At 50.8% G+C, this 137,922-nt stretch overlaps 7 protein-coding genes and 4 long non-coding RNA genes across 16 annotated transcripts; 4 read left to right on the top strand and 7 right to left on the bottom strand.

Moving 5' to 3' along the window:
* Positions 1 to 22,000: 22,000 nt before the first annotated feature.
* On the top strand, positions 22,001 to 23,543 carry LOC112634584. The gene is made up of 2 exons (XR_003121792.1): positions 22,001 to 22,203; positions 22,947 to 23,543. It is a non-coding gene; the product is annotated as an uncharacterized LOC112634584 (long non-coding RNA).
* A 22,525-nt stretch (positions 23,544 to 46,068) lies between these two features.
* HOXC4 (homeobox C4) lies at positions 46,069 to 85,139 on the bottom strand. 2 transcript variants are annotated; one of them, XM_025401726.1, is made up of 4 exons: positions 84,578 to 85,139; positions 48,813 to 48,929; positions 47,732 to 48,176; positions 46,069 to 47,238 (listed from the first exon to the last, which is right to left on the bottom strand). In XM_025401726.1, exons 3-4 carry the CDS (start codon positions 48,168 to 48,170, stop codon positions 46,883 to 46,885), a joined length of 795 nt encoding a protein of 264 aa, XP_025257511.1. In that variant the 5' UTR covers positions 48,171 to 48,176; positions 48,813 to 48,929; positions 84,578 to 85,139; the 3' UTR covers positions 46,069 to 46,882. The 2 variants fall into 2 exon arrangements, with proteins under 2 accessions (XP_025257511.1, XP_025257512.1); XM_025401727.1 differs by lacking the exons at positions 48,813 to 48,929; positions 84,578 to 85,139 and having other exon boundaries at positions 47,732 to 48,280.
* On the bottom strand, positions 66,663 to 69,164 carry HOXC5 (homeobox C5). Its single transcript, XM_025401734.1, has 2 exons — positions 68,448 to 69,164; positions 66,663 to 67,753 (listed from the first exon to the last, which is right to left on the bottom strand). The coding sequence occupies exons 1-2, from the start codon at positions 68,899 to 68,901 to the stop codon at positions 67,539 to 67,541; spliced, it is 669 nt and encodes a 222-aa protein (XP_025257519.1). The 5' UTR covers positions 68,902 to 69,164; the 3' UTR covers positions 66,663 to 67,538.
* On the bottom strand, positions 71,187 to 85,139 carry HOXC6 (homeobox C6). Of its 2 annotated transcripts, XM_025401732.1 has the most exons (3): positions 84,578 to 85,139; positions 73,069 to 73,414; positions 71,187 to 72,338 (listed from the first exon to the last, which is right to left on the bottom strand). In XM_025401732.1, the coding sequence occupies exons 2-3, from the start codon at positions 73,220 to 73,222 to the stop codon at positions 72,031 to 72,033; spliced, it is 462 nt and encodes a 153-aa protein (XP_025257517.1). In that variant the 5' UTR covers positions 73,223 to 73,414; positions 84,578 to 85,139; the 3' UTR covers positions 71,187 to 72,030. The 2 variants fall into 2 exon arrangements, with proteins under 2 accessions (XP_025257517.1, XP_025257516.1); XM_025401731.1 differs by lacking the exon at positions 84,578 to 85,139 and having other exon boundaries at positions 73,069 to 73,626.
* Positions 85,140 to 89,668: 4,529 nt separating this feature from the next.
* HOXC8 (homeobox C8) lies at positions 89,669 to 92,978 on the bottom strand. The gene is made up of 2 exons (XM_025401730.1): positions 92,285 to 92,978; positions 89,669 to 90,920 (listed from the first exon to the last, which is right to left on the bottom strand). Exons 1-2 carry the CDS (start codon positions 92,718 to 92,720, stop codon positions 90,628 to 90,630), a joined length of 729 nt encoding a protein of 242 aa, XP_025257515.1. The 5' UTR covers positions 92,721 to 92,978; the 3' UTR covers positions 89,669 to 90,627.
* A 5,676-nt stretch (positions 92,979 to 98,654) lies between these two features.
* On the bottom strand, positions 98,655 to 106,468 carry HOXC9 (homeobox C9). 2 transcript variants are annotated; one of them, XM_025401729.1, is made up of 3 exons: positions 106,428 to 106,468; positions 101,254 to 101,848; positions 98,655 to 99,567 (listed from the first exon to the last, which is right to left on the bottom strand). In XM_025401729.1, exons 2-3 carry the CDS (start codon positions 101,789 to 101,791, stop codon positions 99,323 to 99,325), a joined length of 783 nt encoding a protein of 260 aa, XP_025257514.1. In that variant the 5' UTR covers positions 101,792 to 101,848; positions 106,428 to 106,468; the 3' UTR covers positions 98,655 to 99,322. The 2 variants fall into 2 exon arrangements, with proteins under 2 accessions (XP_025257514.1, XP_025257513.1); XM_025401728.1 differs by lacking the exon at positions 106,428 to 106,468 and having other exon boundaries at positions 101,254 to 101,910.
* LOC112634386 lies at positions 101,970 to 102,955 on the top strand. The gene is made up of 2 exons (XR_003121762.1): positions 101,970 to 102,270; positions 102,707 to 102,955. It is a non-coding gene; the product is annotated as an uncharacterized LOC112634386 (long non-coding RNA).
* Positions 103,542 to 116,814, bottom strand: HOXC10 (homeobox C10). Of its 2 annotated transcripts, XR_003121760.1 has the most exons (3): positions 115,950 to 116,814; positions 112,454 to 112,796; positions 103,542 to 103,556 (listed from the first exon to the last, which is right to left on the bottom strand). XR_003121760.1 is itself a non-coding variant. In XM_025401724.1 (2 exons), the coding sequence occupies exons 1-2, from the start codon at positions 116,698 to 116,700 to the stop codon at positions 112,519 to 112,521; spliced, it is 1,029 nt and encodes a 342-aa protein (XP_025257509.1). In that variant the 5' UTR covers positions 116,701 to 116,814; the 3' UTR covers positions 111,691 to 112,518. The 2 variants fall into 2 exon arrangements, 1 of the variants encoding a protein (XP_025257509.1); XM_025401724.1 differs by lacking the exon at positions 103,542 to 103,556 and having other exon boundaries at positions 111,691 to 112,796.
* Positions 105,193 to 106,769, top strand: LOC112634385. Its single transcript, XR_003121761.1, has 3 exons — positions 105,193 to 105,308; positions 106,068 to 106,144; positions 106,459 to 106,769. It is a non-coding gene; the product is annotated as an uncharacterized LOC112634385 (long non-coding RNA).
* On the top strand, positions 116,441 to 118,012 carry LOC112634387. The gene is made up of 3 exons (XR_003121763.1): positions 116,441 to 116,484; positions 116,877 to 116,996; positions 117,810 to 118,012. It is a non-coding gene; the product is annotated as an uncharacterized LOC112634387 (long non-coding RNA).
* A 7,523-nt stretch (positions 118,013 to 125,535) lies between these two features.
* Positions 125,536 to 128,840, bottom strand: HOXC11 (homeobox C11). Of its 2 annotated transcripts, none has more exons than XM_025403124.1 (2): positions 128,045 to 128,840; positions 125,536 to 126,783 (listed from the first exon to the last, which is right to left on the bottom strand). In XM_025403124.1, the coding sequence occupies exons 1-2, from the start codon at positions 128,724 to 128,726 to the stop codon at positions 126,551 to 126,553; spliced, it is 915 nt and encodes a 304-aa protein (XP_025258909.1). In that variant the 5' UTR covers positions 128,727 to 128,840; the 3' UTR covers positions 125,536 to 126,550. The 2 variants fall into 2 exon arrangements, with proteins under 2 accessions (XP_025258909.1, XP_025258908.1); XM_025403123.1 differs by having other exon boundaries at positions 125,544 to 126,783; positions 128,041 to 128,834.
* Between the last annotated feature and the right edge of the window lie 9,082 nt (positions 128,841 to 137,922).

Raw genomic sequence — 137,922 nt, 5'->3', positions numbered from 1 at the left:
CAGTAATCACTTTCCTCGGAAGGCCAGGAGGTCAGGGCTCAGCTTCTGCATCAGCCACAATGAGTGTCTTGTAGCCCCCTGTGTGGTGGGTACCCACAGCCCATTAGCCATGGCAGAGGAGGAGGAAAAGGGTGTAGTAAGTGCATCTAGGATCATAAAGACCTTGTCAGATGCTCATACTCAACTTTGCTCCCACTCCATATTCATCAACAGGATGGACAGGTGGAGTGCTCACAATTGCTTTTTAGGACTTATTCTTGACCAAATTCAATTTCTCTATTCAGGGAAGGATGTGAAATATAAACTGCTTTCCAACTCTTAAGACCCAGAGCTCTGGCTCCTCACCTTAAAAGGCTGCCCTCTGCAAGAGCTCCCTCAAAGGCACTGCCACCCCCAACTCCTCACCCCACCACCCCTGCCCCAGGCACAGCCACCAGCCACCCTCTGCTGCTAATTCACCTATAAGCAGTCTCCTGCCTTGCGTCTCCACTCAGTTTTGTTCTTTCTCTAACACGTTCCACTGCCTTGAAAGCCCACCTGATCCTTCCTGTCACCCTAGCACTGACTTCCTAAATGAAGGTGTCTGGTGGCTCACAGTTGTCCTTCTCTTTGTCACTCTTTCCAGCCCCTCATCTGAGCCTTTGGTAGCTTGGTCTCACAATTCTTTGAGTCCTGGCTATGGTTAAGTGGCATTTCTCTACTTCATCCCCCGGTTCAGGGGCAGAAACACTTTCACCATCCCCAGTGCCCCTCTCTGGGGGGAGAAGAGAGGTCACTTTAGTTTTGTTTGATCTGGTGGAGTAAGGCATGCCCTTCTCTCAGAGAGGGAGCTGTCATGGATCTAAGCCAGTCCCTGTCCTAGGAGTACTTGCAATTCAGACTTGCTCTTTAGTCAAGGAATTTTAAATATTGTAAAGCAATGCTGTAACGGGAGGGGGAGATTCTTGGAATCCCCTTTCCATAAACCTGCTATTTGAAGGTGTGGTGGGATCCCTTGGAAGTGTGGGCCCCTTGTCCTCTTGATCCAATCCCTAGAGTCACCAAAGGGCCAACATAATGATTCTCAAACCAATCTGTGATCAGTCCCCTCATAACCTTGAACTTGGGCAGGCTGCTAATTTTCATCAGAGCAATACACCCTTTAGATACCACCTCCCTGAACTCTGCACTGAGCAGAGCTCTAAACCATCAAAGAATCAGGCTGTATAGACTTCCACCTTAAATGACTCTAGATTCAACACCATTCCCAAAGCCATATGACTTGCCCAGCTAACCAGCGTTCTTCCTCAGTGGGGAAACTACTGGGGCCTTTTTTCCTTCTCCTTTTCACCTACCTGAACTATTCCATTTATTTATAATTAACATATATTGCATGTACTATTAAAAAGAAAATAAAACTTAGAAAGACTTGGTGGTGGGTGCTGCTGAATTAGGTATCAGAGCCCCAGTTAGGTGGGTGTCCTGTGGAGTTTCTGATGAATCAAAGGCCATTGGTGGGCACTTTTAAAACATAGACGCCTTGAGCCCTGGGCAGCCTCAAGGCTGTGCCTACCGAGGGCACCCACAGAGAATTAGAACTGGGGCACTGGAATGAGAGGACCATCAGAAGCAAGGCCTGGATGCTGAAATTCCCACCACAGTCATCTAAGTCACAAGCAGCCTTTAGGTTCTTTCTTAAGAATCCAACTAATCTGGTGTTCCGCCTTGTAGCCTTCTATAAAGTCTGACCATTCACTTGGTTGATGATTAATGATTCAGCTAGTAATTATTAAACAGAAAGGAATCAGAAATAAGAATCATAAATTTAAACAAAATATTTCATGTTCTTAATGCTAACCTTGAAGGTAAAACAGTAGGAAGGAAGGAAAAACGGTGTTGCTATTTGTTTTGTTCTTTTAAAGAATGAAGAAGTCAGACTTCTGGTCCTTGTGTAAGCTCTGTCCCTGACAGGGTTTCTCAAACTTTTCTGCCAAAGTCCCTTTGATATTAGAGGCAGGAGGGTAAACTTGAACCCCAGCAGTCTGGCGGCTTGCCCTGAAGGGCAATTATTTCTTTTTTTTAAAAAAAGCCATTTTAAATTAAAGAATAGGTTACTTCATATTCATTATTTGCATTATATAAATATAGGATTTTTTATTAATAAGAAAATAAGAGCCGATTCTTTTGTGGCCTTAAGTTTCAGCTCTAAAATGATGCAAAGTGCATTTTATAATATAGTATATTTTATACATCTTAATATAAAAATGATGTTTTAAACCATTTGCCATCAAAAAACCTCTGTGGCCCTTGGAGAGGCTTTTTATACATCCTGGGACACCATCAGCGTGCAGCGACTGCAGCGTGGCCGGGGGTACTTGTACCCAGGTGAGAGTGTGCTACAGAGTGTGCTGGTTTGTTAAACTAGCTGCCACTGTCCCAGGTTATATCTTTAATGACTACCATTTAGTGAGTACTACTATGTACCTGACTCTATGCCAAATGCTTTTATATGCATATGCCATTTACATTCTCACAACCACCTGCCTAAGGCCACACAGCTGTAAGGTGGCAGAGTAAGGATTGAAACACTTGTCTGCTTGGTTCCAAAGCCAACTGTGGCCCCCTGCTGACTCTTAGAGGCCAAGGCTGAAGCCCCTGGCTGAGTGAGTGGTGGGACCTGGGGAAAGGACTGCTGTGGTGCATCTGGAAAGAGCGTGGGGGGCGGTCCGAAGGTAGTGCCTTATCTCAATTGATAGTGCACAGTCAGTTACAGATCAGACTCCTTGTTTTGCTCTTTCCCCCTTCTCACTACTGCACTTGACTAGTCTTTAAAAAAAAATACATACAATGCAGGTCTAATATGAGAAATGTCAGAAAACCTAGGCTTAGGTCTAGCTCTGCCTTTGACTAGCTATAGGTTCTTCAGGGAGGCCCTCAGCCCCATCTAGAAATGGGACTAAAAAGGTCTGTGAAGGGGACAATGGAAAAAAGATGAATGTTGAGCCACATCCCAGGCTCCTTTCTTGCTCCACTGCTTATCACCTGTGTCATCTTAGGCACATCACTATGACTCTAAGTCTGTTTCCTCATTTCTTTGTTTTTTTTTTTTTTTTTTTTTGAGACGGAGTCTCGCTCTGTCGCCCAGGCTGGAGTGCAGTGGCCGGATCTCAGCTCACTGCAAGCTCCGCCTCCCGGGTTCACGCCATTCTCCGGCCTCAGCCTCCCGAGTAGCTGGGACTACAGGCGCCCGCCACTTCGCCCGGCTAGTTTTTTGTATTTCTTAGTAGAGACTCATTTCTAAAATGTGAAGAACAAACCCACCTCATAGGGCTACTGTGGATGAAGAATAATACACATGAAACACCTGGAACAGAGTTTACATGTAGTAGTTGCTCAATAAATGCTTCCCAATAGTAGTTATCCTTGTAACAGCAGTATTAGCAATACTGAAGTACTATTATATAAAGTAGTATTAGCAATGCTACTAAAGTATTCATATTTTAAAATTGTGATTATTAAAGTGAGAGAAATGTATGAAAGAAATACTACAAATGAAGGTAATCCCTTAAAAATAAGGAGCTAGAGGCTGGCGCGGTGGCTCACGCCTATAATCCCAGCACTTTGGGAGGCTGAGGTGGGTGGATCACCTGAGGTCAAGAGTTCGAGACCAGCCTGACCAACATGGAGAAACCCCATCTCTACTAAAAACAAAAAAAATTAGCTGGGTGTGGCGGCAGGCGCCTGTAGTCCCAGCTACTCGGGAGGCTGAGGCAGGAGAATGGCGTGAACCTGGGAGGCGGAGCTTGCAGTGAGCCGAGATTGTGTCACTGCACTCCAGCCTGGGCTATAGAGCAAGACTCCGTCTAAAAAAAAAAGGAGCTGGAGAAGGCCCACCTTAATGTACACCAAAATAGTTCTGCTGGTTGAAGGCCTGGAGTTCCCTGCAATGAGTGGGGAAGGGGATTAGCCTGGGGAAATAATGCCTGGGGCAAGTTGAAGCAGAGTTTGGGAAGATCCAGGTCCCTCTGCTGAGCCAGTTTGGAGGACAGAGCCTGACCCTCCATGAAGAGAGACTCTCAAGGTCTCTTTTAGCTTTAACATTGGCTAAGTGTGATTCTATGACTCAACCAGTCTGTTCTAATTCCTCGGTGTGGGCAGGACATGAAAGACCACCCACCAGGATCTCAGTGAACTTATGTGGCCCCCACCTTGGCAGCCACACACAGGCACTTCCCAGAGTCTCAGTGATGACGATTCTCTCTAATGGGAGCCCAAGCCTTAACCAAAGACCACCTCTCCATCTTTCTGCTGAGGCCTTGCAGGTCAGCCTAGAGGGAGTTTTCCAGAGCAGGTGGCTTCCTGAGTGGCCAAGATCATGTGGCCAGGATAGTTTCTCTTCTCGCTGGGCCTTTCCCCTCTAAGCTGGTGTCCCAGGCACCTCTCTCAGTTTGGAAATCAGATTATTTATGGTTTATTTTTGACACCAGATCATCGCTGCCCAAGTTTCATCAATTTGTCACTGTTTTTATTGTCAGCAATTGCCCATAACTGGAGCACATTTAAAATGTCATTGATCTTGGTATTACAGTGTCATAATCTGACAGTAATAGGTGTAGCCAGCACAGGAAGCCCAGGCCCTGAGATTGATGGCGTTCAGCACACCAATTATATTCTGTCCATCTAAGTGATAAAAGAGTACGTAGGAGGCATTCAATAGATAAATTAGATATCGCTCCCAATTATGTCCCTTTATTTTATGGAGTCATATGCTCCCCTTAGAACTTTTTTTCTTCATTTGGCTTGTAAAGGGGAATTACTTGACCCCCGCTAAAGACTGGGGCTGCCTCCCCTGCCTGCCCCAACTTGGGTTCTACCTTGATCCCTTCTGACTGGCTCATAGTCTCTCACCTGGGCTTTCTCTGGAACTCACCTAGGAGTTCCCCAGTGTGGTGGGTCCACAGGTGTAGAGGGAAGGAGGCAGAGGTGCTTCACCATCTGGGAAGGAGTTGGGTCAGGCCTTTGGGAAGGACTAGGAAGTCTGGGAATGCCTTTAATGTGACACCGCCCAAATAAATGAGACCGGGAGAGGGGCTGGAAAATGGGTAAAAATCCTCCAGTCCGGACAACAGAGCCTTCAAATTAGGACAATGAATAACTGGCTGTGGCTGGGGAGGAAAAGGATGGTAAAAAGGTTTTCGGTCCTTAGGAAGTGAATTCATCCATCCCTCTACCTCCACTCCAGACTGGGTGGGGCCAATTCGAGCCCTTCCTCGGAAGAAACTCCCAGAATCTTCCACATCCCCATTCTGATCCATATCAGATGACTTCCTCAGCTCAAGTCCTAGCTCTGCCACTGTGGTAGGGGCATAATGCCAGGTTTCCTGGGGGAGGCAGAGGGCTCCTGTTTGAGAAAATCCCCAAGAATGGTTCATTTCCAAGAAGAGAGCTCACCCGAGGCAGGGAAGGGCCTGGCCAAGGAATAGAGGTACAGTGAAGGCGTAACTTTATTGGGGGCCTGGTTTATAAGCATCTTAAACTCTGAGGACAGCCTTGACCTCGTCCAGATCCCTGTTCCCCCATCCCCCAAAGCCAGCAGGAAACACGGCAGAGGCCGAGACACCAAGTAGTAAACAGTGATCTAGGTCCATTGATCGAGCTTTCAAAGAGAAAGTGTCCATGGGCTGGGCTGCTCCCCATTGCCCCGTTGCCATCTCAATGTTATAAATAATTCTGGCACTAAGTGCCCTGTTACACCGAGGGGAAGTAGTTCTTACAGCGTGAAACCTGAGGAAGGGTCATGGGAGGAGGGGTGACTGGGGACAGGGGTAGAGATGGGGAGCGATCACCCTAAGGCTCCTCAACTACACCCCTAGGCTGGTGATAGATGAATTTCTGGAGCAGAGGATGGCATTTCAAGTGAAATGTTTACAGGAAATGCGTGTGATTTAAACGTCTTGGCTGATGAGCACCAGCCAGCTGAGGGGAGACGGCAGGCTAGGAGTGGAGGAATCAAAAGCCCAGAGGCCCCCAGTGTTAAGTAGCTGTCTGAAGCTCTGCTCAAACACACGCACCCGCTTTGGTCTTAACATGTTTTTAAGAGCAGGTTATGATTTCCTTGAGGGCGGCTCAGATTAAGACTAGAGTGGAGCCCCCAGCTGAGCACCTTCAATAACTGTCCATCACATCCTCTTTAGAAACAGCAGCCTTTTCCCCTTGGCTCAGGGACCCTGTAACTGGGGAGGGCTGTGAAGCTGCGTGGCTTGTCAGCCTGTTCCCAGGCAGCACGGGGCCTGTCTGCCTTTTGCCTGGGGTCCTGCCTCGGATCCCAGGAACAGAGATTGAGCCCCACCCTCGGAGAGCTCTCAGCCTTCAAGAAAAGAGAAAACATACAACCTAGAAAAGAAGAGAGGAAGTAATGAGAGCAAAAGGATGGAAGCCAAGGAAGGGGAAAGTGTCACCAAATCCAGAATTTGGGCCTTTCTCACCACACTCACTGCTGCCATCCTGGTCCAAGCCACTCATTTCTCACTTGGATTAGTGCAATGACCTTTCAACAAGTCTCCCTGCATCTTCCCTTGGCCCCCTGTAATCTATTCTCAAAATAAAAAACAGAAGGACTGGCCGGGCGCGGTGGCTCACGCCTGTAATCCCAGCACTTTGGGAGGCCGAGGCGGGCGGATCACAAGGTCAGGAGATCGAGACCACAGTGAAACCCCGTCTCTACTAAAAATACAAAAAATTAGCCGGGCGCGGTGGTGGGCGCCTGTAGTCCCAGCTACTCAGGAGGCTGAGGCAGGAGAATGGCGTGAACCCGGGAGGCGGAGCTTGCAGTGAGCCGAGATCGCGCCACTGCACTCCAGCCTGGGCGACAGCGCGAGACTCCGTCTCAAAAAAAAAAAAAAAAAAAAAAAAAACAGAAGGACTATTTAAAAACTGAAGTCCAGGCCGGGTGTGGTGGCTCACGACTAATCCCAGCACTTTGGGAGGCCAACGTGGGTGAATCACGAGGTCAGGAGTTCAAGACCAGCCTGGCCAAGATGGTAAAACCCCATCTCTCTACTAAAACTACAAAAATTAGCTGCGCACGGTGGCAGGTGCCTGTAATCTCAGCTACTTGGGAGGCTGAGGCAGAAGAATCACTTGAACCTGGGTGGCAGAAGTTGCAGCGAGTTGAAATTGTGCCACTGCATTCCAGCCTGGGTGACAGAGTGAGACTCTGTCTCAAAACAAAACGAAACAAAACAAAACAAAAACCCTGAAGTCCAATCATATCTTTCCTCTCTACTTCACTCAGAGTAAAAAGCAAAGTCCTTAAATTGACTTATGAGGCCAAACATCGTTTGTTCCCTCCTTACCTCTCTGATGCCATCTCCTCCCTCTCTTACTCACTCCCACAGACTTGCCAGGTATGTTCCCGCCTCAGGGCCTTAGCACCAGCCATTCCCCCTACTTGGGATATTCTTGCCAAGATGTCTATGGGGCTTACTTCCTCTCTCACCTCTAAGTCTTTGTTCAAATACCATATTCTCAGCGAGATCTCCTTGACTACCATATTGAAAACCTCAGACTTCCCCTCCATGCCAATCCTTCTGTACTTGATCTATTCCTTTTCTGTAACAATTATCACTTTCTAATATATGATATAATTTACTCATTTAGTAAGAATATTGTTCATTATCTGTCTCTCTCTCCTAGAATGTAAACTCCACACAGGCGGGGGTCTTTCCCTGTTTTGATCACCAACGTATTCTAAGAACTTGGAATAGTGCTCAATAATAATTGCTTAGTGAGTAAATGCAAAGGATGAGGTTCACTGGGGGTGGGGGGGTTTGGAGAAGAGAACAGAGGGGAGGCCATCCCAGGCTTGGGGTGAACTTGTGCCTTATCTCACAGCATGCCATGTGTGAGGATCTGAGAGTCAGAGTGTTGGGCACAAGTTCAAGAGTCAGGCTAGGGCGTCACCCAAAATGGAGAGATTCAGTTAACAAAGAGACTAGCCTGGATTTACCTCCAGAATATGGTGGATGACTTGGCTTTAGGTTGGGATCTTACCATCTTCACGACCAAAGCATACTTGGGGATAATAATACCAAAGGGATGTGCAGGGCAAGAATGAGGTGGTTGGGAATGGAGGCAGGCTGGGAATTCAGGTGGGGGAGCATAGCTGAAAGAACAGGCATGTGTCTTCTAAGTCTGGAAAAAAGATTGATGTGGAATTAGAGGGCCTGAAGGACAATTGTGTGTGCAAGTAGGAGGAAGAGCCTGGGTCACCAGAAGCTATCATCTCCAAGAGCAGGTTCCATCTCCACTGAGGGCAGAATCAAAAGCCATGGGCTGCACCTAAAGTCGAAGGAACTAGCATGAGACATCAAGAAAGGCCTCTCAACGATGTGACAGGTGGTGGATGGGAAGCAGCAGGCCTTGTTCTCTGGAAAACTTGAGCAGGACCTAACTGGGTGCACACCTGAGCCAGGCTAACCCAGAGGGCACTGTGAGGCCCGGGGGGCGGGGGCAGTGTGGTACCAGAGCCCCGGAGAGGGCTCCTGCCTCTGCCTGGCTCCCAGCTCCATCCTCTCACCTGCAAGGCTTCTGAGCCTCTAAGCATGCAGATATGTCCCCTTTCCTGACCTCAAGTTTCTGCATCTGCTCAGAGTGGAAACTGAGAGTGCTTAGTATTCCAAGGCCCCACCAGTCCAGGGGCAGGGGCCAAAACATGTGTACCACCTCTCCTCAGAATATTAGTGCTCAACTTGGTTTTGTGGTGGCCTCAGGGTACAAGCCAGGAGAAGTAGAAAATACCTTTGGAGGTTATACAATTCAGGGGTTACTGCAGTTAAAATTGAGTGAGGACATGGGTGTACTGGGAGTTCTGAGGTTCCGGGGAGACTTACTTGTCACTGTATAACTTTTGGTGCCTTTTGAGTTTTGAACCATGTACATGTATTTCCTATTTAAAAAACATAAAACAATTAAAATCAGATGAAAGCAACAACAATAATAACAACAAAGAACAGGTCTAGGGAAGCGGGAACTTGATGCCTCCAATTGCTACCCTGGAGGCAATGACCTGCCTCTTCTTGCCCATGTGTACCCTCCTCCTCATCTGGCATCTCCATTCTCTAGAGGCTCAGAGAGGGGTGTGGCTGGCCTGATGTCACCCAGCATCTAAGACTAGCAAAATTCTGGGGCTTAGGTGTCCAGACTCTCAGTGTTGTCTTTCTTTTCTGATCCTCAATGGCCCCATCTACTCATTGACCTCCCCGTGTTTTTGGCAGAACTTTGCATATGCTACAAATCAACCTCCAATGGGTTATTTTTAAAACCATATGGTCTTAAATGCCATCTTTCCCAGGAAGTAATCTCTTTTCTTAAAGGGAAAGAGATGACAGCTCTCCTCTCCCCCGGGTGTGGTGTCTGATGGTTCATTCCCTCCCTTCCTGCCTCCCTCCTCCCTAACACCCTCTACCACTAAAGTGGCTCTCCACTGAAACTTGGCCCTGTCTCTGATGAGATATGTGACCTTGAGCAAGTCATTTAACCTTCCTGTGAGTCTGTTTCTTCATCTATAATTGAGGATCCTGACCTTCCTCCCATGGCTCTTCACTTATCCATTTGTACAGCAAGCATGTATTCTGTGCCTGGTGCTGAACTTGGCACTGAGGATCACACAAGACAATGTATGTGAAGTTAATACAGAGACACAGAGAGTTACTGCCAAGGCCTCCTTCCTTGGATGCTGTTCTGGGCTGGGTGCTCCAACCCCCTTATTTGGCATGCCCTTGGAGGAACTGCTTCACAGTCTACTCCAAACCTCTCAACTTCCAGCATTGCTCCTGGGCTGAAGCCGATGTCTTGCTCTGCATGAAGGGTCGGGGGTGCAGAAATAGCCTATTTCCCAGGCTTTTTCATTTGGTTAGATCCTTAGGCACCACTTTGCCTACAAGAAGGAATGCTGCTGAAATCTGTCTGCTGGTCTTCAGTGTGGAATTTTAGGAGTGTCCACCTCTCTTGCCCTCTGTGGGCCTTTTCCTGGGAGTTGGGCTGGAACAAGGGGTAGGAAATGGAATCTACTCATGTCCTCACTCTGCTCATTTCTCTCCTTTCCTGAATCCCATGCATCCACGGAGATTGGTACAGTGGCTAAGATTCTGGGATCGGAAACTCACATTTGTCTCCCTCCAAATGTAAGCTGGGTTGTGTAGGAAAGATGGTCCCTTCTTTACAATGAACACCACCATCTCAGAGTATACAGGAGCTTACTTCAGACAGAGGAGGCAGAGCTGCCTTCCAGAGCTCTTGGCAGGAGGCTGTCCCCACTCCCTGCCTGACCGCCGAGGATTGGGTGAGTATCACTGGGAGGGAAGGTTGTTTGTAGAAAAAATGTGCTGCTTCAGCCCTGGTCATTGCTGATGGAGCATGGCAGCAAGGAAGGTCAAGTCTAGACTAAGGAGGTACTTCTGGTTGTCAGGGACTGGGTTTAAGGTGAGAAGTTAGTTGAAACTACTCAGACATGGTCTTCCCAGAGCAAGGAGGAAGGATGAGATGATCTGGGAGTTGTGAAGGACTCAGGGATTCCACGATGTTGCAGAGCTGGCAGTGACTGGGAGGATGCCAGGGAGATATCAGTTCACTCATGTCTAGAGCAGAAACCCCATGGACAGAGACCAGGTATCTGGAACCCGAACATTCCCAGCACAATGCCTCCCACAAGGCCAACTGGAGACTGAGGAGGACAAGTCCTTCCCTGGAAGATGGTGCCAACACTGTGCTCCCAGAAGGACAGTTACTTCAAAGCCCCAGCAAGAAAATGGTCCCAGACTGTGGGACCTGGAAGTACTTCTTCATGTCCAGCCTCAATCCTACTTACCACAGCTCGACTGGATCTCAGTGCAACCTGTGGGATTTGTCCATGCCTAGAGGAGAAACCCAGCAAGGAATATGGGCTTTGCTTCTAGGCCTACCCTGTTGGCTGTGGGAGATAGAACAAGTTGGCCACTTTGGCCAACTTGTCAAGTACCTGTCTCCACGCCTGGGGAGTCCCCTGGAAAGTGGAGAGGGGCGATCTTCCAGGGAACTGTCACCCTGCATGAGGAGATAAGTGGAACAGCAGAGGGCAAGGAGGGTTCAGTGGCCAGGACAGGTGGGGCTCAGGGAGTTCCTTCCGGCTGGGGTGAGGGAGCTTCCTGGACGCTCAGCCCCTCCAACCCCCTGAGGAAAGACTGTAGCTTCTGGAGGGCAGGAGCTGATCCTGAGTCATCTTAGCAGCCCAGTGCCCAGGACACAGCAGATGCTCAAAACACATGGGTTGAATGAATGAGCCTGGTGTCAAGAGCCCGCCCAGCCAGCAGCTGGAGTGGGTCTTTGGATAAGGGATTCCCCTCTCTGGGCCTCCATTTCTTCATTTGTAGAATGAGGGGCTGCAGTAGATTGTCTCTAAGGTTTTGTCGGCCCCTGACGATCTGCGGTTTCCTATTTCCCTGCTCTCTCATCAACTCCTTTCCAATTCTCTTTCCCTTTACAGCTTCTCTTTTCCTTTCCCTTTAAGTCCTTTTCTTCCACTAACCCCCAATCTCTGCACCCCCGTTTTCAATCTCTCCCCTCCCCAATTTCTCTGGCTTTCCCCTTTACAGGCATTTCTTCCTCTGCTTCTGGTAACTCCCCACATCACTGCCCTTCCCTGATGCCTTCTGTGTTCTGCACTCCCTGGCCCCCAAAAGCCGCCCATTCTAGTGCCCCTTTCATCCACCTTAGAGCCCAGATGCGGGAGATTGGAAGAAAAGGAGGACGGTCCTAAGGCAGCCTCTCCCCTGCCCCTACAGTGGCCCCACCGCGATGTCCTCGTCCCCCCCGCCCCCATCCCCCTCCCCGCCACGCCTCTCCCTCAGCAGCCGGTGCCGCACTGCGCCCTCGCCCCACGCTAATGCGATCTGGAGAGACCCGGGCGGGCGGCGGGCAGTCTGGCCCAGCGTCCCGGGCTGCGCTGATGGATGGTCCCCTGACAGTAATCGCAGAATGAGGACGCGCTGGCGACGCTCTCGCCCGAGGCCCCGCTGTTTGGCGAGCCCGGGAGTCCCTCCCTCCGCAGCATCTGCCTTCCGGGCCGGGCGCTCTCAACTCACTTGGCTTTGCGGGAGGCTCAAAGCCTCAGGTTAGGGCAGAGGTGGGGGCTTCCTCTGCTTTCTCTTTCCCAAGACACTGGTTTCTGTTTGGGAACAGAACCCTCCTTGGATCCACGCTGCTTCTGTGATTCTGAACAAGCCACCCATCTCCTGGAGGCTCAGTTCTCCCTTCTGTATAATGGCCTTTAAAGCCAGGTGGAGTGCTGGGGGCATGGGAGATACTACTGAGGAAAATGACGCTCTCTCTTAAGTAGAAATCGAATTTCACTTTTAGTTTACAATGCTCGGAATAATCTGGGCTACATGTGCGAAGCCGAGTAAGAGCTGAGTGGCTACTCACACACAGAATATATATTTATACACATATACATAATGCTTTTAGCATGCCAGTACTGCTTAGACGTCTTTAAAGAGAACACCAGCCCAGGTACTTCTCCAGGGAGGCGACTGTCTCCAGCAGGACTTTTTCTCCCCTCTGCTGAGGTCACCTACCTGTCTAAGCCCCCAGACCCCATCTGTTCTGGGGTTCCCCTGCAATCCAGGGCCAGGCTGAGGTGGTATGCGGGAAGACCTCCCTTTGGGAAATGTTTCTGGATAATTTCCAAGCTCCTTGCCCATGTTCTCCCCACCTCACCCACATTCAGATAACACAGGGTTCTAAGGCTCCTTCACTTCTCCACCCCCACGGGATACTCCTTGGGCCTGGACCTGTGGAGGGGCTGGGAGGTGGGATCCAGAACCAATTACAATTCTGAACGCACACCCAGCCGCCTCCTCACTCCCTTCTAACCTTTCCCTCTCGTCAGAAGCCAAATTGAGTTAGTCTTGAGTTTTGATTTAATTCCCGAAATGGAGTCATAATCTGCTTAGTGTCCTTTTTCCCAAGTCCTAGATACTGAAGTGTGTGTGTCTGTCAGGGGGAGTTAAAAGAGCAGCTCTGTGACCTTTGGAGGACCCTCAGACTCATTCACCTTCCAAACACCACCGAAGAGCAGGAGACACCATGGCCCTGAGTTGCTGGGGAGTATGGTGATGGTACTGACAACTCACATTTACTAGGCACTTACCACATACCAGGACTGAGACAGGTGCTATGCACACATTTGTCACTTAATTCTCACAACTACCTTTCAGGTAGGTACCATTCATATCCCCAATTTACAGATGAAGAAACTGAGGCTTAGCGAGGTTAAGTCGTTTATGTTCCATCTTACAGTGATTACAGACAGTCCTCGACTTATGACAGTTTGACTTACAATTTCTCAGCTTTATGATGGTGCCGAAGTGATATGCATTCATTAGATGCTGTACTTCTAATACTCATACAACCATTCTGTTTTTCACTTTCAGTATAGTATAACATGTTGAATCTCATGTTGAATACGTGAGATGAATAAATATCTCATGTTGAATACGTAAGATATTCAACACTTTATTATAAAATAGGCTTTGTGCCAGATGATCTTGCCCAACTGTAGGCTGATGAAAGTGTTCTGAGCACTTTAAGGTAGGCAAGGCTGAGCTATGATATTTGGTGAGTTAGGTGTATGAAATGCATATCCACCTTACAATATTTTCAACTTACTACAGCTTTATCGGGACACAGCCTCATCATAAGTCAAGGAGAGTCTATTATTAAATGGCAGAGCCCAAATTTGAAACTACACAGTCAAGACTGCAGAGCCTGTGCCCTTAACCACTTAGTTGTGCGACTCCTGGCAAGGTATTTAACTTCTACACACCCTGTTCTCTCATTTACAAAACACAGATAAGTAGGGATAATAAGATATTCCCTTCAAAGAATTATGTTGATTAATTGAGCTAAGGCATTCACCATACTCACAGTAAGCATTCAGCAGTTTAGGTGCCCTACACACTGGGACAGGGTTGAGGAAGGGAAGGGGTACAATCCAATGGGCTATTAATTATTCATTGTTACTGTTGATAATAATAGTTATCATGCATTGAGAACCAACTGAGCACAGGCCACCCTACAAGGTAAAAAATATGTCTGTTTTACAGATGAAGAAACTGAGTTTCACATAAATTAGGTAAATTACCTAAAGCCATCCAGTTAATAAGTGACAGAACAGAGCTTGTGTTCAAACACTGGGCCCCTGACTCCAAAGCCTGTGGCTCCCAGCAGCCCCAGGGTCACCAAAAACTGGCCTCTCCTGGGGGAGGTCAGAGCTGAGGCCAACAAGCCCAAGTCACACCCTTTACCACCTGGGACCTGATTTTCTCCAGGTGAGCAATGTTTTCTTAAAAGAACAGGAAGACAGTAAATAATTAACCAAGACAGTTTCTCCCTCCCTGAAGCCAAGGTAGAAGAACCTCCCCCCTACAGCCAACCCCCACTCTCCTCACTCCTCTTTCCTCTGTGCTCAAGTTTGTGGCCATTAAATAGAAGAGGAGAAAGTTTGAACCAGGCATGAAATATTTATCAGTTAATTACAATATGCAGATTCTGTTCCTAGGGGTGATTTATCTTTTTGGAAATATAGGAAAAGATCCTGGAAACTTGTATCCTAATTGCTTGGCCTATTATTGTAGCAACCAGGTAGAAACTCTATTTACTATGTAGCTACAAATTTTCCCACTACTGGAGGTATCTGCCTCTGCTTCTATCACTGGTGGTCTGGGGACCATATGCTTTTCTGATAAGAGATGAGCCTCTTAGAGGTCAATTTGTCGATTCCTCTGTCTCCTCTTGGGGTGGCCACTTTCTAAATTCTAATAGCTATAGGAAATGAAAAGGGTGAGAGTCTCTGAAATTCTGGGATCTCAAAAGAAGCTAATTCTAAGTGAAAACCTCCCTGACTGAAGCAGTGCCACTGGTGAGGGGATGGCCCAGTTTGAGAAGCAGCTCTCAGCTGAGTATCCCTCCCCTCCCTTGCTCTGGCAGAAGTGTCAGCCCTCCCCTTACCTCTTGTATCATTTCCTAGGGTCTGCATCTCAACCTCCAGCTACACATTAGCAACCTGCGGAGTTTTAAAAATCCAGATGCCCAGGCCCTACTACAGGTCAACCAAATTGGAATCTCTGGAGGTGGGACCCAGGCATCAGTATTTTTAAAAACTTGTGGCTGGGCATGGTGCCTCACACCTGTAATCCCAGCACGTTGGGAGGCCGAGGCGGGTGGATCACCTGAGGTCAGGAGTTCGAAACCAGCCTGGTCAACATGGTGAAACCCTGTCTCTATTAAAAATATAAAAATGAGCCAGGTATGGTGGCAGGCACCTGCAATCCCAGCTACTTGGGAGGCTGCGGCAGGGATAATTGCTTGAACCCAGGAGGCAGAGGTTGCAGTGAGCCGAGATGTGCCACTGCACTCCAGTCTGGGCAACAGAGCAAGACGCCATCTCAAAAACAAAATCAAACAATCAAAAAAACTCACCGGGGGTTCCAATGTGCAGCGAAAGTTGGTACCCTCTAGAGCTAATAGAAGAGTATCACTGCCCGGTAAATGGGCCCTGCTTATCTGCAAGACCATGTTATTTTTATCCCTCCCTCTCTGGTGCTGGAGGAGGCAATTCCTTCACTTATATTGGAATCTGAAGAACATCTCTTTCTTTCTTCACAAGAAGCTTGTAACACAATAACTACCATTTATCAAGCCCCTGCTGAATGCTTGGATCTATGCAAATAAAATTTAATCTGATCTACAGAACAACTCTATAAGGTCAGTGGGTATGTCTATTTTATGGATGGCTCAGAGAGGTTAAGTAATTTGCCCAAGTTTGTACAACTAGCAAGTGTCAGATCAGGGACTTGAATCACAAACCCATGCTTTTAACCACTGTGGTACACCACCTCTCAGTTTCTCAAGGCCAGAAGGGAAGGGCTTCAGGTCCACCATCTGAAGTGCTTACTGAATGTCTTGGGGAGGGAAAGAAGAGAGAAGCGAGGAGAAGTATAGGGAAGCAGGCAGGGGTTACACATGCATAGGCCATGGAGGGCAGAATGGCGGCTGGGAAAGACTGAAGAGAGTCTGTGGGGCTAAAAGGAGGTACCCGAAAGAGGGTGTGGTAAGCTGACACGTGCAAGGGAAGGGGGCAGTGGCTATGGAGACAGCTGGGGAGTGGGCGCCAGCAGTTGGAACATCCAGAACAGTGAGTAGTACCCATCATGGACGGGGTGGTTGGGGAGTGGGAGGGACCTCGTGTCAGAGGAGGGGTCTTTGTGAGTGTGCAGCAGTGAGGAATGCTCCCACATGAATACTAAGGGCAAGAAGAAGAGAAAGGGCCAGAGGGGGCTGGGTGATGTTTAGCTGCTGGGGTGATTAATGGGGGTGAACGGAGGGTGAAACTCAAACCCTTCAACAAAGATGGCGGGGAATGGTTGTCCAAGAACAACAGCGCACTGTTTCATGGAGAAAGCCAATGTCCAGGGGAGGGGTGGCTGAGGAGGACACCAGGCGCAGTTGCTCCTTCCCTTTTTTCCCAAGTTCTCTTTATTTACCATCAAACAGTAGAGTAAACTATATTAGCCAGTTCCAGGGGACCCTCTGGATGGACTTCTTACCTGCCTCCTGGCTTGGGAGAGACCAAGGAATGTTGGCGTGGCTTGGGGAAAGAGTGAGCGAGGTCTGGGCTGAAAGCTGAGATGACTCCATGGACCACCCCCTGGTGGGGCACAAAATGGTGATGTGCTGACAGAGTCACTGGCTCCCTCTGGACCAGACAGGCACTGAGAGATACATGGGGGTTGGGACTTCAGGTGTCCTGTAGAAAGTGGTAGTGTTCTTACAGCAGTTTTTAAAGCAGCCCTGGCCTCAGGGAGGGACGCAGGGCTCCTTTTCTGTGAGAGAGAGTTAGGGGAACAAGGAGAGAGGGCTTCCCATGGCCCTGGTTTCAAGGTGTTGACCTGGGTTTGAAGAATGGAGATAAAAGTTGTGAAGTAACAGGTTTAAGCCACTCTCCCCTCATTTCCTACTTCTGTCTCTTTCTCTAGGTACAGCTGTTGGGAGCTGCCTTTCCTGCCCTCAATCTCCCTGCCTGTAGTTTCAGAGGGAAGAAGAGGGAAAAAAAAGGATGAAGAGAATTGTTTCAGTGCTGGGGGAGGTGAGCTTATAGCAGGGATTTAGATGGGAATTACCTCATGGGAAAGGAGCAATTTTCTTCCTCTCCAGGCCTCTCACAGATGTGAAACAACTGGCAGATCCCACTTTCCCACCCCTAACCATCCGAGGGGATGATGTGTCTTGAAACCTGTGCCTCTCAATTGAGAGGCTGGTGGGGGAAAGAGAGGTCAGGAAAACGGGCCAGATGAGTGTTCCGGGGTCCCCAGAGAGTTGAGGGAGGCTAGCATCTCCTTAGGGTAAGGAAGGTAAAATGCCCATTCCTGATCCCAGATTGCTTAGCTACTGTGCCTGGGAGTCCTCCCACCGCCTTAATTCCTGTCTCCACACGCAGCTTGGCCAAGTTTCTTCCCCTACTGGAGTCTCACTCCTAATCCCCTACTCTCTCTCTCCAGGAACCTACAAAGCACTTTGAAATCTGAAATTAGCGGGAGGTGGCTGTATTGCACAAATACTCTGAGGTGCAACATGACTTGACTGGTAATGAGGCAACCATCCCACATAGGGCAGAGTTCAAGGACTGCCTTCAAGAGGGGCTGGCCTCAGTTTGCCTGTTACAGAAGCCACGGGCTAACAGAGGCTGCCCTCTGCCTCACAAAGAATGAGATAAATGGGTGCACTGGAAAGCAATGGCCACAATCAAGTCTTAATGATGAATTAATAATTCATAATTACTCCAGACTTGCAGATAAGCACAAGCCCACTGGAATTATTTCCCAGGGAGGAACACAGAAAGGGTGGGAAGGTGACTTCAGTACAGAGATTACTTCCAGAGGCTGTTAAGTTCGTTCCTCTGCTTGCCAACCAGAACCTGGAAGAGATTCATTAGCTTCCTTGGCTAATTCCTCCTAACAGTTACCACTCCCTGAGCTTCTAAACTGTGCCATATTGCCCCTCTGTTCTTCCTAAGGCCAGAGGACCATTCCTGCCAAAGTGACCTCAGAGCCTGGACTCTGGATTTCTGGGGTCTCTCTGTTCTCTGCTCCCCATTCTGCTATTTACATACGAGGTCCCCTGTAGGAGGGCCTGGTGCTAGGTGTCCCGGCAAGATGTGGACATCTTTCTGGCTCTTCTCCCTCTCTTATCTAAGTCCTCACATTGTGGGAAAACACCTCCCTAACTCTATGTGGAAAGAGAAGCACAGAGTGCCCCTTCTAGCGTGGATGCCTTTGGTTCCCAGATCTGGATTTGAGGGGCTGGCTCTATCTCTTAGGAAAATATTTACCTAGCATCGATAATGGAGATGGGGCCTATTTAGGGCTAGGGAGGCACACCCAACTGCACACCCAGCTCTCTGCTGTTCCCCTTCCCAGTGCACACAATCTCAAATTCCCACTCCAGAAAAATTTTAAAACACATATCTTAAAAAAAAAAAAACCTCAAAGAGCCAAGCAGACCCTCAGCTTCAAGGTATCTCCTTTCTCTCTCTCTCTCTCTCTCTATCTCTCTCTGAATCTACAAAGAAGGAGTGAGTTTTGTTTCTCCAAGTACTCAGAGCCTTAGACCACAAAGGAGCCTTATATCCTGGTCTTTAGGAGATCTTTGACCACCATCTCTGCTGTGGCACGACCTTTTTCAAAATGCTAGAAAGAAGAGAGACTGGCTCTTGGACCAAGGGGATTTGGGATTAGAAAGGACTTCCAGTTCTACAGATTTCCTTCCCATTAGCCTCTTCATGTGCATCAAATGTAAATGGCAGGCTAAACCTACAGAATGAAGAGAGTTGAAAGACTGGGGCCTAAAAATACCCTTGTCCAAATCTGTGGGTGCAGGAGCACATTGAAAAGCAGTTACCCAGCCTGGCGGTGTGGCACATGCCTGCAGTCTCACATACTTAGGAGGTTAAGGTGGGAGGACTACTTGAGCCCAGGAGTTTGAGGCTTCAGTGAACCATGATGGTGCCACGACACTCCGGCCTGGGCAACAGAACTGGACCCCATTTCCAAAAAAAAAAAAAAAAAAGTTGTTACCCAGGTAAGGTGGATGATCAACCAAGTATCCCCAGTGAGAAGCACACAAACCTCACCTTTTACCCAAACTCTCTCCCTTTCCTGGCCCATTTCCGGTTTCTAGAGGAGGATCAGTTACGGGGTGTGACCCAAGTTACCCAGATAATTAACTGTGAAAGGACGAGTTTTGTTTTTTTCCCACTCCTTTGGCCTCTAAATATGAGAGAGCTTTACATCTCTTCCCTAGCTCCCTCCTAGTCTCTACCCTCTCCCCAACACGCACTCAAATCCCAGGAACAAAAATTCCTAAATATAGGAAGACAAACCTTCCTGACCTACCATTTTGGCCCACCTGCAACCCCTGTCCCCCGCCCCCCCCCCATTTTTTTTTTTTCCTGAGCGTCTGCTCTTCCCTTCAAAAAAAAAAAAAAAAAAAAAGAAGAAGAAGAAGGAATTTTCAATAGTCCCACTTGTCAAGCGAAGACCATCTTTTAACCTTCAACAGCAGCGAAAGCCGTGTGAACTCTCGGTGAACCAAGATTGAAGTCATAAATCACGCGTACAAAGGCGGCTGCGGAGGCTGGCGCGGGCTGCTGCACCTTTAACGCTTTCTGGGGCTGACAGGCGGCGGCCCAGCTAAAGTTCACAGCGCCCGGGGAGGGCCCGCCTCCGCCTCCCCTCCCGCCCCCGCCTCCCCTCCCCCAGCCCGGCCCCGGCCCCCGGTCCCGGACCGGCCCGCCGCGCGGCCGCCTGAGCTGCGAGCTGAGGAGGCCCCTTGGCTGTTCCCGCAAAGGGCGGGGGGCGCATTTTCTCTCCTGCCAGCCCGCTCCATCCTGGTCGTTTATTCCCGGCCTCCCCTCACCCCTAACCCCCACAGCCTGCTGTATGTAAATAGGCAAATAGATCTACACGGACACAATAATTTAGCTTGTTTGGTCTTTGGCATTTTCTACAAGACCCCAAGAGATGGACTTTCCTCTCCCCTGCCTCCTTTTAGAACTGGCATCCTTCATCTCTGTCTATGCAGGCCCAATTATACAGATCCTCGGGGCTCCAATAGGGTCTGAGTCATTGGAACCAGGAACACCTGGCTGAAACATTCCACATAATTAGATTTTCTTTTTCTTTACCTTTTCTTTCTTCTTTTTTTTTTCTTTTTTTAATAAGAGGTCTAGAATTAGCCTTTTCAACTGGGGCGGAGTAGCTGGGGTGGGGGAAAGGAACACCTTCATGCAACTTCCAGCTTTCAGTCCCTTGGAGAGATCTCCAAGTTCCCCCGAGCCGCCGGGACTTCCTTTCCTCGATCTCTAGGCCGCCTCCTCCTCCTTCTCCGATCTTGTGTTTTTTTTTTTTTTTTTTTTTTTTTTCCTCCCCTCACTGTCTTCTCTGCGGTTTAATTAAAGTTCAGCGACTCCACTTGCCTCTCCTCTCATTTCTTTCGGAAAGCGGAAACCAGACGACCCAGCGGCCACGGGCCGAGCCGCCCCAACTCAACCCCAGCAGGACGCTGGAGGGGCCTCCCTCGCCTGCCTCCCTTCGCCAGCGCTGGCCTCCCGCACCCGGGTCTGCAGTCCCTCCGCCATCTCGCAGGTGTGCAGCCGCTAGGCCTGGGGGGCCCGAATGACTGGGGCTGGATAGGAATGCCTTCATGTTTCCCAAGACCCCCGGGCTTGCTCCACAAAGTTTGGAGGGTGGGTACACCCCGATCCAGGCAAGTTGCTCCCCCAAACCCATGACTGACTAATCTGATATGACAAAAGCCCATGATGGATTTGGTATATGTTAATTCACAATGCCCTTTCCTCCAGAATTTAACTATAAGTTAATACACACCGGAAACCACGCGCAAACACGCTCCTTAATGGGCTTAGGTATTAGCGAGTCCTAACGATGCATACAAATGTGCTCTGCGCTCTGTAGGCCCCTCAAGATTTATGGGCCTTGAGCTCTCTGAAGCTGTAAACAAGGAGAAAAAAAAAAAGAGAAAGCGAAAGCGACTGGGGGGAAGAGACAGAGGCCTGACTCGCCCCTCCAGGTTGTGGGAGAGAAGGGATTCTTTACGTATTTTCCTTTCCTTGCAAGCTCGGTGCGTGTGGGTTTTGGCGTTGGTCTGGGGGTGGTGTTCTGCCTGAATACTGGCGAGCGTGGGCAGTGTGTTGTTTGCGTGCTGGGGTAGGATGCCTGCCTCTTTGGATTGCTGTGCAGGGGCCTGAACACAGCAGGCATTTGTGAGCATATATGTGTGAGTGTGTGTACTGCGTTTGTGTGTGTGTGTGTGTGAGAGAGAGAGAGAGAGAGAGACAGAGAGAGAGAGAGGGAGGCAGGCTTCCCCCTGGGCCAGGCTGCTGTCCCCTGAACGTGGTGAACAAATCTCTAACAACAATCATAATAACAATAAATAATGAATAATAATAATAAAACAGTAGTTAACAGTCCCTCCATAACAGGATAACAATAAAATGCAAGAGGAAATATTTTGAGGTGGAGACAGGAAGGAGTCAGGATCACAGCATCTGAGGTGGAGATAGGAAAAGAAGGGAGGAAGAAAGCTTCTCAATATGCTCTTGGGGGGCTGGGGTTGGGAACCCCTTTCCCAGACAAGGGACAGAAGAGGGGAAGGAGAGCCAGGAGACCACTCTTTATTGCTTTTTTTTCTCAGGCTTCTGCTTTGTGCGATCAGGGAAGGGATCCCACATATGGGGATGGTTAATGGCTTTTGGGACTCTCTAGGAGCCCCTGTTTTAAGGAGGAGGCCAAATGTGCAGGGTCAGGCCAAGGGGCAGAGATGAATGAGGCGATGACCACAGCCTTGATCCGGCAGGAGCGCAGAGATGCCCGGGAGGACGGGGCCCCGGACGGAAGCAGAAAAACACTTATGGCCGCCGGGGAGTGGGGAGAGCCAGGCTAGGGCTCCGGCAGGCCCAGGTCCCTTTCTAGGCTCTTTATTTAAAAATGTAAAAGGAGGAGTTGAGGCGCCTTGAATTTTCCTTCGCGAGCTTGGAGACTAGCCGATTTTTCATGAAGGAAGCAAAGACTTCGGTCCCGGATCCTGCAACATCCACCTCATTCTCTCCAGGTACAGTTTTCCGGTCATTTAATTAGTTTGTTTACTTGGGGGAGATGGCAGTCACAGGCGTCGGGATAGTAAGTTTGCTAGAGAGGGAGCCGCCCCACAGTTTCGGGTCTAACGAAATCCCTCCTTTCAAAACAATTGCACCCCCAATAAAAATAAAATTAAAGAGGAATATAGAAACACAAATTAGCCAACTTTTTTAAAAGAGAAAAAAGAAAAGAAAATCATCGTAACAAGTGAGCGTGAGAACTTCTAAAAGATTTGTCACAAACCCTTTCAGAGATCTGGATTCTTTTTCAGTAGCCGGTGACCCATTTGGTCTGAAAAGAGAAATACACTATCCACTGAGTCACTTATTTAAAGCCAACCCTGGTGCTGAAAGCCCTGGGTGCCTTCGCATTTGAGAACAACAACGGGTGGAGGACGCTGCGATATCTAATCGGACAAAACAGCAATAAAATAAGACGGGCGGAAGCGCTGAGCGCAGGGCTAGGGCCCAGGTTTTGTGTTCCAGGCCGCCGGCAAGGCACCGGCCCCGGGCGATGGGGCGCCGGGCGGTCAGGCACGGGCTGGCGACTCCGCTTGGCCTCCGCAGCCCGACCTGCAGCCCCTTTCCCCCAGCCTCTGCGCCTGGTGGGCTCTCTCCGCTCCGACGCCAGCTCGGGGCTTCCCTGTTGAGAGTGTTTTAGGCCGGAGAAGGGCCAAACGACTCAAGCCAGACTCTGCTTTTTCATTTTCTCCCTTAGGCCTCTCCACTTGCCCGAGCTCTCAGCCACCAGGAGACTGACGGAAGGGGCTTCTGGGCTGCGTTGGGAGCGGGCACTGTCCCCCACCCACTCCTGTTCTGTTTCCCAAAGTCCAGCGACCTCCGACTCTCCTTGGGGGGAAAAATACCAGTACCCAGATACCTCTGCACCCTGTTATATGACTCGGCTTGCTTCAGGAATATCTTACAAAGAAGAAGAAGAAGAAAGAACGGCTTGGAGTCATGTTTACATCTAGTTCTACTGATCCGTTCACATCTGGAGAGTTTATTTATAACTCCCTCTATAACTCTCTGTTTGGAGGCACTGGTGGCTCTATTGACAGACTGATGTCTAGGAAATATTGCTCTATGTCTAACCGTACCTAAATGTGCTGTGGTTGTATTTACAGATTTATGTTTGAGGGAAATATAATTATTTCCATTGTATTTGTGCATATACAGTAGTTATAAGAGCAGATTTATATATGGGAAAATATACGACTCTCTTACAGCCATCCGGCTTTATGTACATTTGATATCCTGACAGATTTATATCTCTGAACAGCTATATAGATAAAAATGTATATTGTTAGAATTATGTATCAGGAGATATATACTTATTGATTGTGAAATAGAGTAGTTAGAGCATTCACTTAGAGCCATATATGGCTATGGAGACGTTTCTATATTATTATTGCTATATATAGGCATATTTGTTTATAACTACATAGTTATAAAAATAGACATAAATAATTATAGTCCTATATGTGCATGCTGCAATCTCTCTCTAGAGTTATAGACACTTTCAAATATAACTCTATAGAGAGATCTGTATGTATATAAGGTGTAATTATCTTGTGATGTGTGTGCGTTAGGACTTAGGCCCGTCTATCTCAGAACAGACATATTTATATGTAGGAGCTGGGAAAGACTTGTTCACAGATATCTGCAGAGGGCCAACTGGAAACGCTGTATCTGCCCTCTAGGAAACCAGCTAGCAGAGTTGTGTACTTATGGAGGGATGGAGTTACAAAAGGGTAAATAGAGCTCAGGGAGCCTCAAGGAGGGAGGTGAATGGAGGGTGGGTGGGCTCCGTTTGAACAGATAGCGGGAGGAAAGGGGTAAACACCAGTACCCACCAGAAGGTGAGAACCGGTTTTGTGAGGGGCTGGCGCAGAAGGTGGACAAGGAGCTTGTAAAACGGGAAGCAGCAAACAGTCCTGCCATCTCACCCTGAGACACTCCACCGAGGAAGCAGCCTTCAGTTTGGCTTTTAGTGCACTGAAAGATAGGGACTGTCATGTCCCTCCTGCAGTCCTAGCGCGTTTCTGTTGAACCCTAATTTTTAGATCTCAAAGAGTGGGCTTCAGAGATAAAGAGGTTTAGGCAGGGACAGGGCGGGGAGCGTGGGGTGTACTTTCACTTTCTGATAAGTGAGGTAATCCAGGAAAGTGAGTTAATTTGGCCAAAATAAAGCTTGTTTTTATCTGGGCCTCCTGTGCCCTGGCGGGGATGTAGGATGGGACCAGAACCTGGTGGACTGAGGTGTGAATTTGCAAGAATTGGACCTGCTCTGATGGGGGCTTGGGGAGATTGTGCTCACCACCCGCCCTCCTTCTCTGAAGCCTGAGTGGCCTAATTCCCTCTGGGCACAGAGGGACTCCTTCAGCTCCCTAACAGTGCTGCCCTGGGTCTTTTCAGGGAGAATTTGACTTAAGGAGCAGGGAACATGGACTTACCCCACTAGATTTCACTTCTCCCACTCACAGCTACACCACTCTTATGTCAGTCTCCTTCCAGGCGCCACTGGGCCAGGGCTCCACAATTCTTCCCCTGCTACTAACCAACCCAGTGGGGAAATACCTCCCACCACTGCCAGTTTTTTTTTTTTTTTTTTTTTTAAACCAGGAAGTTACGGATAACTTCATTGAATGTGTGAAGGAGTTGTCCTGAACGCAGTCTTAGTGGCCAACCTGGCCTCCAGGATCTCTAGGATGCTAGGAAGGGAGTGTAGACCCTTGGACCAGGCTAACCACCGTGTGCCACCCTCCACACACCCCTGCCCACAGGACTAGGAATTCCTGCAGTGCAGGGACTCTGTCTGCTGCCTGGCACGGAATGGTTGCCCAAACATACTTGTTGAGGTAAACGGAACGGTAGTCAATACAAAAACTCACCCTCACTCTGCACACCACCATAGCCACTGCTGGCTAGCAGGCACCCTAGCCAGGCTGGGAGATAACATGGCGGCTTGTAGCAGCTTGGGTTTTGACCAGGTCAGTGGTTAGTAGGGTGGGAGAGCATCCTGAGCCTAGGATGGGGCAGGGACTGGAGCAAGGCACCTGAAGTCCGGAAATTTGGTGGTAAGCCAAGGCAGACCCACCTCCCCAGTGCACTTGTGCTTTCTATCTCCAGTCTCCTGGCTCCCTGGACCCCCAAATTATGAAAACTAAACCAGAGCTGAGACCTGGGCTAGGAAGGAATTGCCTGTCAACCCGAGGGGTGCAAAGAGGAACCACCACTGGCTCCACTGAGAAATCCACAAATAAAACAAAAATAAATCAGTGTGAGACCGACAATCTGGCTGAAGGAAAGCTTTCTCTCTATGCCTCAGCCCTGCTCCAGGGCTGCCAAACAGATCAGGCTTAAATTTTTAATTTAATAGTTAAAAAATTTTGACAATTTAACTATAGAAAGAATTTTCTATAGTTAAATTGGATTTTCTGATCCAGTAATGCCCCAATCAGATTGTTTCATTTTTATTATTATTATTATTATCATCAGTGTCCCCTTTTTGGTCCCCTATAAAATGGTTCCTTTCGGGAGTTTGGAGCCAGGCCAGGCACCGTCGGTGCATGGGACGAGATAGGCAGGTTTGGAGCTCCTCTGTCTAGTGAGGATCCCGGTCTGCGGAGAAGGGTTGGCCTCCCCATCTCCCGTCAAGGCTTAAAGCAAGAAGGACCCTCCCAAATTTGGTTCCTTTTCCCGTAAGAATCCTTAGAGGCAATCCACCCTGTGACTAGGTGACTAGGTGAAGGACTGAGGTCCAGAAAGGAGCTCATTTCCTAGTCTGCAGCCTTTGGCATTTTCCCTCTCAGACAACTAGCCCTCTCCTTCCTCCCCATGAATACCTGTGGCTTACTGGGATGGTTGTTGCTTTCCCTAAAGAAATGCAGGGAGGGAGAACTGAGGGTCCAATATTTACATATATTTGCCTAAGAAGGGCTCAGGGCAGGTGCCTGGGCTCTGGCTAGAAGTAGGGAGGTGGGGGTGGGGGGGTTGCTGACAGTTGCTGTAAACAGCAGATTACAATAGTGGGCAGTGTCTATTGGTTTGTCCTCAGCCAAAAGTCAGGAAACCAATAGACACTGGCCACTATTATTAAGCCCAAAGAGTCCTGGGTCCCTTTTACCTGGGCTGGAATGACTCTTAGCTGTTTCTGGGTCCCAGACCCCTTTGAGAAGCTGACAAAAGCAATTGCCTCGCTCCTAGCAAAATTCTGGAAATGCCCTTGACAGTTGCAGGAGTCCTAGAAGCCTATGATCTCTAGACTGAGTATCCCTGATTTGTATATTTCCCCTTCGTTTCTGTGACCCACCCCCTCCCTAACTGCCTGCCTCAGGTTTTGCCCTCCCTGAGTTCTCTTGCTTGGAAATCAATAAGTTATTCCCGAAGTATAACCCCCACGATTCTCGGCAAGGTTCTTTTTCTTCTTTTCTTTGCTAGAGCAGGTACCTGGCAGAGGCCTTGTGTGCTTATGTTGAGCTCCCGTTTGGTTCTCCTTCTGCAGAAACCAGGAGAGTGGCTGTTAACTGAAGCCTAGTCTATATTGCCCAATTACTCCTGGGGACTGATTCCTGGGAAGGCGGAGGCTGGGAGTTATTGACAGCTGCGAGGCCTGGCAGTAAGGGGGTCAATTCCCATCTTTAGTGGAAATTCGAGCAGGAAGCAAGTTACAATTGCTATTATAGTCATAATAATAACAATAATAATTTATTTAGCATATCATTAGATGTGTATTTACTGTCTTCCCTCTGCTTTTTTACAAGTGTCTCCTAAGGAATTCTCACAACACCCAGGGGAAACAATAATAAGCTAATTACCGCCCTTCAGTTCCTTCTCCTCCTCCCATCCACAAAGCCCCCTCTCAGAGATGGAGCCCCTTCCTATGTTTTACACCTGCTTAACACATTCTCCCCCATTCCCAATTCTCCTCTCTCATTCCCAGTTCTTCCAACCTTCCTAAGGAAATTTCCTCATAATTCAGAGGAGGAAAGTTTGGGGAGGGGAGTAGTTGAGGTCCTACAACTTGGTTGTAGTTGTTGTAAGTATTAATATTATTTCCCTGATATAATTTAGGGTAATGTAGGAGGAACCAAGTTCTCACTTCTTGGGCTGCTCTTTTTGCGGCAGAAACTGCCTACACAGGGTTTAGGTGCAGACCGGATTAGAGAGAGGATGTGTGCTGCCATGATGCCAAAACATCTGAGTTGAAAAACGTTGGTAGGAAAGCGGCCAGTCCTGCAGATGTAACACCCACTCTGGTGGCCTTCAGACTGTTCCGGTCAGATTGCAGAGATGCCAGTTCTCACATATCTTACTGGCCTCTTTTGGCAATGGAAAGGAAGGAAGGAAAGGAGGGAGCGAAGGAAGAATACATGTGTGTGTGAGTCTGTACACACATACATACATATTCAATATTCACACACACATTTTTCCTTAGTAAATAACCATGACAATAGTTATACTTTTTCAAATATTCATTTCTTTGCACTTTCAAATATATATTTTTATCTCCTAAGAGATTACAATTAAAACACAAACCAGGCCAGGTATGGTGGCTCACGCCTATAATTCCAGCACTTTGGGAGGCTGAGGCAGGTGGATCATGAGGTCAAGAGTTTGAGACCAGCCTGGCCAAGATGGTGAAACCCTGTCTCTACTAAAAATACAAAAATTAGCTGGGCATGGTGGTAGGTGCCTGTAATCCCAGCTACTTGGGAGGCTGAGGTAGGAGAATTGCTTGAACCTGGGAGGTGGAGGTTGCAGTGAGCCGAGGTCGCACCACTGCACTCTAGCCTAGGCGACAGAGCAAGACTCCATCTCAAAAACAAAACAAAACAAAAAACAAAACACAAACCAGTCATGTGTGTTTGGATGATGGATTCTGGGTGGACTTTTGGACCAACTAAAAGACCCTCTAGAGTCCCAGTGATCTGCAGAGCACACTCTTAGTTACTCATTTCCTTGACCCCAACCCAGAGTGGAGACCTTTAGCTCCTGTCATGATAGTGTTGGTCAGAGACAGAGCTGCTTGGTCTCAGTCACTGAGATCCTGGATGTTGCTGCTCAGACTACCCAGACACTAGTATCGCCTCTCTACCTCTTGCCCAAGTACATCATTGCTCTTGGGAGGAAGCAAGTCTGCGCTGGAAGATACAAGAGCCAGGTAGAGTCAATATAAAAGTGAACTGAAAGCTAGAACTGACTCCATGTCTCAGCTCCCTAAATCACAGATGGCCCAACTGACATTCTTAGTAGGTCCCATGCCCATTTGGTGTCTTTCCGCTGCCCGTACATTCTACTGTAGGAAGATGCTTGTGCTCTGGCCCTTTAAGTACCCCAGTCCTATCAAAACTTACTTGTCCTGAGTTCCAGACCATTCTTCTTTATTGAAGAAGCAGCTAGATTGCAGGTTAGGAAACTTTCACCAATGTGTTGACATGCACATTCTCCCAGGTAACTGTGTGTTTTTGGTAGGGGTCTTCAGAAGCCATTGCCCAGATGGAGGGAAATATCTATAATAATGGAATTTTAGACCCATATAGCAGGTGGCATAATACAAATTTGGGTGAGGGTGGCTTATGATTTTTCTTAAATACTGTCATGAAGTCAGCCACCCATCGTGTCTGTGGGTAAGGCCAACCTTGGCCCAAACCTAAAATTTTCAGGCTGCGTGGAGGGGTACAGGACTCTTTCTGCTTCTTTTATTTTTTTTATTTTTTTTTTTGAGTCTCGCTCTGTAGCCCAGGCTAGAGTGCAGTGGCCGGATCTCAGCTCACTGCAAGCTCCGCCTCCCGGGTTCACGCCATTCTCCGGCCTCAGCCTCCCGAGTAGCTGGGACTACAGACGCCCGCCACCTCGCCCGGCTAGTTTTTTGTATTTCTTAGTAGAGACAGGGTTTCACCGTGTTAGCCAGGATGGTCTCGATCTCCTGACCTCGTGATCCACCCGTCTCGGCCTCCCAAAGTGCTGGGATTACAGGCTTGAGCCACCGCGCCCGGCCTTTCTGCTTCTTTTATTGGCAGATCCTGAAAGACTAAGTTGGGAAGAAACAAGATTCACCCAGGTAAGAAAAAGATTATGCGCCAGGTGCGGTGGCTCACACCTGTAATCACAGCACTCTGGGAGGCCGAGGCGGGCAGATCACAAAGTGAGGATATGAGACCATCCTGGCTGACACCGTGAAACCCTGTCTCTACTAAAAATACAAAAAAATTCACCGGGCGTGGTGGCAGGTGCCTGTAGTCCCAGGTACTTGGGAGGCTGAGGCAGGAGAATGGTGTGAACCTGGAAGGTGGAGCTTGCAGTGAGCCAAGATTGTGCCACTGCACTCCAGCCTGGGTGACAGAGCAAGACTCCATCTCAAACAAAAAAAAGAAAAAGAAAAAGAAAAAGAAAAAGAAAAAGATTATTCATGAATTTATCAAGGTCTGGACCTCTGATTTGCTCTGACCATGGTGACCATTCATTCCATGGCTTAGTGCCAATTCATGAATGGTGTCCTGAAGCTCCCTCGGTACTCATAACTATAATAGTTTCCATTTGTAGAAGATTACTACATGCCAGTTGCTTTATACTGAATTTGATGAGGAAATCTATTCTCAGAAATGTTAAGTCACCTGCCCAAGGTCACATAACTAGATTTGAACCCTGGCTATGTGTTTCCCTATCTGCTAGGTTTCAAATAATACTTTCAAATCATGCCTTATGGGTTAGATATACAGTAGATAATCATAGAAATGGTATAGATTTTTCCCCCTCTGGGGAAAAATTTTTCCCCAGGATAAAAATCTTTTATATGCTCTGGACATGCAGGGGGCCCCATGAGGTACTTCTACACTGGTTTCTATAGTGGCTGACCCAAATGCACGTATATTATCAGAATTTCCATCCCCCTGATTTAAGTTTTACTGGCAGCCTCTGTGATTTTTCAGTGTGATAACTACCCTCACCACTTAGAGTCCACCCATTTCCCAAGACTAGAAATATAATTGCAGGCATCTGGTTTCTAGGGGAGTCCTTGAGTTTCCACTTCCTCAGGCAGAATCTAGCTTTCCCACAAGGGTCAGGCAATGTGAAACTGAGAAGTATCTAGAGATTAATCTTCAGGGCCCCTCATCTCCCTGAGCATCCCCCCTTAGCACTACTTTTCTGGTTCTTTCTTTGTTTGATGAAGTATCCCAGTGGTGCTTTTGTATTTTAAAGGATGTGATCTGCAGAGGACTGTACTTAACACCATGTGCTTTAATGGTGGAACTTAAGGCATTTCTGTGGCAGGATAATTGGGGAGGGGGAAATAGATCCTTCCCAGGGGCTTTAAACTGAATCACTGCAAAAGGCTGATCCTGCATCTCATTATCCATTACATCAGATGAAAGCTACAAAATTGGATCCCTTTATTCTATTTGAAACTAAGCAGATAGTGGACTGATTTCTCTGTTTTCACCTTGCTATTGGCATCATGCAGACACCCTTTCCAACTTCCTGCCCCATCTTGTTTCTGCCTCTCTTCCCTCAGGGGCAGGGTCCTAAAGGGAAACAGCTCCCCATGGTGTGTCTGCAGGGGCTCTGTGGAAAAGGTTGAGTTGTCAAATAAGGAGACACCGCAGCTAACACCCCCTGCTCCCCCACCCCCCACCAACTCTGGAATGAAGATGGAGAGTTTTCTGTGCCTGGTTTGGTTCACAGAGACACATAGTCCATCATCTGATTTGCTACAAAGAGTGTTCCTTCTCCCTGCCCCCCAGCATCCTTCGGTTTTTGCTTAGAGTCTCAGAGCTGGAAGGATCTTAGTGATAACCTAATCAAACCACTTCATTGTGAAGGAAGGGAAACTGAGGCTCAGACAGAGATCAGAACCCCAGTGTTCTGATCCCTGAACCAGTACTCTTCCCAGCCCCATGCTGACTCTGGCTCTGTGTGTTTCAGCTGGATATTTTTGGAGTTGCTCCCTCCAAACCCCAGAATCCAAGCTTGCTCTCCATGGCAGGGAGAATCACCAACCATCATAAGAAGATGGACCCTTCTTCCTGTTTGTGGCCACTTTTTGGCACAAGCCTCATCATACACCACGCCCCATAATCCCACTGGAGTCATCTGTGATCTCTGTGATATTAGAGGGCCTCTCCCTGTTTCTGTACCACATTACATATCAACTCACCTTAATCCATTTTCTAGAGCTGGCCAGGGCCCAGAGAAGGGGCTGAAGGTCTCAGGAGAGACAACAACGGGGTAAGGGAAGTTTTTGCCTCTAAATTCCCTACCTCCAGCTTCAGATAAGGAGAGAAAGAGGCTCTCTTGAATAAAAAAAAAAATTTCCTCAATATCTTGTCAAGCCTTCTTCAAGCTTCAAGGGAGAAAACCTCTCTTATTGGATGAATTTTATCTTACTCTCCAACTCTGAGGACTGGAGGCAAGGGACAGGGGTTTGAGCTTGGCCTGAAGAATCTGAATACACGTAAGAAAGAATGTATCAGTCATGAGAGCTCTCAGACACTTGTGTTCTCTGAATATACCATGTAAGTTCTCCTCCATCTGAGATGGCCAAGTTAACTTCACTGAGTTCTTTTCAGTTCCAAGATTCTGGTTAGAAACTTCTGTTTCCCAGTGTTTGGTGGTCAGCCGAATCCCGGATTCCCTAGCCCATGCTCACTCAGTTTCCCAGTGGGCCTTGGCTCCAGGAAACAGTTTTCAATTTCACATTGGCTCTAAACAGCTTCCCTATCCCTAAGAAACAACACAAAATTGAGCCAACTCAAGAATAGGATCCATCAGATGACTTAGCCTGACATGAGCACAATGGCAGCGGACTAGGAATCCAGAGCCATGGTGTCAGTTAAGGGCTGAATTGTGTCTCTGCAAATTCCATAACTTGAAGTCCTAATCCTCAGTAACTCAGAATGTGACTGTATTTGGAGACAGGCCCTTTAAAGAGGTAATTAAGTTAAAACAAGATTCTATGGGTAGGCTCTAATTAAATATAACTGGTGTCCTTATAAGAAGAGATTAGCAGGTCGGGCACGGTGGCTCATGCCTGTAATCCCAGCACTTTGGGAGGCTGAGGCAGGCGGATCACCTGAGGTCAGGAGTTCGAGACCAACCTGACCAACATGGTGAAACCCTCTCTCTACTAAAAATACAAAAATTAGGCTGGGCGCAGTGGCTCAAGCCTGTAATCCCAGCACTTTGGGAGGCCGAGACGGGCGGATCACGAGGTCAGGAGATCGAGACCATCCTGGCTAACCCGGTGAAACCCTGTCTCTATTTAAAAATACAAAAAACTAGCCGGGTGAGGTGGCGGGCGCCTGTAGTCCCAGCTACTCGGGAGGCTGAGGTAGGAGAATGGCATAAACCGGGGAGGCGGAGCTTGCAGTGAGCTGAGGTCCGGCCACTGCACTCCAGCCTGGGCGACAGAGCGAGACTCCGTCTCAAAAAAACAAAACAAAACAAAACAAAAAAAATTAGCCAGGCGTGGTGGCAGGCACCTGTAATCTCAGCTACTTGGGAGACTGAGGCAGGAGAATCGCTTGAACCTGGGAGGTGGAGGTTGCAGTGAGCTGAGATCGTGCCATTGCACTCCAGCCTGGGCAGCCAGGGTGAAACTCCATCTCAAAAAAAAAAAAAAAAAAAAAAAAAAAAAGAAGAGATTAGGACAAGACAAGGCGGAGGGAGATGACAGCCATCTATAAGCCAATCTACAGGTCAAGGAGAGAGGCCTCACAAGAAACCAACCCTTCCAGCACCTTGATCTTGGACTTCTAGCCTCCAGAACTATGAGAAAATAAATTTCGGTTGTTTAAGCCGTCCTTGCTGTGGTACTTGTTCGGCAGTCCAAGCAAACTAATATGGTGTCTAAATGTGTCTCAGCCATTTACTTGCTGTATGACCTTGGACAAGTCATTTAAAACTCTCTAAGCTTCAGTTTCCCCATGAACTCTAAGGTCCCTTCAATATCTAGCATTCTGTGATTCCATATAAAGAAAAAGCCTCAATCCACTATACAGCTTTTTCTTTCTTGCCAATGATAATAGTTTTAAGTGCTTGATACATACTCACATTTTATCCTCCCAAATCTACAGTCATTTACACACCCTTCCCTTACCCTAAATGCCAGTGTAGATCCAGCTTTCAGTGCAAACACACTTGGGTCCCTTGACTCTCAGATGCTGTTGCTTCTGCTGCATCTCACAAAAATTGGTTGAAATGAGAACATTTTAGTCAGTTGACTGATTTTCCTGAGCACAGTGTTAAATAGCCCCACTGGTTTATCTCCATCTATTGATGGATCTTGTTTTAAAACTGTCAGATTCTGCCCATCTTTTTTGACTCATTATCACTCCATGGCCATGTAATGCCTAGCCAACAACCTGATCCAGCCAGTTCTATCACCTTTATTCTTTTAATTAATTGGAAAGTTCACTCAGAAGAATCAACCCCAGACAATTGACACGGCCTCTCTCAGGCCCCAAAGAAAGCACCCCCAGGTCATGTCTAGAAGATGCCAAAACACTCATGTGGGTCAATCAATTTGGGGGAAAATCAGTTCAACCTAACAGCTGTAGCACAGGGTAAGCAAAGCAATGTTCCCTTGTCAGCCTGCAGGGACTTGAGGTCTGTGCATGGCTAGTGTTCTTTCCCCTTTTTACCAAGCTGACTTGTCAGAATGAAGAAATGTGTCTCGTATGGACACATGCACACACATACATGGTACCACAACACACCACTCTTATTCCTGCCTTTTGGGGAGACAGAGCACTAATGATAGAGAACTTGTGCTGATAAGGGCAGGGGAAAGGCCTTGGGATGACTTATCCCAGGTACACATTTGTATGAATGCGACTCAGATTATAGTTTTGGTCAATATTTGGCCTCTTTGATGGTATGTGAGGGAAGGAGTCAGCCAGACTTGGAGCTTGGCCATGTTAACTGGTCAGTAGTAAAAATGTCTCAAAGTATATTTTCACACCTCTGGGCTTTTCTATTTGGTTCCAGAACCTGCATGTTTGTATCCCTGCAAATTTATATATGTTTGAGTGTTTGGGTTTGTATCTCTGTTTTCCTGCATGCCTGAATTTGCTGATTTGTATGTGTATATTTGCATCTGCCTCTGAGTGTTTGCATATGTTTGTACATGGCTGGTATATGGGCAGGTGGGTTTACTTGTGTCTCTGTGCAATCTCCTTTTGGGTTTCTATATGCTGTTACATGTATCTGCATGTCTTTGGAGATCAGTAACTCCAAAGAGACTTCAGACGTCTTTCAAATGCCTGGCGAGCCGAGGAAGAAATCTGATGCGGGAGAATGGCTTGGCAGGCCCTCAGCTCAGATTCCTTCTGGTTCACTCCGATTTTCATCCAAGATGAGGTCTGCAGTGTCTTCCGAGGATGCCTTCTGGCTGCCTTCACCACATTAGACCTCCAGGGTCCCCTCTCAGCCCAATTGTAATGGACTTAATGAGTAGAGGGGAGGAGCTAGGGGTGGCCTGGTATTTTAAGATAAAAATAAAAAAGGAAAGTTCATCCTTTTCTTGCCATTCTCATTTTCTCTTATTGACATTCATCAGCCCTGAGCATGAGACACAGGGGAGTTAGCCACTTAACATTTCTTAGATCTTTTTTACTCTTTAAAAACTAGGGAGGCTGAGGCAGGAGAATCGCTTGAACCTGGGTAGTGGAAGTTGCAGCGAGCCAAGATCGTGCCACGGCACTCCAGCTTGGGCGACAGAGTGAGACTCATCTCCAAAAAATAAATAAATAAAAAAATAAAGAGTTTTGCTAAGAAATTTTAGGTAGGTATTATAATCATATTGTGGTTATGTTATTAATAAACTTAACTTTTAAAGGTATTCACTGAAGTGTTTACTACATAAGAAATTCTATGTCTGGAATTTGCTCCAAAACGTAAGAGGTACGGTTGAGTAGGGAATAGATTAAATTAGACTGGCTGTGGGCTGATCATTGTTGAAGTGAAATGATGGTTATATTACTAGTGTTTGATTATATTATACTCTCTACTATTTTGTTTGGACTTTTCCATAAGAGAAAATAATCCTAAAGCTGGGCATACTGCCTGTAGTCCCAGCTACTCGGGAGGCTGAGGCGAGAGGATTGCTTGAGCCCAGGAGTTTAAGGCCAGCCTGGGCAATATAGTGAGATTCCACCCCCAAATCTAAAAAAAGAAAAGAAAGAAGGAAAGAAAAAGAAAGAAAGAAAGAAAAGAAAGAAAGAAAGAAAGAAGTAAAGAGAAAGAAAGAAAGGAAAGAAAGAAAAGGAAAGAAAGAAAGAAAGGAAAGAAAGAAAGAAAGAAAGAAAGAAAGAAAGAAAGAAAGAAAGAAAGAAAGAAAGAATCATAGTCACTCAGACATCTCCTACTATTTCCCCACCAGACTCCTCATCCCGAGATGTAGCTGAGACTATCATTACTTCCCCCCGTTATGTGGATGAGGAAGTGGAGGCTCTCACTGGGTAAATGATTTGCTTGAGGCAAGTAGGAGCAGAAAGCTTGGCTAGAATTCAGACAGACTGACTTCCCACTGAAGCTTCTTCTCATAGGATCCTGCATAAACATGACCCTCATACAGCCATAAAATACAGAATTTGTTAATAAATGCCTATCAAATTAATGAAAGAATTGAGACCCCAGTTGCTCATACATTTACTCAGGGCTTACCTAGACAGGTATATGGGCACCCAATGTTCTACATTTGCATCTGCAGAGACACATCTACACCTCAGCTCATACGACGATACTTTCCTTGGTTGTATACTTGTAGACCACTAATTTTTGAAAAGGTATGTTAGAAATGATGTACAGGAAAAAGAAAAAGAAGGGGACAAGACTGCTACCCTCAGGTGTGCCTGTTCTGTGTGCTCATGTGACAAGCTGGGCTATCTACCTGCTCTCAGTGGGAATGTACCAGCAGGAGACCTGGAAGGAAGGGGTATCCCTAACAGTGGACATATCCAGCCCAGAACTACAGACACATGGATAATTTGATGAGGAAGGAGAAACACTGGCAGGCTGATGCCTTGTACCAAGCAAAGCTGTAACTTTGCATGCAGGAGTACAAGACATGTTTTCTCTCAGATGTAAATATGTTCAGATAAATACAAACATTATATATACTTCATAAATGGTTTGTGCCTGGCACACATCCACCCTCTACAAGCATGTTTTGCAGTCATGTCTGTATAGAGAGGGATTCTGAGAGGGTGAGCATAGGTCTAGGAGTCAAAGGACAGGAGTTCTGGCCTACTGCCCACCAGTTGCTGATTGTGTCATCCTCATCAAGTCACATCAACCCTCTTTGGCTCAGTTTCCCCTTCTGAAAAAAAAAAGATTGATATTAATAGTCAAGCTGCCCACCTCAAACAATGCTAAACATGTGAAAGCTATTTTACCTATAAATTTATATTTTACTCTATACACTCAAGCTAAACAATAATGAATAATGCACCTATGACACACATAGCATGTCTATGTATATCTATCTATCCATGAGATAGAAAAGTTGAGTAACTTACCTAAGATAATACAATTTAAATACAGCATGAAACAGTGAAATGATGGTGGGTTTTGTAGTCAGAAGCACCGCTAAAGAGCTAAAAGGGTGTCCAATCATATTATTATAGTGGCTTCTGCTGTTTATCATAGTTGGTTAGCTCAGTGGTTCTTAAACTGTAGTCTAAGAATCCCTGGGGATCCCAGACACCCTTTGAGGAGCTCTGCAGGTCCCTCCTGCCTTGGTTATATGTCTGCATATGAGGCTATGTACTTCAGATACTTCAACCAAAACAGCATATCAAAATAAACTGAATGCAGAAACAGATATGAGGATCTTTCTTCTATCAAGCTAGACATTAAAGAGATTTGCAAAAATGTGAAATAATGACATTCTTTACACTAAATTGTTTTGTTTGGGAAAATATAGTTTTGTCATAAAAGTTATTTTAACATGTAATGTTTATTGTAAGCAATTTAAAAATGGTAAGCAAAAGCTCCTTGAAACTCGTATAATTTTTTTTTTTTTGAGATGGAGTTTCGCTCTTTTTGCCCAGGTTGGAGTGCAATGGCACGATCTCAGCTCACTGCAACCTCCGCCTGCCGAGTTCAAACCATTCTTCTGCCTCAGCCTTCCAAGCAGCTGGGATTACAGTCGCCTGCCACCATGCCTAGTTAATTTTTTGTATTTTTAGTAGAGACAGGGTTTCACCATGTTGGCCAGGATGGTCTCAATCTCTTGACCTCGTGATCCACCCGCCTCGGCCTCCCAAAGTGCTGGGATTACAGGCATGAGCCGCTGCGCCGGGCCTGAAACTCTAATAATTTTTAAAAGTGTAAAGGGGTCCTGAGATCAAAAAGTTTGAGAACCACTGGGTTGGAGTCTGGTGTTGATGAGAACAAGAATCTGCCTAGGTGATACCAAGCCAGGTAGCAAAGCTCAAGCTAATCTAGGTCCTGTTTGCCCTCGGCTGACATGAGCCCCATATTCTCACCAACGCTCCTTGCCTATCATGAGCAAAGAATTGGAGTGTTTCAGAACACCCACTCTGGGGCCAGGCAAATCTGACTGGAGTCTGGGCTCTGCCAGTGGAGTACATCCTTATCCTCCCGAGGCTCACTCAGTTTTCTTTTGTGTCGAACAGGAACATAGTAACTTCCTTACAGTGCCATTATAAGGCTTGAATGAGACAATGAATCTAGTCCAGTGCCTGGTATATAGTAAGCACTTAAGAAAATGCCTGATGATGTTACTAATAATAGCAGATTGCACTCACTGAAAGCTTATTCTATTCTAAGCAAGAATCTAAGTGCTAGTCATGCATTAATCCATTTAATCCTCTAATACCACTGTAAGGCAGTGAACAACCCTAGGAGATAGTTATTTTTCAGTTGCTGCTATTGTGGAGTGGTTATTTTCTAGGTCCTACCTATGGGCAAAATAGGATAGATTGGAGAGTTAAATAAATGTTCATGGTTTTGATTAACCTTGATACAGAAGTGAGAGGGTTAAGTGAGAGATCTGATCTTCTAGAGAGTCTTCTGACTCCTGCCTCATTCCTCTTTAGCCACCCCAGGCCTAAGGAGCCAAATTATGGGATCAAGAGTGAGACCTTAGGCCACATGATCTCAGCAAAGAGGCAGGCCTTTTGGAGCAGTTTGAAGAGCAAAAGGGGACAGCAAAAACCTCTGGCACCAGTGACATCAGTGATAAGTCAAAGAACCCACTTCATAGATGCTCTGGTTGGGATGTCATTTCTTGTCACTCATTACCTCTATACACACACACACACTCTCTCTCTCTCTCTCTCTCTCACCATCACCTTCAGCAAAGTCACCTACCCATGCACATGTGAACAGAACAAATAAAAATAAGTATGTTAAGGTCCTTGAAAGTATGTGTCACATATGTTTTGAGGATATGCCTCTAGGTAAATGTGTATAGAAAGGTCTGTGTGAAATTACAGACTAGAGAGAAGGATTCAATCCAGTTTCCTCTCCCACCTAATTAGCAAAGATGCTATCACAAAATTCAGGCTCCTACCTCCTGTATCCTCCTGAGGTAAGGTTCCCCCAGACAAGAACAACATCCTGGGCTGGTCCAGGTCTGCCCAACCTCTGTGTGTGTGTGTGTGTGTGTGTGTGTGTGTGTGTGTGTGTGTGACAGAGAGAGAGACAGAAAGAAAGAACTGGGAGTGGTAGGTAGTTAGTTTGCCTCTCATCATCATGGAAACTGGGTAGCAAAGCCACTGGGAGCATGAATCTGGGGCTCTTGGTCAACTGCTGCTCTTCCAGGATGGAAGAGGAGGTAGGATCCCAGGCAATGGCTAGATCTCAGGATGGAGCTGGAGGGAAGGGAATGAGAAAGGTTTACTCTCTTCTACCAGTTTTCAACTGTGGGCACCAGGACAAGGATTATTCCAGTCTGGTGCCTTGGAGACATAAAGCGGGTTTTTGCTCGAGACAGGTCTACCAAGCAGAGTTCAAAGACCTTGGGCCTGAATTATCTGAACTTGGATCCAAGTGGATTGACTAAAAAGAGGAAAAGACAGGCTACTGTCTACCTCCATTGGGTATACAACACTCTCTATATATTCTGTGGGTATGAGTGGAGGGAAGGAGGATGTGAGGGAGTAATTTTTTGTTTCTTTTTTATTTTTTGAAAAACAGAAAAGAGGCACTCCAATGTTCACAGTATGGAAACTGCCTTGATCTTCCTAGTTTAGATTAGTGAATTCTGGGAGGGATTGGAGGGGCTTTTTTATTGCTCAGAAAATGACTTTGCAATTAAGAGAAGGGTCAGAAAGGGGTGATAAAAGAAATGGCCAGGTAGAGGTTAGAAAAGGACATCTCCTGTCTATGGTCAGAATATGGATATGTTCAAAATCTAGAGCCCCCAAAAGCCCAGCAGAGGACTGGGGTAGTTATCTAAATAGTTCCTCACCAAACCCTTCAACCTTGGACTCCTTGCTTTTACCTGAAAAATGGATAATTGTCCCAGGCAGAGAAGAGACTGGTCCCTAGGGGCCAAGACTCAATTCAGTCACTTCCAGGACCCTCTCCAGCTGGTAGAATGAAAGAAAAGTAACTGGGGAGGGGCCTAAAGGTTTGGCATCAAAGGTATCTGGACGTTGGTGTATCAGAATAGGTCAGAGGCCACAGGCCTTCCATTTGGGGGCTTTTTGACTGCTTGAGGTGGAGGGAGGGAGAAAGAGGAGGGTGTTGGGGGAGGGTCGGACCGGAACAGATGCTTTCAGATCTAAAGAAACAATTTGGGAGGTGGGCAGGATCAAACAGAGGAAGAGAAGGGGGAGGAGGGGGAAAGGAAAGAGAACAAAGGTGTAGTGGAGATTGGAGCCTCTTCAGTGGAAGAGAGATGAAGGGGAATCCGGGTGAGATGGCTGAGCCAACATCTGCCCTGGGCTATAAAATTTTGTTCTATTTTCTGCTGGCCCAGGGGGCACTCTGGAGTGGTCAGATCAGCCCCTGAGGTGGCCCGGACTGGAGGCTCAGCCAGGAACTTTTGAACCTCAGCTGTCCCTCCCAGACTGCCACCTACCACCTTTTGGTTCTTCCTCTGCTTTTACGGTTGGAAGGGAGTCCAAGGATTGGAACCAGGGCCAGGACAGGAGGAAATATGGAACTTGGAAAGCAGCAGAAATGCTAGGCAGAGACTCTGAAATGGCCAATAAAAGACAGACAGAGCTGGAGGCAGTCACATTCCAGAAAGGTTTGACATTATCAGAGACTGAATCCTTGAGAGGAGGTTTCCAGCTGGGAGGCCCACATCTCCCCATCACACCTGAGCTGGGTCAGGGATGAGGTGGGGAGGCCCAAGCAAGTGTGTATTCCGAATATTTTTTGCCTCCCTCCCCCATTTTTTCCTTTCTCTAAACTGGCTGCCTTTTTGTTCCTCCAGCTGAAACTCAAGCCCCATTCGGTAACCTTATTTTCCAAAATCTATTCCAGCTGAATGGAAAGACTCCACATGTACAAAGTTACAAACGCAATGGTACCACCCAAAGGGGCAGAGCCTCAAATAAGAGTCAGGCTATCACTGCGGTGAGGTGAGATGGCCTCAACAAGAACAGACCAGCTTGGAGAACTTCTCCCAAATGACTCATGTCCAGCTCTGTCCCTGCCCATCGGATTTGAGAAGTGTTTCCCCTTTTACAAAAGCCCTAAGCCTAACCCCACATCCGGAGACAAAGGCCAGGGAACCAAAGGGGGCAATTCTCCCTATAACTGGGGGAGAAGGGGACACTCTTGGCCTGGAATTCCTCTAATGGAGGGGATTGTTGGTTTGATGGCCTGGGATTCTTCAGGGCCATCCTGAGTCCCAGGTCGAGAACGCTTCTACTGATAAGCACGCTTCTAATGATAACTAGATCTCCCCTCTCCATCCCCACAAAGATCCTGCTCTTGTACCTCGGAGGAAACTATCTTTTCATTTCTAATGAAAATGAAATCTCATTATTGGGAGGTGGTAGCAGTAGGGTATCAGTCAATCAGCGATTGAGGGTCCTCTCAATTTTCCACGAAAAAAATGGAAGGTGAGATAGGAGGAAGAAAGAAGAGGCTGGGATCTAAAGGGCGAGACCCTCAGGCCGAGCGGAGTTCACCGCGCAGTGAACCCCACCGCGCAGTGAACCCCACCGCGCAGTGAACCCCACCGCGCAGTGAACCCCCTCGGCCGGCCACGCAGCCTGCGCTCCCCGCCCCGCGCCCTATTGTCCGCCCAAGCCCGGGGTCGTGACCCAGCTGAAGGCGACACCGCACCCAGGGCGGACACGGCGTGGAACCCGGAGGAGGAGCCTGGCTGCCGCCGGCCCCTGAAACCTCGCCTTTGCCCGGGCTGGCCTCATTTCGTGACCCTCAAGACCCTGGCCTCTGTGAGAAGGGGAGCTGGGACACCCCCACCCTATGAAGACAGTCACATTTTGCCCCATTCTCTCGCGGCCAGGCTTCCCGGGAAGCCGGAGCTCCAGAGTGGAACCTAGGGTTTGGCTATCTGGCAGTGCCTCCTGCACACTCAGTTCCAGGGTTTTTTTTTTCTGCCTGGAAATTAAAATACTGTATACTTTCCTTTTCCGATCCTTGATGCTGGGAAGAGAGGGAGTCAGAAAGGAGGAGTGAGTAGAGGCGACACTCTTCTGGCTTCACTCATACCCCATCGAGGCAGGCAGAGCTGACCTTAGAGGATGCTGCCTATTCAGGAATCTGAAAATGTTGATGGGGCCTGGAAATTTAAAATAGTCCTTTCCTATTTATTAGGCTCTGTAACTGTATTCACCCTCAAACATACTCTGAGATTGCCTACCCATCCTTGTCTTCCCTTCCTCCCGATTTATCCTCTAGGCCTGGCAGAAAGGAAAAGCAGGAAGATGGGGTTGCAGAGGCCCTTATCCCGGCAGGCCTGGATGTGGGCTCTGTTGGATTGGCCCTGCGTTCAAAGAGCTACAGAACTGACACCAGAGAGAAGAGAAGAAAAACGCGGAGGACTGGAGGGAGACCCAAGGGCTCCTGACCTTGGAGGGCCGATGAGCAAACTCCAGATTGGCTTTAGTTTCTTTCTGCTCCCCAGGTTCCAAAGGGGTCTGAGCTCCTTGAGCTGTGCAGGTTTTAAAATGTTGGAGGGCTTCTCACAGGTCTGTGGTTCAGAGTTCACCGCCCCCAGTTTAAATTATCAAGAGGCAGCTAAAACTCCAACACCCAAGCAGCCACAAGCTGCAGGAGAAAAATCAAAATGGGGCTGGGAATGCCGGGTGCAGAAAAAGCAGGCTGAGAGGGGTGGTCAGCTCTATCAAAAAGATTGGTAAGAGGTAAAGACTTTTTTTTTTTTTTTTCTTTTTTACCAAATCCCCCAAATGTTTGTTTTGGGCTCCTGCCCATCCAGATAAATCAAGCTAACAGATTAGGAAGTTCATAAAATTGTATTCTTAGGTAATGACATCCAGAGAGGTAATAAATATTCCCTCTGCTCTGGTGGCCGCTGGAGTTCTGGTGTTCAGGGATCTTCCATCTCTCGTTCCAAGCCTGAGAGGGGTCTCTTGGAAGGGGAACATTTAAATTAAAATTAGCTCTCCATAGGTGCGGTGCCAGATAGAAGCTGTGGAAAACCTGGAGCGGTGGTTTTGTGAGTGCAATAGCATGCTCCCCCAGGACTGGGCAAAAAGCAGAGAAAAAGATGGTACAGTTGCTCCAGCACACGCTCCTCCCCGTTATAGCACCCTTGATCTTAAGGGCCCCTTTCAGAGTCAGTCTCCCCTAATCCTAGAAAAGCAGAGAAGGACACCCTGGCCCCAAGCTCCCAGCAAACCTTTTAATTGTTTTCACTTCCCTACCACTCCCCCAACACACACACACACACACACACACACACACACACGCACACACACACACACCCCTAGCTGTGGGAAGCTGTCTCTGGATTTCAATCTGCCAAATCCAAGCAGAAAGAAAACTGAAGCACAGATTGCAGAGAAAACTTCGTAGGAAACTTTACACAAACAACAGCAAGAGACCCTCGGACAGGGAACGTGCCCCAGTCCTTTTCCCTCAATCTAACTTTCTCAGACTCTCTCTCTCTTTTTTGAGCCAAATTTCTTTACTCCCCAGGTACACAGACTCGGCACAGAAACGTCTTTTTCTTCAAGCAGAACCCCTCCGCTCACAATTGGATTTCCCGCCTTCACTCCCTAAGACCAGGGATCGTGACAAAAATTGACTGGCAAATAGAGTTTAAACTTTTGTGCTCCTCACCCCCAGAGCAGACCGAGTGCTAACTACTTACATGTCAAAGGGATCTTTGGCCTGTGGGGATCTCCTGGCGCTTGGAGAGAAGGAACCCTGGAAGATCGGTGTAGCCGTTTCACCCGTCTTCTTTTTACTTAGCCATTGAAGAGAGAGGGATACAATGCACTTACAGGCATTCCTGCGCCTTGCCTCTCCCATTACTCTGGGCAAGAAATCCCCAGTCCTACAAAAGCAGTGGCATCCTATCTGGAGACCAGGGCTGAGCAAGGGCTGGCTTGGGAGGGTCAGAGATGGGGGTGGGGGAGAGGTCAGAGGCGCTGCAGAATATAAAGGCAATGGGAGAGAAAATGCTGTGTCCTCCCCGTGAACCTGGGCTGTGTCCTCCCCCCAGCCTTTCCCCACTGCTCAACCCAACTTAAATAAAAGCTCAGCCCTCAGCTTCCAGTGAGGCTGTAGCAGCATCAGGCAGAGAGCAGGGACCAAGACTGCTGGGGCTTGGGGCCCTCGGCCCAGATTGGCCCCCCACATCCCAACCCTGCCCTGCCATTCTGGGTGACGAAGTCCAAGGCAAAGGAGAACTTTGGGGAAAGGGGAGAAAATGGAGCCCACTGGAGGGAAGGCCAGAGGACAAAATCTTCAAACTCAAATGTAAGGGATTTTAGTTTGGGTTCATTTGTCAAGAATTATGGATTTCTGATGTTTCTCCTTTTCAGACCATAAAGGACAGAAGGAGACACACAGAGAATGACCATGTATGTGAGGGAAGAGGAAGGAGAAGAAATAGAAGACATAAAGAAGGGGAAATAAAATAAGTGTCCCAACCCTTTTATGCTGCTTTTCCTGAACTAGAGTGTTCCTTCAGCAATTTCAGGGAGAAACTTAGGAAATAAAATGTAATAATTTTCCCCCTCCTCACTCTCATCTCTTCCACTTTTGGGAGGAGAGGGATAAACTCCCTGAAAGTCACACGAGCAAACTTAGGAAAGAACCATGGATCTCAATTTACCCCTTCCCTGCTTTCCATCTTAGCTCCTTTACAGGCTGGAAAAGACACCCTGGTGCCCTTAGACCTTCCTTTCCTTTTCGCAAGCACAGTTAGAACCCCCTTTTTCTGTTCCAAGGGCAATCGCCTCAAGACGATAGGGGCTACAGTCAGATTTGGCCCCTAATTCACTTGATCACATAAAAACTCCAGATAATTGTTGGCCTGCCTCCTCGCACTGTAGGCAGCATGTTTTGTTGTCTCCAGGGTACCACTGAGGGAGGAAAAGTAGACCTAAAGGACTAAGAGATTCCCCCCAACACACACACTTGTGAGGGCATGCATACACACACACACACACACACACACACACACACAGAGCAAGTAACATCCAGCAAGTGGTTCAAATGGAAATAAATTCAAATCACACCAATGTGATTTGTACAACTTAGTCCTGCTGTTACCTTTCACTCCAGAATTTGGGGATGGGAGAAGGGATATCCCTGGCTTCCCTGCATACCCTAGATCTCTTCTCCCTCTGTCTTCTACTTCTAATTGCCTTTCTTCCTGAAATATGGATAAATCATCTGAGAAGAAGCTCACCAACAGCCCTCCTCCCACTTTCTCCTAACAAACAAGCAAAAAATTAAGCAGGCCTTGCTAGGACCTGGTTCTCAGACCAGAACTATTTGGGAGCCTTTGGCTTGAATGTATTATTCAGGTAATCCAAGCAAGATTTTTTGTTTCTTTTTTAGCCCCAAGGAAACAATTTTATTTAATTAATTTATTTCTTTACAGCCAGAGAGGCTTGTTCAGGCTATCCCCATACACTGCCAGGACCTGGGAGGTTATAGAAAGAGAGGTTGGTCCTTGACTCTCCCTAAGTCTCTTCTCAACACCTGGCAGGTCCATAATAGAAGAGAATAAAAAGGTAAAAATCTTTCATTATCTCCAGGCATCAACCTTTGAGGCCTATCCATAGCAAGGGTAACTCCCAGGCCTCTGGCCTCCACCTTACCCCTTTTTCCAAGCCTAAACAAACAGAGAAGGCATCCTGACAGGTCACTTTGCTGCTTCAGAATCACCAGCTCGAAACCTTTCTTCTTTTAAGAACTCAAATGTTGAGGGGATGTCTTCCTTAATCCCTCATCCCAAAAGAGCCCTAAAGATGAAAGAAAACTCTTCTCCTTCCCACTCCCTAAACGTGCCCTCTTGTCTACAAATTAGGCAGGCCTACTCAGCACAGAGGAGGGAGAAGGGAAGAGAGAGAACATACAGAAAGAAGAAACTGTACCTAACTATAGAAAAGTGAGACACCCCCCACCCTTAGCTCCACTAAAGTGCCCCCAGAGGAGTCTGGCCTCTCTGCAGACTCAGGGGGAAGCAAGGGGTCTGGAGAAATTAGCCTTAATCTTCCACATCCCCTCTTCTGAAGATCCCATACCCCAGCCCTTTTGCTGTTTCTTCTGAGGACATTGGAAGACTAATGGAGAGCTAAGATTTGTGTGTTTGTTTAAAGTAAACTTAGGCAACTATAGAGAAGATGGGATGTTACCAGGCCAGAGAAAGGAGGGGGATAAAAAGAAACCATCAGACATTGACGTAAAACTAATTCACATCCACTGGTTTATTATTGATCACGGGGCATTTCACATCAACACTAAAATTCTTTATTGCAAGTTTTACAATAATCAAGTAAATTCAGTCCAAAAACACAATAACCACGATGGGGGTGGGGAGAGATTCTACCTATAGACTGCCTCTCTGAACTGAAAGTTCATTTTGATTTTCTTTTGGCTCCTCAAACTGAACAGCTCTGAGAGCCTCTCCAGATGCATTTAGCTTTGTCTGCTGTCTTCGCCCCCTCTCCTCCCGCACCCCCCCCAACAATAATACAAAAGAACTTCATAGCTTTGTTCTCCTTAAAATGACTTCCCCCTCACTAACCTCCCCTGGTGCATTTTCAATGCAAAAGGCCTAAGGAAAGAGGGGGGAAGAAGGAGGAGGAGAAGGATGAGAATTGGCTTTAAAATCTCTTTCCTTTTTTCTTTTCCTCATTTCCCCTGAAATTCACCCAAACCAGACTATCACACCTTGCAATATATAATTTTTGCAGTTTTTTTCTTAAAAAATAAATAACCCCCCAAATGGCCTTAAAAAAAAAAAAAACACCCAGCAGGTACCATGCTAAGACAACATCACATGCTTAAAAGGGTCCTTAACAGTGGAAGGCAGAGGAGGGCAGGGGGCTTGTTTGTTTATCTGTTTTGTCTGTTTGGAACTGACAAGGGACAAGGTGAGAGGAAGAGAGAAAAGAACCGATATATATATATATATTAAATTCTATAAATAAGAGTCAATTTGTGTGTGAGGGGAGGGTGGGGGCATGGGGTGGGGGCAGGGGTGTGAGTTATGTTTTATAACCTGGTAATGTCCTCTGCCCGTTGCTGCTCCGGCGGCGTGGCGCTCTGGGAGTGGTCTTCAGAAGTACCCGGGGTAGCTGCCGAAAGGGTGCTGGGCGCAGCGCCGGCCGGGGGTGCTGACCTGACTTTGGTGTTGGGGAGTCGGTGGTCCTTCTTCCATTTCATGCGACGGTTTTGGAACCAGATTTTGATCTGCCTCTCAGAGAGGCAAAGCGAGTGGGCGATCTCGATCCTTCTCCTTCGGGTCAGGTAGCGGTTGTAATGAAACTCTTTCTCTAATTCCAGGACTTGCTGCCGGGTGTAGGCTGTTCTCGAGCGCTTGGGTTCCCCTCCGTTATAATTGGGGTTCACTGGGGGAGGGGGAGGGGAAAAGCAAATAGTGGGGTTCAGAGGCAGCAGGCACCCCGCCCCCCACCCTCACCTCATCCTCAGCTCTGAGGAACAGGAGGAGGGAGTGGTGGAAATAAAGTCATCAAGCTTAAATGGGTTATAAAGAAGTTGAAGGAAGCTGAAGACTTTGTAGTGTAATAAGAGGGGAATCCTCATTGTAACGACACTGAATTATTTATGCGCCCTTAGAAAGCCAGCATAGTTTTCACACATACATAACAGATCGTAGCACATGGCTCGGACTGCCCAGAGTAGCTAAGCCATAAAATTTATGGGGGATGTAATTACCCATTCTCGCTCGTAAATCCAGTTCAATTGTGCTAACCCAGAGTCGCTCCTGGAGAGAGAGGGGGAAGGAGAGAAAGGAGGACGGGGGCCAGAGGGGGCCGAGGAGGGTGGGGAGCGCTAGGGAAGAAGAGAGGGAGGGGGGGAGCAAAAAGCAAAGTTGCCTACCCGTGCTAACGTGAATTTTTTTCATCCATGGGTAGACTATGGGTTGCTTGCTGGCGGCGCTGGAGGGATGGTCGGGGGCTGGCTGGCTGCAGGCTGGCGGGGCTGGGGACGGGGAGGCGGAGGCGCCTGAGAGAGGCGCCGGCTCGCAGAGCGACTGTGATTTCTCGGGGTGGTGGTGGCCCGCCTGGGCCGGCCCGTGGCCTCGCGAATTGCCCGGCCCCTGGAGACTGGTGCAGCTATACTGGCGCTCAGGGTAGCTAGGGCGCGGAGGCGGTGGTGGGTACAGCTCCTGGTGGTGATGCTGGAATCCCGATTCCCTGGTCCGGCCGTAATATTCCGGACTGTGTTCAGGGATGTAGCTATTTTGCGAATATTCTTCGCATGGAGGAAATTTCGGATCGATGTAGTTAGAGTCCATCAAATACGAGCTCATGATCATTAATTTCTGGAGTGGAAAATAATTTTTCTCGCTTTGTCGTTTTTCTGCTCCATAAAGCCCTCCTACTAGCTAGCGACCCTGTAAAGTTACTTTCACCATGTGACTCCGCCGGCCAATCACACGGAGCAACCCAGTCCCCGGATAAGGAACCGAATCGCTTTATTCAAAATGTATCCAATTTTTTTGTGTGTGTAGTGGTGGTGGTGCTGGGGGGGTGGGTGGTGGTGATGTGGGGTTAGCTGGCAGGGGTTGGGGTGCCGCCAGTGCACATCCCGTCAGACTGACAACCCTCCCCTGCAAAAGGAGGTGGGAAGCTCCCGGCTCCCCTCCAAAGCCCGGGCATTGGGGGCTGTCGGGAGGCAGTGATTCAGCCCCCGCCCAGGGTCTCCCCTCAGGCCTCTGCTGGGCCCCGTGGGCCTCCGCTCTTGAGCTTTTCCAGAGGTCTCCATTCATGGCGATCGTGTCTCAGTCTGTGTAGGTCACCGGGCAGCGCCCCTCTTTCGCAGGAAGAGGAAGTTGAATGAGGACTGGAGTGGAGGTTGGATGGGGAGGGGCCCAGGCTGAGCCGAGGAGGCTGGAGAGCCTGGAGTGCCCCCCATCCAAGGATACCAGAGTCCAGCCCTCTTCCCCATACACACTCACCCAACCCTCTGGCCATGGGGCCGGCGAGGCAGGGTCCCAGCTGGACCAGGCAGGTAGAGGCAGCGGGATGCAAATGAATCTGACGTCATTTCTGGAGGTCTGGGGGTTGAGCCCCCGCTGAAGAGAGACAGGAAGTGGTTGGCAAAAGCAGAGTTCAGAAGTCTCGCCTTCCCCTGCTACCCACTGACCCTCCCTGCCCCAGCCCCAGAGCAGAGGATCTCTTCTACTGCTGGCTCCTGTTTCCACTCCCCATTCAGCCCGGCCTGCTATTTTCTGACAATTATCTCCAAAGAGCTGGGGCACGGAGGAGAGCTTTCTGCCAGGAGTCAGTGCCCTCTGATGGTGCCCAGCCAAGACCCTGAGAGTTCTTTCTCTGTCCCCACAGAGGGCAGACATAGCTAATAGGGAGGCCTGTGTGGGTAGAGCCTGCTTGCTTCTCGCTAGGAGCTGTATCCATGTAACACGTGTGTTTACATGTAAACACGAATTCCTAAGGGCCAGCTCCAGGCTGCTTTCCAAAAACGGAAGGCTAAGCTCACCAAGTTGGGGAGGCAGGGCCAGCCTTGGGGGTCTCCAGCCCATTCACACCCCCTCCCCTCTCTCTGCCACCCACTCACAGTAGTACTCTGATGGAGGAGGGTGGCAGGGCCATAGAGAAGGGAGGGGGCCAGGAAAAGCTGCTTTCCTAACCACCACCCCGCCCCCCCCAGCTAGGGGTGGCCCTGTCAGGCCACCGATTCCAATTAACTGATCGCCCATAACTCAGAGTTGGGGGGGTAGCAGAGGGGAGAGCCCAGGGAGGGAGCCGGGTCCCCTTGTTGTACTTGATAACAATTATAGTTTAAAATCATAGCTTGCCGGGGCTCGGCTATATTTTACTTGATAACAATAAAAGTGACACATAAAGTTAACTGTTTATGTTTTATTTATTAGACTAAATCTGCCAGCGGTGGTAGGAGCGCTTGCCTCGTCGCTACAGCTTTTATAGGGCTGTAAAACGTCATAAATCAGTCTCGCGGAATCGCCCGCACTCTTTGTGTCGGCGGCGGCGCGGGGCTGGCGGCCGCTGGCTGCCTGCTCCCTCCTTTCCACGAAAAGTCGTAATGTGATTTTTTCCCCTCTGATTTTATTATTATGATCGCCGCCGTGATTAGTCAATCTACCTTTAATTCGCCGCCCTACGCTGCCTCCTCCCAGCCCAGCCTGGTTGACACTTGAATAAGTACCTTTTAAAACGGCATAACAACTATTTGAGGGTTTAATTAGAACATCTGCAATTAAGGGAATGAGGAGGGGAAAGGGAAAAAAAATAAAGCCCTTGTGAGAGGGAGACTGAAAGCAAGAGATTCCCATCCTTTCTTCATCACCTTTGGGATGTTGGAGAGGGTTTGCACTTCCAAATTAGGGCTTCCCCAGAGGGCTGGAATGAGAGGGAAGCTGGACCACAGGCAGTGCCCAAAGGGTGCTGATTCCCGCCTGGGCCCTCGCTGCCTTCCCTCTTCTAATGTTTAGGCCCCCAACCCCACCCCAGGCTCAGCAGGGCCAGCGCTTAGCTTCCAAAGAGCTGGCACTTGGGGGTCCCTGAATACTCTCTCTCCAAGAGGACAGTGCCCATCCCCACTGTCACCTGGCCAGGTGAAGGAACAGGAGTTCTCCAGAGGCTGACCACCTCTTATGGAGATTCCCAAATTCTCAGAGTTGGCTGAGAACCCTTGCCCACTCTTGTCTGGAACCCTCTGCATGTGAGGACAGGCTGGTTAGGTTGGAGAGGAACTTGAGACTGTGAGTGAGGGGGCAGAGGAAGGCTACTGCTTGGCTAACAGTGGTTTGAGTTGTGTGAGGGTTGTCTTATTTTAATCATTGGTGATGGGGGTGGGTTCATTAAAAATTGCTGGAAGAGGGCAAAGGGAAACCAGTGCTGAATCCTAGTACCTAAGTCTGAACTATAGTCCCAGATGACTCCATGGGGAAGTCCAAAGCTCAGCAAACTTTGGTACCCTGCGGAGAGGGTTGATGAAGAGGGAGGAAACCGGGCCCCACTCCCTGCCCCCTTCTAGGCCTGTACCTGGATAGGGCTGCCTCACCTGGAAAGGTGAGCTCTGAGCCTGACTCTCCTCCTCTCAGCCCTCACACTCACCTTCTACCATCCCTGCCCTGGCCCTAACCCTCTTTTCTTCAATCTTCACCCTCCTGGACTTGTTAAGAAGTCCTCCCCAATATGTTGCCTGTCACATCTCATCCCGGCCAGGTTTCTGAACTTCTGCAGGTGGGTCAAGGAGACTGACTTTGGGCCAGTGTAAGTAGTAGACACAGAGGGTTCAGATGCCCCCAACTGAATGTCAAGTCTGTCTTTGGTTATTATGGTTAACATATATGCATGCACACTATTAATATTTATTAATATATTAAATGCCTCTTTATGCAGCTATAAATATGTAGAGTTCTCATTCCAGGTTTGTGCAGCTAATGCAACATGCACATCCAGAAAGTGAAATCTCCAAGGTTCCCCTAAACGTGCCCACACTCGTCTATATCATTTACAAAACAACAACAGCAACTCCCTTTGGGCTCCTATAGCTTAATAGCAAGGAAGTCGCCTATCACATGGGTAAAATACCACACACATACACACAAACATTTTCACCTGGATATTATTACAAGCACAGAAATAAAATCCGTTCGAAGGGCTTTTGCACTTAGCAATGGCTTAATTGGGAGGGGGTGGAGGTACTAAAGCAGCTCTCATCTGTGATGAATCCTTGTATCTGGTCCTGTCTTCTTTTGTGTTTCACCCTCCTGCCTCCCGCCTTGCTGGCCCAGGGACCGCACCTCTGCCCTGTCCTCCACCTTACTTTGCCCCAGTTTTATTTGTTTTTATTTTTTTCTGACTACCTTTTGCCAGCATCCAAATGCTCTCTGCAATTGCCCCTCCACCCCATCCCCTTTCTAAATCTCGATTTGGTTTCTCTTTCGGAAACACGTTTCAGTACAAAGCGCTTCCCTTCTGACATCGTTGAAGAAAAATATGTGTCCATTGTGTGTGAGGCCTTATTGTGCCTGGATTACCATACTGACCGTTGGATAACCCATATTCCTCCCCTCCCCAGTAACAAGCTGCCAGGCTGAGAGAGCTCAGCGGCTCCACAGATTCTCTGCTGCATTAAAATCTCACCCCTCTCTGATTTTTCCAAGGGAGAAAAATAAATGGGTGAACCAATTCAGGATTTGGAGGGCAAAGGGAAGGAAAATGAGGGTCATTCCTTTCCCTACTCTTTAAAATGCAGGGTTTATGTGTGTGAACGTTGTTGTTGTTGTTGTTGTTTTAGGGATTAAAAATTGCAACATGTCTGTTTCCTTTCACTCACATAAATTGACTTTTAGATGGTATGCAATCAGGCAATTCATTTCACTTTGATTTTTTTTCCTTTGGGCAACTTGAAAACCCCAAACTAAATCAAGGCTCATATCCCATTTTTTTCGTGTGTGTGTGTGTGTGTGTGTGTGTGTGTGTGCGTGTTTGTCCCTTTCTAATGCCCCAGCCAGGGCTAATGTATGCAAAAGAATATGCAAATGCTTAATTGATTTTTTCTTAAATCTCTTGTCAGTAAAAGTAATGAATTGGTCTAAAATGATTTTAATAACCTGGATATGTCACCAGAAAATACTCAACCTTTTTTCTTCTCCTGGAATAGCTTATAGTCTCAAAAAAAAAAGCAATCATGGAATGTTAATTTGCCCCCCTTTAAAATATTGAAGATGAATTTCTCTTGTTTGTTTGGAGACCATAGGCGAGGTCCTCTCATGGATTTCCCCCGCCTTGCCTTGCCTTCCTTGGAATTCAATTTTCCTTAAATCTCGTTTAAAGTGGCTTTTTAAAAAGTGGCCGCATTTTAATATTGGTTAGACAGAGTGACCTGCATTTCACCTCGGGTGTTTGACTTGTTCCAATAGGTCACTGCCATGGGGTTATTGATGAGGAAACTCCATTGAAATTTGTCTCTTCGCAAATGGCCTTTAGATCTTCCAGCGAGTTCAATAACTAGTTATAATGTGGAAGGGGAAAAATGGAGGCCCTGGGCTAACGAATTTGATGTTTCATTTTTATGCTGGAGAAATTGTTAGTTAGAGATTGGGTTCCCCACCACCTTCCTCCCTCATCCCAGCCTCATTGACCCCCACCCCTCTTCAAGACTGCTTTTTAAAACTTGGTTTGGGGTGTCCCTTGCTAACTTTGATGCAAGCTTTAATTCTTCATATTATGAAAATTGTTGCTGAAACTTCTGATGTGTGGATGCAGGAACCTTGCTCTGCTGCAGGTTTGTAACCTGAATTTCTTGCTGGGGAGGGGGAGTTTTATTTTTCAAGGAACCTAAATTTGGCTTGAAAAGATCTAGAAACCAGGCTGGCCTTAGGTTAGTTTATGGAGGGCTCCCTGGCCTGGTCCTCCCAGTATTAAAGAGATGACAGGAAGCTGGAAACACTTTTAAGAGTTTATGAGGGTATCTCAAAGTGCCTTAATCTGTTCTTGGCCTCTGAACTGCCAGAGACCCATGAGATTAGGCACCCAAGAGCAAAGAAGGCAGAGACTGGGAAAAGCTAAGGATAGAGAGAGAATTCTACAGCAGGCAAGGGAATCCTGGGTCCTCTCCAGGGTCAGCGTCAGAATTCATGGGGACTCAGTCGGGTCACCTCTGTTGCTTCACAAGAAGGGTGACCCAGAAAAGCTCAATTCCCAAAGACCATGCATTTTAGTAAACTGGAGAGAGTCGAGGAAAAAGTGGGGTGTTGGAGATTTTATAAGCTTTCCCTTTTTCTGGAGTTTTTAAGGGAGGGAGAGGAAAAGGCAGAGGAAGGGATTGGAGGTCTTTATTTTATTTACCCCAACCACAGTCAAGTTGGGGAACCCTTGACTCCTCGAGAAACCTCTGTGAGAAAGAACTTTGGAGAGCGCGGTCTCCTGGGCTGACCCAGCGATATCAGATCATTACCATGATTAACCTCAATAATAAGAACATCTTCCCCTCACAAAACACAGCTCCCGGGGTGCCTTTTTTCCCCTTCCAGGAACTGTTCTTTCTCCTTTCCCGCCCAAAAGGATCCAGTTTGCTCAGCCCCAAGCTCCCCCTTTAATAACCCCGTCTGCCTCGCACACCCCTTCCAAGCCTCGGCCCATAGATCGGCATGCCTTGAATCCTGGGTTGGAGGAATCAAGGCCGAGAGAGATTTCTAAGTGCCTGAAACTAGGGTGTCACCTCCCTCCATCCCCTCAAACCCAGAGGCAGCATCTTGATGCCATTTGGGTTCGCAAACTTGCCTTGGCAAAATCGTGGCACCAGTGGGATCTGGGGAACGGCCTTCAACTGCAATTGCGCGTCTCAACCCCACAAAAATGGGAAAGTCGGAGAAAGGGCCATCGGCGGTTTCAGGGTCTGGCCTGGGAGAGGGCACCACAGTCTGCTCTTCCCAGCCAAGTGGGAATCAATAGCGATGTGTTATAAACTTCCCCGAAGCCCCTCCGAGCGCTCTGTTCCTGGCGGGCGAGCCACGTCCCTAAGCCGCTCGCCAGCCTCGGCCTGTACCTTGGCCCCCTCCTCCAAACCCGGGACCCCCAGCTTCGGGCCTCGCCCCCTCCCTGTTTTAATTACGTGATTGATTTCCGCTTTGGCCGCCTCGGGACGCCTCTCCCTCCGAGAGTTTAAATCTTTCGGCTCCCTTTTTGTATTTCCGAGTCTTCCCGGCGGGCTGTAATTTAGAGGCGGCCCCTCGGCTGCCGGCGCGCACCTCGCGGCCTGGGTCCGGGGCTGGCTGCGGCCTCGCCCTACATTCCAACGAAATGGTCCTGCCTCGGTGCTCGGGCGGCAACCAGCTCTGCGGCGCGGGACTCTCAGGCTGTGGTCCTGCCCACTCGCTTTCTGAATTATTTTGTGCTCCATTATTCTCTGATAGGAAAACGTTCCCTGTGTGGGTTATCCCTTCAGGCCTGGCCTCAGAGCTGGGCTCTCCGCGGTTCTGTGCTTTTCTCCTCCCCCGAATGAGGTGTGTGTTGGAAGGTCTGGATTGAGCCCGGAGGAAGCGCGACGCCTGGCTCCAGGCTTGCGGGGAGCTCGAGTCCCTTCGCCCCAAACACCTGGGCCCCGCGCTGGCGGGCGAGAAGCACCAGAAGAGACGCAAATTCGGCCACAACTTTACGCCGGTCAGCGCAAGAGGGCCCACCCCGCTGAGGCCCCTACCCCGCAGTAGGCGGTGGATCTGACTTTCGCTCCACAGCCCAGAGGCCCCCTCGCCCTGGCAGCCTCAGCGGGCACCCTGCAGCAGCCTGGGGTGGCTGCGCCCACCTCCGCCCGGGAACACGCTGTTCAGCCCCTCCACCCGACGGATTGAAGGTGAGGCGAAGGAAGGGAAAGAGGGGAGAAATTGGTGAGAAGAGTAGACTTAGGGTGAGAGGAGAAAGGGGAAGACAAGAAATGAAGAAAAGGAGCCCCTTCTCCCACTGTGGCTGACTTCTTTCCATTTCTCTTTTTCCTCCCCAAACTGCTGGTTTTCCACTTAATCTCTCATTTATTTACAACAAATAAACATTGCTCTGCTTATTCTCCTACGTTGTGTTCATTCTTTGATCTTTTCTAACGAGGCAGCAATTAGTTACTATTAACAGTATATATATACACATATATATTTTTTCCTCAAGGTCAGAAGGGGATTAGGAATGTCTTTCTGACTGGGAAGAAGTTCAGTGACACTTGAGTTGGCCACAACCTTCTCCCCGTCCCCTGATCTACAACACCCCAATACTTGCCCCCCAGGCCCTCTCCCCCACAGCAATGTTGCCGGGTAAATAAGAGTCCGCCTGCCTGGCTATTAGGATTCTGGAGACGTTGGCATCTGTAGCAATCATTAGTCAAAGCCGCGGAAGCCAAAGGAGCCGAGGAGTTGGACAGAAAAAATCTTGGAAATGATATACAGGAGCCGCTGAGGCATCAATCCCAGCCGATAAGAGCGGGGTTGCTGGGAGCAAGGCGGCCGCTTAATTGGGCCCTGGGCACCAAGAACAACCGGGGAGGAGGAACCTATGGGTTGTGCAATAACCCTGGCATCATTTGGGCGCCCTACAAAAATTGTTGGGGACTTGATCCCCTTTTCCCCCACATTTCAAAGGCCCAGTTGGGGGTGTAGGGAGACCTACAAGCCCCTGTCAGCCTCTCGCCCTGGGGATCCAAGAGGAACTGGGCTGGAGGACTCTCCCCTTCCTTCTCTCCCCCTTCCTTTTAGTGGCTATCTTGAGAGGTAGGGAGCCTCAGCTTGGATCTTGGGTCACAGAGGCAGCCTGGAGGCAGGCTATGACCCTTAGAGTAGGTTTTTGGGGGCAGATAACTCAGTGGGACTAGCTTTGGAGATAGTCTTGGAAATAGAGACAGAATTACTTGCTTTAATAAGCTAAACATCCAAAATATATTTGTTCCCTACACCCACTCACCTAATATCTTTGTATATCACAGACGCAGAGATAGAGAGGGAGACAGAGAGATGCAGTAAGTTTAAGTCCTTCTAGAAGGGAGATCTATGCCCCTATACACAGATGCATGCATTATGAAACTATCTCTAAACATACGTCCAAACATGTAAGTTTTTCAGCAAAAATGTAAAGACTGTAAAGACCTCTAAATATGTAGCTTCAATATGTAGCTATTTTATGGGTTAGGATCCTTGCATAAATCTAGATAAAATTTTCAAAATGCACATTGAACACACACGTAGCTCTTTCCAACCAAGAAAAAAATTCCCTACTATTCACTAGGTGTTTCAAGAGCGTTGTACCAATACATCCTAGCATATACATCCAACCACTATAGAAAGATTGGTAAAGTGCACACAGGAATTCGACCAAGGACCATTATGTTCACTATGGTTCTATAAATCTAAAGATCTATAAATCTGCATTTAAACGTGGAGTAAAAAGGAGTATAAAACATACATCCTGATATAGACATAGAACGAACTATCTACAAATACATTTTCACATATATAACTATAGGAGTGCTGAGCTCTCTGTGAAGATTATTTGCATGGAGTCCTAGGAATGAAGAAGAATCTCTAGTGCTTGTGGGTTTGGGGTATCCCAGCCCAGGCTTCTCTGAGAAAGAAATGAGGGTGGACTAGAGCCTTCACAAGTACTAAAAGGGCCCAGGAACTCATATAATCTATGACATATTTCTAGCATATAGGGGCATTTTACTGGCAATGAATATAAGCCCTGATGCCTGGGCCTGAAAGCTTCCTGACCTGATCTGGCTTGAACTAAGGCTGAGTTAGAGGGCTCTTAACTTCGTTTTCCTTCAGCTCCTTAGCCCCAGGCTCAAAGGAGGGACTTGCCAGGGAGGGGGTGGGGGATCCTTAGAAGGGGAAGACTCATTATCTTTAGGAAATGGAGCTATTTAGGTAAAATATATTGTTTGTTTGGTAGATAGAGATGTGAGACGGCTGGGGGCTTACACACACACACACACACACACACACACACACACACACACACCCCTGCACCCATCTCTTAATTACAAAAAACCCAGTGACAGACTGCAGAGCTCCCTTCATTCATGCGGTACGTGATGGGGTTCCCCTATGCCCCCCTCCCATCTCCTCTTATTCCTAGCTCCCATGAACTCTTTCTCTTATATATCTGAAGTTCTACCTTGTCCAAGGGGGTTTGGGGCTTGGGGAAAGAGTGACAGGGAGAGATGAGCCCCAGAACAGAAGAGTCCTGATATCTACAGCCAGGCTCTGAAGCTATTTACCTTCAATGTTAGTTCCTTTGTGATTGAGGGGTTGGGGGACCAGGGACTGCATGGGCATGAAAGGAAATGAAAGGTTGCATTATTTTTTAGGGGAAAACTTTGAGGGGGAAAAAAAAATCACCAACTAGCCTTTTAAAAAAGAAATTGGAGGCAGAGGATTTTGAAGACTCCAGATGCTCTGTTATAGTTCTCCTTTAGTTTACTGGGGAAGGCAGGCAAGGAGGGGCCTCAGGTGGGCTTGGGGAAGTGCAATCCAATCTACCAAGCCAGCTTTGGGGGAGAGTGATTTACAAAGCAAAACCTCAGATGCTACTTCCTGAGAAGTTACCAGATCAAAACACCCTCCTCTAGGTGTTTACGACCCTGTCTTTACTCCCAACAGGAAAAGCACCCTCAATAAAACCTCAGCCCATGTCCCCATCCTCCACCCAGGGGATGGGGAGAGACACAACATAAAATGAAAGACCTGACCCTTACTACTCCCTACACACACACACACACACACACACACACACACACACACACACACCCTGTATTTTCCAGCCAGAAAGTTGACTTTTAAAAGAAGTATTTACTAGACAAGATTTCTTTCTAATGTCTAAGCAAGGGAGCCCTGAGGAGTTTGGAGTTTGAGCTTGGAACAGCAGGAGAGGGGGATTAGATCAGATAAGATTCTGGCCTGCTTAGACCCTCCATGTCTGTCCAAATCCCAACAACTCAGTCTGGGACAACACGACACTGATCACAGAAAGCCTGGCTGCCACCATCCCTGGAGTCAGCTCTAGGGTTTGGGTTTTCTAGAAAGGCAGAAGGAAGGAAACTCAACAGCTGCTCAGGGCTTGAGGGGTGGGGGTGGGGTAGGGAGGACAAATGGTTTCGAAGCTGGGCTGACGGGAAGAATGGAGTGGGAGGGAAGGAGTGGGAAGTTGGTTCCATACTGGTTACTGTATCCAGCCCAGGCTTCTGACCTCTACCATACCATCCTTGGGCACATATATGTATTTCTGTGTGTTCAAGTATTCTGGTGTTCAGGGCCAGGAACTAGGGGAAATGAACCCTAGGGAAGAACCAAGCCTGAATTGCCTCTCTCAGACCTGTGGTGCAGAACCGAAAGGATCCTAGGTGACCAGGCTACACATTTCAGCCAGCCCACATGGGGTTGCAGATCACTGTAGAATTTTTTTTGTACATGTGTGCAGGTGTAGAGAAGCAGCCTTCTCCCTGCACTGGCTCCCTAGCATGCCTGGAGCAGTGGACTGGCTCAGGGCCCAGCCCAAGTGTTCAACCTCTTCTCATAGCTGCTAAAATGTGGTCCTTAGAGGCTGAAGAAGGTCCTGCATAACCGAGTTCAATTTTCCCAAGTCTCACATTGCACACCCACACCGCCTCCTCTGAGGTATCTCTGTTCCCCTTTTGCCTCTCAGTGAACCTTCGGATTGGGAGAGGGAGATGATTACAAGGGTTGTGTAGGGCTCAAAAATAAAGAGATCTGTATCACCCAAGTTTCTCAGCCCAGACCTTGTCTGGCAATTCCTTGGGTTCCTGGGGCCCCATTGAAGCAGCTAGCGGAGATATTATCAGAACAGACACACCAATATGGGTCACAAGGAGCCAATAAAAGTGGGGAGGGGTAGGAAAGGATGTGACTTTCTTGGCTCTCAAATAGCCTTGTCTTCTCCTTAAATTGAATCTCTCACCCCAAAACCCTAGTTTGGCATCCTGATTCCAGATTTTCTTTCTTTACCTCAAAGGGCTTCAGGGGCCCTAGTCCCACTAAAGAAGAGGCTTAGGGTGGTGGTACTTGCCTTCTCAGCAAAAAAGACCTAATTAAATCCTAGAACAATGATGTTTCGGCATTCCCCCTCTCAAAAACTCAATCCAAAGCAGTTATGGAAGAAGAGCGATAGTCAAAAAGAGAAAGTTTACCTAGATATTAGGAGGGGTCGAGACACTCATAAAATCTCTTTTCCCAGTGCCTGTGTGGATAGAACCAATCTCCCCCATCTTTGTTTCCTAACTCTTCATGAGAACTGGTACCCAGTGTGAGAAGTCCACACTGAGGGGAGAGTTGGTCTCCAACAACCTGCCACACCATTCACTGGGGAAGAATAAGTGTGTCCTTTAATTCTAACTCATAAAAGAGGAAAATGGGGCCAGCCGCGGTGGCTCATGCCTGTAATCCTAGCACTTTGGGAGGCCAAGGCAGGCAAATCACCTGAGGTCAGGAGTTTGAGACCAGCTGACCAACATGGAGAAACCCTGTCTCTATTAAAAATACAAAATTAGCCAGACGTGGTGGTACATGCCTGTAATCCCAGCTACTTAGGAGGCTGAGGCAGGAGAATTGCTTGAACCCAGGAAGCAGAAGTTGCAGTGAGCTGAGATCCTGCCATTGCACTACAGTCTGGGCAACAAGAGTGAAACTCCGTCTCAAAAAAAAAAAAAAAAAATTGGACGCGGTGGCACACACCTGTAATCCCAGCACTTTGGGAGGCTGAGGCATGTGGATTACCTGAGGTCAGCCCGGGCAACATGATTAAACCTCGTCTCCGCCAAAAATACAAAAATTAGCTGGGTGTGGTGGTGGGCACCTATAATCCTAGCTACTTCGGAGGTTGAGAAAGGAGAATTGCTTGAACCCAGGAGACAGAGTTTGCCATGAGCCGAGATTGCACCATTGCACTCCAGCCAGGGCGACAAGAGCAAAACTTAGTCTCAAAAGAGGCAGATGGAGCAGTGTGGTTGAAGGTAACTTGGGAAGTGAGGGCTCAATGACTTCTGAGAAGAGCTGCTCTTTTTCTGGCTTGTCATCCTTATCCTTCCCAACTGGCCTGTGGCATTGTCCCCAAACCAGCTCCACCCAGAAGACAAACAAGGAGGTGGGGTGTTGAAAAACTCCAGCTCAGTCTGGACTATCCTTCCCATTCTTGTGCTCTTAATGACCCCAGGGGAGGGCTTAGAGGTCCAGGTGGCACAGTCCATCAGAACTCCTGCCCCTTAGCTCAAAGAGGGCAAGAGATCAGGAAGAGAAGGGGAGGAGAACCCAACCAGAAAATTCACTCTGAAACAAAGCTCTGGAGAAGGAGTTGGGGGAGAATGCCCGGGTCTGGACCCAGCAGTGGACTGGCTCAGGGCCCAGCCCAAGTGTTCAGGAAACACAAGCATTTCTGTCATAGATGTGCACTCCCTGTGCCTCAGATGCTCTTACTCAGCAATAGTTTCTCGCCTATTGCTTGTTCTTGGTCTAATCCATGTAAACTCAAACACTGAAATCCACACCTTCAGTAGCTGTACCTTTTGATGGCGATTGGCCAGGACATAGGATCATCACCTAGTCTATTATTATTATTATTACTATTATTATATCCTGTTAAAAGAATGGAAGAGGAAGGGGTTTAAACAAATCCATCAACTATTTAATTTGGAGAGTGAGGAAAGTCGGAATTCTCTGTGCTCGTTCCTTTCCAGAACCCTTAACTAGCTCAAAGTTATTTGACAAACGAGAGGTACCAAACACAACTTTCAAAAAAAAACTCCACTTTTGCTCCCTTCCTAACTTTATCAGCCTGAGGCAGTCTGATACAGCTAATGGCTATTGGAGCATTTCCAGAAAGATAAATCAAAAGTCCTCTCCTCTAATCACCCCACCCGCCCTCATGAAAATCAGAGGAGTGAATACTTGTAAGTGTATGGGGAATAATCACAGCCAGAATTTGAATTTAGGGCTGGAGTTCATATCCGCATTTGCTCTATAGTCTAATTTAGAGTCTACAACTACAACACCCAGAAAACTGGGTAGAATCACGCTGGCGAACGTGGGAATAATCCAGAGGTTGCCCCCACAACTTCACATCCTTGTGCATTTGAGATTGACTCCCAGATACAACTTTGTAAGAAATTGAGGAGACAAGCCAAAGACTCCTGAGATGGTTCAGGGACTGAGAGAGGAGGCCAGAATATGCTGGGTATCACTCCAGGCTTCCAAATCTGATAGGGTAAACCCAGGCGCTAAGGCTGTGGTGGGAAGGGAGGGAGGGAGGAAGGAACAGGGCCGGAGGGGAAAAGCGAGACAGAGACCCAAGTATTTTTTGCTGATTGGTTGATGGGGACCATGTGACCCTGCTTAGTGCATTTCTGATTGGTTGCTTGACCTCTCCTTGGGTTAAAGACCTAGGAACAAAATTAAAAGCTTTCCGGGTTGGCTGGAAAGCTTGGCACCTGATTGCCTGCCCTTCCTCCGATCCAGAGGGACTCCAAATTCGGGTTTGGGGTAGTGGGTGGGAAAACCAGGAATTTCAGGGCTCCTTTGTGTTTGCCTTGTTTCCAGGTGGAAATTGAAACTGTTTTTACAAAACAGTAAAAAGCTGAGGCAAACTATTTGAGGGGAAGGAGAATCAATTATCACAGGAAGAGGGGTGGTATTTAAATGGAACTTTTGAGCCTAAAGAACAGAAAAGGGGGTGAAGAAGTCATCAAAGGGCTCAAGGGACGCTGTGTAAATCTTTAAACACCCTCGAATGCCCGTCTACACAGAGAGGAAGGGAATGGGACTGAGATTTGGCCGGGAGTCAGGGCGAGTGTCAGGGTGGAGTCTTGCCTGGATGTGGGACTTCGGCCCTGGCTAAATTCCCCGTTAAAGACCACTGCACTCGCTCCCTAGAGCCCTGGGGGGGCTGGAGAGAGGGAAAGAGTCAAGTTACAGACCAAGAGAAACTCCCATCTCCCTGCTGCTTGGATAGGAAAGTTTCCAGAAACCCTCAAAATCACAGACTAGAGGGAAGGAGTGAGCCAAGAAGGACGGGTAATGAGGAAGGGAGAAACTGGTAATTAGTTTTTTCCAATGCGTTGCTGGAGAGAATTCCCTGTGATCCTAGGGAAATAAAGGTATCAGGGAGGAGGGTGGGGAGGCTGAATCTTGGCCCAGACTGAGGCCCTGAGGGATGGCGTCAATGGAATCCTCCATGTCGGGTTCCCGAGCTCCTCATGCAAGTGAGAGACCCCTAGACTGAAGGATGGGGCTCAGCTAAGACTATCCATTTATTTGGGCCTCTGTACCCGCTTCATTCTCCCAGAGTCTGCCTGCTTCTTGGTTCTTCCTCAGTCCCTTGAGCAGCAGGGGCGAGGCTAACAGCATTCCCTCCTCACCCCCCAACAGCACCTTTTCACAAAGCAGGCGCCCAGACACCCCTGCTCCCCAGGCATGCCCCACCTTCTGGAAGGTGCAGATCTAGCTCAATCCCTCTGCTCCCCACCCCTTTCTCCCAGCCTGGAGGAGTTGCCCTTATGGGTCCACTGGCCTTCAGCCCTGCTTCCAAAGCCCTGGCTGTTCATGGCTGGCCAGTACAGGAGCCTGAATTCACATGTTGTCTCTTTCCTGGCTTAGCTCCCGGTGATGCACAGGGAGGGATAGCACTTGCAGGTGTGGAAGACACGTGCCTCTCATGCCCAATGCTCCTGCTGCTCCTTCCTAGAAACCTGAAGAGCGCCCTAGCATTAGGATTGACCCCAGGGTGCAGTGCTCAGATTGGGCCCTGCTAGCTCCATCCCCGAGGGGCTACTCTGTCCTTAAGGTTGGGGGACTTACTTTCCCAGCCTAGCAAAGACATTGCCTCTGTTCCCTCACCCATTCAACACACAATTACACTCCACTCACAGCAGGAACCTCTAGGGCTCTTAGGGCCTAGTTTTATCTGAGGCAAGGGCTGGGAATGCCAGGAAGACCCAAGCAGCTAGAGGGAGAGGAGGAAGCATGAAACCACACTGGCTCCAGATGGACTAAGATGCCAAACTACAGAGGATGAGACAGCTGCCCATCCAAACCTGGCGATGAGGGAGGGAGGGGGCACTCTGGGACCTCTGGGTTCAAACAGCTACCTTTGGGATGCTTTTGCCAGTTCAGGCAGCAGTAGCCTGTGGGCTTAGAAGCCACAAAACCCTCCTTCCCTGCCTTTCTCCCCAGCTTCCCACCCTGCGTGGACTCTGGGCCACTGGCCAAGGGCTGAACTCACCCCTCGCTGGAACAGGGGGCCCCAGAGGCATTTCGAACTTGTGTCTAGAGTTTACATACCCGTACAGACACCAAACACCCTTGTTGCTGCCGCTTGCTTTCTTCTCAACTGAAAGGGTCAGGAAGACCTGACAAAACTCTAAACAACCAAGGCCTCTCTACCCCAGTTGACTTGCAGTCAGAGAGAATAAGGAGTGGGAAGGGGAGGGCTGCTCTGGGTAGGCAAGCTCCCCCATCTTCCTACTTCCAGCGGCTTCTTCGGCTTCTTTTCTTCTCCCACCCCAGCCTGAGAAGGCCTTTTCCCCTCCCCCTAATGAGTGGGAACTGCCTTCTATCAAGTGAGGGGGTGGCTAGGTAAATGGGAGAAAGGGTCTGAGAGAGAGAAAAAGAGAATTAACTCACAGCGTTCGCCCGGGATTCATTTGCGAAGATGTAACCTCTCTCACCATCGTCCCCAGCGCCGTAATCCCCTCTAACTGCCAGGCCCTCTGTCCTAGCATTAAACCTCACCAGCAGCTGCGTGGCTGGACAGTTAAGATTATATATGATGTAAATATATTGTGGGTTTGTCAGCTCTCCCTACACCATAAAACTTGGTTTAATGATATCACGTGGTCCCCCAAGAGCCACTCACGGGCTTGCCTTCAGGCTATTCACATAAATAACCTCCAAAAGTTTCTAACTCCTAAATTCACATAGAAGCCATGCCTATTTCTCTAATGCTCAGTTACACTAAAAAGCCCTGGTGCTGTTCCTTTGCCCCACCCCCACATCCCCCTTGCAGGGTGGAGAGCGGGGAGAGGGTAGATCCTTATTTATTTATTTACTTACTTATTTCCATAAGGACCTGTCGCCTTCGAGGTCGTGTTGATATTTTTGTCCTTTTATTTTTTCCTCCTCTCTCCTCTAATTGCTCAGAGTGGGCCGTGTCCCCCCTCTTCCCACTCCCCCGGGAAGGTAAGTCATGCTTCTTCCCCTTCTTTCTCGCTGCCAGAGGGGGTGGGTTCCAGGGCAAAGTGGATAGGCAGGCTCCATGGTCTCTGTTTGGAACCCAGAAGCCCCCTCCATGAACTCCCCCAGAGCAATGCCAGACCCTCGTACCTGGAAATATGTTCTAGGAGGCTGGCAGGTGGGGAAACTACCGCAGGTTCCAAAGCAGAAGCCCCTGTTCAGGGAGAAATCAGGGATCTGGGCCTTACACACCCCCAGTGTAGGGAAGTAGGTACGAGGCCTCTGGCTTGATTGCCGCCCTTGATGCCGATGCCGCAGAAGCCGAGGCTGGGGCCTGGGCAGACCTGCAGATTGTGACAGGAAGGAGGAGAGCAGGCAGGCACTCTGTGTCCACCCAAGCCTGGCCAAAATGAGTCAGACCTTCAGCTCCTCCAGGGAAGGAAAGGCCCAAACCCTGCCGGGAGGAGGCAGTCAGTGCACGGTGGGGCTGGTGTGCCCTGCCTGGCAGCTCTAACCAACGTTGCCCCCATCCATGGCAAAGCCCTTGGTTTTCCCCCGGGCTGTTACACCTGTCCCCTGGGGAGGAAGCACAGGGCCTGGGCAGCCTGGGAGGCTGGAGCGGGCGGATGCGGGCACCACAGCCTCTTTTTTAGTTAACTGTTACCCACCGGAGACGCCAGTGCTTCTCCACGCTTCACTGCTCGCCCAATAGTTTTACTCAGCATGGAGAAAAAATTAAAATAACTCCCTGAAGAAAATTACACATTTTATTTCAGAGAGAGAGAGAGAGAGAGAGAGAGAGCTGGTCTGGGTTGACTGCTGTGTGCAAGTTGAGGAGAGACAACAGGCGCCCTAACCTGGCCTGAGTGCAGTGCGAAGGGGAAGGGTGGCAGTTGTGGGCACTGTTTAATAAACATTTGTTGAGACTGCCTATGTGCCAAGCATGGGGTGAGGAAAGGCTCTTGGGTCTTTTAAAAAATGACTGATGGGTAGCTTAGGCAGTGGGATGCAGCGTACGTTAGTAATTATAATAAATCCAAGGACCATCAGCATTAATAATCATAAATATTCCCTTGCCCCTCCCCAGAGCCTCTCTGCTCCCCTTTCTTCTTGCTTGCTCCTGCAGCCCAGCTCCAGACCCTCACCCCACCAGTGTGGGGGGCCTAGTGTGGGGGGAAATCACCCCCTTGTGGGAGGTGGGAGAGGAAATGCAGTAAAGTTTTATGGACCCTTCCCACATTTGTTTCTACTGTAAAGTGCTTCCTCCCCCAGCCCATCCCAGGAACCTGGAGAAGGACCTGAGCCTCAGACACTACCTGAATTATCTGCCTCCTCCCACCCCCACCTTTAACCCATCCTCTCCTCCACACAAAATCCCAGAGACTGAGATAAATGATGGCAAACAGACGTGACTCCAGCATTGGTCTATGCAGCTCCTTTCCCAGTTAATTGTCCTGCATAGCCCTAGGCCCTAGAAGGTGGTGGAAACAGTCTGAACATTTCCTGCCAGGCTGATACATGCTGCAGATTGCCCTCCCTGCTCCCTCTTCCCCAGTATCTTAGATACTGAAGCACACCTCCTCCAACTCTCCCAACAGCCCCTTACCAAGCAATGCCACCCCCCTCTAGAGGCCCTTCTCGGACCAAATGTGTCTCTAGAGTGAGGGCTTAGCCCTCCCTCTATGTCCAGCAAGGCCTCTCAGGGACCACCTAGGCCCAGGAAAGATCTTCAGAAGCCCAGAAGGGCCTGAGGCTGAGCACGGCGGAGCCACTGGTTCCTGCACCGGAGCTTTGGCATACAGTGGGGGATGCTGCCAGTCCAGAGGCCTCATGGAGTGCAGAAGTGTGAAGGCCTTGGACAGCCACAGCATGGAAAAAGCCAGTACCTGAGGCCTAGGTGCCCTTCTCTTCCCCCAGAGGCTCTTGTTGCAGCCAAGGATCAGGAAAGGAACTCAATTTCACCTTCCTCTACTCACTGCCCCTAGAAGCTAGAAAATGTTTTAAAGGCGAGGCTTAAAGTTTGTGGGTCTCCTTCTACACCTCACAGCCCATTTAGACAATTTTACCCAATACATGCCCCAGACAGACAGGAGCCACTGCATCTTTAGTCCTGTTCTCTCTTCGTCTTTATTTGATATGACAAAATATAGTTTCAGGAAGGACCCAGAGTCAATAAATAGTTGGACAACAGCAATGGGTCAGGAGGGCACAGAAAGTCGTGGCAGGGACTATGGGACAGCAAAGGGCCTCTAGGACCACTTGCTGGGGTCCAGTGTCAGGAAACCCCAATAGTTGAGCTAGCTAGCAGGCTGGGGCTGCCGGCCTGAGAGGGCATGCAGCAGGCACAGGCTGGGGAGGTTCCCGGGTTTTGGGGGAAAGAGGGTGTGGAGATAAGGTTTGGAAAGCATAGAGCAACCGTGGGGGCCCTAGACCGAAGTTCTCCTTTCATACGCAAATCATTTATAAGTGAAAATCTAGTTTAGTCGCTACAAGGAAGCACCCCGAGTCTGGGGCCAGACTCTCGCCAGCCTGCGCTGTCTAACCCGTCCAGCCGGGAACAAAGGAGAGGGCGAGGCTAGAGGGTTGGGCGAGGGTCCTGTGGCGCGGGCCGGGCCCACCTTAACTCAGGAGGGCCGCGCTGAGGCTGAGAGTCGGAGAGACGGCCCAGGCCAAGGTTCGTTCAGCGCCAGCCTGTACGCCGCAGCCCTCCGGGGAAGCCCTACGGAGCTTGCCCTGGGCCTCGGGTACCGAGTTGAGCCGAGCTGAGGGGAGATGGGGCAGCGCGGGCAGCCCCGCGGGAACCCTGGGTCAGTAGGGATGCGTAATGCCAAGGAAAAGCGCTTTTGTCTGTGAGGTCCGGGAGCCCAGTGCTCCAGCACCTGCCCCCGCCCCGAAATATAGAGAGAGGAAAGGCGAAAAGGAAAGGCGCAGGGACCGGAACCAGCTAGGGGCGCGCTCTGCGGGCCTGCCCCGCTGCGTCTAAAGAGCCTCTTTGCTTTTCATTTTGGAATCTTTCTTCCACTTCATCCTGCGGTTCTGGAACCAGATCTTGATCTGTCTCTCATTGAGACACAAGTTGTTGGCGATCTCTATGCGCCTGCGGCGAGTGAGGTAGCGGTTAAAGTGGAATTCTTTCTCGAGTTCCAGAGTCTGGTAGCGCGTGTAACTGGTTCGGGACCGCTTGCCGTCCGTCTCTGGAACATAAACCCCACCCCAAGCCAGGAAGGGGTGAATAGCGTGCAGCGTTCCCCCATCCCCACCCCAGCCCCAGACCCCCACCCGCGGCCGGAGGGAGAAGAGGCGAGAGCCGCAAGACAGGCCCCGCGGGCCGCAGGCCCAGCCCAGCCCCGGGAGAGGCGCCTCCACCCAGGCAGGAAACTTTCCACTGCAGCCTTCTCTCTGCAGCCGGAGGGGCTGAGGGGGGGTTGGGGGGAAGAGGGAGACCCAGGCTCGGACCGAACAATAAGCACCCTCGAGATCCGAGCACCGGGGACCCCCCTTCCGCCCCTCCCGAGTCGCTGGAATCCTCCGGAGCCGCGAGCGCCGGCGGAGCCGGCTCCGCAGGGGAGGGAGGGAGGGAGCAGCGGGGGGATCCCCGCTCTGGAGCCCCGCGCTCCTCACCCTACAGATCCCTCTATTTTTTTAACTCCCTCCCTCTCCCCCAAAAATTGAATATTGCCTTTTATACACGTTTTGTTCCTATGATCCAATTATGTCGTCGTAAATTTGGGCGCACACAGCCTCTAAGCCTTTTAGTGGACAGTTTTACGAGCCATTGATGCCTGGATCGTAAAATTTATGGCCGCAGGTTTTTTTTCTTTATTTGCCCCGCATGGCCTATAAAACCCAGGCGGACCCGAGCGCGCAAAATGAAGTCCTAAAGTTTACCGTGGCTCATGTGCAGTTTGGTCATCCACGGGTAAATCTGTGGCGGGGCCGGTGGCTGGCTCAGTCCGGAGGGCTGCCCTGTCTGCGCCTGCTCCTCTTTGATCTCCCCACTGCTCTTAGCTCGCTCCTCCAGCGCCGGGCGAGCCGCCTTCTGACTGTACATCCCGGGGTTCAGAGGAGCCGCTTCGTCTCTGCCCAGAGCGTGTCCCGGAGCGGCCGCGGCGCTGCAGGCGGGGCGGTCGGGGTGAGCCCGGGGGTTGGCAGCCATGTCTACCCCGTGGAGAGAGTTGGAAGGCGCAGGCGGTGGGAAAGTGATGCTTAAGTCCAATCCGCCGTAGCAGTACCTGGATGCCTGCACCTCTGAGGCCGATCCATAGTTCCCACAAGTTTGCATGTTATAGGCAGGGATATTGGGGCTCTGCTTATAGAATGAATTGGCTACGTAGGAGCTCATGGCGGGGAGGGCCCAAAAAATTTCTGCACCCTTTTTGATTAAGGGTGATTTGTGACTCTTTGAAGTTGAGGGGTTTTTTGTTCTCCAAAGTGCACAATTTATAGGTGGAGATATCTCTTTCTTTATCCTATGCGCTCTTCCCAAATAAGGGAGCCTTAAATAGAGTCACGTGACTCGAGCGGCCACTCATAAATTTGGCTTGATGACCTCCGGGAGGTTAGTGATGGAAGCCGGCGAAACGCATCTCGATATGTTGGCAAAGCCCAACCAAGGGGGAGAGGGAGTGAGAAAGAAGGAAGGGGGAGGAAAAAAAATGGTTCTTGGAATTGGGGGTAGCCGGGACAACAAGCCCACAGCGACACCTGGTGCCTATATGGGGGAATTGCATCCTGGAGCACCAGCTTGCTTTCCGGTAGCTGAATTTCCTACACTGTGAAGGAGAAGCTGGTTGTTGGAGCAACCTCTGAGCTAGCCTTTTAAATTCTATTTAAAATTGGGAAAAGATGAGGCCCCACCTATAATGCACAGAGTGCTTTTTGTAATGAATAGCCCCGTTCTCCCAAACGCCAGGGTCTTCCAATCTTCAAAAATGGCTGAGGAAAGGAGATTTAGTTAGGTAGGGTGGCCCATGTCCAGGCTGGAGACCCTTAGGGGTTTAACTTAGGTTCCCTAAACCAAAGGTAGAAGTCCCTCGCAGGCCCTAAGGCCCCACTACTGCTGAAGAGGTGCCTATCAGCAAGAGAAAGTAGAATTAGCCTCTGGAGAGGTAGACAGGACGCCCAGGAGGAGGGATCCTGAGTGGTCAGAACAAGATAGTGGGGTCATGAAGCTGAGGGTGCTCCGGGCTGTCTGGGATGGATCTGGAGGTGAGGAGCCAGGTGGAGTTGGCTAGACCTCACCATGCTACGGTCCCCAGAGTGGCAACAAGGCAATTTTTAAGTGTGTGCGTGGACACGGACAGAGCAGACAATGGTCTAGAAGACTGCTCTGTCTCCCTGTGTGCGATCCTTATGTGGTACCTATGCCAGAGGCTTTAGACAGAAAATAGATGTTAATTGAGGGCATGGAGAAGCAAGATTGAAGCCTCCACAAATATTACGTGAGCATGGCAGAGGAAAAGGCCCGTTTTGTGACCTTTGGAGAAAAGGTCTCTGGGCCAGGCTTTCCATGGACCTGAATCCGTAAGATCCACAGGAGAGCAATTTCTGAGCTACCAAGAGGAATGGGGCGGACTGGGAGGTGGGCAGGGCAGGCGCCTGGGTAGCCTTCTCAGGGTATCTGCAGCCATTCGGCCCCATCCTCTTCCCCAGTAGCCCCAAATCTCATACTTTCCCGCCTGCTTCTTCCCAGGAAATCTCCGCCCCTGCCAGAAGGCCCCCTCCTCACTGGTGGAGGCGCTGGAGGCGAGGGTGGGGGTGCTGGAGGGAATATGAAGGGCCTGGAAAACTCTGGCGGATTTTTTCCCTCCGGAGACGCCCCTCAACACCTCTCCCCGTAGGCCCACTCAGGTTTCTCTGGTCAGGCTTGGAGAAAGAAGGCCAGGGTTGATAAATGGTTAGGGTCCGGCTGCGCTCCTCACCCGCCTCTTCACCCGTTTGAGGAGAGAAGAGTAAGGAACCAGCCCGGCTGGAGCTGTAATGAAGAAGGAATTTTGTCCCGGCCACGTCAGGAGTCCCAGAACCGGCGAGAGCTCAGTTTCCAGGCTTTCTCTCTCAAGATGTCCTTGAATCGCGCAATCCCTGCCGACAGGGCTCCAGTCCCGCGATCTTCTCTTTCCCTCCGCTCTCCGCCTCCGCCACGTTTCGCAACAGCCGGCTTGGCGCGGGCCTGGGGCTTGCTCTCACGGCGCCCCCCGCCTCCAACTCCCGGGAGTGGGCGGAGGAGACCCTGGTGCCTGGATAGTGCTTCTTTACTGGTCTTTCGGGGCGCCTCGGGGTTCGGACGCCGAGGATCCCGGCTGCCACAGACAGGAAGAAAGGCCTGCGTGGGGCCGGTGCCCAAGCCGACTGCTCCGGGATCCCCCCGGAACAAAATCCTACGCGGCCTTTTTGCCGCAGGGTGTGTGTGTTGCTCCGCGCAGGGAGCTCAGAGAGGCCTCCCAGGCCCTCAGTGCGATCGCGAGAACCAACAGAAGGCCGGGGCCGGGCGCCTGGGCTCCGGGGATGGCGAGTGCAGAGGGCTGTGGGCTTGCAGGCGGCGGGCAGGCGCGGGAGCGCTTGGAGCCTGCTCCAGCTCTCATCCCGAGGCCGGCGGGCGAGCGAATTAACAGAATTCCCGGTATAAACTTTTAAAAATAGTATCAGTTTTATTAAATATTCGAGAACGGACCCAGAGGTTGGATTTATACAGGAGGGTAACACGAGGGGATTTATTTATTTATTTATTTTATCCTACTGGCTAAACAAACGTCATTCACTTTTTTTCTCTCTTTTTGTAATTTTCCCTCTTTTTTTTTTCCTTTTTGAAATGGAATAGGAACACTGACGGTGCTAAACATAAATATAAATACAGAGACCACAAATACAGCTAAAAATATTCACACAGAAACGGTCACAGTTTGTAAAATGCCATAATGACCCCCAGGATTCTTTAAATACAATTTGGCTGGGCTGGGCATTTGCTGGGGCAGAGGGGCTGGGCAGGGACCGTGGGGAGGCCCTGGGGGTTGGTGTGGAGCCAAGGCGCGCCCTCCTTGGGCCTCTGGCCCTCCCCGGCTGCCAAGCCGGGCCCTGAGGCCCGAAGCAGAGGCCCCAGGCCCGGGTGCCGGCCCTCTGCACGGGGTGCGGGGGTGGGGGCGTCGAGGGAGTTGGGGGAGCCAAGTCCTCACTTGGAGGGCAATCTGTAGAGTCTGAGTTCAGGATCCGAGCCCCCAAGGCCTGGACGGGGAAAGGGGCCTGCAGACAAGCCGCGAAGGAGCTAGCAAGGGAGCGAGGAGGAGGAGGCGCGTGGTGAAAGAGAGTTGTGCGGTGAGGGAGGGGGTCCAGAGCTGACTTTCAGGTCCACGTTTGGCTCCCTAATTTTGTTTTAGGGAATCAAAACACATCAATTGTGCCAGTGATAAATACAGAGTGTGTGATTAGGGGAGGAGCGAGGGAGAAAGGGAGAGAGGGGTGGCAGGGACAGTCCTAGTCACTCTTTCTGCTTCTCCTCTTCTGTTTCTTCTCGCTTTTCCTCTTTTCCGCCCAGGCTGTCGGCGGTGGCCCCTCCGCCGCCCCCCGAGAGAGTGGACGTGAGATTGGATTCTTTTTTCCATTTCATCCGGCGGTTCTGGAACCAGATTTTGATCTGTCGCTCGGTCAGGCAAAGCGCGTTGGCGATCTCGATGCGCCGGCGCCGCGTTAGGTAGCGATTGAAGTGAAATTCCTTCTCCAGTTCCAGGGTCTGGTACCGCGAGTAGATCTGGCGGCCGCGCCTCCGGTCCGCTCCGTAGCCGACCCCTAAAGATCCGGGCACAAAACACACTAAAAGCAATCAGCAAGGCGTCCTCTGCAGACTATTTCGCCTAGCAAAGTCCTGACCCTCCCAACCTGGCCAGCAGCTCGCAGCCCCATTAGGGCTCTAGCCTTTTCCCGTTTGCCCTGCCCCACCCCCACTGGGGGTACAGCCAGGACCCCAACTTCGTTCAGACCTCCCATAGGTGGGACGTGTGTGTCCCAAAGAAAGGTGTGTGGGGTGGGTGGGGGGGCGGGGCAAAATGCAAACGGAAAGCTGCAAGTCTAAAAGCTGATTTTTGAAAAATCCCAGATAATGGGGATGAGGGCCCCCTTTCTCAAGGACTGGGCTCCACCATCTCCCCAAGTATCCTAGTTTCTTGGAAACTTCTCCCCACTTCTCTGCCTCTCCTCTCCCCCTCCCTTCTCCTCAGACTGATTCCGCTTTGGGGGGCTCCCCCATCTTCTGCTCCCTCCCTTCATCCCCTGCCCTGTTCCTGCCCCCTCAGCTTGTCTTGGAGACCTCCAATCCGTCAGGGGCCAAGGGGGCCAGGCTCCTGCAAGCGAGCGGGAGGCAAGCTGAGGGGGCAGAAGAGGGGGCCCTGTCTCGGCAAGGAGACGAGCGTGATTGTTTTTATGGGGCCATAAAAAACTCTCTCCGCCCGTTCTTCTAGGGAAGCCGGTCATAAAGCCAGTTCAGTTTATTTAATTTATATCTCGGAGCTGTAAAACTCACCACTGTGCGAATTCATTCGCTGCATCCAGGGGTAAATCTGGATACTGGCTTTCTGGTCCTGGGGCGCAGTCCTGCCCTGCTCAGAACTAAAATCCTGAGCGATTGAGGTCTGTGTGTTATGTCCTAAGGTGTTTTGTCTGCAGTTTGAGAGCATGTCTTTCTCCTGGTAAAAGGAATTAGATCCATAGTCATACGGCCCCCGGCTGGAACTGAACACGACATTCTCCTGTGGCGAATAAAAGGGAGTCGAGTAGATCCGGTTCTGGGCAACGGCTGCTCCATAGGTCGAGAAATGCCTCACTGGATCATAGGCGGTGGAATTGAGGGCGACGTTGGGGAGGACGTCCTGGCCCCCGGCGAGGTGGCAGGATAAGGAAGGGTTAGTGAAGTAGGAATTCATCCCTTTGCCTTTACCTGGTCGGGCTATGATTTCTTTAATATTTATTTCTGTCTCCAGTTTGTACTCGGAACTAGATGGTTATAGGGACGGCTCCAATCCAGGACAGACAAAATGACAAAGTCAGCTGACCCCCTCCCAGCCAATCGCAAGCCAGATGTCAAGAAGGGGGAAAAAAATCGCTTCTGCTTCTGTTGATTCCCTAGTTGAGACTAAGTGTGTGCTTTGAAAGTAAGACTTGGATTTCTTTTAAAAATATGTATGTAGGGGAACTGGTTTGGTGGTGAAAGAGGGGTGCACGTCCCTGAGCAGGGCCTTGGGACTTAGGTAAGGAGAGCTGTACTCCCAGGAAATCTCTTAGCCCCAGTTAACTTTGCTGTGCTGTGGCTAGAGCCAGGGCTAGATAAATCCCTGTATTTTCAATCTGGTTTCATCTTTTATATCTGCCCCCTTGTAAAATTACATCCTGATTTCTCCATTGGAGGAAGGAGGAACTCCCTCCCAGCACAGGAGGGAGTCCCCAGAAATCCTGCAGGAAATCCTGGTTTGACACTCCATGGAGTGAGTCCCATCACTAAACTAGTATTTTTTTCTCCAATAATTAAAAAAAAATCAAAAGTAGAAAGAAATTTCATAAAACCTGTTCCCCTGAGTAAGTAGAGTGTGGCTGAGAGTCTTGAATGTAGGAGGGATGTGGGGAACAACTAGGTCTAAAGGGGCAAGACTTCGGGGTACAGTGGCAGAGCTGAAGTGGGCAAACGGGCCACGCATCTGCTCTCCTTTGCTTCCTGGTTCCCTTCTGCCTCCTCCTCCTCAGGACCCCTCTTTTGGGAAAACTCTTCCAGCATTTCTGCCTAAAAGGGCAAATGTATAAAAATGCAATAGAAAAAGGAGAAAAAAGAAGTAAAATGTAGGGAGGTGGCACCAGAGGGGGAGAGACAGAGAGAGAGAGAGAGAGAGAGAGAGAGAGAGAGAGAGAGAAAGGAAGAACGAAAACTCTGAGAATCTTTCTAGAGACATCAACTCCTGTTTATGTTGGTGAGAATTTATGATTTGGAGCCAGTGAGGGCCGGTGGGGTAATTCACATAGGATCCAGCCAGAAAGAGAAGGCTGGTGGGGCTCTGATGGACAGTTGGCTTCCTGCAAGCTCAAGCCCCTGCCTTGGTCAGAAGCCCCTGCCCCCTCCAGACTCAGGGCACCGCCAGTGGAGGCGCCCCTGGACCTGAGCTATGAGGCTTGGAGACTTCAGAAAGGGGTTCTGAGGAGCTCTCACCCAAGTGCCATCACCCCTGGTGGGGATGGGCCTCTCAGCAGCCTCAACCCCCATTTTTTCCCCCATCTTGAGGCTAAAAAAAAAAAAGGAAGAGATGGTTACGAAAAGGCCGCTGAATCCGAGGCTTCTGAGAGAGCCGCAGTAGGCGAACTGAAACAGCGGAAAGTGTGCAGATGGGGGTTTTCTCCTGATTAGTCCAAACTTAATTTGATATCGTGATATAGGCTGAAAATGCTTTGAGTTGACAAAGAGGGGTAGTGGGGAGTGTGCAGGGAGCAGTGAAAGCTCATATTCTCCCCCACCCCCACCATTTTTGGGTGAGTTGGGGGGGGAAAAACTGGTTATAACAAGAACCCGGATGTCGCGGGATTTTATGATCTTTTCCTTCTGTGTAACAAAGCGGAGTAATCAATGGGTAGCAATAAAGCCATAAACGGGACTATGCTGAGAAAAAAACTCGTTTATTCATCTTCTGTAACGTTAAGGTTTCCCTGGAGTGTCGCTAGGAGGGAAAAATAAAGTTTCGAACCCAAAAGCAGACAGTGTGCAGGAGCTGGTGGAGACAACACGTTAGTTAATACATGAACCTCGTTAGGGGGTTGAAGAGTCTTCCTGTCAGACAATATGTGTTGGTTTTTAAAAATACAGCCCCAATCCCATAGAAAGGACAGAAATTTGTCGGTATTTGGAAGGGAAGGGGAAAGACTCCTATAATTATAAAGGTTCCTCCTCCTAGACCACACTTTCTTCTCACCAAGGAAATGAAGGGGAAAGGGTAGAGGAGGATTTTTAAATTAAGAAAAAATTTTTTTAGATGAGTTGTCTCGTTTTGGGGTGACTTGGCAGGTACACAAACATAGACACCAATGTGAGTTGCTTTTTGCCCTATAATCCAGCTGTCCTCGAATTCATGGCATGCCTGAGCAGAGGTTTCTAACAGCTGGCTGAGGTTTTAGGCCCCCTGGAGGGCAAGAGGTGGGGGAGAGACAACAAGGCAGGAGTACTCTGGGGGCTGAGCTAGGGAACAAGTCAGTGCACCCCTGGACACAAGTAGCCTCTCTCAGAGTTCCCAGCCTCCTTTCTGCCCTGAGGGTAATGGTGTAACAAGTAGAAGAGGCCGGAAGAGAGAGCAACTCCGTCCCCCCCACCCCAGTTTCAGAGAGAGATTGCTAGAGGAATAAATCATGTCAGTGATATTTCCTTCAAGATATTAAATTGTTGCAATGTACAACAAATTGAATGATGGAAGATAGGATGTCTTAATGAGGTTTCGCTTTCAGTGAGTGTTGATTTTCTATGTATTAAAAAATCTCTTTTATGTCTGGGTGGGGGAGGGAAGGACCTTGGAAGAAAGAAGGGGGTTCCGGGGCAGCATGGACTACAGCCCCCAGCAAGGATGCCTAGGTTTCCTTGAGCCCCTCCTCAACCATGTCTGGAGAGGAAAGGGGCCCCAAAGTTGGGGAGATTCTCTATTGGGGCCTAAAGGCGGTGGGCTCAGGGGGATTGGCGACCTGAGAAGCAGAATGTGAGCCTCAGCCCCGGAAAGTTAAGTGTTTTATGACGTTCCTAAACAGAGGGCAGAGACTGAAAGGTCTCGCCAATTTATAATGAACAGAAACCAGCTGCTGGGTGAAAAAGGCAGAAATGCTGGAAGGGGGAGAGAAGGGGAAACAGAAATACAAATAAATTCCTCCACTGCTTAAAAACTTTTGGCAAAATTAATTTTCAACACACTCCCCTCCATTACCTTTCATTCCTGAGGAAAGAAGCCCTCTTCTTTCTCTTAGATCTTTAATTATGTAGCTGAAATTTGCTGAAAGGATTCGCTCCAAGGGGGGAGAGCAGGTCGGATGAGCCCGATCTTCCCTCCATTGGATTATATTTTCCTTTTCCCATTTCATGTTAATTTTATTTTTTATTTTTTTGGCAAAAGAATGGCTGTCTATAGGGGGAAAGTTAGGACTTAGAGTTTTCTAAATATATTTATATTTTCCTGTTAAATTTGTCTGAAAACAATTACGGAAACTCATCAGCAGAAGCAAGAACAGATGTTTTATTAAAACTGCAGTTGTGCTCTGTAAATATGCACAAGTCTTGGGAAGGAGGGGAGAGAACTTGTTCTTTGTTTCTATAAAACGAGCCTAGAGAAATCAGAGAACACTACCCCCCCCCCCCCAACTCCATCAGGCTTGCAGGTCTCCTTGCTGCTGCTCTGGCCCCTTGGCCTCCCAAATCAGGCATTCGGAAGGGGCTTGGTGTCAAGAGCAGATTTTCACTTTCAGAGAGGCTTTAATTAGTGGATTCAAAAACAGAATTCAAAAAACACACAAAAAGAATACAGGGGAAAAGTTGCCACTTGCTTCTCCAGTCCTCCCCAGTGCAAAACACATGCTTTTGATAGCGCTAATTATAGGAGAGAAATTTACTGCCTGCGCCTTGGACCTGAGTGGGGTGCAGTCACTGGCCTGGAGTCCCCAAGGATAAGGGTGGCATTGCAGCCTGGGCACTTGGGAATTTCCCTAGGCAAGTTAAAAGCTACCACTCCAGCCTTACTCCGCTTTAGGCCAGGGAAAGCCTGGGGGCCTGTGAGCTTTGAACTGGGGAAAGGGTGGGTGGGACTGGACCCAGCCTGAAGAGGTTCGTGGGCAGGCCTCACCTTGCTGACTTTTGCGTTCCACTCAGCTCTGGGAAATATATTAATTTCTTAGGGAGGGATATTTGAAGTGAACGGGATGAGATCTGGAATTTTTATTAGGGGACAATATTTTCCAGAGGTCCTCCTGAGTTGTGTTCTCTCTGTTTCCTCTCTCTCCCCAGATCCCCCAACTCTGCGCGGATGTTTGTGACTCACCCATCCTCGCACACAGATACACATACTCCGTTCCTGGCTGCTGCGCCGCAACTACAGCTCGGTGCCTGCGGAGGCTGCTCAGGGACCCAAGCACTGGAGCCGCAGGACTCAGTGCTCCGCCTCAGCGCTTGGCCTGGGTGCTCAGCTGCCTGGACGCGACCGTAGCTGCCTGACCCTGCCCCCACCACCCCCAATTCTCACTTTTCTGAGCACGAGAAGAGCGGTTGCCCCGCCGGCCCCTTTTGTGCCACTGGACGAGGGTTAAAATCCCTGTTACGTACGGAGAAAGCCGAGTTTCAGTAATTGCTCAGCTCCCCTCACAATCACACTATTTGGTTAAGGCTTTGCTGTTCTAGAGCGACTGCTTAGTTGGCCCGATTGGTCTATTATTAGACTTTTTTATTTAGAAATTAAAAATAAATTCTACTCCAAATGCCTGGTGTTTTGTGTATAAATAAGCTCCTTTGATCTCCATGGAACTCCTAGTCAAAGGATCAGATCGCAAAGACAGCCTCCTGGTCTGCCAGAGAACCTGAATGCAGGGAATGCTGCTTGGGAACACTAAAGCATGGCTCACCTAAGGGGCTTCAGTTTCCCATAGATCTGATGGGAGAAGCTGTCTGAACACATACCTGCCCCCCCTACACACACCACATTCCAAAAAGGAACACTCCTCCTTTCAAAGTTTAGGCATGGAGAGAAGTGAAATTTGACACATCTAACGCAGAAATTGATTCCATTTTGGGGTGCTAATATTTTGGGGACAGGGCCCGGGCTGACCAGTTGAAGGGAGCTGGGGAATCAGCAGGGAGGAGGAAAGGAGGAAGAGGCCAGATTGAGCATGTTAAGCTGCTGAGAACTGCCCCCAAATACCTCCGAGGCCTGCGCTGGTGACTCCTCTTTTAAGCTGAGGTTGAGAGGCTACCCGAGCTACTTTTGCTTTATTGCAATTAAACGGAGAAGAAAGGTATATGGAGGGGCTCTGCTAACTCATGTCACATTTCCTCTCCCTCTTTCTTTCCAGATTTCTGCCTGACCTTTCCTAACCAGCACTTCACTTATTGCTGCTACCATCAGCAGACACAAACTCTCACATCGGCATTTGTTTGGCTTCTCAATTCACTTCTCTGACTTAAGGTTAACGTAAAATAGGTCCCAAACATCTCTACCCCATCACGCTCAACCCTGAGCCCCCTTCCAGCTCCATCTGGAAAAAATCATTTCTGGCTTTTTGGGGGCTGGCGCCCAAGCCTCCCACCTCTATTCCAAGCAGCTGAGTATCAGCTCAGGAGGGGGCTTGGGGAGAGCCTGGGGACATAGCTCTCTGAGCTGGGAATGGGGAGAAAGCTTAGATGCCTAGGGACACTTGAGGGGGACAAAGCAAGTGGCCCTGCTTGGCCCAGGAGAAAAATTAAAATCCAGAATATCCAGAATATTTTCAGCCCCCAGAATAGGGCCTCAAGAGGATGTCCCATGAAGAAGAAGCCACAATAGGGGATGTGCTGCTCTGCACTGGGTCAAGGGATCCCCAGCCTCCTGGCTTCTTCTATACCCCTCCACATGAAGCATTGCTTGGACCTATTTGAGAGATTCATGAGAATTATAAAATTCAAGAACTCGGTATTTATGATGTCACAGTGAGTTGTCATATAGAAATTGTAAATGTCCTACCAGTTATACATGGCAGGAGTTTTGTGTGTGGGTTCCCGCCCTCCCTTCATGTTTTTTTCCTTTCCCCCTTTTTCTCCCCCTGGTCTAGCTTCTCCTGCTTGAAAATAAAATGTTGTTATGTTCTGGAACAATAAGCCAACAATAAAACAGCACCCTCATTTCCCTATAAATAATTTTATCCTTTATTGTTTGCAGATCTGAAAGAACCATTTAATCTGTGCTGGCAAAAACAGAGACAGAGAGAGACTGGGAGGGGAAAATTAATTTTAGAAACGAGAATATTACTTACTTGAATGATACTCTTTTAAATTTAATAGCCAGGAGCAAAATTAAAGGCCAAAAGCCAACTATCTGACTCTACACCTGGCGAGATTGGAAACATATAGGATCTTTAGCAAAGGGGCAATTTAATTTTGTAGGATTTGCTTAAATTCACTGCAATTTTGGGGGGCTGAGGAGAAGGGAGTGTGGGAGGAGAATGACATGCTATATCTAGCTTTATGAATTCACTAGCATTACTCTGATTTAAAACCCAACAACCCGGTCTCAGGGAAACTCCTGCAAAAAGAAGTGGGGTAGTGGGGGACTGGGTTGACGGGGGTGGGCTCAACTTTCTCAGTGAGTGTGGCCCCCTTAACCAAGTGGTTACCAGGGAAAGGAAGAAAAGCCTAGGCAAGGGACGGGCTGCTCAGAAGTCTCTCCACCACAGGGACACCCGGAGGTTTATGGTGTCCCCATAATTCCCCTGACCCTATAAACAGCTGCCCTGTTTTAAGACTATTTCTGCTGCTTCCCCTCAGAAAGGGAGAGTGAAGGAGCTTGTGAGGGCAGGAGGGGGTTGCTGGAAAGGGGAGGGAGCTCGGGGATAGCACTGTACTTTGTTCTCCTGGGCGAGTTCGCTGGTTTGGCGGGTTTCTGACGCAGGGTGGCAGCAGACAAAACAAGTAAACAACTCACAGACACAATAAACAGGAGCAGCAGCGGCACCATGGCAGAGGCCATGGGCTGGGCGAGGGGCACAATCCTGAGGTAATGTCACCCCAGTGCCCGGGGTAAGCAAGGCCCAGAAAGCCTAAGGCTGCCCTCCGTGAAGGGTGGAAGAAAGCTGCACATCTCTTGGTGCAGCCTGTCTGGACAAGAGTCTTGGGAGGAACCCGATCACCTAGAGAGTGGCGGAAAACCCCTCCAGCCCCACTCTGGTCCCTGCTTTCTTTTTTGGGATTTTCCACTGACATTGATATTTCCCCTCTGCTCTGTCTTTTTGTGTCTCTGGAAGGGAAAAAGGCTGGGAAAGAAGGCCCATTAATTCTCAGCCTCGGTAGCCCATACTCAGTGCTCTAGGCCACAGGCGGCGGTCCCAGCGTCCTCTCCCATGCTGCTCGGACCAGTCTTCTCCCTGACCAGGTCTCGCCCTGGCTCAGATATTGACGAGGATTAAAATGCAGTTCATCCAGCAACCAGATCTGGGTATTTGGGGGAACTTGGAGAACTCCCAATCCACCACCATGGATGCAGGCAAATTGGGCTGGGGCGGGGTGAGTGGCCGGCTGGGGCAAGCAGGGGGAGAAACATATTCACTGCATCCCTACCCCTTCTGGTTTGCCTTTTCCACCAGCTTCTCCAAGCACCCTGGCCAGCAGCCGCCCCAGACCACTGTCTAGAGGCCACCTTATTAACCACTCTTATCCCTTCATTGCCCCAGGGAGGCTTCCAGTGCCAGGTCCCTGTCTACTCAGAACTGCTTGCAGACCCACCACGCCCGTGAAAAGAGTCCCGCAGAACTCAATTTCAAGACAACTGGTCTCCCTTGTAAAATACTTTGTAAGTTGGGAGAGTGTGCTAGAAGGTGTGGAGAGAAAGCAGAAGGGATTTAGTATTTCCCCAGTCCAGCTGCTTAGGCAACAAAAGCAATAAAGTCTGAGAAAGCCTTTATGGCATCCATTGGTTACTGGAACCTGCATACTCCGATTCCAGTGCACACATATTTCCAGCAGAGCATGCACAGAGGGCCTGCTCAGTGCACCCGGTGCCTCCATGAGCCCATTCTCATCTAGTGAGGGTTAACAAAATTTTGCATGCACATAAAATGGTGTTTGAGCGAATATAGGCATGGTAATATACAATTAACCACCAAGGAAATATGAGTCTGTATATATTCATGCATAAGCCTGAGTCTGTACATTTGAGCCTGTATATAATAAATACATAACACTCCCAAGCCTGGTTTCAGAACACAACAGCCAACCCAACAAGGTCGCCTTCTCTAAACAAGGTTGCATTCTGTCGGGATCACAACTGTCAGACCAGGGAGAGAAAGGGTTTGCTCTGCCCATTTCTCCTTAGCTAGGAACCTGCAGGTGAAATACAGCGGATGGCAGGGCTGACAAAGCCCCTTATAAGGAGAGCCGGCAGGCCTAAGGGTGCCCAAAGAGTGGGCTCAGAGCCGGAGGCTTCAAGGAATGTTGCCAGGCCCTGACCCACAGATTCAGTGTCTCTGCCTGGGGTGTGCAGAGTCCTTGAGCCAGATTCTATTCTCAGCCACCCTGGCTCTTATTAGATAATCACGGAAGGGCTATCCTGCAGTAAGGACCAGGTCAGCAGGGAATGTGGCCTGCAAGGAGGCTGAGAGCTGCCACTGGTGGATCCTCTTGTGCTTCTGTTTGAATGCCAGAGAAGGAGAGAAAGAAGGAGAAGGGAAAGAAAATCGAAAGTAACTGGGAAGCAGAGAGTTGGTGTTGGAGTCCACTGGGGTCCAGTTTATCCCCTGGCCAGGGTGGAAAATGAAAACAGAGGGCCGGTCGCTGCTGCTCTGCCTTCTCTCCTTGCCTCTGTCTTGTGAGGATGGGTCTAGGGGTGAGGGGCATAGGATGGGGGTGGGGGAGCTGCAGGGCTCTAGCCAGGAAGGAACAGAAAATCAATTAAAATATTATATAAAGACACCTCAGGATGGTGCTGTTAAGCGGCCAACCTCGAACTCTAGCACCCCCAAATCTCACTGTGGACACACTCAGGTCGTTCCAGGATTGAGATAAACACCCTAGCCTCGCCCAGGCCCGCCTCTCGGGTGGGAGGGGGCCCTTCTAATATTCCAGGTGAATCTCCACTGGCCTGAATGGCCTTCTCTGGAAAAGGTTTTCTTTCGGGGACGGACAAAGGACACTTGTGTTCCCACCCCCACCCCACCCCCATCAGCGGCCATCCACAGGGGCGGGGGCAGACAAAATACAGGCGAAAGAGAGAAATAGAGGCCTCACCGGTAGGCGATTCCCACATTACGCCAGGAGAAAAGCTCCCTTTTTCGGGCCTCTCGGGCCCCTCCAGTGTCCCACCGCACTCCCTTTGCCCTTTTCAGGTCCCACAGACTCCGGGTTCCCGCCTGCCGCAGGCTGGATCTCCGGGGCGTCAGCCCCTGGGCCGTGCCTGAGCGGCGGGAGAGCGCGCGGCAGCCGGAGCAGGCGGCGGGCTGGGCCCATTTGGGGAGAGCCAAGCGTTTTTCTCGATCGTAAACAAGGAACGCGAAATTAGCCCCTCGTCAGACGCCTCTGCCGACACACAAGTCCTACTGAGGGGGGGAGGGGGAGAGAAAATGCCATTTCTTCCCCCGGGAGAATACCTCAGAGGCCTTTATGTTGGCTGCGAAAGGGGAATTTTTGGGGGGGCAGAAAAGGAAGGGAAGGCGGTTGTGGGGGGAGGGGAGATAAAATTCACCGTCAGCTCGGGCCCAAGCGGTTTGATCTGAATGCAAACTGTATTTTAAAGAATGTGATAAAAACAGGTTTCTTCCCCCTCCCCCGGCCCCCCCCACAGGCGACGGGTCAGGGTTTAAACAGGAAATCGTGGAGCGATCCCCTCCCCCACTGGGACTTGGCGCAGAATCCCAGTCGCGCCTCTGGGAGAGGGTGGGGGTGGGGGGGTGTCTTGGCTTAGATTGAAGGTGAGTCTGGCCCCCAGGCTCTCTAGGACCTCGTCTGGAATATGCTCCCCTACGCCTCCGGGTGTGTCTGCCTGGGTGTGTAGGCGTTTGCGTGTGCGTCGCCCTTTATAAACAGAAATTCACACTTATAGGGGCCGCCTTGGAGCCTCGGACCCGGGCCGGGGTCATATATCAAACTGCAACACATTCAGGGCCATGTACATTTGGAAGAAATTAAGCCACTGTGTTATGAAACCATATGCGTCGGGTTAAGACTATACAACAGGCCATTAGCACCAATTATTAGAGAGATCCCGAGTGCCCAGGACTCTCCCGCCGCCCCAGGCTGACGCCCCTACCCCATAAGCCAGCAGCCCCCGGAATCCTCACTGCCTCCACAGCACCTAGGAGACCCTGCCAGGAGGACGGGGCCTGTCCCCGCCCAGCTTAGGGCCTTCCCCACCTCTGCCCTAGGCGGGGCAGGTCCTAGCCTAGAGCAGCCATGCGTGGCGAGCGGGCATCCCGGTCCAGTGGGCATCCCGGCTGGGATGGCAGCGGTTGGGGGTGAGGCGCGCCGGACCCGGGAAGGGAAAGCCGGTAGGCCTCTTTCTCCAAGCACAAGATGGCTTTTGAGTACTGCATCCCCCACCCCCCCCCTCCCCCCTCTACCCAACGCAGGGCACCCCCCACCCTTCCATCCGCCCGAGTGGGGGCGGGAGCAGGGGGTGGGCAGACGCTTTCCTCTCGGCTGACGCGCACCAGCCACCAGCCTCCCCCCCTAATTGCCAATTAACAGGCCCCGCCGGCAGCCTAGATGCGCCCGCTTCCTGCTCGGCGGCCCGGCCCTGGGCCCACACTGCGCATGTGTGAGCTCTAGGAGTCGCGCTTTCTGGGAGGGAGGAGGCTGCCAGACAGGGAGGGGACGCTGGAAAGTTTGTTTGGGGGTTGGGGGGCTGACTTTGCTTAGGGGGCAATGGGTACAGCCTCTAGGTTCTCTCTCCCGCCTGGAGCTTGAGCTTCCAGTTCTCCTCCGACCCAGTTCCATTAGCCGAGACCCGAAGATCTATAATAAGCAGGTACTGACACAGTGGGCAGTAAAAGCTGGCGCCCTAGACCGCCAGCTTGAGCCCCACAGGTGCTGTTCCCTTGCCCCTCCACCCCCAACTTGGCACACAGTGACAACAGGACAACACAATCGCCCCACTACCAGTTACCAGTATTCCAGTTTAACCCCATTTCTCTCCCACCCCCTACTTTTCCTCCCCATTACTACCTACGCGCCCACCCTCTCGCCATCCTCCTCTACTCCCTAACCAAGACAAGCCGCTGCTGTCCTTATCTTGAAACCGCCACCCAGCTACGGACCATTAGTTACATATTTGAACCAATAAGGAAACACTTACCGAGCGCTGCTGTCACTCTCCCTCTCTCCCTCTCTCTCTGCCTCTCTCTCTCCCACTCTTTCTCGTCTTCCCTCATTCTTTGCCGCGGCCGAGCCTGTCTCAGCTCCACACACACACATATACTTTATATAAATTCAAAAATAAAAATAATTATAATCATCCAAAAGCCAAACAAAATTAAGGAGAGTTGCAAGAAGGGGGCAGGAGACAGAGCCTGGGAGAGGGGAGGGGCGGAGGCATCTGCAGCTCCCTAGCTCAACTCCTGCTCCTGCATTCCTCCTGCCCCTTGGGGGCCAGAGGGTCGGGAAGGGAGAGAGAGATGCCCTCAACTTCTGTCTCTCCCCTCCGGTCCCCGCCCTCCGCAGCTGCCCCCAGCTTCGGCAACTCCACCTGGGAAGAAAAAAAAATTAAATGGAGGGAAAATAATTATTAATCAGATTAATTAAAAAAAAACTGCTAATGAAGGGAGCGCCCAGCGCAGGTTTCCCTGGCAATGGTTAGGCTCTTACAGGGAGGACTGTTCTGCGGAGCGCTCGGAACGGACAAACCACAATAAAAAGTTCACGTTCATGGATGGAATCCACATGACTTCTTGTGGCCAATCCAACTTGTGAGTCGATCGTAAACTTTTATTACTCAGCTGTAAATTTTCTGCAAACAACCGGGAATGCGATGCATTTGTGTAGCGTGTGCAAATGGGCGCCGCGGTCGCCATGTTTACCCAATTCTCTCGTAGAGGGAGCATCCCCGGACCCCCACCCCACCCTTACCCCCACCCACCGCCCACTCCCCACGGGCCGGGCTGCTGCAGGCGAGCGCGGAAAGAGCTGAGGGCGGACGCCCAGACGAAAGAAAGCTTCAAGCACGGAGGGTCGGTTGCTTCTCCTGGCTTGCCGAGTTTTAAATATTGTCCTTAATAAATGGGGGCATTAAGGTTGGATCAGGGGGAATTCAAAGCTTTGCAAAGATTTGTGGCCTTGAGGCAGTGATGGCTGGTGAGTTGCAGGGATTGAAAGGGTGCCTCCCTACCCCTTCCTTTTTTTTTTTTTTTTTTGGAAGAGAACAACATCCCGTCTATGGGGTACCCCTGAAAACCCCTACTCCACCCTAGACAGGAATAGTAGTCTAAGACCACTGGCAACCATCCAACCAAACCTGACCTGGAGTGGTCTGAAGAACCTAGGGGACTAGACCTACCCTGGGCAATCCTGCAGTTTAGCAGGAGAGGTGAGAATTGGGGGCAACTTCTAGGACCCTCAAAACGACCCTCATCCCGGGGTCCCTTTCTTAGAGAGAAAAACATTTTTCCCCAAGACCATCCTTAGTTTCACTTCCCAGTTCAAATGGTGGCTTACTTGGAATCTTTTTACACTTAAAAATAAAATTAAGCCCAAGATCTTGGTCTCTACTTCCTTTTTGGGGGGAGGGGTGCAAGGCAGTAAGCCTTTTAGATTGCCCACACCCACCTGCCTTTCTCAGAAAAATTTTCTGATTCAGTGTCTGGGCAGCTGGGATGTACTACCAAGGCCTGAAAAAATAACCTTTTACTGCCCTGAATTCCACCTTCTGTGCTAAAATTTCGAGCAGCCTGTTTTTCCAGACCCATAATTTTGAAGGTGAATCCAGAATAAATTCCCCCATAGAGACTATTTGCCGGGGGAGGGGTTGCAGCCAGGTCACTCTCCCCACGGGCTGGAGATTTGAAGGCCAGCAGCTCTCCACTTGGTCCCGCATCAAGCTGGCATGGGAATCTCAATGGCTGGGTGCCTCTCCCCGGACCAAGAGGGGATACCTCATGCCTTCCCCAAACTTCCTCCATAGTAAGCAAAACAGTTCCCTAGGCCGGATGCAGGGACCTCGTTTCTTTTTACAAACCCACCCATAAATTTTATAACAGGTAGTTAAAAATTACGACAAGGAAGCGCTGGCCCAGCTTTTCACAATGGGCAGCAGGGAGAATGGGACGGCGCTGCGGGCAGCTCACCGGAAATTTCACTTCTAGACTGTGGCACAACCTGTCCTGAGTTCTCCCTAATTGGGGCGGGGTAACTTTCCCAGCCAGCAGGCAGTCACTGGGGCATCTTATCTGGGGAAGATAAGACTGGGGAGACCAAACCACTTGCCTATCCGAGGGTCCCTCAAAGAGCCCTTCAGGACGCTCGCTACCTCTCTCACCCACCCCCAGATCTCTTGCAGGTCCGCACCTTCCTTTGCTTACACAATGAGGGAGTGGGGAAGAAAAAAAATTTAATGCAGAGAAACTAATTTGCCCCCCAACTTAATAGCTGCATTTTTCTATCTCTACGGTTGAGATTAGAATAATAAATTCAAGGAGCAATGAGCGAGATGCTTCAACTCAGCATTCTGAAAGATACTATTTTTCACAAATCACAAATAGCTTTCGGAAGCCACTTTGATTGGCTAATAAAAAAGTAAAGAATGGGAGAGAAAGTCCTATCTGCAGCAGCCGAATGGTCCTCATTCCGGTAATGGGACGGCGGGAGCATTTGGGAGGACGCGATTCTAAAGAGAGCGCATCCCGCTCACAATTATGTTCCCCCATAAAACGGGTTTTTACCTCCTTTTCTTTACAAACGAGAAAACAGAGGCTGTGGGCAGGAGGGGTAGGGGAGAGGGTACTTCATGAGGCGGTGGCTGGGGCTCCCTCGGCTTAGCTCTCCCCATGCCTGGCATCTCGAGTAAAGCCGGGCGCCAGACGCACCCCGCCCTCCGACGCGCCGGGCTTGGGGCCACGGACATTGCTGAGCAGGACAAGGGATGAATGGGACATTTGGTGTGGAGAAAAGGTGGCGAGGCCCTTCGGAGCCATTTAATGCTGGGTTCATCCCACTAGGCTACTGGGCCGGATATTTTTATTAACAGCAATCATAATTCCACGTTTAAAAACGAAACGGAACCTCGGCCGTCCCTCGGAGTATGGAGGACACGCCTGTGGGAAGGCCCGAGGTCGGAGCGAAATGCTCTTTTTTCTGGCCTCCCTGGTGGGTAGCCGGTGTTTCCCACTGAGAACAGGGTTACCTGGCTGGTGCCGCTGCTCACAGCAGGGACCCCGGGTTAGGGTAGATTTCTCGGAGCTCCTATTCAAAGCTGCCCCAGCCGCCTACAGCGTGTGCTTCCAATTCACAGCCTTTCTTGGGCTGCAGGAGTCCCCTGTGAAGGAAGTCCGACTCAATTCTGTACTCAGGCCAGATTTGCAGGCCAGATTTGCGTGGGGGCCAGTGACTGGGACCCCGGTGAAATTACACAAAACAAGAGTTGGCCTGGGCCTAGGTCTGGGAAAATCATTGACCAGGAGCTAGATAGATGAGGGGTAGGGAGGGGGGGGGGGGGGGGGGGAGAGAGAGAGAGAGAGAGAGAGGGAGGGGGGGGGGAGAAGAAGCAGCAGAAGCAGAAGCAGAAGAAGAAGAAGAAGGAGGAGGAGGAGGAGGAAGAGGAGGATGGAGAAGAGAAGAGAAGAGGAAAGAAAGAAAATCTGGCCTCAAAAATATTTCAGCCTTTGGGGGTCTGGTTTTTAAGACCAGAAGATCCCTCCCCTCCCTTTTCCCCTCTCCTGACTGAGTCAGAAGACTTGTATCTCTGGAATTTGGGATTATTTGACGAGAATCTTATTGGCATAAACAGAATTTTTAAGTCTAGGACTCTCCAGAGAGAAGTAAGAGACCCTTCTACCCTCTGGGTCCCTGAGCCTTCAATTCTTCATTTTGGGGAATGAAGATACCAGTAAAGATTCCCTCGTACCCCGCTGTGGCTGGGGTGGCAGGCTGTCCACTCAGCAGGCCCATCCTCCAGGCAAATGGCCCACACTATGGGGGCTGGGTAACCTGCCCAATTGTCAAGGTGAAGCAGGGAGTGGACTTTAAACAGCCTGAACAGAAGTTGGAGTGCACACAAGCAGGCTGAATGACAGTGATGACAATCCTCCTGTACAGAGGATTGAATTTGAATTTCAGGATGTGGGCTCAGGCTTGTCACCTACAAGCTCACTTACTTTCCCCTTCCTTTCTCCTCTCCTTCAGGCTTAAGCGTCCTCATCCTCCATTCTTAGCATCTCCCATCTTCAGGCATCTTCAGGCAAGCCCTGCAGACAGGCCAGCCAGTTGCCTTGAGCCTCACACATTCCCACCTGGTTCACTATTCTAGTGCTGGGTGCTGGGTGCTAAGGTCTGGCCACAAGGGGCATGTGGAGATCAGAAGGAACCCCACTATCACATTCTCAGCCCCAGACCCTGGAAGAAAAAGTCATAGTTGCATAGGGCAGATTCTTCGTTTGGGCCCAGCCCAGGGCTGAGGAGGAGGAGGGTGGATGAGTGAGGAAATCTTTCTTCCCATTGGGATCCTGGCATCTGGAAACCCACTTTGTTTGGAGCCAAGATTCCCCCAAGGGCATACCTATAGACTCCTTCCTCTCTCAACTGATGGACTGTTCCTCTTCCTCTTCTCAATCCCTCACCCCTTTCACCTTCCCTCCCAGGCCAGCATGCTTTCTCAATTCCCAGGCTTCTCTCCACATGAGTTTCTCAACCCCAAAGCCAGAGCAGTGAAGGAGACCATTTCCAGAGAGCTAGACAGGGGGATAAGGAGGGAGACGGTAGAGAACGGAGAAGAGCTATGGAGAAAAAGCAAGTCATTCCAGCTTCTATTATTTTTCTTCTTCTTTTTTTTTTTTTTTTATTATGACTCACGTATACAATACAAAGTACTTGGACAAGGAACAGGGCTGTCAGGACACAAAATCTACATTCATAGCTGGACATAAAGACAAATGACAAAAAATTATTATTATATATATATTTTTAACGTTTTTTTTCTTTCGAGCACGTTGCATAAACAGAGAATTCAAGACAGAGTTAACTATACATTCAGTGCAATTTAGTTCTACTCTACTGGGGTTAGAAGCACAATAAAAGCGCACAGGACCGGCGGGCTAGGCAGTCTCAGTTGTTGGGTTTTCTTAGTGAAATAAGCAGCAACAAACGACAACAAAACCGCATTACGAATACTCTCAAAGCAGGATTTCTTCCTATAGGTAGTGATAAAATACGCTGGAGGTTTCTTTCTTTCTTTTTTTGGTTTTTATTTTTTTCTCTTTTTTTCTCCTATAGCAGGATTTTAAAATTTTTCTCTTTTTCTTTTTCAAGATTATTGCAGGTTCCCTTTAGGTAGTATGTTAAAGATTTATTATTATTATTATTATTTTCATGATTATGGTGATTTCTGAGCACTAACACTAATGTAGCTCAGAGGAAGCCGGGCCCAACAGAACAGAAATCAAACAGCGAAGGAGAGGAAGGCATGGGCCCGAGTGACCATGGGATGGTTAGGTAGAATTTTAGAGGCGACTGCAGGCTCCTATCTACCCTTCTGGAAATGTGGGGAGGGGAGAGACCCACATCTCCTTCAGGTTTCCATCAGGTTCCTAGAGAAAGTCAAGGGGGTTTTTCTAAGCAGGGAGCCCTGGGGAGGGGGAGGGGATATTCCTTGCTTTTTTCCTTATTTCTTTACATTTGTCTTCCTTTCCTTCCTTTCCTTTCTTCATTTTTTTCTGTCCTTTCCTTTTTAAAAAAAGTACATCTAGTACACTAGCCTTAGCATAAAAACAAAACCACAAGTTCTCTTCTGCGTTTCAAGGGGGCTCCCCTCTAAAATAAATACCAGAGAAGCAGGGAGGTGGGAGTGTGGCAAGAGACAGACCCAGGAGCACGGAGGCCAGGTCTCAGACCTTAAAATCCAGGAACGACTCAGAAGGGTGGGGGCAGGGACAAGTGTGTGTGGGGCAAGGAGTGAGACAGAGAGTCCGAACTTTTTGCTGTGTCTCGGTCTCCCCCCTCCAGCCCCCAAACAAATAAAGAAGGGGGAAGTCCAAAGGTAATAAAACCAGAGCTGCAAGTATCTGACAGGTAGTTAGAGTTGTGAGTGTCATTCTATTCTCTATAAAAGCAAATGACAGTCGTAAACTTCTCAATTTATCTGCTACCATAAAACGAAACTTCAAGGGAGTTGCTAAAGGGGGGGGGGTCTCTCTTTTTTGCTTAGTCCTTATTTTCTTCCTTTTCCTCCTCTTCTTTCTCCTCTTCCTCATTTCCTTCTTCCTCCACCTTCTCCTCATCTCGGGCTCCCGGCAGTTTATCCTTGTTGTTCTCCTTTTTCCACTTCATCCTTCGGTTCTGGAACCAGATCTTCACTTGTCTCTCGGTCAGTCCCAGGGCATGAGAGACTTCAATCCGACGCTTTCGTGTCAAATAAGGATTAAAGAGAAACTCCTTTTCTAGTTCCAAGGTCTGATACCGGCTGTAAGTTTGCCGTCCACTGCGCCTCCCCGGAGCTGGACAGAAGAAAACCCCAGTCTGGTTACATTTGGGTGGGGGCTCGGTTTTCCCTCGCCACTCTTCCTCCTCTAAACTCCCCTTTCTGATGTCCTGTCCTCAGTTCTCCTCCCCTCTATGGAAAAGGCTAGAGCAGAAGGCAGACAAGGGCAGGAAAGTTGGGGGATTGTTTTGGTTTGGCTTCACCTTGGGAGGTGGGGTGGGGGTGGGGACTGGGGTCTGTTTGGAAACTGGGGCCTTTCAGGGGCTGGGGGAGACCTGTAGAATCCCCCCCACTAGGCCTGTAATTCTAGGAAGTGGCCTTTGCAGCTTTGTTTACAAGTGCAGCATGGCATTTAGTGAGCAAGGCTGGGGACGGAGTGCTTCCAAAAGAAAGGAAAAAAAGCTGTGGGTAAAGAAGAGGGGCTCTGCCCACTGCCCTCTCCTTGTCTCTCTCTGCCTAATGCTTTTCCAATACGAAAAATAATTGATCTGCTGGAATGTATCACTGCTCCGCCTGATTGCTAACTGGAGACCAGCAAATAAATCATGGGCCATCCCCTCCGGAACTTGTCGCTTTATAGCTTCCCCCTGTACTTCGAAATTGGGCCATGAGGGGCCACCCTTGGAGGGGCTCATGACCTGAGCTACTCTGCAGGTCTCAGGGAGACCCCATAAGTCCCTTGATTGGGGGGCTGGCTAGGGTTTTCTGGAGCTCAGGGACCCCTAATCTCCATGGCCCCTCTCCTTTTGAGCATTCTTTTTTCCCCCCTCCTGTCAGGCTCCCCTGTCTTCTCCCAACTGGGGGAAGTACAGAAAAGTTGGGGTAGTGGCCCTCAGGCTGTTTCTCTGCGAGGAGGCTGTGGGTGCCCTAGAGAGCCAGAGAGCCTGTCCTTTGAGTCTCACCACTCTCTGGCTAGGGTAGAGAAACAGGGGTCTCCCTTTGCCCCAAGACAGCCTGGCCACTGTCCTGGACTCCAGGCTCCCTGCCTCTGGAGAAACTGGTTCGTTCCAAAGGCTGACAATCTCAGGGTACTCAGGGTACCATTCCCAGCCACCTCCCCAACTTTGACTTTAGAGACGGGGAGTGGGAGAGTCAGAGAAAGACAGACAGAGATGGAGAAAACGATTTTTAACCCTTTGTAGCCACACACCAGCTTTCCCCCACCTTCACCCCAATCCCCTAAATGTTCTAGGCACCCCCTCCCTGCCCCGCCCCAGCGGAGCCTTCCCAACCTCGAGAAACCCACCCAGGCACGGGGGTGGGGCGGGAGAGACCCCAAAGCCAGGAGAAAAAGCGAGGGCAGACAAAAAGGAGGCGAGGGAGGGGGGGGAAAACCCCGGAGCGCGGGAGACCAAGGGGGAAAGAGAAAAGGCTTCTCACCGTGGGGTCTCATCCATGGAAACATGAGGCTGGGAGACGAGTTTTGATTTAAGTGGCCTTGTCCTTCGCTACTGTTAGTGTTGGCGGAGGATTTACAGTCGGGATATTGCACCACGCTCGCCTCTTGCTGAGCCCCATAAAGGGACTGTCTGGGGAGCGCCTCGTAGCCATAGAATTTGGAGGCGTCTCCGTGGCAGCTAAGCGAGCACGGGTTCTGCTGATAGCCTGAGTTGGAGATGCCGGAGGTGCCGTGGTGGAAGAAGTCTTGGACGTGGTGCGAAGCGTGCTGGAAGCCGGGCGCCGAGCCGCCGGGCCCGTACACCAGCGCATGGCTCCTGCCCACGCTCTGAGGGAACCGGCAGTCGTAATAGGCCGGTTCCAGGGACTCGCCGCCTTTGTATTTGGAGAACAGGGGGTTGACGAAGTAGGAGCTCATGCTGGGTACATGAAAACCCGCGGCCCCCTCCCCTCTGGCTCGCGACTACTCCACCCGGTACCCCCGAAACTCCCCCTCCCCCCGGGACCAAACCCCAGGCCGGCTGGCTCCCCGGGACTGGGCTGGGCTGGTGGGCTGGGGGCTGGGCAGGTTGGGGGGCGCCTCGGTGCTGAGCTCGGCCGGCTCAGCAGAGCTCCCGGGTCTGGGGCGCGGGCGGCGGCGGCGGGCAGCGAGCGGGCGGCGGCGGCGACGGCGCTCCTCACTGTCGGTAGGTAGAGCTCGCGCTCTCTCACTTAGCTCTTTCCTTTAACAGCCCAGGCGAATTCCTCAGACTCCCGGCGGTGGCGGCGCTTACACGCGATTCGCGTTCATCAATCCACGACATGAAGACAGGCGAGAGAGAGAGAGAGAGAGAGAGAGAGAGAGAGAGAGAGAGAGAGATGGTGGGGGTTGAGGGGTACGGGGCTGGGGGGACCTGGAGGAAGGGGAGGGGAGGAGAGGGGGAGGGATGGGGGTGTGTGGTGTGTGTAGGGGGCTGGTGAGCCAGCCCCAGCTAATGGCTGGGGCCAGCTTTTCCAGGTTACGAATTTAGATGTGAAGGTGCCTCTCGCCCCCAACCTCGCTTCTCTTTTCCTTCTTCTCAGAGAGAGAGAGATACCTGAGCCATCAGGTCAACCCAGGTTACCTCAACAGGTATAAGACCTCCAAGGGGATGAATACCTGCAAGCCAGAGCAGGGCCCCTAACCCAAAAGATGGGCTCCCTAGGGGGTCCCTAAGTCTGGAGACTTTGAGGAGGTACAAGCACATCATACCCCTAAATACTTCGGGCATCAGACCCTCCATCCCCTGGCCCCTCCCCAGGGTCCAAATCTGTTCTGTCTTCTTCCTTCGATCCCGGAGACTCTCTTGCTACCTGCTATGGGTAGAGGAGAGGGTCAGAGGCGGTGGGGCTGGGGAAAACTCCATATACCCAGTCAGGGCCACACTGCCCTTTCAGACACCAGCCCCTGCATGGAGCAGGAAACCCAGGCAATGGCCACAGGCTTGGCTAGGGGCTCTGAGAGCAAAGCTGCTTATGGAGACTAAAAGGAAAGGGCAGCTGGGTGTCCCTGGCTTCTAGTTGGGCTGATTCAGGACATTTCTTCTTAGGAGACTATTTGCATCTGAGTTAAAGGGGACTGGAGTAGGCCTCTTACTTGTCCCCACATACCTCCATGCCAGAGGAAATGCCAGCTCAGCCTGGTGGGGCCCCTGGCTTCACTGCAGCCCCCTCGTCCCCAGGCAGGCTGCCCAGGCCAGGATGTGGATGGAAACTGTCAACAGACACTCTTTAAATATTTATCCACACTTTCTCTGGAGGGTTCCCCCAACCCCAAGACTGAATACATTTAAGTTAATTCTAATGGATTAAAGAACCTCAGTCCATCAGCACCCTTCTCTGGCCATAAGTGTGTACAATGATTTGGGCTTAACACAGATAGAGAGAAAAAGGGAGAAAGTGAGAATACATGTGTGTTGTGTGCATACAAATGAAAAAGATGAATAAGAATTATTTTTCCAGTCCTCTCCCTCACTAGTGTGTGAGGCTGTTACACCCAGGAAATCCTGGAGCACACTCAGGACACACACGCACTGTACGTGCTGCTTCTCACCCTGAGACACATCAAGTCCATGCTCAGTGTAAACTAGCACACACATGCCTGGAAGCATCCTTGCCACCTCATAGACACTGTACGCACATGTGCCCACCCAGGCACACATGCACACATGCCTGACAAACACAGATGAATCTTTAGGTCTTTGCATTATGAAAACAAAATGCTACCTGTTTTTCTTCCACATCCTGGGGGTTTCAGGGTTGGATGAGGAAGGAGGTGGTTAGGCAACCAGATCTTTTCCTTCCTCATCCGGAGCCCAGCTCTGGAGATGGAAAAAGGAATGGCGGTTCAGGGCAGGATGGTTTAGAGAAAATGAACACCTCCCCCCACCCAACCCAGTCCCTCTATTATCTAACTAATTGCTGGGGAAATGGCCACTCTCTGTCAAATTCCCAAAGGAGATTCACTGGTGCAGGCTGCAAGAGCTCCTTCCAGGATCCCCTGCATTCGGGGAATCCCACCCCCATATCAGGAGCTGCCCAAACTCTTAGACACCCGGAACTCTGGCATTGGAGCAGAGGAGGGAAGGGTCAGAAGAGGGCTGTGCCAGGGCTGCAGGCCTCCCTAGGGTCCAGAACAGTGGGAGTCAGGACAGGGCGTCTCTACCCCTACCACAGCTCCCTTCAGCTTTGGTTCCAGTCCTGCCTTTTCTGAGCCTGCTCTTCGGGTGCTGCGATGAACAGAGTGGACTCTGGGCTCCCAGCATCTGGGTCACTGGAGACTGTCATAAATACTTTCTCTTCCCAGCCTGGAAAAAGGAGGCCCAGAGGGCTGGATCCGCTCTGGGGCCTGCGCCTTATCATTTAGGGGGTGAGGGGGGGGGATATTTCGACATTTTATGGTCCAGCGAAAACCCTGCCAGAGAGCTATTCTTCCGGGCCTTTGTGTCTTGGAATGCGACTGTCCCGAGTGTGCCGCCACCGCCGCCTGCCCTGAGAGCCACCAGTCCCGCAACCCCTGGCCGGACTTGGTTTCCCCTTTTAGGGGTCCCTCGCCATTCTTTCATTTGTTTGTTTGCTTTCTTTTACACGTTATCTGGTTTATTTCGCTCCCCGAGCCTGGAAATAAAGGAACCGAAAGCAGCCATCCTCGCCGAGGCCGTCTCTGTTCCTCTCCCCGAGGCCTGCACCGCCCTCATAGGTACCACGGATTTATGTTCGTTTGTCCGGGTCATTCTGCCTGTTTGTGTTAATTACTCGCTGCCTGCTTTGCACTTATCTCCTCCACAAAGCGATTATTTTTGATGCCTGCCCTCCTGAGCCTTCTAAGTCTGCCGCCAGAGCGAGGGCCCATCTCCCGCTGCCACTCGCGAATTATTTACACCTCGCAGGTGAGAGGATTGATTTGCTGAGAGTCAGTGGGGCCGGGCCGGCCGAGGCGCGGGGCCTTCTCGCAGCGGCTGCGGGCCGGGCCTCAAATGTCAGTGCGGCCAGGGCGGCCGGGGGCACGGCCGCCTCTATCATTGAGCAACAGCGCCACCTCGCGTCCATTTGCTCCAATGCAGTCCGACTGGGAAAAAGCTAACAGAGGTCCCAGGCTTGCCCCAAAGGTGGGAAGTGGGAGGAAGGAATCTCCAGATGGGTGCGCAGGAGAGAGATTCCCGGGAAGGGAGTTGCCCCAGGACTGCTGTTCTTTTGTTTTCTAAGTTCTTGAAATAAAACCTTGTGAAAGGTTCCACACTGTTTTCTCTTTTTGTTACCCTCCCTTCTCCAATTAAGAGACTCTAAGCAAAGCAACTACCGCGATCTACCCCCATTCAGGAGCATTTCTGGGCTTGGAACATCTCCGCGAACGCGGATGCACGCTCCGAGGCTCCCACGACCGCCTGCCCGCGGCGCGCACCCTAAAGTCCTCGCTCCTCTTACCCTGATGCTGGCCCCGCACCGACTATTCCACCGCCTCCTGCAGGACTTTGGGGTGGGACTCTGACTTCTCCAGGCTGTTTGACCCCTGATTTGTAGCCCATCCCTCTCGCGCGCGCGCTCTCCACCTCTCCCTCTCAGCCAGTGAGGTCCTGTTCTCCGTGGGCCATAGACAAAACATTCCTATAATCCGATTTCAAAGGAAAGAGTGTCCACCTTATTTAAACCATAAAACAATTAAGCCCAGACGTCTAGCCAGCTCCGCGCTGCTGTTTTGTTCGGCCCCATTCAAAACCCAGAACAGGGAGACAAACAGCGCCATAAAAGTGGCATTTCGGGGCTGCGGAAATGTACCTATCCGCTGCCTTCCCAAGTGGAACAACCTTTAGGGTTTTGTGATTCTGACAAAGGAGCAGAGGAGAGGTGGGAGGGAAAGATTAGGGGAAGAGGGCGTTTGCTAGCCCCTCTCTACCCCCAGCTTTCATTTCTTTCCCCAGATGCAAGTTGTGTTGTTGTTTTAATTCGTAAATGATAGCGAATAAAAAATGATTCCAATCCTGACCTGCAGGCTGGGCTGGGATTGAACAGTGGGCCGGGCCGGGTGGGCCTGCTCTGCATCCCATGATTTCCTCAGGGTCCTCCAAGCCCGCGGCCCTCCTTCCTGCCCGCAGTAAGGCCGCTCAGGCCGGCTGCAGGAAGCAGGCCGCGCTGATGGACGCTGAGGGGAGGCGACAGAGCCTGGGAGCAGGGGCGGGGTGGAAGCCCGGAAACGCCGCTCTCGGTCTGGAAGAGAAGCCCGCATCCCGGCGCTCCCGACCAGGGGAGAGAGGGGTGTCTTGGCCTCCACTGGGTGGGGAACAGGAGTCAGAGTTCCAGAACAGCAAAATGGCCAAAGAGAGGTGTGAGGAAGGAGAAAAACTATAGGCAAAGCACCTTTCAAATGGACCAAGAAAACAATGCTTCTGGAATTGGGCAGGCGGTCTCTTAAGCTCGAAAGAGGAGCTGGTGCTTCAGCGACTGCGAAGTCCCTTGCTGCGACTTGATTGCCCCCCACTATTATCGAAACAAAATTTTCACCCCTTCCTACCTTCCTCCAGTCACCGAAATTGGAGTTTTTAAATAGAAGGAGAGAGTAGGAGATTCAAATGATGGGGAAGGGGCTGGTCCCTACAAGTGTCTCACCATCCTGTAAGGTGATGCTACGGGGAGCAGCACATGGGCTGGGGTCTCTAATTATTTTTTTTTCACGGAGGTATCCCCCAAATATTCAGAGCGATATCCCGCACCTTTGGCAGAATGGGCAGCTTGAGATATTAAAGGGCTATATTTCAAACAGCCTGATTTTAATAGTTTCCAGATTGGGGGATTTCCGAGAAAGGGGGCGCTGGGCCGAGGCATACCCGCAGCTTGTGTCTGCTTCTGATTAGCAGATTAAAACTGCTGGTTCTAGGAAGGCGCTCTGGGGTGCAGTACAGACGATCAGCCCCACTGGGCTGTTACACACACATCCCCACACCTTTGCGCTTGGGATCCCACAGCCACCAGGGAGCACCTACTCCTGACTAATCTCTGGCCAGCTTCCTTGGGCCTTGGGCACACCATCCCCCAGAAATGCTGCAGCTGCACAGCATGACCCAGTCACCCCTAGACAAACATTCAAACTAAATAACAGAGTAGGGGAGACAGAGATTGGGAAGAAAAGAACTAGGAGAAAGAGAGAAAGGAGCTGAGACTGCATTGAGAAGTAGAAACTACATCTAATTCTGATTGTATTGGCTTTGCCATCTTTCTCCTTCCTTCCTTTTTTCCTTTCTTCCTTTTCTTTCCTCTCTCCTTCCATGTCCCATCTCTTCTCTCTCACTCTCTGTTTTTCTTCTCTTTCTCCCACTGCAGTCCCCAGTGCCTGTCCTGCTCTCTGAGGCCTGCCTGGCCTTCATACTAGTCGCACACCCCCTCCCAGCCTTTTTTCCCAGCCATCCCTGCAAGTACCAAAGCACCAATGCAGCCAGGCAAGAATCCAGCCTGGGCCCTCACCCAGCACCCAACTTTCATCTTCACCTATCTCTTCCCTCCGATCTCTTGTACTCATAAATTATTACAATTAATTACAGCCAAGGAAAGCCATTCATGCCGTGCCTCTCCCCCGCACTCCATCTAGCCACCAGGAAACTTGTAGGCAGCCAGCCGGGGCAAGCACGAGCTGGGCCTGGGCCTCAGCAGCCTCCACCCCGCCCCCCGAGCCCCCCCACCCCTCCCTGACTGGAGAGAAGCAGCAGGCATTTGCCCTTCCAAGGTAGAAGGAGCCCATTCTCTGGCTCCAGCCTCCGCTAAACGACCTGAGCACTTGCCTCCTCCACAACAGCAGACTGGGAACCATAGGGAGGAGAAATAACGAGAACTGGATACAGTTGAGTTTCTGGTTTTTTAAGTGACTTCGATATATTAACACAGGGCTGTTCTACCATAACAAACAGGAGCACGTTACAGGACGGACGCTGGGGACGAACGCTGGGGATGAGAAGAAACACTGCTATGTACAGCCCAAGGCGCCGGCCTGCACGGCCCGACCCAGCCCGCGGCATGGTCCCCAGCCCTCGCCCCTCAGCTCCTGGGCTGAGAATCATTATGATGTATGTGTGTGTGTCTTTTTGTTGTTGTTGTACAAAATCTGCACGCAGAGCGCCCCAGGCCCGGGGAGGGATGGCCTGGACCAAATACGATACAGGGGGAAAAAATAGAAATATAGCAATTCAAGTACTGGCTTCTCTGAAGAAAGGAGAAAAAAAATCACATTTGTGTGTGTCATTTATTTCGGTTGCGCTGGGGAAAGAGAACGCAGTTTCTCTCCCCGCCTCCTCCTCGCTGGGTAGAACTAACTCTAAAACACCAATATCTCAACACTGAACCCTCCCAAATCGCAAGTTTTCTTTTCCCCTTCCTTTTTTTTCTTTTTAAGCTGATTGGCTTTTCTCTATCTTGCTCTTTCCTTTTCTTTTTCGTCTCTCCCCGGCCTGTGTTGGGGTATTTTGTGGGGTTTTTGTTTTTCCCTTGGCTGTGCTGAGGCAGCAGGCTGGGCAGTGTTTAGGACTGCTCCTTGTCGGTTTTCTCTTTATTCATCTTTTTCATCTTCATCCTTCGGTTCTGAAACCAGATTTTGACTTGCCGCTCGGTGAGATTGAGAACCCGGGCCACCTCATACCGACGGTCCCTGGTTAAATACATATTGAAGAGAAACTCCTTCTCCAGTTCCAGCGTCTGGTACTTGGTGTAGGGGCAGCGCTTCTTCCTCGTGGAGCGGGCGTGAATCCAGTTGGCCACGGGGTTGCCTGGAGGGCCAAACACAAGCAGGGGTCAGTGGAGCCCCTTTCCAGCCCAGGACTTCTGCTACTCTACCCCCAGACTCAGCCAGGCTCCCCAAATGCAATAACTGAACCTGAATTTGGACACATTTTGCTTTAGGAATTTTCCTCCTTCCTCGTTTTGCATTCTGTCCCCTCCCCAGCTTCCCCCTTTTCAGTTTCCAGCACCTAAAACTGTAGGAAATCCAAAGCTATCAAAGCCCCTCCAGTCTGGTCCTCAGCTTCAAGAGTAGTAATTTGAGAATATCCTCATAAAAAGTCCAAATTCCCAACCGTTTCATAGGCCCATAAACGCTTCTCTCTCTTGTTTTTTATTTTTATAGCAAGGTCTCTCTCCTCCCCACTTCCCTCCTCCTCTGCCCCCTCCCATCCTCCCAGCCCACGACCAAGTCCTGAAATTTTAGCAGCTCTGCTTCCTGACCCTGATAGTCCCTAAACCCCTCACCTCCCTCTGCAGCACCCTCCTCCCGCTTGGAGTTCAACCCTGCTGAGGCGAATTCTCAGGGTGATGCTGAAACGGGAAAAGTCTTTCTCCTCTCCCCAGAGAGCTGCTGGCCTTGGGGACAAGCTCCCCTATATCTTAGTTTTCCTGTTTGGCCTCCAGTGCCCCCCTCCTGCCAGCCCTAGGACAGGCTCTGCAGGAGCCAAGCCTCCAATTTCAGGTTTATGGGAGTAGCTGAGGGCAGGGAGGGAAGCCTTCAGAGGGGTATAATTAGGCCCTGGCCCCTTATGGGGCTGGAGGAAAAGATTTCCTGCAGCTCCCTCCTGGGACTCCCCCAGACACTTCCTCACACCCAGGGGGCTGCACCCCCTCCCCTGCTGTGTCTCCTTCTTTCCCCTTTTTCTGGCCCTGCAGCTCCCACCTGCCCCCCACCCTAGCCCTCCTGTGCAATCCTCAGAAGGTGCCTGTCTCCCTGATTGGAGTGTGTGTGTGTATGTGTGTGTGTAGAATTCTCTAATCTGGGGTGATGCCCACTCCTCATCCCTGATCCCCATTCTCAACCCTTAACCTCCAAGACCCTCAGAAGAGGGTTCTCAAGTTTAAGGAGACTCAGACCCCACTTTTGTCCCCACTTCTCTTTGAAAGTCCTGATCTCTCCAAGTTTCCAGGCTTCGGAATATCTCAGACCCCTCACCCAGTGCTCCTGGGGGAGAAGTCCATGGACCTTCTGTTCTATGAATCTCTAGTGGGGTGAGGACCTCCACGCTGACTGGGAAGCAGGGCTAATTCTTCTCGCTGGGGGTATCTCCTCTGTGCCCCCAGTGTCCTCCTCACCTCTTCCCCATCCCATCTCAAATCATAAACTGAACCTCGCCCCCAGCCCCATCCCCTGGCCCTGTCTGCATTTCTTCGAAAGTGGTGACTGAGCCAAAAAGCCTAGGCTGGGAGGAGGGGGCAGGGGTCTCTCATCAAAGCCATCTCCTGAGAGAGGAGCTCCCCTCGGCCCTCTCCCAACCTGTCTCCCTGGGCCCCCTTCTCAGACCTCCTGCCCCTGAAAGCTCCCCAAGGTAATTCGCTTTTATTGAGTCCTCGCCCCCTCGCCCCTCTCCCGAGCTCCCTGCACGGTTCGGGAGGGCTGTAATCCGGCTGCCCCCGCCCGTCCTCCCCTCCCCTCCCGCGCCGGTTGTAAAGGAAAATTGCTCCCAACTTACTGGGGTCCAGGTCGGCCTTCTCCTCTTTGTGCTTGCTGCCGGCGAGCGCGTCCGCCTCGGGCGAGGGCAGTGTCTGCGGGGCGCGGTCGCGCAGCTCCCCGGGCGAGCCGTACATGTAGTCCGGATAGCTGCGGCCGTCGCCCGGGCCGCAGTCCGCGCGGCGCCCGGGGTAGGCGTCCGGCTTGAGGGCGTAGTGACGGCCCCCGGCCGGGAAGCTGGGGAAAGAGACGGCGCCGGACAGCGGCTCGAGCCAAGTCCGCATGTAGCGCGTGTCGGCGCCGAGGTGGGGCTGGGGGCCGTACGGGTGATATACCACGGACGACTGCGAGGGCACGGGCGCCCACGACGTGCTGAATACGGCCGGCTTGGGCGCGAAGCTACAGGACGGAAAATCGCTACAGTCCGGCACCAAACCGCTGGGTCTGGCGGCGGCGGGGTGAGCCCCCGTGGCCGGAAACCTGGACGCTAGGAGGTCTTCATTGTCGTGAGAGATGAGCGAGTCCACGTAATAGTTACTGATGGGCCCCGTCGCCGACATCGTAACGGGGTTTTACATACATAAGATTATTGTATGAACTGTATATGTACTTTTTATCTGCTCACAGAACAATCAAGGCAGGTAATTATTTTTCCAGCCTTTTCCCCGCAGCTCATTGGCTCCCCGGCCCCCACGTGATCGTATTTACCCAAAAATACGGCGCGGATCAATGCGCAGGGGCTTTTTTTCCTTGCTTTTTTTTCCCCCTCTCCCACCCCCTTCCCTCTGCTGCTCCCCGCGACCTGCGATTTCCTGGGGGTCCGGAACTCTGGACCCAAGGCACCGGTCACCCGCTCAGGACGGCTCCTAGCTCATCTGAGAAGCCCCTGTGCCCATGTCCACCCATAAGCAGATGGCCTCCCCCCAACCATGAGGATTTTTTAATGGGGTGAAAATGCCAGTCCCCGAAGCCAGGGTTCTCGGACCCCAAGGGCCGAGCTGGGCGCGGGAGCCCCGCAGGGGCGGGGAGGCCGACCGAGGTAGGTGGAGGAACTATTTCTTGACGTAATCCGTCTCTGTCGGCCCCGACGCTCCCGCAGTCTCTGCGCGAGCCGAGATCAGCGATTGTCAGTTCGGAACGTGGCTTTTAAAAATGCGTTTTTAAATAGTGTGTATGTATGTATTTCTTTCAGGAGCAGCAGCAGCGGTGAGGGAGGGAGGGTGGGAGGGGACTGGGGAAGATAAGATACAGGGAAGGAAGGAGGGAAGGGGAGCGTTCTTCTGCCACTGGCCAACTCAGCCCCCCAAATCTAGGTTGGGGAAGCCTGGGAAAGGTGCTCCCTGGGTGGGAGGGGTAGAACCTCAGGATCTCATACACCTTTATCAGCAGCCTCAGAAGTCTTCTTTTTGCTTTGGCACAGATATACAGGCGCCTTTATTTTAAATTTATTGTCTATATTTATCTTTCTTTGCCAGCTTGAAGAAGTGTAGGAGAGATCCACACAACTTAAGTGGGGCGTCCCCATCCCATCTTCCTGCTCACCCTCCTTTGCCCCCAGCTCCATCTCTGCGACACTTCCCCCACCCCCACCCCCTAAAAAAGAAGTCACTCCCGGGCTCTGTCTGCAGAAAGCCAGGGTGAGAGCGGGCAAGGCAAGAGAGCGACCTCGGTCGTGGGCAAGTAGCTTGTTTTTACGTCCTTCAATAAAATTTTTATGAGGATCATTTGATTGTTCATAAATGTGTCTTTCATTAAATAAAATTGTAGGCTGTTTTTGGAACGGGAAAAAAGCAACGGAGGGACGGGAGAAAGCAATTTCTTTGGGGTCGGATGCAGGAATTCCAGAGGGGGCAGTGTGATTGTAAAGGAATATCAGACAACTTGGATTCCTCCCCCCAATAAGTTGGTTGCTACCTCCTCCTTCAATTGAGGGTTTGTGCCCAGCCCTCTGCTTTCCATCAGACTGTCCCATGGTGGTGTAGTAAAGGGGGGCTTTAGTCAAGTAGGAAATTATCAGTGTGGGTGAAGAAGAGGGGGCATGGAGGTTGGCTGGGGGCGGGGGGAAGGGACAGGTGATGCCTCGAGAGAGATGGTGCACTGAGGCAGGGTAGAGTGAATTTGAAGGAGGGGTGCAATTTCAGGGTCAGAAAGGAAGAGTCCCAGTCTGTGGCCAGGGAAAATAGGCAGGAGCTGAGGCTGAGATGCAGGCTCTGGAGGCAGCAGGGTAGGAGTCTTCCCAGACCCAGCCACGCCTGCCCTTCTTTCCCTCTCCTGTCCCCAGGAGGGGACCAAATGCCAGGGGTGGGGGCGGGGGCTAGTTTTCTCCTGCATCTCTGTGGATCTTTCTCCTGTGGGGTGGAGAAGGGCTGGGGAGAGTGTGTATAGTATGTGTGTTGCGGGGGAGGAAAGTTGGGGGGAGACAGCTGCAGCTGGCAGCACCGACCCCAGCTCCATAGGCCCACTCCCAAGTCTCTGCTCCTCCCCCTCTCCCGTTCTTTCCTTTTCCTTTTCGGTCTAGCGGGGCGGTTTAACGAGGCTGGGATTTCAACGCATGGGGGAGGATGAAGGATGTGTTTGGTTGGGGAGAGGCTACTTGGGGGTTCAGCTCCTTGGCGCCACTGTCTTCCCCTCCCTTGAGCTGGACTGAGCTGGGAAACCCAACTTACAAGAAGAAACAGAATATCTCTTTGGCCTTGATGGAGTTGGGTTAGCTGTCAATCAAAAAATCTCCCTCACTAGTTCAAGGAAAAGACAGGAGGTTCCAGTACCCCTGCCGAGGCTTTCTCCAAATCCCCAGTGCAGCCAGCACCTCCCCCAGCCCAGAGTGGCTGAGGACCCCGCCCGGCTGTTGGGCGGCTGCTGGCAGCGATGAGCAGAGACATTTAGCCCTCAGCGGGGCCCGGGGCCAGACTGCGACCAAGAGGACATCAGGGGACAGAGTCTGAGAGACTGAACGCGAGACAGCCTGGGACAGACCAACTGAAACACGGAGCCAGGCCCAAGAGAGGAAAGAAGGAAACGGAGCATTAGAATAAAGAGAAAAAAGGGGGAGAATTAAAGAAGGAAGGCAAGACGAAAAGAGATAGGAGAGCCGGGAAAGGCAGGCGTGCAGAGAGGGAGGCGGAGGAAGGGCGGCCGTACGCAGGCAGGACGGGGCAGGGGCGAGCTGGCGGAGCAGCCGTGGCATTGTGCAGCCCGCAGGCTTGCCGGGCCTTTGCCGCGGGACCGGCTCCGGGCGCGGCAGCCACTTCTGTCTGGACACAAAGGCGGAAGAGGCCTCCTCTCCTGCCCCTCCCAGGAGACTTGCTCGGGTGGGTACACTAGGCCTCCGGGATATAGAACCCCATATTGGCCCAGACAGCCGCTCAGGCGACTGGGGGCTGAGCCCTGCTCTAGTCAAGGAGCGAAGAAACAGAAGAGGAAAGAGGTTTCACGCCTGCTCCTCCTTTGCGTGTTCTCCTGGCGACAAGGCCAGCTGCCCCAGCCTCAGCTTTCCTGGAGGAAAGAGTCCCTAAGGAGCCTCCCCTATGGGCCTCTGCTATTTGGGAAAGTTCCTCAAATAGACATCGGGGCGGTAAAGAGACGCCCCCTTCTCTCCTACCCTCTTTGAACACCGCCTTCTTTTCAACTCTTGAGCTGCCTGCGCACCCTGCCTGCCCACTCTGCGGAGGCGGCAGCAGCGGGCAGTGAGGATCACTGGCGGGATCCCTGCTGCCGTGAAATCCCCTGTGAAACCAAGGAGACTGTCGCTTTCCTTTATTTTATTTTGTTTTTTTTTTTCCCGGGAGTATGAACTCCGAACTCTTCCCACTCAGAGGCAGGCACGACTGCGGATCAGGAAGCAGGCCTCGCCCACAGCCCCTTCCCAGCCAATGCCTCATTTTCCCTGCGCCTTTCGAAGAGAGGCGGCCTTGGGGAGGGGGGCTAGAAGAGGCTGGGAGTCCCGGAGTCCACTGGGCGGAGGTTCCGCAGGTCCACAGCTGCATGTGGCCTGTAGCCCCCATTCTCCACATTTGGAGGGGGGTGGGTGGCAAACCAGGGCTTTGAAGCGGACCTGCAGATTTCCCTCAAATCCAGGTTTGTAGGTGCGGGGGGCGGGGCACAAAGGATATGGGGGCACCAAGAAGGAAGGTCTGTCTTCCTGGGGTTCAGTTACTCCTTCTGAATCTTCTGCCATACTCCAGACTCCCCCTCACCCACACACTCCCTTCAATTTTCCTCAGCACCATTGGGGCAAACCCAGGGACTGGGGGCCACTGGGAGTTCTTATTGGGGAGGGGGAAACCCCAGCTTTAGCTCGCAGCTGTGCATTCGCTCTGTTCTTACAGTTCCTTCCTACCCCCTAAAGACTTCACTGGGCACAGGAGAGACCCCTGAGGGGGAGGGGCACCCTTATTCCATCACCTGAAACCTGGGCAGCTGCGGCCATAACCAAACTAGCACCGTGGGAAGGACAGGCAGAAAGATAGACAGGTTAGAGTCGTCCCCTCCCCCTGCCCCGCGCCTTCCTTTTAGTGATTTAAATTCCCTCCGGTTCAATCCACACCGTCAAGTTCGGATTAAATTTAAAACAGGCTTTCTCCCGTGCCCCCAGCGGGCCATCCCGGCTGCCGCAGGCAGGGAGCCCGCTCCCGGCTCGTCAGCACCCGCCCTGCGCGGAGAAGGCCGTACTCCATTTGCTTTCATTTTCCTTCTCCCCCTGAAATGGGCTCATTTCACCTCTCCACTGCCCTCTCCCCCTCCCCGCCCCCTCCCCGGTTCCCCTCTACTTTCCCCCCTTCTCTCTCCTGATCCCTCTTTGTTGGGAAAAACACACCCACACACAACTCCTCCTAGCTAAGGCCTGCGCTGGAAGCAGAAACTGAGTTCTCTTGGCCTGCCGCGAGGAGACCCGCGTCCTGCCCCCACCCCAGGTGGGTATCTGGGATCCCTACACGCCAGGAGTCAGGTCCCCAAGCGCAGCAGGAGTGAAATCCTCAGGGCCTGTGAACGTGGCCCTCTCAACGCCACGGCCTGCCGGGCCTGCATTCCCGCCGGCGCCCCCGCCCTGCCGCTCCGCAGCAAACGGGGCTATTTCCGGCTCCCCCAACATGGTCTGGTTTTCCAGCCTGGGAGTGGCTGGAGGGGGAGCCGCCCCAGAGCTAGAGCCGCTCCCTGCCCTGCCCGGAGCCCCAATGGCCCTGAGCGCCTTGTTACCTGATCTTTTGTGTGATGTATGTGTCGCAAGGAAATTTGCAGTGACTTTGGAGCCCAGACTGAGGAAGCGGAGGTGGCGAAAGGAGAGACAATACGGGTCCGAAGTACAATTAAGGGGCCAGAGCCGCTCGTCTCTCCCCCGCCCTCCTTGCCCGACTGCGAGCTGTCTGGCCTCAAACCTCAGGGCGACACGCGAACCTGGAGCCGGAAACTCAGCCCGTGGCAGAGGGAGTCAGAGGACTCTGCATCCAGGAAACAGAAGCAAAGCGCCCTTCCAACTTGGGGGCGCCTTAACCAGCCCCGCTGAGTTGCAGAGAACCCAATGAATGAAAGTGCAAATTCCGCCGTTTTTCCCGATTTTTTTTTCCAGCCTTGGGAAGGAGAGCTCAGGGTTTGGGGCGTCTCAGACAGAAAGGCAAACCGCGTCTCCTGAGGCAGACAGACCCACAACATGAGTGTGAGCCTGAGATCACATACAGGTTCAACATTTCCCGAGGCCTCTTTGCCAGGCCCGGCGGGCGCCGATCTCCCTACCTTCTCTCCCTCCAGGGCCTCAGACAGAGAGACCCAGAAGACTCGGTCCCTCTGGTTTGGTCCAATCCCGCTTCGGAAGCGCCTTCGTTACCTGCTCCTCCGCTCCCCACGGCCATAGATGCAGGACAGCCGCCTCCCGCCTGGGGAGGGAAGCCCCGGCCACCACGGCCGCCGCCGCCCGCCCTCCTTCCCTCCCTCCCTCCTTCTCGCCCTCCCTCTCTCTCCCTCCCTCGCGCGCTGCCGCTCGCGGGGCCCTCCCGCGGGCAACCTGCTCTGGACCAAATCCAGGTATCTCCGAAAGAGAGAAAAAAGAAAGGACCTCTTACGTGGAAAAGAAAAGAAAGAAAGACCGTCCATTGCATTTATTTTTCATGCTGTGACCATTGGTCGGCCTCAGTTCAGACGTCCAGGACTCAGCCCGGCAGCTGCAGAGGTGTGCAGGGCCTGCTGCCTCGCCCACGCCGACCGCCGCGCCCGGTGCGCCGCGTGCTCCACACTCTGGGCCGCCGCCCCCACGGCAGCCCAAACACCCAGCGGACCTCAAGGTCCTTTCTACAGACTCAACATCCGGTTGCCCGCCTCGCCGCCGGCCACAGCCTGGGAGCCCGCTCTGCTCTGTCTGCGGCCAAAGTCCATACACAATCCACCTTGCCGGTGCTCTTGCGCCCTGCCTGGGCACCCCTCCTGGCCACGCAGCCGTCCGGGCCACACTCGGGCTGCGGCCCGGCCCAGGACTTCGAACCTCGCCCCCTGCGCGACCCACACAAAGCCCTGAGCCCTGGCGTTGCCGCCCGCAGCCCCCAGTCCCCGCTGCCGCCGCCGCCTTCACCTGTTCTCGGGAAGGGCTGCATCTCCGAGCCGAAGCCAGGCCGTGGGTCGGGGCGAGGTCCCAGAGAGGCCACAGCGGATCTGTCAGGCTGAGCCGAAGCCCCAGCAGCAGACGAGACATCTCAGAGACCAAGGCTCGCCTTGGCGAGCTCTTGCCTTTTCCTCCTCTCGCAAGTCTCAAACACTCACACACTGAGAGTTCAGCTCTATAAATCCTGCTCCTCTTTCCCATATCATAATTAAAAAAAACCAGTAGGGGAGGTTTTAACTTTTATTGCGATTTCTGGAGTTGGGCTGAGAAGCATATATTAAGTTTACGCTTATGCGCTCTCGGCGGGGAGGGTCCTTTAAGAAATAAAAATCCATCTTAATATCAGCAGACGAGAGAGGTAATTTTTTTCTCTTCTCTTCACGCTGTTCCTTCTGAAGACTCCCTTCCAGCGAAGCGAATAAATAATTACCATCGCCTTAGCCATGATCCACGGCCTCCGGCCGGGGATGGACTCTGACCACCAGACTGGCCCTCACCTTGGCCCTATGAGACCTCGCTCCATTTCTCTGGATTTGGGGAGGAGACACCTCAACCCCTGGCTCTATGACCTCCCACACATAAGCTCAACAGCTCTGAAACGGAAATGGGGGCACAGAGACCCAAATCACAGAAGTCGTTCATTGGTGAATTTCGGCCCATCAGGGACTCTATCTCTAAACCAAATGCTCCTGAGCACCCAGTCCCTGCCTGGGATACCCTTTACCCCAACTGACTGTGTGCCTGGGGCAGCCTGAAGACTCAAAGGCTGCTAGGAGCCCCCAAACTAGGGGAATCCCTTGCCTGCCTCCCACCAGCTGGCCTGCCTCTCTGGAAACTTCCCCATTTCCCTGGGAGCCATAGAGAGGTTTGAATACTTCTCTCCAAGAGAAGAAATTTTTTCCCCCACAAAGGGATGGGGGATAGACAGACCAACAATTCAGCTAGAGAGACAAGAAACTCTATTCTCATTTTCTCCTCCAGCTTCCTTAGCAGTCAAAATAAATATGTTTGCATAAAAGAGAGGGGAAAATAAATGTGTGTGTGTATAAATACATGCAGGGTATTTAAGAGAGCCTGGGGGAAACAGACAGACACAGAGCCTACACTCATACAAGGTCACATATATCCCTCCCAGCAGATGACTGTGAGAATATAGAACTCTGTATATATTTTGTTACGGGGACATAATGTTGTTTCCCTGTTTAGAAGTTTATAATATTTTAATAATCATAATAATTTCACAGTAAGAGAACCAAGAACCTGACCTTCTTTTGGCTTCTATTCCCCAGTATCTCTGAGAACAGGGGTGTATCTCCTCAGTCTCCTTAACCCCTCCCCCATTTATCCCCCCCCACCCCACTCCGCCAGCAGGCAGGCAAAGAAACCTCTTTTGAGAACTTTCTCTGTAGCAACCGGGGGCAGAATCGAAGAACCAGAGGGGGAAAGGACTAGAGGAACCTTTGCAAAGTTTCACAGGGCTCAGATTTTCCTCTACCCCATTCTCTTCCCCTCCTCCCCCTGGCATCAGCCAACAACCTTTCCACCAACATAGCAATGGTGGTCACGGGCAGCCTCTGTTCACCCATACGTTTCCACATAGTGCAAAGACAGCCTGACAGTTACAGTCACAGAGACCGAGGCCTACGGGCCACAGACGACTAAACAGAGACCAGAGTCAGGTTTTTGCCCTGATGTTTCCCAGTTGCGTGTGCGTGTGTGAGGGGTTCTACTTGGACTTGATGGCTTTTCTCTAACCTACCAACACCCCAAACATGTCCTTCCCCTGGAGATGGAGCTATAGAAGGGGAAGGGGAAATGGCTGGGCTGGCACTCAGAGTTCCCCAACTCTTGGAACCTCCAGGTACCCTACTTTTCTAAGGGGATTCTTGAGCCCCAGTCAACTGGAGGTGGTAGGTGGGAGAGGCTAACCATTCCGGAGACCCTCTTCTCTTTCTGTCTCCTCTCTCTGCTAATGATTCTGCCCCACCCTGCTGCCCAACTGAGCTCGCCCGCCAGGCCACCTCTTACTCAAACTCCTGAATTTCCTTGGAATTGGCTGGACCCTCTTTGTCTGTCTCCATCAGCTGGGCCCAGGAGACAATAGCTGCAGGAAAAACTCCTCTCCCTTAGTTACAGGGATTGGGACAGGTTGAGGAGAGGACGGCATAAAGCAGGGTTCTCCAGACTTGTTCTGCAACCCCACTCACAGCTTGCCCTCCTTGGTCTGCACCCACTTTGCCCTATCTGGGAGGGGGCAGGGGGGCAGTCCCACTGGGAAGGTAGGAGTGGGAGAGGTGGGTTGGGGCCCTCGACGAAAACCGACTGATGTAACTCAGGCAGTTTCTTGTTGCCGAGTTCAAAACTCAATCCCAACAACATGAAACTACCTAAGCCACAGATCAGCTGAGCGAGCAGGGCGGGAGATTCAGCTTTGCATCTATCCGGAGGAGAAGGGAAGGGGGTTGGGGAAGGAAGAAATTCAGCCCCGTCCCCCTTTCCGCCCCCACAACCTCCCTAAGGACTAGAGAGTAGACTTTGGGTTGCTGGGTGGGTAGGGAGTCTGACTGCCTTCATTAGTTTCTGGTCTAAGCAAATCGCTCAGGAAAAATCTAGTGAAATGGGACCGCTGGCCGCCAAATCCCGGCCCCACCCCCAGCACCGCAGTGGAGCTATTCCCTTGCATGTGTCCCTGGCCCTGGGGGAAGCTGGATCTTCCTTCCACTCTGGAGCTGGGTCCCCTCTCTTGTCCATCTGGCTCTCCTGCTCTTTTCTCCTAGACTCCTTCTGATCCTCTCCCTCTCAGCTCGGTTTAGGCTTCTCAGCGAATGTGGGTGGCTGAATCATAGCCCTGTGCTCTGGAGCCACTTCCAATCAGGCCACTTGCCTGGCAAAACCCTACAGCCAGGGAGCACAGGGAACAAGAGGCTGGACGAGGCTCACACCCAAACCAGCGAAAAGCAGGAAAACCTAAGCTTCAAGCTTCAACCCGCTGTACTCCCCCTCCCCCACCAACAGACGACCAGACTGAGCAACACCTAGACCAGAGTGTCGACCTCGAGGAGACCCAGAGTGCCCGAAAACATAAAGAAGCCAAAAACCATCAATTTATCCCTTTAACCGTGGAACTCCCACGGCAATGGGCCGGGGAGGGGAGGAGAGGGAGCTCCCAGTCGCTGCCCTCCGCTGCCAGCGGCCACAAGGAAAGCCTGGATTCTCGGCAAGCACAGATGCCCTAAACACCTTCCTCCAGGCTCTGTCCGCTGGATGCCGGGCACCTGGGGACACCGCTCGTCCCCACTCCACCGCCAAGAAAAGAACAAGAAACCGCTTCTCTTACCTTGTCGCTGCCTCCTCCTGCTGCTCTTGGCGTTTCTGTTAGCTGCTGTTGAGGTTGGGGGGGCTGAGCTCCTCATGCCCCTCCAGTGGTTAAGTTTATTCCTTTCCTTGGATGGGTGGGGGGCTCTTTGGGTGACCCCCAGCAGCAGTGGGGTGCGCCCAGCCCAGCACCCCAGGCAATCAGATCCGTCTGCTCCTCAAGATTGCAGTTTGCTCTCTGCCTCTTTCCCTCCTCCAGTCACCTTTAAATGCATCTTTTACTGCAGCACCACATTATATTTGCAGATCATAAAATCCACCTCTCGCGCGCACCAAGACCGTCCTGACATTACTGTTTTATGACCTTGACTTATTGTGGTCACCTGGATAATATTTAAATCAACGTTATGGTCTCTCACTTACATTAAACCCACCAAGAGACGTTCTAGAAAGGCTCTAGGAGATGAGTCAAACACAAAACACACACATCCACACACTCAGCCTCTTTGGGGGAGGGGGTGTCGCTAAAAATCACTAAAACCAAAAAACCATCCGTTTGAGGATTATGATTCTGGAAATTTATTAGATTTTTTTTCTCCATTAAGGAAGCTACATGCAAAAGATACAACATACAGAACATCTTTAAATAACACAACTCCCAGACAGGAACAGGGCAATATTGGGGGGGGGCATTCTGTTTTTGCTTTGCTATGTTCTATTTTTAATTTTTTTGTTCCTCTGGATGAAATTTCTGAGATGTTAATAGATGGGGGATGTGGGGGTGCTGGGAGGGGTGAGAGAAAAGCAGAAAGCAGTACAAATACGAGACTTCAAGCAGATTCTTAGAGCGACTGGGAGGTAAAGACACGGAGAGGGTTTGGTGGAGGCTCTGGGTGCTACAGCAAACACATGAACACTAGCCGAACTTTCCAAAACGTCTATTAGTCTAAGGAGGAAATGCAGCAAGGAAGGAACGATTCTGCCTGTGCTCTGCGAGATTACAGACCCTCTCTGGTTAATTTTTTCCTCTTTTTCCCCTACAAGCGGGTGGATTCGATTTTAACTTTGCATGGAGAACAGAATGCTATGTGTGAGTGCGTGGGTGAGTGAGGGTTTGACACACACACCAGCCACACTCCCACCCCCATCTATGAGGGCACACACCACACCCCACACCCCGGCACCCCATTTCTCATGCTTTAAGTGGAAGCATCTTCGCAGCACGAACCATAGGTCTCTTGGAAGGAGAGTCTGAGGTCTTTGCCTTTTTTGCAGGCGCGTTGCATTTATACTCAGGGAGGGAAAAAAAATATATCACCAGGCACAAAGGGAGGAGGGGCGGGGAAAGGAAGGCGGGGGAAGGGAGGAGGAGAGGCCTCGAGCTCAGGTGAAATTAAAATTGGAGGTCAGTTCCCGGATCCGATTCTCTCGGTTCATTTTCTTGAGTTTCATTCTGCGATTTTGAAACCAGATTTTGACTTGTCTGTCTGTAAGGTTAATGGTCTTGCTAATCTCCAGGCGGCGCTCTCGCGTCAAATACATATTGAACAGAAATTCTTTCTCCAATTCCAGCGTCTGGTGTTTAGTATAGGGGCACCTCTTCTTCCTTCCGCTCTTTGCTGTCAGCCAATTTCCTGTGGTGTTTTCTGCCTTTATCTCCTCTGTTAAAAATAACATTATTTGCATAAGTATCCCTCGAAGTCGAAAACCCTCTCAGCGCTGCAGCCTTTGCCAGCCTGCTGTGGGGTGGCTGAGGGAGCATAGGGGAGCTGCTCTTGCCCTAGGGGCCTGGCCGGTGGGCTCCTCTTAGGTTCAGGGTTCTTACAATTTCTTTGGGGCTTAGACTTAGGGAGATAAAGGGAGGAAGTTCTTGCCTCCAAGCGTTTATTAAATTAAATTACCCAAGTCCACCTTAATCTAAAAGATCCTGAGTACCCTCGCTTTCCCCCAGCTGGCTGACCCTGGCAGATTCCCTACATCTTGCCAGGTCCCCCCTTCTCTCTGTTCCATTCCAGCTCTGGAAAAATCCAACCAGAAGGAAAAGCATTTTCCAGGCCCCAGACCAGAGCAGAGTCCACCCACAGCCCAGAGAAATTACCAGAGAACTTTGACCTGTTTCAACTTGGTGGAGGGACTTTGTTCTAGGATCTGTGGCCAGAGGCCATTGCAGTGGTCCCTGCACTGGACTCCCAGCTCTTATCCCAACCTGAGCTGCCACAAAGTGACTCTGCTCCCTTAGGTCTCCCATTGCCATCTCTTCCTCTCTTAATCATTTCCCCCAGGTATGTGTAGCTGAGGCGGGGGAGCTTGTGAGAGCAGCAGAGGTCAGGGACAACAGAGCTGGGGTATCCTAAAGGGTCCTCAAACAACTTTCCTGGTCAAAGGACCTAAGCTCAAGGGAGAGACATATCCTGAGGAAATGCAGCCTCCTAGAAACCCCCTGCCCAGTCTGTGCATACGTAGATGTATATGCCTGCAAGTACACATGTATACCTGTAGAGATACACACACCTATACATGTAAGTACACACACACAGATATGTACATGTGTCTATTTATGTAAGGAGATACTATAGAATACTGTGCATTTCCCATGATCTTATTGACAGCCTCTCTCCCTGACACACATTTTTGCTGAAATGGACCAGCCCTGCTTCTCAAGCAGCAGAAGGGAACCTGGCCATCTTTTTAAGGGCAAAACACAGAGTCCAAAGACCTGAGAGGACACCCAGCAAAGGACTCTGCTGATGGCTCTGAGCTCTCTCTCCTCCCTACTCCAAATCAGACTGCCAGATTCCTGGATCTTATCTTGATGGGGGTGGGGTGGGGCGGGGGCCTAAGAGGAACCAGAAAACACACAAAAAAGGCAAACTTGAGGCTGCAGTCTAAAAAATCTGAATGTTTCGAATTTTCTCTCCTGTCTCTGCACCTGCAGCCTCTTGCCAGATTGTTTACAGGCTCTCCACATGTAACCATGTCCTGTTTATTTTCTTACTGAGGTTGTTAGGTTTGGTGGGGTGGGGGGACAAGATAAATTATAAATGGGGAAGTTTAGCCAAAAGCTCTCTTGCCTCTGGACTGGTGGAGACATCAAAATAGGAGGAGGGGAAAGAAGGACACAGACAGGGTACAGGGTAAGAGGGATTCCTTGGGGTGGGAGGGATTAGGTTGCTGTGGGGACAGCTAGAGAAAAAGGAGAGCCTATGGGAATGGGTGCAGGTCGAGTTAAGAGGTGAACTTGTTAACCTTGACTTTGCTTTTGGTGGGGCTAGAATGCAGCTTTTCCTGCCTCAAATCTCTCCCTAACCAAGCTCAGGGTCAGTAGAGAGGGTATAAGATTAAATCTTCACACTGCACACGTGCCACAGTAAAGGCTTCCAGGCTGTAGGCGCCTCACTCTCCCCCTCATGAACACACCAGTGCTCATCTTCCAGTCAGTGTCTCTATGGGGATGATTTGCCAAGGCCACCTTTGCAGACCCAAGAGGATGAGGCTCTGCCCTTGCCCGCCAAAAGAGTGCCCGTGCATGTGTGAGTGGCATGTGTGAGTGTGCAAGAAGCATGCAATACGGATGTGTGTGAGTGTGGCACAGGTCGCCCGTAGGCATGCGTGTGCGTCGCGTCCATATACAAAGCACCAGGAGATCCAGGCCACCCCTAGCCTGCTCCAGTCTCAATATTTCATCTGCCTCTATACCCAATGAGCCCCTTATATTCTGTCACCATTAGCCGGTGTTATGGGGAGCAGGTTTATTCTTCCCCGTTGGTTGGGCCTTTTTCTGAGGCTCTTTGCTACAACTTTTCAGGAAAAGTCGTTCCCCTCAGCTTCCCTCCCCTGCTCCCGTTTCCTCCACATTCTTTCCCCAAGTATCAGAGAAAGATCCTCAAGGCCTCCAGCTCCTACAGCAGAAATGAATCTTGAACTCTGAGCTTGAACTCTGGCTGGGCTTTCTCTTAACCCAAATTACAGTGAAATCCAACCAAAGCCACATTCCCTTTCAGGAGAAAACCTCTTGCCACGCACACAGAAATTTCCCAACCACTCATTTGTAAGCTGCTTTTGGAAACCAATGAAAAAAGATAATTTAACTAGAAAAAATGGAAAAGAAAAAATTAAAAGAGGAAACAGAAAACTTACAACATTCCAAATGCCCTGTTCCAACGCCATCCAAGCCAGGCATCTGGAGGAGGGAGGGCCGTGGCCGGCAGCCCTTCACCTCCACCTCTTCCGGCCCCAGCCTCGCTGCCCAAGGCCCCCGGCCGAGCCAAAAGCCGCAGGAGCCCAAGCCGCACGCACAGATCAGACCCACAAACAACAAATCGCGTTTCGCAGGAAACAATTTTCAACTGGGAAAACGCAGTAAAGAGAACCCCCCCCCATCTCCCCAGCTTCCCTAGTCCCTGGCCCAAGATCGCCATTTTAGGCTTTTTGCAAGCCCCTGACCTGAGCTGGCGGACATCAGCTCCCCAGGACACCAGCATTGAGAAAGCATACCACAGCCAGCACGCGCCTGGGAGCAGCCACCCGTCCGGGGCAGCACACTGCGCCTGCAGGCTGCCCGCGGTGCGCACCGCCCCCGCCTTAGCACCCATGGCCGAGGCCGGGCAGACACCTCCACGTCGCCGCTTACCTTCCCCAGCTAAGTGACGCGCCATCAGCCTGGAGCTCAGCAGACACTAGCCGCAAGCCAGGGTCGCATTCCCGAAATGGTCTGGGGCCTCCTGGGCCCAACCCTCTCCCCTGCCCGCCTCCCCCGGCCGCGAAGACCAAGTGCCGGAACGTCCCAGTAGCGCCCGCGGCCCAGGCGGCCTTACCTTTCGCTTCGTTATCCGAGGTGTCTGGGCTGGAGTCGGCAGTTTTAGCCCTCTCCTTTTCGCTTTCCGAGGGGCTGCCTTTAGGGCCCGCCAGGCTCTGCTCCGTCTTTATCTCATTGGGGCTAGGGGTCTGGTTGTCGGACTTGGGGGTCTCAGGGAAACTCACTTTGCCGCCCAGCTGAGGCGATTCCAGATGTTCGGCGCGCGGGTTGAGACTGGCCCGCTGCTCGAAAGGGGCTTCGAAGTCGTTGGCCCCGGAACAGTGGGGCGTCTTGTCCAGCGCGGAGTAGCTCGGGCTGGCGCGGTAGTAGCTGGGCACGGGTACTTCGTGCTCCCCAAGGCAGGACTCCGGCAGGGGGTGGGAGTAGAGAGCTGCCTCGGGGCCACTTTTCGCCCGCTTCTCTGCGCTGTACATGCAGCAGACATTCTCCTCCTTGACACTAGGTGGGTAGGAGCAGGAGGACAGCGGCCTGCCAACAGGTTGTTCCAGGCGATAGGCGGCTTTGGGGTCGCCCCAGGAGTCCAGCTGCGAGAGGTAGGACGGATAGGTGTTGAGGGTGAGGCTGGGACTGCCGCCCTCGTCCCTCTTGGAGAGCGAGGGCGCGAGCCCGCAGCCCCTCATCACCCCGCAGTTGAAGTCACTCCCAGACTGCATATACATGCCTGCGCTCCGGCTATAGCGCTCTCCTCCGCCGGGCGCAGCCAAGGGCTCCGTGTACGAGTTCGGAGTTACATTGCGAGGGCATGTCATTTTCAGAGAGAGGGGTTTTTAAGGAGCAATACTACAGCGGAGGAGCTGACATCTTTTTTTTCCCCCATCCGGGAGGGGGGGCGCGGTTGGAGGGGAGGGAGGAAAAAGAAGGGGAGGGGGGGAAATATCAGCTCCATAATTATCCGCGCGTTCGGTTCTCACCATGTGACGGCTAGACCAATGGGATTTGAAAATGGCCTTGATGATTCAGACGGCCGTGACGTCAGCGGGGTCAAGTTGTCGGCAGGCGGAGCGCGCAGAGTGGAGTAACAGCGCCACCTAGCAGCTGCCTCGGGGTAGGGGCACCGGAGCCCTTCCCGGCGAACAAAGGAAGCGACCCCCGGGCTGCAGGGGCGGTAGGGGGGTGGAGGGGGATGGGGGTGAGGGTTCTGGAAAGAGTGGGGTTTGTTTATCCAGTAACCAGCCTGTAACTCCTGGGGAGAAGGGGGCGGAGAGGGGGAAAATGCGGGAGAGAGGGAGAGAGCGAGGCTACCCAGGGCTCAAAACAGTCAAATTCAAATTAAAAGGTCGAGACACGAATCAGGTACTTCTCCCCACTCTTCATCTCCCCTTTTCACCTCCCCGGCCCCGGCTCCCGCTTCTTCCCTTGGGGATGGGAGTGGGGTGAGGTTTTTTTTGTGGGGGGAGTGGGGGGATCTGATGAGCAGAGAAAGGGGAAAAAAAGTTAAGGAATCCCAAACAGGACTAAAGTTTCTGCTCTCCTGCCTCCTCTTTTCTCCGGACTTGGCCCTCGGGGCTGGAAGTTTGGGGGCCGCGGCGCTGGAGGTTGGTGGAGTTGCAAGTTCCCTGTGGGGGTTGACGGGGAATCTCCAGCCTCTAGGGTGGGCCAGGGAGGGGGTCATGGTCACTTCATGGCTGCTCGGAAAAGGAGGTTCCGAATGGACGCGGCGTAGGAGAAAGTGGAAGCCAGAGACCAGAGGCACCCGATCCCCGACCCGAGAGCTGCGGCCTGGGCCTGGCAGGCTGGGCGGCTCCTGGGTCACCATCTCAGGGGCCCACAAGGCTTTGGCCTTGGAGCCGGTTCTGCTACTTTACTTCAGGCCCTAGCGGCCCTCGCTTTCCGCTTGACCTTGCCCCCACTAAAACAGGGAATATTCCGGGAAAGAAAGAGGGAACCTGCGGAGCCTCGGTCAGTTTGGAGAAGTCACGTATGACACGGGAACCAGCACACAAGACACAACAAAACCCGACCCAGAGAGGCGTCCTTTACAGAGCGCATGGGCTGGGAGCATGTTTGAAAGAAGACAGACCAGTCTATTTTTGTGGTTGTTTTTAAATAAAAGGAAGAAATAAGGGGAACCGTATTTTTCAAATAGTTATTTCCGTTTTTCCATCGCCTTCTTCCAAAGCGAACTAAACTCTCCACCCCTTCCTCAGGAAACGGAATCTGGAGAACAACTTGTCTTTCCGGTCGCCCTACATTTTTCCCTGGACAGAGCCTGGGGTTCAGACTTTTCGAAGGGCTGGAGGTTGGCGGGGAAAGGACTGGAGTCCAGCGCCCTGGCGTGGAGGAGTGAGGAGGCTAGACCGCTTCTAGGGAGGCCCAAGCCCGCTGCGGCTAGAAGACCACAGAAAGAAATCCTCCGAATTTCCCCATCCAGGGGTGGAGAGAGAAGACGCAGGGGTTCCTGAACCTCCGGAAAACTGGAAGGAAATATGTAGTGTATGATTTGCTTGCATGACCGGCCAGGGGAGATTTGAAATGGTTTTGTGTTTTCATTTGCAGGGTCACCGTGGCCTCAGCATAGGGGTTATCCAGGGCAAGGTTAGGCTGTTTAGGCCCCAGACTTGGGACAGTCCGGGCAGCAGTCAATCCAGGGAGCCATTTGTCCCGCCGCCCATCCCGCGGGAAACGGGCGAGACTTTATGGCCACTCTGTTTGTATTATCTGCATTAGTCTTTCCCCACCAGTTTGATCGAAACCGTTCCCTTTTACGAGGACCCAACGAAAATTTCCCGTCATATTTATCAGTCAGGGATAAAAATTTAGTATGGGAACTGATATTTCCTCATTTATGGGACGATGAAATTAAATACCAAAGCAATTGAGAATTATATGGCTTTGGGGGTTCCCTCCCCCCTCTTTCACGTCTCCTTTATTTTCCTGCCTGGTGTGCTTTTCCCAGGAATTTAGCATTCCAGTTCCCTACCCTTACCCCCCATTTTGGAGTCTGGTGCGTCCTTTTCCCCACGGCCAAGTGCCCCTTGGCCACCTCAGCCTTTTCTGTTTTTTCCTCTAGGTGTTAGTAGCTGGGGGCCAGGACAGCGCTACCCGAGCGTCTGCCCAGGCCAGGCCAGGCTGGGATCAGAGAAAGTTTTCCAGGGAAGAACCGTAAAGGGTTTGAGCACAGCTTGGGAGGGGGTGATGCAGTCGGCAGCAAAGGGTGAAGGAGATAAACTTCAGACAAGCCGCAAGGCCTAGCCTGGGGAACCAGCAGACAGGGAGCAGAGTCATCGGCTTCAGGGGCCCCACCACCCAACCTCTTTCCAAGCCCACCTCTCACCTTAGCCAAGGGAGAGGACAGAGTCGCTCGCCGTCATTAATGAAAATAATACTCCGGGGAGGAGCCTCCCGCCTCGACTCCCGCCTCCTCACAAGAACGAATAGTGTTTAAAGTTGAAATAATTAGAAGTATGATAAACACGGCCCATTAATGAAAAAAGAAATCAAATTCCTCAGCCTAAGTGGGACCCCCGGTGGGACAAATGTTTGCCTCTAATTACGCAAGATAAACGAAAACCCGGAGCTGTTAAACTGAGCCCGCTCGGACGACGCAGACCTGAATAACTTGGGTTTTCACAGACTTTGGGATTCTGCTTCAGTGGAGGTAAAAGGAAGGAAAAAGTGAGTGTTTGAGACTGGCGAAGGGAGCATTTGTGGGGGCCTGGGTCTCAGCCCTGCCCCCTTGGGCTCGGTCTTTCCTGAGGCCACGAGCAAAGGCTGTTTCCGTCCTATTGTCCAGGCCTGGCGTTCAAAGGCATGCGGGCTGCCACAGCCACCCCGCCTGCCGCCACTGCCAGGCACCTACCGCCCTGCCCCACAGGACCAAGACCCTTCAGCCTGTGCCCTTGGCAACTGGATTAGGATCCAGGGAAGGCCTGTGTTGCTAGAATCATCCACATATGGACTCTTTTTAATCAATTTCCCCAACTTTCCGAGGGTGCCGAAAGACCTATGCCTATGCCTAAGTCTGGGGCTCCCCCTTCTTACCTCAACTTGGGAACATGAAAATCCAGGGGCTGCAGCCCACAGTGGGGCCAGGCTGTGCATACGACTTGACAAATCCCATCCAGGGCCAGTGCCTTGACCCCTTTCTCCCTTCCCGGGTACCCAGATCTTGGAAAGGCAGCAAGGACGGGGCTGGGCCTCCTTCTGCCTGTGGGGCTGTGAGCAGTGCAGAGGAGGAGGGTTCAGGAGCTCTGTGAATACTCTGGGAGGATCCAGCGGGTTCCACAGGGCAGCCCAAGGGCTGGGGCGCTAGGGGTCCCCACGTGAAAGCAGAAGAAGGAAAATATGCTCAATGAACAAAAAAGGAACCTTGGTTGCTTTCCTGGCTGTAGCCCTCAACACACCCCAGAAGCACCCTGGTTTCTCCAGCAAAAATTATCGGAGTTTCCCCAAGAGGTTAAGAAAGTCAACTGAGAAATTCTGAAGATGAAGTGAAAAAGGAAGAATGTCTTTCCCTTTTGGGTTAAATGATAAAATAAAAATAAAATATGTGTATTGAAATCTTTCTAAGCAAAGAGAAAACAGAATCACACCAGAGATTGCAGGTTTTTTCCTCTTGCTTTGGAGGCCGAGATAAATCCTTCTCTTCCCAAAACTTAAAGAAAAGATTTGCTTTTCTTCTTCACTAACACCAGGCTCTGCCCCAGCTGAATTGGAAGCAGGGAAATTCCAGGCAAAATTCGGAATGCCCAGAGACCCAGAAAAGAAAAAGATTTTCAAACAGGTACTAGAGGAAGGTAGGAGGCTGAGGACGCTTAGCAGGGCCTCTGGTCTACTCTGGACCTCACAGCCCTCGGGATAGCTCGGCCAGCAGAATCTGTCACATCTTGACATTGTACACACTTGCACACAGATGCTATGGAGTTCAGCATCTATACACGTGTCTAACTTGCACTGAAATATGTGTACACAGCCACAAATATTCACTTTTACCCAAAGTGCTGTCTGAGATCTCCGAATCCCAAATTTTGATAACCCGTACCAGTCTGACTGCTTCCTGGCCCTGCCGAAGCTGGCCAGTTATTTAATTTTGTCCCCTGAATTGAAACCAGACCGAAGACACCTCGGAGAGAAGCTTTGTGGGGAGGAGATGGGTGGGAGGATGTCTTAGGCAGGCCCTGCTCCCCACTTTAGTGGTTTGCTTCTAAGTTGCCCCCAGTAAGTCAGGTTTCCAGCTAGAGTCGGGGCTGTGGTTAGGCTGGTTTGCTTCGGAGAAAAACACCGATCCTTTCTTACCGGTTAAATTCCTTTTCAAAGATCTCTGTTTGCCTTCCTTTCCTTTCTTTTCTATTTTTCTTTTTTTCTTTTCTTCTCTTCTTTCTTTCCTTCTTGTTTCATCCTTCGCTTTTCTCTTTATTTGCTTCTTTCTGGTTTCCTTTTTCCTCCTTTCTGCCTGTAATATATTCTTTTCTTCTTTTTCCAATCCTTTCTAATTGTCTTCCTTATTTCTCCCATTTCCTCATTTCCTTCTTTCTTTATTATACAATTCATTCTTTGCTCTTTTCTCTCTCCAATTATTTCCTTCCCCCGACTTTCTTTCCTAGCCTTTCTTATTTTTCTCTGGTGTGCTGGGCTTAGTGAGGGGGACAGCACCAGGCTCAGTCGCGTACCTCCCTAGCCCAGCTGCTAAGGCTTGGAGTTGACCTTCTCCCGCCCACGGCCTTAGCTCAGCTCCTCCTCACAAGGCGAAGTGTAGGGCTGCCAGCCGCCAGCAGCCAGGCCTCAGCAGTCGCCATTAGAGGGAGGAAAAATCGGATTCTGGGGCACATCCACACTAATGCTGATGGCTTCTTCAAGTGCCAGGATTCAGAGGTCATGTATTTTCACTTCCATCACCCCAAAGGAGGCTTGTCTACCAGGCCTGCCTTTGGAGAAGTTGTCCCATCTTTGTCCTGACCTCCGGAGCTGAAACATTAAAATGGCACAAAGTTGAGCCCAGTTGGTGCTCCCAAGGCTGGAGTTAGGGGAAATGAGCAAATGGGATTCTGTCAGTCCCAGGATGAGGGGAAGGTCCAGGGGTCATCCGTGGGCAAGGCCATCTCCCACATGGCCGCCTTTGTTCTCTGTTCCTGGACTGCAGCCCTGCTGGCCCTCTGTCTCCTCTGGTCCTGCAACCACTGCAACCTCTGGGCAGGAGTTTCTTGGTGTTTTGGATTCTTTCTTCAAACCCATTGTTGACTTCACAGGCGGCAGGCCAGGATGCAGGGCTGTGTGTGCAGAGACCCTCCCAAACCAGCAGTCTGAGTCAAGGTTATGGGTCTTTGCTTTGTGCAGTGGATTGGAGGGGGGCTGTGCAGAGAGGTATGTGTGTGTGTGTGTGTGTGTGTGTATGTGTGTGTGTGTGTAGAGAGAGAGAGAGGGTAGTGCCTACAGGAGAACAAGAGGGTGTGATGGGGGAAGGTCTTGTCATGCTGATATTGTCCAAACTTTTAGAGTTTGTAAGTGTGCAAGAGCAGAGTGGACAGGACTCTGTCCAAAGATGCTCCAAAGCTGAGTCCAAGATGGGCCTCAGGAAGGACTGACTCAGACCTTCAAGCCTTTTTGCCTTAGAAAAAGGCAGCTCCATACACTCCCTTCCCTGAACTGCCACCCCACAGAGCCCCTCTCACCTCTGCCTCTCAAAGACCTGTGATTTCATCCTATGGCAAGACGAAAACTTACTTTTTTTTTTTTTTAAGGGATGGGGAATCTTGTAAAATTTTTATGCCAAACAAAGTTATACAAACTTCCCGGGCGTTGCCTTTTCCAAAGGTTTATATGAATAATAAAGAGTGCAGTCGCGTGCACTGGTTCTGGCGGGCTCTGAGTAGGGAGGGGTTAGCAAACAGCATTATCCAACCCTGGGGCACCAGAAACCCCAGTGGCTCCCCCCTTCAGGGAATACTGGCCCCGAAACAATTGCCCTACGGATTCCTGAGAGAGGCGGGGAAAGCGAAGGGGTGGTGCCCTTGACTCCCTTGAAGTTCAAAGTTCTTCTTTGCCCTTAAGAGAAGAGCCCTCTCTGCTCTCAGCCCACTGGAGAAATTAGCCCAAGATAGCTTCTCCCATTCTGGTTGAGAACTGGTTCTAGATATCCCCAACTTTGTTCACCTTTCAGACACCTTTTGCTCCCCCAAAACAGAGCTCCCCAATCTTTCCATCTGGGACACCTAGAGCCAGGGGGCTTTCTCTCAGAGGTGCTTGGCAGGGGTTTTGAGTCTTCTTACAAGGGACCCTTGTATCGCCAAACCTCAGCCACCTAAGAGTCTAAGTGACAAAGAAATCCCAAACTCAAGGCTACTCCCAAACCCATTTCTCATTTCGAGTGCCCTTGATTCCTCCTGCACCCCCAAAGCCCATGGTTGGAGGGGGAGGGGCCCAGAGTGCTCTCTCAGCCCATACCACTTAATACCCTTGTAAACTCCCACGTGCGCTATAAACTTGGATTTTTACAACCAGCATTCCTCCTTAGCTCCGGGAAACTTTGAACTCGGCCTCAGGTTTATTTACTGTGGGGGGGGGGCGGTGGGGAGGAAAGGGGCTGGGGAGCTGGGAGCTGAGAAAGGCTGGAGAAAAGAGGAAAAATGTGGGGCAAGGGGCTGAGGAGGTGGGGGTCTGGGGTGTGTTGGGAGAACCAAGACCCTCCACTACAGGTTTGTTTACTATTTAGGGCGGAAGCAGTTTCTAATACAGGCCAGACTGAGTCGTTAAGGTCGAAATGAAACTGGATTTAGAGACATGGGGTGGGGGTGCTTTATGGCAGCGTCTAGACGAGGATCTTTTGTTCCTGGGCAGTGCTGCGGCTGGAGAGGATTACCCCAAGAGGTTGAGCCCAGAGTGCCCCTGACCTGCAAGGGGGGTTGGACACCTTGGGAGACCGAAGGTGGGTTTGTTTGGGGGCCAAAAAACCCTTTTTCCTCCTTTTTAGAGGGTCACCAAGGACTGGCAGATTCCTGGCTTGGGTCACAGAAGCCTTTGTTTTTCTTTCATGGTGACCTTCTCCTCTCATCCAGCAGAACTCTCTTTTGGAGCGGAGGACATTTCTGGGCTGCACATTGCAGAGAAAGTGGTACCTGTGGGTTTTAAATATTTTTCTCCAAAATCAGGCATTTGGAGGCTAATATTTTGTTTTATAAATAGGTTCATCTTATAGAGTTTCCTCTAGCCTAATTTTACAGGAAACATGACCAGCAGGCTAATATTTCCTAATGTGGCTAGTGGATAAACATCATACCTGGAGAAGTGTCTCACACACACACACACACACACACACACACAAACGTACAGAGGCCCCTCAGTTGCATTCCTGTCCACACTCAACAAACACTGCCAGTGGTTACACACCACAGAGACACAAGCTCTAGATGTGCATGTGGTCAGGTTTACTCCATACAACAGACAAAAGCATACAAATAATATTCCTTCTTATGTGCACCCATAGGCACACCGAGTTAAATAAAACGTTTTTGTGTGGGCACATGAGGGAATTGTGGGCTGCATATACACCCTAGTTTGCAAATCCTGTCTCACAACCCGACCCACGTTTACAAATTTGAAATTTAGATACCTAAACTGCAGGGATTCTTACCATCAAAAATGACAGACCCTAGATTTGATAGTCATGATGCTTCTTCCTTTCATCCAACAGAATTGTATTGACAAAAACATTTTCTTTGAATTATACAAAGACAGAAAGAGAGGGGAAAGATGAGATAAGTGGTCCTGAATCTCTGCTCCCAAATAATGAATTTGAAACAGAGACCAACGGAGTGCCCTCACTGAAAGCACTGCAAGGACCATGATTATCTTTATACAGAAGAAACCTGCAGCAAATATAGATGGGTATAGTGACTGTCCCCACAGGTCATCTCCATCCCCAGTGCCAACCCCTACAAAACAAATCTCTGGGGCTTTCTACTGTGGGACACCCAATGTGTAAACCTCAGGGTGGCCCCAGTACAGGCGTCTTGTTGTGTCTGGAAGAGCCTGGCCATTTGTGCCAGAGGGAAAGCAGCCAGTCCCCACCTTCCCACCCCCAGGAGCTGTGGAGAGGAGAGGGAGGGGGCTGGTTTCTCCTTCTGTCCCCTCCTTCCTTAAAAACAGTGTGTAAAAATTCCAATACAGACTTCTCATAGAGAGAGAGAGAGAGGGAGAGAGAGAGAGAGAGAGAAAGCTCTACCCTTCACACTACACATTTAACTGCGACAGACGGAGACATCTGGCAGAAGGGCGGTGGAGCCAAAAAAATTCCTATAAATTTAAATTCGATGATGGTTACAATTAACTCCACAACAAACGTGTACTTAAACAGAAAGCCGTTGCTGGGCGTTTGGACACAGCTCGAGCTGCACGTGAGAAAGGAGAGCTTCAGAGTAGCTATGGAATGTCCTCAGCTTGAGAATGTGAGGAAACTACGGCCATACTCTTGGCCCTGCCAGCGGAGAGCAGCTCCAGGCCGGCCAGCACCGGCCTATCTCACCTCTGCTTGCCTGTCCTCACCGGCTGGGCTTTGCCCTCCTGCCTCCTCCTCCTCCGCCGCCGCCATGGGAGCATGGAGGATTTTAAGAGGAGAGGGGTTAATAAAAGGGTCAAATAAAATCATAATATTGAACAGAATGAAATTTATCTTTATTTGCCACCAAAAAAATTTTCACAGCAATCCCTCTGGGAAGGGAGCAGGGTGGGGAGTGCCCATGTACACACGCACTCACGCATAGGAGGAGAGATGGGTGATTTGAATCTCACTGGGGGCGTTCCCCCCTTCCCCTCCAGGTGGAAAGAAATTTATTTACAAAAATCCAGGCCCCAGCAAGCGGGAGGCGCCCAATCCCATCTCCCTACTGCCTCCACCACCCCAATGTTCTTTTTTCTTAAAAAAAAAAAAAAAAGAGGTAACGACTGCATAGACTATAGATAAATCCATGAAGTGGGGGCACTGCTTGGAAAAAGGTTTGGAAACCTCAATGCACCGATTAAGAAATTTCAAAGGAAGGTTCTACACATTCACGGGGAGAACAACTAGGCTCGGGCGGGGCCTTGGCGAAGACGGAGGTAGGACACGGACTTTGCACACCTAACACCAGGTCGACGGTACAGAAATTTCACAGCAAAGCAGGATCACATTTAGCTGCCCCCTAAAGTAGTGGGGCTAGGTGGGGCGGGGTAGAGGGGGAGCCCAAGAAGTTTCCGCTGGCAGACATGCTGTCTTAGCGGATCTTTTCACTTGGGCAAGGGAAGGCTTTTAGTTCGTGGATTGTTCGGCTCAGGCGCTCACTACTGTCGCCCCTCCCCCACCCAATCCGAGCAGCAGCAAGACATTGTCGCCGAGGTGTGTTTTCTTTTAAATAAAAGTCTTGGCCTCGGCGCCAACGGTGTTCACTCGCCGTGCATCAGACACTTCCCTTCACCCCCTTTTCAGGCCCGGTCCCCGTCCCACAGCGAGAGTCAGATGGAGGGTCCAGGAGGTTCCGGAACGGAGTGCCGGCCACAGCGGTGGGGGCCACCCCTGGCCACAGTCCAGTTTTCCACCCGCGGAAAGAAGACGAGTTAGAAAATAAAAAATAAAAATAAAATAAAATAAATTTCCCCTCCCCCCGCCCCCAAAAGGGCCCGGTCTGCAGGTTACAGCAGCGGGTTTCCCGAGAAATACTGCAGCCGGTCTCTGCTCAGTTTTTTTTCTTTCATCCTTCTGTTCTGAAACCAAATTTTCACTTGTCGGTCCGTCAGGTTCAGCATCCGGGACAGCTGCAGCCGCTTCTCTTTGTTGATATATACGTTGAAGAAAAACTCTCGCTCCAGTTCCCGGATCTGGAATTTCGAATAAGGGCAGCGCTTCTTGCGGGTGCGGGGGGCGTCTGGAGGGAGGGGAGGGGGCAAGTGCGAGGAGAGGGGGGAGAGAGACACGTGAGACCCTGGCGACCCCAGCCCGCTGAGCGCTCAGCGGCCCTTCTCCTAGCCCACCGCAGGCAGCCCTCCCGCCAGGCGGCTGGCTGTCTTGCAGTTGCAGCGCCCGGGCAAGCCTCGACCCCCTGCCAGGTCTAGCGGGTCCCGACCCCCGGCCACTGCGCGATCTCGTCCCCAGTCCTCAGGCGAGAGCCACGGCTGACAGGGTTTGGGACACAAGGAAAGCCCTCCGGGGACACGTGCGTGCCCTCGGGCCCCCTGTCTGCTCCCCCTCGGCCCTCGGGCCCTTCCTGCGCCGCCCTCCCAGTGGTTCGGAAAGCCCAGCCACCCCCCCCCTCAAGAAATCTGGGGGGAAAGCTGAGAACAGGCGCGAAGCAGTGAGATCTGGCGAGAGCAGTGGGGAGGCGGGGAGGAAGCCGGCCAGCAGGCACCGGGACACCAGAGAGCCGCTTCCGGGGCCCTGGCGCCCCGGGACGCCCGCGGGGCCGCGCCTTCCACATCGCAGTTCTAGGCCAGCTCCGAGGCCGCGGACCCAGGAGAAACGCCCAGACCCCCGCCTGGAGCGCAGTGGAGTCCTGCGCCGCCTCGCCCCATTCCCCTGTCGCCGCTGACCCCAGAGTTGCTTGGGTTTCTGCTGGAGGACCCGCGAACACATAGTTTGAACATTTTCAAAACTAGTTTTAAAAAGGATCATAGCGGCCCTGGCTTGCCTCTCCGGTCTCAGGTTCTGCTCCATTGCTCCTCTCCCCCACCTCTCCCCCTCTCTGGATCTCTCCCTGTCTTTCCCTCGCCCTCCCCTTTCTCCCCCTCCACCCCTCCCCTCCTTCCCACTCCTCGGCAGCCTGGCTCCCCATCCTTCCTTAAATGCTCTTCTAAGTTCACGATCAAAGTTAATATCGCCCGCAATGGTGGCGCTTTTAAAAATTTCACAGACCGAGGGAGATAACGGGGGAGGGGGGTTCACCCGGCTTTTCCAAAGAGCCCTTTTCCCTCCCTCCCCACCCCTTCTCCATCGTAAAAAGTCGAGTCGTTGGGAGAGAGGGCTTTGTAGGTTATAATAAAATCCTTTGAATGCTTATAAAACTCCACATAAAATCGGACTGACCCAAAACACGAGGCCGTCCCCGCTCCCCTTGCCTCCCCCCTTCTCCCGCCCTCCCTCTCTCGCTCCCTCCCTCGCTGCCCGCCCGTTCCCCGGCCGCTGCTACCTACTGGGGGCGGCTCCTTTGGCCGGCTCCTTGGCCGCGGAGTGGGCTGAACCGGACGAGCTGGGATTTGTGTTCTCCTCCTCAGCCTCCGCCTCGGTACCCGTCTCAGCCCGGGACCCCAGTCCCGAGGCCGGGGGCGCCTCGGGCTCCCCCTTGGCCTCGCCCTTGCCGGAGCAGGGGGGCTCGGCGGGAGCGTCGCCGCCACCGCAGTAGGCGTTGTCGAAGAAACGGTCGAAGGCTTGAGGCAGGACGCTGTTCTTGTTGACTGAGGAGTAGAAGCCGGCGGGGGCTGCGTGCGGGGCGCTGGGGTGGTGGTGGCCGCCGTAGGAGCCTTCGTTTTTCATGAGGATCTCGGTGACGGTGGAAGGAGGCAGGCACTCCCGGTGCATAAGCTCGTCGGCAGCAGCATAGCAGGAGGAGTAGCTGTTCCGATGGTGCCACTTGCCGGTTGGCTCCAGGCCGTAGGAGACCTCCCGGACCGGGGGCACTTGGGCCGAGTAGGGATAGGAGATCTGACGAGAGGGGGCCTGGGGCAGGAAGGAGGAGACCGTGGAGAACTCGGGCATGTAGTAAGTGCAACTGGGCAGATAGAGGTTGGAGGCGCAGCTCCCTCGCTCGCCGAAATCTGCGCCCCTCTCCTTGCGCGACGGCGAGCAGAAGTTGCCCAGGTTGACCGAGTTAAACATCGTTCTCCTCTCCTGCCGGCTCCGGATGGAGGTTTTGGACCCGGTCTAGCGAGGGGGGAAAATTTGGGAAGGCGAGATGACGCGTTATCCGTCTTAGTCTCTCTCCCTGAGCACGTGATCCAAAGTAGATATTGTCATATATCAGTTCGGAGCACTTCGCAGACGTAGGAGGGGTTCTCTCTTAGGTAAGATCGGGGACGTTCAGGCGATTGGTTTGCAAACACCGCAGAAACATTATGAAAATCAATTGCAGATTTGTATTCGTTTTTCTCTCGTCACTCCCCTTCTCTCCATATCACAGCACGAGCAAAGGAGGAGAGAGAGGCTTGGGGTGGGGTGGGCGGTGGGACGGGCGAGAGTGGTGGCTGGGAGGGGGTAATTGTATTTTTTTCTAGCTGCTGCTCTTTTTCTCCCCCAGGATTGGGGGAAGGAGGAGGTCTCTCACGTATGGAGGTCTTGCCTTCTCTCTGTGATCAGCACCAGAAGGGTGGGAGTGAGGACTTCTTTCCCCACTGCCTGATTTCCCCAGAGAAGTGAATCCTTTCCCTTAAATCTCAGGGACTCTTACCCTTCCAACCCGCAGAGTCACTGCCTGCTCACAAGAGTTTGAAGATGTCCACTGTTTTCCTGGCCAGAGCTGGGTGTCAAGACTACCTTTCCGGAGTCCTTAGAGAGACTCCCGGAAGAGTATCTGAAGTTTCCCAAAGGTGAGGCAGCCCAGCTGCAAGCCAGTGTCCCAACTTTGTCTGGCTTGCTGTGCTGCCGCTGGCTAGGGAGTCAGATTAGTCATAAACGAGTGGTGAGCAGTGCGCCAGCCGCCCAGCCGGTGCCTGGCGAAGTCTGGGAAAAACCTTCTCTAATGTTGTGTTAAATATTTAGTATGAGAGAGTGGCCCTGGGTGAATATTTCATGCCTGCCTTTATTGTCAATCAATGTGAAGAAAGCTACATCCACTGTGGATTTTCAAATCCCAAACCCCAAAGAAAAGGATTGGAATGAGAGCCATGTATCTTCTATGTCAGGGCCCTTTGGCTTAGTGGCTCAGCCTCAGCTAGTGGGCTGAAAAGAAGCCTAGTGTAGGGGTCCAGATAGAATATAGTGGGGGGACTAGGTTTGGGGTTCTTATCCTTGGATGATTTTGGGGACTGTAAGGTGGGAGTGGGGCCAGGTATGGGTCTCCAGAAGAGACTAGCCAGACAGCAGAAAGGAGCAGTGGATGCTGTAGCATCAGGGGAGACCCAGGGGCCACTCCCTAGTCAAAGCCCCCAGCCTCTGTCCCTGGGGCTGTGACCAGATCTTAGTGCCTCCTTCCTATTTCTCAGTCCTGCCCTGCCCTCCTCCAAGTCTGTCAGCCTCCTGGGTAGCTGTAGCCCAAGCAGTAGGCTCAGTGATTCTGCATCCCCAACCCCTTGCCTTCCATCCCTTTGAGCACCACAGGACACATCTGGACATCTGAAAATCACTTTATTGAGAGGTTCTGGACTGGGTCCAAGGGGCCAAAAGCAACCAGCATGAGCTGAAAGCAACCTTGGGTCCAAAGAGGAGCTGCCAGGGCACGATTTGTTTGGGAAGGAGGGGAAGAACTGAAGCCCCCAAGGGCTCAGCCCAATGCACACTCAGGGAAAACAAAAAATAGCCCAAACTCTCTTTACACCCATAACCCTTAGTTAAAATTAGTTTCCACTTAAAGAAATTAGATTGGATTTGTCTTGATGAAACATGATGAAGTGCTGCAGCTCCCAAACCAGATAGGGAGGACACAAAAAATCGTAGCTTGTCTCCATATGTAAACCCTAAAATCCATTCCTCCTCAGCGCTCCTGCCTCCTCAAACTTGCTCAGCATTTAGAGTGACACCTGGGTGGAGTCTGCCTCCATCATGGGTCCCAATCTCAGGGCGGTTCTGGAATACTCAGGGATAGGTCTCAGGTGCCTCCCTACCCACTCAATGCTGGGCGCTGCTTCTTTAGTTCTGGTCAGATCTTAAACCGAAGCAAAGAATAACTAGATTGGGGCTTTGCTGAAGTGTGAGGCTTCTCTGTTGTGTTTCCTTTTTCCTCTAGCCCTTTTTATAGGGTGAGCTGGGGCCAGCATTTTTAATTATAATAGTGGGGAACTATGGACTGTGGCTTTTAATGGGGTTCACACTGACCTCATTAAACTCAAGTTTATTGAAGGCAATACGCTCCCCAAACAGTGATAGGAACCAGCAAGAGGGAAGCAAGAGGTACTCCTATCCTTGCAGAAGTGTGGATGAGGGCTCAAGTCGCAGCTCCCACTTTCTCCACTTCCACCCAAGGCTCTGCTTCCTTCCCCCTCCTGGCCCTCCAGGGTGATGTGGGGCCCAGTCCCCCAAGGCAGATTCAGCACAGCCAGGGCTGAGGTGGGGGTAGGGGCTGCTTCCTGTGAGGAGACAGCTGCTGGCCTGAGCACTTGAATTTGACCACCAAAGTTTATTCCCGGGCCACCATAAAAGTGAGCCAGGCGGCAACAAGGTGCTGCTGGCGGCCCTATTTCCTTGAAACAAAAAAGAAAGGCAAGAAAGAATATCAAAGAGTTGATGTCTAGGAAACGCTGGGGTTTCCCAACAGAGACTTCTGGAAAGTAATATTCCTCCTCTTAAAAGTAAGGCATGAAGTTTAAAATGTTCTCTAGTGTTGGTATGGCTTAGTTTTTCAACAAATCAAAAAATCCCTAGCAACTGTCAGTTGCTGCTAGGGTCAAGGAAGGAAGGCCCTGGCCACTGAGGTCAGCCAGGCATTTACTGGCAAAAATGCCCATGGTCTGGAGTAGCCTCCCTGCCCAGCCCTGGGTCCAGGCTACCTGGAAGCTTCAGCTGAGATGCTTGTCCCAGGCTGCACCCTCTCAGCCTGTGGATTCTGGCCAGAGCATCAATGCCTCCCCACACAGGACCCATCCCCGGCCCCCAACCCCTTCCTTGTCAAGCCCGCTCCAGGTGGCTTATTTGTACCTTATCTGGTGGACGACTGTGGGCTCCAGGTGGCTTATTTGTACCTTATCTGGTGGACGACTGTGGCCTCTCCATCTTCTTTGAGTCCTGGCCTTCATCTGAAATTCTCTGCAGCAGGGCCATCCGGCCCTCCCCACTGGCTCTTGGTGTCCTCAGTTAGCGCCACCAGCCAGCCTGGCCGCTAGCAGGCGGCTGCGGTCTGGGCAGCTATCCCGGTAGCCTGACCAAAGCAAAGGCAGACTCCAGCACCCTTCCCTCCCACACATGGACAACAGGGGCAGCTTCAGAAGGGGACAGTGTCTCCTAAATTCTGCCCTGGGCAGCTCCCAGAGCAAACTCCCGCACACAGAGTTAGGGCCTCCTGTTAGCTTGTCTACCTCCTCCCACTGCTCTGGGTTCTAGAGAGCAGATCGTGGTAGGGAAAGGAGCCCATCCCACAGACCATGAACTGGGGAGGAAAATGCTGAAAGGAGAAATGGGGCCACATGTGCTCCAATGGGCTTGGATTATAAATTCAGCCTGTGTGGAGTCAATAAAAAGATAAGCAGAGAGAGTCCCACGCATGGACAACCTCATTTGTTCACAGGCTGGGCCAGCAAGGAGCCTTCATTAGAAATTGGCTTTCACCTTCTTGCCTATATTTCTCTCCCTTACAGTAATATCACTGCCTGCAATAATCCCTTTAGTATGCTTTGGGATTTTCAGGTCAGTGGTTTATCTTGCACCCGGGACACCCCAGCCCCAGCCAGGGAGCAAGATCCTGGGACTGCTAGTTCCTGGCTTCTACCTCTTCTCAGACTTGGCCATTGCCCCAAGCCTGAGTCCCCAAGTCAGGCCACCTAAGCTGGTGGATGCTGCTCAGAGGTTCCTGGGACCTATGGAGGAGGTAGTGGGGAGGGAGAAGGACAACTCCTTTGCCCCCACAGGCCCCACCCAGCTTCCTCTGTGGAGAGATTGTCCCAGGAGGGTAGCAACCCGACCCTATTTCTTCCCATAAAAAGCCCTATTTTACGAGCCGGTTTCACTGGCCCCCTCACCAAATGTTCCAAAATGAAGGAAATGTCTTAAAAGCAGTCTGGAAATGGAGCCGCTGCTATTGGGCTTTAGTTTCCTAAGCCAGTTGTAGTGGCACAGAAAATACCTTTTCTGGGCAGGATTGCCCTGTTGGGCCACCCAGATCTGCCTCACCGCAGAGCTGAGGCGGGTTGACTGGGGCCCTGATTCTCTGGCTTTAGCTCCTACTTTAAGGCTCGGACCTAGTCCTCCTGATCAAAGTGAGCTCGTGGCATTTTTATGAGATCAACTTCAGTGACTCTTTATTAGCGATCAGATGCCTGGGTCGAAAATGCAAAAGGAAACAAACAGCTAATCAATCCAAAAAGGAAAAGGAAAAAAAGAGAGAGGTGGGAAGGCATGGGGTGAAAAAATTCAGGTGACACAAAGCAAAAAGATTCCAGTCACCAAAAACAAAAACAAAAAAAGATCTTTTGCCCCCAGCAAGAATCGTTTGTTTGGGATCTGTTCCAGCCTCCAGGCCCTGCCTTCTGCCTGCACATTCGGCCCTGATTTCCGGAACCTGGAAGCCTAGGCAGGCAGTGGGGAACTCTGACTTGCCTGTGCTCTGAAGCTTGATCCGAAAGCTTCCACAGTGAGGACTGCTGTGTGGGGTGAGTGTGGTGGCCTATGCCTCCTTGCCCCAGCAGGGAAGGTGCCTTCTGCTCAGGATTTACAAGTCTCCCCCATTTTGTTGCTTTCCTCTCTGCGGGCTCAGTGGCTTTCTCCTCACTACAGTCAGAAGTTGAGTTACAGGAAGATTCGCCAGAGATTTATCGCCTGGCCCCAAACTTGGAGAGCCTCGTTGTCATAAACAGCCGTCTATTGTCTAGACTTTTATCTCCGGGTATGGATCGTGCATTAGCGAGGCTCAGGAGACATGGGGCTGGCTCTGTGGGGTGTTTGTGCAGCCGGTGCCTGCCCCCAGGCCCCAGGGGTTTCTTTGGGTCAGTTTATGAGAGTGCACACATTTGTGTATGCTCTTGAAGCTGGGCAGGTACGCCTGAGTGTTCACGAGTGGAGGCCCAAGGTAGGGAAGTCTCTTTTTCTCTGTGTCTGGGAACATTCCGGTGCGTGTACTTGTGTGTTGGGTGAGAATTTGTCATGGTATGCTTTGTTTCTGGGGCATTTTAAGTGTTCCTGCCTGGGCTTTTTCGGGTTTTATTAACTTGCATCTGCTTGGCCTGTTTATGTCCCTTCCAAGCAGATCATCTGGTGTTTTTCAATATTAGACTGCATTGTGTGTATTTGGCTTCTCTGAGGAAATGGTTTTGGGTGATACCTTCCCAGGCTTACTCCCTCAGATTCCCCCACCCACCCTGAATCACACCTCAGCCTCTGCCTTCACCAGGTTGTCTGACACGGCCCCATTCTCTGCAAGTCCCTAAATCTCCAAAGTGCCTGCCAATTTTATGTCACAGACATGAAGCACATTTTTGCAGGGTGAAGTCTGGCTATCTCTATCTTTCCCACACTAGGGGGAAGCGTCCAGCTCATAAACCACCTCACTAACTGGGGCTCCCCTTCCCAGACCGAGGGGACATAAGAAAGGGCTTCCCCAGTCCATTTCAACTGTTTAAAATACTATCCACGGAACTCTAGATACTGCCAAAGAGAGCCTGCTGTTTCCTCCCTGGGTCTTCCTGGCTACCCCTCCAGCCCCTTGAGCCCAGGCATTTTGTAACATAAGTGACACTTTGCCCAGATTAAACATCTATGGCAGAGACACTTATCACTTTAGATCTTGGGGTCAGAGTTGCTTTGAAAGCCAGGATCATTTAACATCACCAGAAATAATCAAATCCTCCCCCTTTGTTTTTTATGATGAGAACACGGGGTAAGAGAGCACCAGGCACTGAGGCCTTGGAGCTCCACCAACCAATACCCCTGCTCTTGGCGTCTCCCACCCGGGACTTAGATCCTCAGGTTCCTAATATCCGGGAGGTGCTCTCAATCAGAAAGGTAAAGTGAGGGGTGGGGGCAGATCCCAGAGGCCATTTTTCCAGTTAAGGAGGGTGGAGGTGACAACAATTAGAGGCTTTTGGAGCATCAGATTGACCCAGAATTCCCCATCATTGTTTTCTGTGCATCTTTCCCTTCCCTTGCCATTAGAATTTCAATTTAAAAAGCAATGATCAGACCTTAAAATGAGCCCAGAGGAGGCGAAAACGAGCTGTGAGGTCCAGGAAAAAGGTAAGTCCTCCGCAGATATCCCCACACCAATTAATTTTCTTTCCTTCTTTCTCTCTGTTCATCCCCAGCGCTACCCTGGAGGAAAAGGATCAAGAATCTCAGTTCAGGATCCTTCCTCCCTGAGCCTTCGAGCTAAGCCCACTGCCCACCGCCAAAGGCTGCCGCGGCGGATCCGGGGCTCTTTCGGTCTCGCCGGCCGGCTGCGGCGCCGCCTTACGCTCCCGGTCTCCCTGTCTCCCTCCATTCTTGCGTCACCCCTCCCCTAGACCAACAAATATCCAATATATTTGTTTCTCCTCACCCCAGGCCTCCGCGCAGCCCGCTCAGCGCTCGGGGATCGCTGCCCCCGCACCGGGTCCTTACGCGCTTTGCTTCCAGTCCCACCGACTACAGCCTCTTTCTTTGCTAGCTGCCCGGGTAAAACGCTTCTGTTGCATTTTCCTGCTTCTCTCCCTTTCTTTCCGCCTCTGGATCTGAGGAGTAAATAAAACAGTCTCCTACAGCACCAGCCCTCCCCACCCCTGCTGCCTCACTTCTCCTCCTTACCGAGTGTACCGCCTTGTTTTCTGAAGGAAACCGTAACATTCAGACATTTAAGATGTAAATGAACTTTTCTTTATGACGTTTAATTTTCTCTCCAATTCTTAGGTCCTGCTCCGCTTCGCAGTGGAATGGAACGGATTTAGAAGCCTGCAGTAGGGGAGTGGGGAGTGGAGAGAGGGAGCCCAGAGTTACAGACAGCGGCGAGAGATACAGAAGACCGGGAGATACAGAGAAAAAGAGAGGCGGGGGAGGGGAGGAGGAGGAAGGAGGGAGGGAAGGGTTCCCAGCTGGCGAGGAGCGGAGCCAGAGAGAGAAAAAGAGAGAAAAGTTTCCCAAAGTCTTCATTAGTTGATTTCCCTGTCCGCCGCTTTCCCCGGCCGGCTCACCCCCAATAAAGGAAGGAGGGGCGTCTTTATTTTTTTTAAGGCCCCAAAGAGTCCGATGTTTACAAGACCAGAAATGCCACGGCCGCGTCCTGGCAGAGAAAAGGCTGAAATGGAGGACCGGCGCCTTCCTTATAAGGTACGATGCTAACTTGACCTTCACTTTGTCATGGCGCCCCCGCCCACCCAGACTGCTGCAGGCGGCCGGGCGAGGCAAAGCAATCGCCGACCCTTGCTTCTGCCTCCCTCCCGCCTCTTTTTATCTTTCAATCTTTTTCTCTCGTCTTTCTTATTTTCATTTCCCTCCTTCTGTCTTTTTCTTCGTCTTTTTCTGTCTTTTCTTTTTCGTTTCCTTCCTTTCTTCTTTTTCTCCTCCTGTTCTTCCTGCCCCCTTTCTTTCACTCATTTCTTTTACCCTTGCCGGCTGGTTTCATAGCTTCCCTGAGTTCTCTCTTGCCTTGTTCTCAGGCACTTCATTGATCTCTTTCTCTCTCTCCCAGCCTTCTGGTCCCTTCTGGTCTCAAATCCCGGAAACAACAACAACAAAAATATTTTCAGTCCTTCCTGCATCCCTACTCTGAACTGACCTTCACAGCCCCAGCCTGACTTTTGCCCCACCCAGGTGTTCCTGGGGGTAAGGGGGAAGGCCAATTTAGGATCAAAAGAGGCTTCTCTTTGGGACCGGTGCCCACTTGGGGATGATAATGAAATTGGTTTGGATAAGACTCTGTCTTCCTCACATTGGCCCCACCTGCAAAGTCTCTGTGATCCTAGTGGCCTGGGACTGAGAGCAAAGCCTCAGGCTGTGGGGGCATGGGGAAAGCAGATCCCACGGCTCCTGAAACTATGGGGAAGGGAGCAGACTTCAAGTACCCAATTGTGATTCACCCTTCTCTGGCTTTCAGCCCCTAAAATCTTAGAGTTTTCCCTAAAGACATCTGAGGAGGAGATGTAGAGAACTAGGGATTTATAGAGATTAACGCATATGTAAAAATGAGATAGAGAAAGACTATTAGGGCCTCTCCATCTTGTCTCTTGCTGCCTCCCAGGGTCCAGCAGAGCCTCCGACATTAACTCTAATCATATCTTGTGTGGCTATAAAATAATATTATTGACACCCCTATAATTATCTATTATCCCCTTACTTGTAATGATTACAATACTACAGGAGGCATGTCTATGCTGACAAAGTAAAAATATCCTGGAAAATGAAACCAGATCAGGGGCATTCAAACTCGATCCCTTGTGCGTTCTTGAGTATGTTCCAAAATCTATAAGCTCCTGCCTAGGGTCTCCTTGATTTAGGAGTAGCCATTTTGTGGGGCTTAGGGTGATATCGGGAGACCCTACCATCTCCTTTTCCTCTACACCCCTGGCCCCTCCTCCTCTGCACAGACATCAGAGAGGGTCAGACAATAAAAGAGAAATGCTTTCTCTCTCTCACCCCCTACAATTATCCGAATAATTGCATGAATTCTTCCTGGAATACCACTGCGTAGTCAGGGTCAGAATTTCAGCAGGAAGTGCAGGGGACAGAATTCAAATGGGGGAAGCTGAGAGAGTCCTGCGTTCTTACATTCCCAGACTTTATAGTTCTGTCTAGTGTTACATTGTTTCTTCAGGCAAAGATCTTTGTTCGCCTTCAGTCATATTTCTCCCTTCCCCCTCCCTTTCTTTCTCTTTCCCTTCCCCCCTTTTTGAGTCCCTTTAAAGGAGACTCAGATCATCTTCTGCTCTTAATGGATGACTATAAAAGTAAAATTAATTCCCCCCTGCCCTTTAATATCAATATCTCTCCGTTAAGTATGCACATTGGTGAGAATAAACAGAATTAAGTGCTGCAACCCAAACCAGCAATTACACCCAAGGTGGTTTTTTTTTTTTTTTTTTTTTTTTTTTTTTTTAAATTTTATTTTCATTGGGTCTCGCTTATCTGGGGGTGTTCACTCTGGCAAGAGATAACCAGGGGGTATTTGTTTTTTTTTTTGTTTTTTTTTTAAACAAGTTCATTGGGGCCTGAGCCAGCACCGACCTGGTAGAAAAAGCAACCACGA

The sequence above is a fragment of the Theropithecus gelada genome, chromosome 11 (assembly GCF_003255815.1).
Source record: "Theropithecus gelada isolate Dixy chromosome 11, Tgel_1.0, whole genome shotgun sequence".
Taxonomy (NCBI): Eukaryota; Metazoa; Chordata; class Mammalia; order Primates; family Cercopithecidae; genus Theropithecus; species Theropithecus gelada.
This window is presented reverse-complemented; position numbering and strand designations above follow the sequence as displayed.

Bases quoted from the DNA above. Each gene is read 5' to 3' on its own strand.
- HOXC11 (XM_025403123.1), bottom strand. From the start codon at position 128,726: ATGTTTAACTCGGTCAACCTGGGCAACTTCTGCTCGCCGTCGCGCAAG. The intron at 126,784-128,040 runs GTAGCAGCGGCC...CCCTCCCTCCAG, and splicing joins AAAGGAGCCGCCCCCAGTAG to ACGCCCCCCGCACCCGCAAG.
- HOXC8 (XM_025401730.1), bottom strand. From the start codon at position 92,720: ATGAGCTCCTACTTCGTCAACCCCCTGTTCTCCAAATACAAAGGCGGC. The intron at 90,921-92,284 runs GTGAGAAGCCTT...TCTTCTGTCCAG, and splicing joins TCCATGGATGAGACCCCACG to CTCCGGGGAGGCGCAGTGGA.
- HOXC5 (XM_025401734.1), bottom strand. From the start codon at position 68,901: ATGAGCTCCTACGTAGCCAATTCATTCTATAAGCAGAGCCCCAATATC. The intron at 67,754-68,447 runs GTAAACTTTAGG...TTTATGTTCCAG, and splicing joins CAAACTGCACATGAGCCACG to AGACGGACGGCAAGCGGTCC.
- HOXC10 (XM_025401724.1), bottom strand. From the start codon at position 116,700: ATGACATGCCCTCGCAATGTAACTCCGAACTCGTACACGGAGCCCTTG. The intron at 112,797-115,949 runs GTAAGGCCGCCT...TATTTTTAACAG, and splicing joins CTCGGATAACGAAGCGAAAG to AGGAGATAAAGGCAGAAAAC.
- HOXC6 (XM_025401731.1), bottom strand. From the start codon at position 73,468: ATGAATTCCTACTTCACTAACCCTTCCTTATCCTGCCACCTCGCCGGG. The intron at 72,339-73,068 runs GTGAGTTTTACA...CCGGATCTTTAG, and splicing joins GCGAATGAATTCGCACAGTG to GGGTCGGCTACGGAGCGGAC.
- HOXC4 (XM_025401726.1), bottom strand. From the start codon at position 48,170: ATGATCATGAGCTCGTATTTGATGGACTCTAACTACATCGATCCGAAA. The intron at 47,239-47,731 runs GTAGGCAACTTT...CCCCTCCCCCAG, and splicing joins AAAAATTCACGTTAGCACGG to TGAACCCCAATTATAACGGA.
- HOXC9 (XM_025401729.1), bottom strand. From the start codon at position 101,791: ATGTCGGCGACGGGGCCCATCAGTAACTATTACGTGGACTCGCTCATC. The intron at 99,568-101,253 runs GTAAGTTGGGAG...TTGGCCCTCCAG, and splicing joins GAAGGCCGACCTGGACCCCA to GCAACCCCGTGGCCAACTGG.